Source organism: Hypomesus nipponensis, chromosome 24 (genome assembly GCF_054491055.1).
Source record: "Hypomesus nipponensis isolate SF chromosome 24, ASM5449105v1, whole genome shotgun sequence".
NCBI lineage: Eukaryota > Metazoa > Chordata > Actinopteri > Osmeriformes > Osmeridae > Hypomesus > Hypomesus nipponensis.
Genome location: NC_140384.1, coordinates 4192721 through 4314588, shown reverse-complemented (window position 1 = coordinate 4314588; position 121868 = coordinate 4192721). Strand labels below are relative to the sequence as shown.

At 47.4% G+C, this 121868-nt stretch overlaps 4 protein-coding genes across 11 annotated transcripts; 2 read left to right on the top strand and 2 right to left on the bottom strand.

Annotated features, from left to right (window-relative positions):
- The first annotated feature begins 26588 nt into the window (after window positions 1–26588).
- hapln1a (hyaluronan and proteoglycan link protein 1a) lies at window positions 26589–37414 on the top strand. The gene is made up of 4 exons (XM_084690464.1): window positions 26589–26909; window positions 32339–32713; window positions 34371–34673; window positions 34983–37414. The coding sequence occupies exons 1-4, from the start codon at window positions 26816–26818 to the stop codon at window positions 35270–35272; spliced, it is 1062 nt and encodes a 353-aa protein (XP_084546590.1). The 5' UTR covers window positions 26589–26815; the 3' UTR covers window positions 35273–37414.
- Window positions 37415–41693: 4279 nt separating this feature from the next.
- On the bottom strand, window positions 41694–84790 carry LOC146232793 (uncharacterized). The gene is made up of 24 exons (XM_084690013.1): window positions 84760–84790; window positions 84052–84423; window positions 82570–82744; window positions 82325–82452; window positions 80657–80950; window positions 75465–77468; window positions 68817–70718; window positions 67368–67550; window positions 66510–66749; window positions 65880–66062; window positions 62014–64862; window positions 61729–61929; window positions 60870–61062; window positions 58765–60386; window positions 57515–58071; window positions 56228–57196; window positions 49596–55828; window positions 49297–49410; window positions 49080–49193; window positions 46928–47086; window positions 46459–46541; window positions 44031–44175; window positions 43718–43900; window positions 41694–43545 (listed from the first exon to the last, which is right to left on the bottom strand). Exons 1-24 carry the CDS (start codon window positions 84788–84790, stop codon window positions 43394–43396), a joined length of 19086 nt encoding a protein of 6361 aa, XP_084546139.1. The 3' UTR covers window positions 41694–43393.
- A 3537-nt stretch (window positions 84791–88327) lies between these two features.
- LOC146232792 (DNA repair protein XRCC4-like) lies at window positions 88328–117638 on the bottom strand. 8 transcript variants are annotated; one of them, XM_084690329.1, is made up of 8 exons: window positions 117513–117636; window positions 112706–112884; window positions 111149–111360; window positions 101385–101551; window positions 100549–100734; window positions 99898–100007; window positions 97033–97157; window positions 88328–89816 (listed from the first exon to the last, which is right to left on the bottom strand). In XM_084690329.1, the coding sequence occupies exons 1-8, from the start codon at window positions 117623–117625 to the stop codon at window positions 89790–89792; spliced, it is 1119 nt and encodes a 372-aa protein (XP_084546455.1). In that variant the 5' UTR covers window positions 117626–117636; the 3' UTR covers window positions 88328–89789. The 8 variants fall into 8 exon arrangements, with proteins under 8 accessions (XP_084546455.1, XP_084546456.1, XP_084546457.1 ...); XM_084690330.1 differs by having other exon boundaries at window positions 88328–89164; window positions 117513–117634; XM_084690332.1 differs by lacking the exon at window positions 88328–89816 and adding an exon at window positions 91031–94139 and having other exon boundaries at window positions 112689–112884; window positions 117513–117638.
- On the top strand, window positions 116734–119738 carry LOC146232791 (protein kish-A). Its single transcript, XM_084690333.1, has 4 exons — window positions 116734–116845; window positions 117576–117685; window positions 118773–118807; window positions 118896–119738. Exons 1-4 carry the CDS (start codon window positions 116843–116845, stop codon window positions 118964–118966), a joined length of 219 nt encoding a protein of 72 aa, XP_084546459.1. The 5' UTR covers window positions 116734–116842; the 3' UTR covers window positions 118967–119738.
- Window positions 119739–121868: the final 2130 nt, after the last annotated feature.

The window sequence follows — 121868 nt, the reverse complement described above, 5'->3', positions numbered from 1 at the left end:
TTCATGGTACAGTACAAAGCTCAAATCAGATTGTTACAAGAAATGTCTAGCTTTCCCCACTTTGTGAATCTTCATTAAGAATAAAAGACATGGACATTTATTTATATCTGGACCTAAATGGTCTGAATATTTCTGCTGATGACACATGATTGTACTTCTGAATGGAAAGTGACAACCAGTTGGTGAAATATCTGCTACAATCTTCAGCAAAGTTTGACTATAGAATTGGTTTTGTTCTGGAGGGTTGAGGGAAATACAAGCATGACTTACATTCTGGTTCAGATGACATCCAACCTCATTTTTGAGAAAATATGTTTGTCCATTGGGTCACACTGTTGGCTGGCTGCCTGTCCGTTTTTTTGAAAATCTTGGCAATGATTCTTATGTTTGCAAGTGCACCTTTATCACTATGTTAATCAACTAACTGTGTGAAAACACTCTTATTCTTGGCATTGTTCGCGCATACCAAAATATTTTTTCAATAACGATCAAATGACGGCAGTATGCAATGGAAAAACCCATCGCAGATAACTTAAAGCCATTGAAAAGTTCAACTGAGTTCAATTTCAGTTCATGCTTTCGTGTGAACTCTTGGGCTCAGTGTGTTTGGCCTCTGCACCCACCTCTTAGATAACTTCACTGCTTGCGCAGCATGACATTCTGTCTGTAAGCTTCCCGAGTCCCATACAATCGTCTTCCAGTCCTCCCAGATGGTCACACGTTCCATCCCTGAGTCCCAAAGGTCGTCAGAGGGGAGTCAAACTGTGAGCCCGGTCGGCGCACATATCAACAATGGTGAGGTAACACCTCTTTGGCCCCACAGGCAGCCTTTCATGCCTACCTTCTTATATTGAGCCCCTCAAACAGCGAGGAGACATCGCCTGACTATCGGTAGACTCGGAGCTCTTATCACCCCTCCACCTGTTGCCGTGGAGATGATCTGCCGTTCCTCCTCCGCAGTGTGTGTACATGTGTGTGTGTGGGGGGGGTCTTGCTGCGAGGAGCAGGGCATGACACAGTGGTAACAGTGGTAGCTGTTGTAGGGAGAGGACGAGGTAGATCAGGAAACACGAGTCAGGCGCACGGATGTTTGGAGGGGGGGGTCGGACACTTTCCAGAATACACACGCGAGCCGACGCGCGGAGACGCGGGTTGTGTTCAGCCTGCAGTGCGTCTCCGATTGGAATTCTTTCGAATGGTCTTCACCTCAGTCGGCTTCAAATCGGCTTCTGTTTCGGCCTTCATGGAGTAAACCTTTGATGGTCTCTATTTTCGTTCATTTAATAAAGGTAAGATACATGCTGTATCCAGGCCTTGCTGGATACAGCATGTACTGTACGTGTTCTTAGAGGTGGGCCATCATCATGATGGTCACAGATGCATATTTACTTGTTTATTAATCACCCACCTGTAGCTAGGCATACCATGAAGGCCACAGCATAACACAGTAATCTTCACAGTCCACAGCGCTATATTCACGCACTCTCTGTCTCTCTCTCCATCGTCTCTATTTCTGTATCTCTCTCTGTCTCTCTCTCTTTCTATCTCCATCTAGGTCTCTCTCTCTCTAACTTCTCTTTTTCTGTATCTCTCTCTGTCTCTCTCTCTTTCTATCTCCATCTAGGTCTCTCTCTCTCTAACTTCTCTTTTTCTGTATCTCTCTCTGTCTCTCTCTCTTTCTATCTCCATCTAGGTCTCTCTCTCTCTAACTTCTCTTTTTCTGTATCTCTCTCTGTCTCTCTCTCTTTCTATCTCCATCTAGGTCTCTCTCTCTCTCTAACTTCTCTTTTTCTGTATCTCTCTCTGTCTCTCTCTCTTTCTATCTCCATCTAGGTCTCTCTCTCTCTAACTTCTCTTTTTCTGTATCTCTTTCTGTCTCTCTCTCTTTCTATCTCCATCTAGGTCTCTCTCTCTCTAACTTCTCTTTTTCTGTATCTCTCTCTGTCTCTCTCTCTTTCTATCTCCATCTAGGTCTCTCTCTCTCTAACTTCTCTTTTTCTGTATCTCTCTCTGTCTCTCTCTCTTTCTATCTCCATCTAGGTCTCTCTCTCTCTAACTTCTCTTTTTCTGTATCTCTCTCTGTCTCTCTCTCTTTCTATCTCCATCTAGGTCTCTCTCTCTCTAACTTCTCTTTTTCTGTATCTCTCTCTGTCTCTCTCCCACTGTCCAGCACTGACCAGTTTCGTTTTGCTCTGATGAAATTCAACCCACGTCAAATTTTGCCTGTGGACTCAGACCAGGTCAGGGAGTTATTTTTCCTGGCTCTCCTGGTGCCAAGGAAAACAGCTTCCCATTCCCATGGAGCCGGAGCCTGGAAAGGCTGCAAACGCTGAGAAAAATGTTCAGGTAGACGGAGCAGCACTTTTCACACCCCAGATACTCTGCTTTACCTGTACAGTGGGATTGTGCTGCGCTGCAAAATGATCTTAAAGAAGCCTACAGTATTTCTGGCTCCAATGACTGTGTGAATAATTGTTTAATAAGAAGGATCCTTATTGACTCAGAGAAGGACTCTGCCAATTCATGCCATGACGGTGGACTAGACCTATTTGAGAAAAACAAACATTGTTTTTTATCAACCAGTCCTATTCCTCAGCAGTAGGCTTGGTTGGTTGCCTTAATGACAGGATTCTAGTGTGAAAGGTCAGTGGGGTACATGATTTTATGGAATAGACTGACAGGATGTTTTTTTCAGTATCAGCGTAGCAGCACCATCGAGTCCGCTGTTTTTGTCCTCGATGTTTTACGACCCGTTTTTTCCATCGGCTTGTCCTGATGAGGAGCACTCTACATTGCACCCGTCGTCAATGTTAAAAGACTGTCAAAAGACTGACAGGTTCTGCTTGTGGATAATTATAAAACGGTCAAAGTCAATATCGGAGTGGTTTCCCTCCCGACGTCTCTCCTCAACCGACCTCTGACCTCAATCAAAGGCCCGTTCACTGGGTCCCACGGGCGGGTGAGGCTGACTTCCAAACACAGTGGCGTGCGAGTCGGGCTCAACGTCACACACCGCCCCAACCCTAACCATATGCATCATTGTCGACGGTGAGAAAAGCACATTTAACTCGGTAACAAGAACTTTGTTGGAGAGCCTGTGGTGGCTTCCTCGCCGAGGTCCCCCTGTGGATCAGTTTCGGTACCACGTCTTGATTGTCTTTGACAGCTGCTCCTGAGTCAGTGACTGTGAGCAGGCCTGCCGTCTGCCCGCTGGCCCCCGGCCCACGTCACCATGGCGCAGAGGGCTCAATAATGCAGGGCCACAGTCGGAGCAGGGAGGCAGGGAGAGATGACGGAAATGAAGAGCCTAGGGGGAAGCAGGGGGAAGATGGATTGAAACGCAAAAAGACTGGGAGAACGGAGGGAGCGGAGGGCAAGGGTGGTGATGCCCTCATCTGTGAATCCTCCGAGTTCGGGAGGGCACGGGCTGAAGAAGAACATTGACTTTGCGTCGCCGGAAATCTGTTTCAGCCGGTGGATATTTACCCCACAGTCCGGTCGAGCAAGGCCAAACCAGAATGTTTGATATCACAGTTCCAAAAGTAATTTCCTCTTATATTACCGAACAGTGTGAGGTTGGAGTCGTTGGCCTGTGAACAGTGGGGTGTCTATGAGAAACTGCTCTGGTTTGGCAACGAGCCATCTGAAAAGCCATCCTGCAGGGGTCGTATGCTCACTAATAACTGCAATTAAATTATATTCACACAGTAGGATCTAAGATGTTCATCCAGATATACAGGAATGTATTGGAAAGTATTCTTATAGCTTTTCGACCTCACATTGCAGAATATCACTTTGGTCTTTTATTTGAATCCGAATGTATCCTGTTTCAATGGACAACCGCAATGCAAAGCAACTACGAGCTCTTACACTGGCTACATCCGTCATCTTGAACTACACAAAGTGCTTTCCTCTCAGATTAAGTTCCACACAATGGTGGCCATGGTGATTTATTGTTATGTAGAGGTAGAGATACGATACCTCTAACCCTCTCACTGAAGCCCAATTTATATTAGCAACCTCTCCTAGCCTGCCATTAGCTTATCGCAACCTGGCCTGAACTGGAATGTCATAACATTTTGTCTCTGCCTGCGCCTCTGGAATCTCTTCCACACCAATTCTCCTCCCTTTCAGTTGACGTTTTACTGTAGTAAGGGCGGCGGGCCTCAAAGACACTCTGTTATTCTCCTTCCTGTTTCGACATTAAAGGAGCAGCGGTACGGGAGATTCACCCACCTATCGTCCCCGCACTCAGAGGAGGGTTGGCGTTGGACGGTCTCTGGTTACACATGAAGGGGAATGGATGAAAGGCCTTGATGGCCATGAAGGGCATGAAAGGAGCCTTATCCTCCACTTCACCCCGCTCTGTTCATCGCCAGCTGCCTCCTCCCCTGCAACGCTCCCCCTGACCGCCAGGGGGAGCGAGAGCACAACGAAAAGGGGGATTGGGGCGCCATCTGGTGTCCAACTTCTCGAACTGCACACTCCCGTCTCCCATTTCTTGATACAGTCCTGGAAGACGTGTTTTTTTTTCTGTTTGGGCTTGTGGCTGTGTGTGTGTGTGTGTGTGTGTGGGGGGTCCTTCAAACCCTTAATTTGTGTGAGGGTAGCAGTTGGTCTGTGTAACTGAAGCTGGTTAGGTTCATTCATTCAGCTATGATGTTATCTAATCAAGCTGGACAGAAAGTGTATGACCCAGATTTATTCTGGATGTTTACACGCCATACTGTATACCCGCTGGTTCAGCAGGGTGTAGTCAATGCAGCTGTTCACAGTACAGTAAGTGGCATTAAATGGAACATTAAAATGAAGAGATGGAAAATCCTATCGTGTGTGTGTGTGGTCCATCTGTCTCCCTCTGTCCCAAAGATCCTTGCAGGTCTACGGTGGGACGTTGCGTGTCACGGGGCCCATCCACATCTTGTTCAACGGCAAACCACCGTGCCGTGATCTGTCATCGCAAACTTGTTCGTCGTTTACCCTCCCCTCCTCCTCCGCCTTCCATTCCCCTCCGTCCCCCCCCCCCCCACCCCGCTCCTTCGCCTGCGCACGCTCTCTATCATGGTAACTGGCTGTGGGGGTGGTCCCGCCCCATTACCGGGCCCCTGGTGATAAACGCCGTCCCCCCTTGGTAACATCCGTCAGGGCCCCTTCCACAGCTGACGGGGCTGCAGGAAGCTGGAGCTCCGGTACAAGGCGATGATCGATGAGCCCCGAGGGTCAAGGTGCACAGCGTATTATAGCTCAATGATGCCAACGGATGCGTGTGTGTATCTGAAAGTATGAGCGTGCATGTCTTTGTGAGAACGCGTGTGCGTGATGCGTTTGCTGCACGTGTGCATATAGGGATGTATTTCGGTGCGTGTCCGAGTGCGTCAGTGTGCGAGTGTGCGTGTGAGTATGTATCTGAGCTGTGTGTGTGTGCGTGTGTGTGACGTAAGTGCATGCGCATCTCTGGGATGGCACAGCGGAGGAGGAGCGGAGAGGAGGAGGATGATGACCCGACCTCCTCCAGTTTTCCCACACGGTTTACCTGGTTCTCCCGTTCAGAACACAGAACACAGCTGGGCGATGTCAACATGTCCGATCCCTAGTCCGCCTATGGGGAACAGGTGCACTCCCACAGCTCCTCCGCAGCTTCCCGTCCGCACTCTGGCACACACACGCCACTGAAAGTAATCCTCGACACATGTGGCAAACATTTTTTTGGGGAGGTGAGAATCTCAGCTTTGCTCAAGTTTGCTCAGCTGGGCCCAGGGGAGAGGAGTACCCTCCACAACAGCCTCTAAAAGCCTGGATGTGTTCGGCTTTTCCTCGTAAGCCTCTGAGCTTTCTTCCTCTCTTTTTTTACGTATTTTTTAGGGGGGGAATAAAAGGCACTGAGCAATCCCTTCGTTGTCGTCCCGACCGAGGGATTCTTTTCAGTAAGTCACACCTCCCGACGGGAAGAATGCAGGGAGAAGGACGGTCAATATTGACCCTGCGGCCCCCTTTCTTTGTCACTTTGAACGAACAATACTCGTTTGACCTTTGTGGGGCAGCGGAGGCCACAGGGAAAGTGGAATCAAGCATCCAAGCCCAAACGTGTTCTGGAGGTGGACGGAATGTGCTTGCTAGATGGACCATGAACCAGATGATCGTAAGGTCAAACCGCAGACGTTAACACTCCTAAGGTACCCTTGGTCCTGAAATCCCCTCTCGACTCTTAGAGTCTGGACCACGGAACCTACGATAGCAGGGTAATGCTATCATGTGTCCGCTACTTTCGTGATCATTGGATTCATTTGGACTCTTTGGTGGACACTGAAATTTCCTTCCATTGCCGTCGTCACGATCGCATGCCTGTGACTCACACAGGGGAAGAAGGCAGTTTGGTCACAGGGCCCAGGTCAAGCGGGCACCCCTGGTCTTCCTCTCGGGCTGGGTTACCCAACACAGTGGCGGGCAAACAGGCCTGGGGGTGTCAAACCGTCAGCAGGCGAACAGGCCTGGGGGTGTCAAACAGTCGACCGAACCTCGAGAGGAAAGAACTTCGAAAGAATCCTCTCTCCGCGCCGCTGGTTTTAGCAGCTTTCCTGCCCATGGCGCGTTCTTTGTCTGAGAGCTGGTGGGAAGGAAGAGAGAAGGTCACATGCACTCGTCTGGCTCCTTTGTGCTTCGGTCAGCAGAAGAAACTGTCTTGCATAATAATCTACCAGGCTTTGAACAACTGTAGCTGCCGCGTGGCAGCTCATCACTTTATATTAGAGATGGGAGGCCCAACGCAATCTCAGGCTCAACTGTTTACCTTATTGCTTATCGATCACGTCATGTCATGTTAAACCACGCGTAAGATACCGCAGGAACCTATGTGGAACTGGAATTGACCTTCTCGCCTTGCCCGTTCTCGTTCTACACCAACTATTTATCTGCTTTCTAACTGGTGAAACTCCTCTCCTTTCTCACACTGTATTTTCCACCTCGGGGGGATTATTGTGGGCTTTGATGATAGCAGACAAAGCATTTTCCATCTCTCATGGTCCTATCTGAAAGGAGAAAACAAGCTAGCGCTGCTCAATCCCTCTGTCAAAATAGCAGTCGGGCTTCAGATAATCCCTACAGAGGAATCCACCCAGAGATAGAGGCCTGGCGTCGAGCCTCCCCCCTCCTCTCCCTCCCCACCTCAGAGAAGACCGGTGTCTTCACTGTGGCCTCCCCCTCCTTTCCCACACCAGAGCCTTCGAAAGACGACAACACACAAACCTCCACGACGCCCCAGTGAATCACCACTATCTCCGCCCGGCCCGACCTCTTTCCTTAGCTCGTTTGCAACTTTGAGCGGTGTAAAACGACTCCTCCGGGTGTTTTTTTTCCTGTGCCAGACAATGTCACCTGGATCCGAGAACCGGCGCCCTCGTTTGTCACCCGACTTCCTTGTTACGCGGTAACAACGACAATGTCATTATTTCTTCGCAAGCGGACGACAACGGCTGTCGCCCGATGCCGTTGTTCCTCGTCGAGGTGAGAAACGGTCCTGTCGGCCCCTCTCAGTGCTCCCGTCAGGTCCTTTGTCCAAGCCGTCGGCGTGACAGACCATTTAGCAGCGTCTCGTGGTCACGGTGAGTTTCAAAACCTCGAAATGGCCCAAGGTGTGCTATTACAGCAGTAAAGGAGGGCTCCAATCCGTTTGTCTCTTTTGAAAGTTAGAGCAATAAATATATGCGGTGAGAAAAGAGACATCCGTCTTCGACCACACAATGTACCCATCCACATTTACCTGTCCCTAGAAAACGACCAAAAAGTCTGTAGACAGACTTTTGCAGGGACGCGTAACTTCGAATTGATTTTTCTATAACACTGCCCGTTGGAATACGCCACTACTCTTCTGAAAATGAGTGGAATAGCAGAGAGACAGAAAGAGAGACAGAGAGAGAAGTAAAGAGAGAAGAGAGATGGAAGGTCATGGAAGGTCAACCCGGTACAGTTTGAAGGTCATGCAACACTGGGGGAGGATGATCGCTACTCCTTATTGTACGTTCACAGGGGAAGCACAGGAGGCCTGCTCATGTTGAACTTGGCGTAATTGTCGAGGGGCTTCGCTTCCTATTACAGTGACTAAGTCGCTTCCCCAGGGGACGATTTGGGTTTTAACGCAAACATGTCAAACGCACGTGCCAAGCTGGGCCTCATTTGTTTTGGCCTGTACTTTGACCAGGGTTATTTGTAAATGTGAACTTCAAATGTAACTGTTCTTTCTTTAAGTGCCTAATTAAATGTTGTGCTCTAGTAGTATATTAGCCAGATGCTTCAAATGCATTTCATGAGTTCAGTATCAAAGCTTTTTTAATTGCCAAACCCCTTACATCTAATCCACAAGACGAGTCGCAATTGTCTTCAGAAATAAATGTTTTTACATACATCATATTGTTAAATGATTTAGAGTTGGAGATTACCACAGAAAAGCCATACTTTATACTTTATAAGTTCTGAAAAGGCCATGTTTGCCTTTCCTGTGTAATGCTAATCACAAGGCCCAGTAGATCATTTGAATAATTTACTGTAAACGGCCCTGTATCTTGCTGAATAGCTGTGTTACATACACGCACATGTTCATTCAACTGCAAAAGATATGCTCGGTCGGCATGCATGCATCTCTCCACGGACTGGGCGAGTTGTCAAACCTCGTAGCCCGCCTCAGTGTCGTATATCTCTGCCTGGGGTCTTGTGTGTCTGTTCTACAGCTGAGTCCACACAGAATCTTTATGGCTTGTGCCTGCCTCCTTGACTTCATATTTCAGATACTGAATGCGACTGACGTGTAGACGTTTTAGACAGTGTTTGTGTGAGTGTGTGAGAGAGAGAGAGAGAGAGAGGGGGGGGGGGGGGAGGTTGTTCCATCCTGTTTGGGAGTATCTATGTTTGTCGGATGACAAACATGCGTACAGCTGCTGTGATGTGTGTGCACTGTGCCATCCAGCACATATTTGCATTAGGGCTTGTTTCCAATCAGGTTTTTGGGGTGTTCTGTTCACGGCGGTGTTGTGTTTGCTGTCACCCTGACGATCAATCTCTCCTCGTCCCCTCAGCTGCTGATGCGCGGCTGGCTGAGTGAGCGGAAACGCTGGGTGAAATTCCAGCGCAGGGCCGAGATGGAACATTCCCATTCTGCTGTTCGATGACCCCCTAATACCCTCGATAAACCTGCAGGCTCAACAATCTGATAAGTTGGAGCAATCGCCACTGCTTTAACCATGCGTTCTAACCTCTGGCTCGTTCTGCCAAGGAGGGCTCTTTTTCAACATCGCATCCTTCGCTCTCACCGACACAGATCGAGGCACGGGTAATGAGGTGGAAATGTATTCCCTTGGTGTCAATAGAACACCACCCTAACAAGCACAGGGGATTAGGGAGAGTGCATCATGTGAACAGGTTCCCTCACTGTTAGATGAGGTCAGGATTATTTTTTATTTTTTTATTTTTTCCAATCTCGGGTTCTTGGGTTTTGGATTAACGAGTCGACAGGGTTTTGCACGTGAAACAGGCATGAATACTGTCATGTCACTGCTTGTATGTATATTCTTGTCAGCAGCATGAAATAAGAACATTGTGAGCAATGGAGAAATAAGCATGAAGAACAGGCATGCATTTGGTACGGTTTGCATGTCCATTTTCATGTCGTTGGTGACGGAACATTCTAGTGGATGCACTATAGGCAAAAGCTGATCTCATCTGTTGCGTAAACCCATGGAAAAGGAGTTTGAGAAGAGCGGTTAAACAACAAGAATGAGAACGTTAAACAAGACGAAACTCATTCAGTCAAGTTGTTTAGAATGGAGGTGACATGGGATGGAGGGAGAAGATATACAAAAGCGGGCACAAAAACTGTGTGCAAAGAGAAAAGGAGAAATAAACAGTGACTTCCCCTTATTTTGACTCAAGACCCACGGGAGGTGCCGCGTCGGGTATAGAAGGTCAAAGGTCATCGGAGATGTTTAACATACCTGGCTCACAAATACCAGCATGGAAATTGTCCTCATGGCTTGCATTTTATCGAAATAAACCAGTTTGACAATGGACTGGTTGTCTGATTTTTCCGGCATCTTAGATCCTCGCAGACGTATCTTTTTTTTCTCATTCATATGTAATGAATAAGTTCCATGGGAACTTGATTTATGATTCAGTTCTCTTTTGCAGAGGAAGGAAGATCAGTTGGCCCCAGTGCGTTTCCTGGGAGCTACATTTGCATATTCATATCTGGAGGGGAGAAAAAAAAACGATGAATGAATAGCACAAGTGTATGCCTGTACATACACATGCACATCTGGTCGTCCCCCCCCCCCGCCGCCATCGAGTGGCCTTTATGACTCTTGGTACTAGGACAAAATGTATTTAACTTCCTTTGGTATCCCCCTTGGTATTTCTCAACTAACAACTGTGAGTGTCAGATGTACATTTCCCAAGTCCGATGCCTGCGAGAAGTGTTTCAGTTAATGCAAAGGTTAGGTAATGTCATAACATCTGTGTTAATACTGCACGTCCCCCCCTCCTTCGGTCCACCCACAGCGCCGTCATAACGACCATCCTTGTTCCCCAGCGCGTTGAACGTACAGCAAAGTTCCATCCACGAGCAGGCATCGAGTCCATGACCTCAGCATAGGAAGTGATGTCACTGGATCCCTGTCATTCTGACGACAGCCAAGATCGTCATCCCGACCCTCACCAGACTGACCCTCTCTGGAGAAGGAACAGCGGTTGGGAGCATGCGACACGCTAAGATGACAACTTGTGCACATGCTACGTGCGTGTGCTTTCAAACAAAATACCTCACCGTGTGTATGTGCGCATGCGTGAATGTGTGTGTGCGTGACGGCCTGGACCTTGATATTGATCTGGCCACTAATGAAAAGGTCTAGACCGGTGGAGTCAGCACGTCATGGATGAGTGTGACCAGTGCTTTAATGGTGTCTTGGGACTCCATGACGGAGATCATATACCATACGGACTCCCTGTGTGTTCTCTGACTTCAGGGGTGAAAGGTCAACTGCTTGTGTTCAAGCCCCTGTGGACAGGGTCAGTGTCCCATGGTCTGGACAACCACCAGAACAGCCAGGTGCAAGACCAGCTCAAGGACACAAACATCAAAGTATCTGTCGGAGTCTTTAACCAAGTTCGAAACCTTTGGCTCAAAGGGGTTTTTCAAGGGCATTTTTATGTTAAGAGCATGACATCATGGGAAGGGAGGCTTAGCGAATCCTATGGTTAGCATGACATCCCTCAGGAGGTGAACGCCTCACGTGTTGGCGCTCCTACGTGTCATGACGAGAACCCTAGTTGAATTGATTTAATCTGATTTTAAAGAATAAAATGTGTCAAATGTTGACACATTTGTACAATGTAATCTGGGTGAATAGTATTGCACATCGGGCTATCTGAAAATGATTTTTTTTATTATTCATTGGAAGGAATTTCCGACACGTTATTTTATAATTCTATCCTTCCATTCTGGAGATAATTGATAACTCGCAGTTTCTTCCAAGTGAAACTATACGTTTTTAGCATTTAATCCTATAGTGTGTGAGGCAGTAGACCTATGATATCCAACGACAAAACATGAAGCTTTAGCAGTCTAATAGAAAACTGTCTTCCCGTGTTCACCCTAGAAGTCACCAGACATGTTAGACAAGCAGGGGATTCATGGATTCACTCAGGTCTGACGTTTGAACCCCTAAGAAATTAAATTAGAAGTTGTTGTTTCTAAAAGAAGCACTGAAGCATGCAGATTGGCTTTCAGAGGTAATTCAAAGACTCAACTAACAACACAAGTGATGTAATGATTTGTGAGCAGGCAATCTGTTACTTTACTTAAAAATTACTTGTGTAATTTGTGTCTTGTTAGTGGAAGCAGTCCCCTGACCTTAGAAAGCTAGGCTCAATTTCCCATAAGGGTGATACCTATTCATCGTATATATACATTATTTTTAGTATGCAGTCCTATGGTGTTGTCAATGGATTCTCATTAGTTAATAAAGCAAAGAGCCCCTGTCAAACGTGCAGTAAACCCTGAAGCCCTCTGTGACATGCTTGCGTGTAAAAAGGGCTATACAAATACATTTGATTTGAGTAAACAGGGACAAAGGTACGGAATTTATTGTTTTTTTAACTGGTTAGTAAGTGTCCACCACCAAATAAGGCTGGTGCTTCTGCACATTCTGGGGTTGCAGTCACGTTGGTATGGTGGTGTCAGTGACGTCAGAGCGTTTGTGGAAGTGGGTGAGGAAACCTGAGGGGGGGGGTAAGTCAGGCTGCATTTCATTATCAAGCACTTATCAACCTCAGTCCTGCAAAACTTCAGAATTAACTTTGTTGTGGGCGTTAGGCTAATGCTTACCCTCTGTAAACTATTTATTTTTTGCCAACATTTTGAAAATAGTCTCATTATATTTCAGTCTTCATATAAAAGTCATAGCATTGATAATGTCAGAGGATTCCTGTATGCTCTACTGTCAGAGCATGCAGCAGAAGTGAAAGCTATTCAAGTGTTATCGCAAGTCTAATAAATATATTGCCCTCCCGTGGCAATCATGGTAAATTACACTTTGCACAGGATTACATGGAAATGTCCATACTATTCTGTAACATTGTGTTCTGACATAAATCATATATTCCATGTCTGATAAAAGGCAATAAATATGTCTTTCAGAGTCTGTGGGCCTCATGCAAGAGTGTTACTAAAGGAGATTAACATAAAACGTTGAAGTGGAATTCTGCAGTGTCTGCCTACTGTGCATTCTCAACCGCTTGTGCATTTTGCCAGACTGTAAGGCTGATCCAAACCAGTGTTCAGAATGCAGTGTTCTCAAAAATGGCACATGTTGCACAACACTACTCCCTCTCCCTCTCCCTCTCGCCTGTCTTTGTGCACCCCTTGTTCAGATCCTTCTTCCACCCTCTCTCCCTCCCTGTCATCACCCTGCTAATGCTATTTTTGCAGTTCCACTTCCCCATGTGAAAATGCAGACGTTCAGACAATTGAATAAATGAGTCGTAGTTGCTTTCAGTGGGCTTGGGGGCGTATTTTCTGTCTGCTTGTGACAGTTCAGCCATAACCACCAACTTTTCAGAGAACAAGAACATTCACAAGTCAAACTTGACACGTTTCCTGTTTTGGGCGTTTTTCCCTTTGAGATTGAATTGCTCACAATCCAAACTGTGAGTCTGTGTCAAACATTGGGAATAACTGTTGGTTTGATCGCAATCTCTTGAAATCAAATCCACCAAAGAAGGGGAGGTTATCCTATGGACAAATCTCTGGGGTCTTCACAGGCTCTGATGTATACATGAACGAGCTCATGTGGGACCCCTCACATGTAAGTGGTACCAAATGTGTTGTCCCCGGCAACAATGGGGCAGTGTTGAGCCGGCTCGTTTTGTGGAGCGGGGTTCTTTTATGGAGAAAAGAAAGAGATCGGAGAGATTTAGGTTTGGGGAAGCTGGGGTGAATGCTATAAAGGGGTCACAAACAGAAACCCCCCCCCCCCACCACCCGCCCCCGCCCGAGCCCCCCTCCCCCCATCTCTCGACCAATGACGTGATTCCTTCACGCTCCGCTCGCTTTCATAGGTTTCATTTCCTTTTGTGCTGTGCAACGGGAATCTAACCGCCGGGACATGATGGAGGTGGAACCAAACTCTTCTGACACCGGCTGTGTATCAACTTCCAAAAGCCTTTTCGTGTGATAGATTGATCCGTCCTCGTGCCTTTCTCTGGCTCCCGTTGCACGGGCCCTGTACATTTCAAGTCGGCAGCCTCCTTTACAGTGAGTTTACAGCGAGATCGCTTCCAGATGTGGCTCGTTCCGTTTCTTTACCCCCTTTGGCCGTGTTAACTAGAAGCAGGGGCTATACGTTAGAGGTCTAAGCAGGGGATATACATTAGAGGTCTAACCGTGTGGTAGACAACAGGACCACTGGGTTGCATAAGCACCCCGGTTCCCTCTCCAGGGGCTGTCTCTCTCCTCCTCGGCCAGGTACAGAGCTCCAGAGCTGGGCCTCCCAGAGAGCCCCTCCTGCTGAGTGCGACCCACAGAGTACTGCCACATGGCCCACCTCAGCCACAGGCAGGACTCAGCAGGCTAGGGTAAAAAGTCCCAGGACAGGGCTGGGTCACCTTCTCTGTAACCAGGCTCCCCTTCCCCCTCTCCCCTCCCCTTTTGCACTCATTGGTCATGGAATCGGGAAGTCATTACCGCAATGGTTTTCATTTGGAAGAGTGGCCCCTTTGCTGGAAGCTTGGTCTGGTTTCAGGTCTGACTGACATGTAGATGACGGCCTTCCGAAACATGAGGTACCGACCCGTTTCGGAGGGGGGTGGTGTCAGCCTAGGGTGAGTGAGGCGAGGGTGGAATATCACTAGCCTGTGAGCAGTTTTGGGGGCAAATGGGATCGAGGTGGGAGGCGAGGGGTGTTAAATCAGGGGCGGACCACCGCATGTCAGCTGGACTGTGAAGGGGTGGTGAGAGGGGGAGAGGAGGGGAGAAAGAGAGGGGGAGAAAGAGAGCGGAGCCTCCCGTTTGGCAGGGGGTCACAGAAACTCCGATGGATGGCGTTTCAGAGGCGAAGCGGGTTGAATTGGAGGTTTGTGTTTCTTTGAGGAGGTACGAAGGAGCAGAGAGGCACAGAGCCCTCAGTACAGCACGCCCCCCCACACCCCCCCGCCGTGTTACAAGTTCACGGTGTGGGATTCTGGGCCGCTTTGCTAAGGTCTTACACCCTGGTGGAGGAGGGGGAGTTGGGGAGGAGGGGGAAGTGGGGAGGAGGGGGAGGTGGGGAGGAGGGGGAGTTGGGGAGGAGGGGAAGTTGGGGGTGGGGTGCAAGGGGTACCGGATAATAAGAGCCAGTGAGGTAAATCCAAAGGGTAACTACCTGTACACAGTTAAACTGAGATACCTCACTACCATCACCACCTGTCATATTGGTCAACAAAATGACGCTCAACAGACACCGGGGATTATAAAGACGTTACACACAGTCAATCAAGCGCCATGCCATGTACAGTAAAGACACTGTTAGGGTCAACCAACAAGGAAATGTATTGCAGCCAGGACAGCATGGTCAGCGACAACTATTACTGACAAGACGTTCAGAGGAGCTCTGCACAGTTCTGTACCACTTCCCACCAGCTGTATTCTAGGTCGCACTGACACAACAGTCAGCAGGGTGCAATTTGGCTCCTTTCTAACCCCAAAACTTCTGGGGAACTTCAGGCCAACTTTCCGCATGCACTTCAAGGCGAGTGTTGGAAGTTACTAGGTGTTTTACAGAAGGTTTCTGACACCATTCCAGGCACTTTGGACAATGTCTGTTAGCTCAGATTTGTATTAACGGCCATTTCTAGAAGGTAACAATTTTATACCTCTGACTTCCTAGTGCGAAGCATAGGCTCTTAAGTTTTCATGCCTAAACCTTGTCAAGTATGTACATTATGACATATATTTTTATGTTATATTGATGACATTGTGCCACGCACAGAGCATGCATAACACCTCATACAAAAACCGTGTCTATCATTTCATGACCTGATATCTCACACTAACATCCTTCTTTCATCAGTGTCTGTCCCCCTGTCTCTCTGCCCTCTGTCTGTCCCTCTATCTACCTCATCAATACCGAGTCTAACAATGCCGCCATGCAGTTCTCCCTAGCGCTTTAATCCCATTACTGCCTGCTGGTGGGAAAGACAAGAGGGTTGGATGAGAACCAGCTTGACGCTCAGTAGCCAATAGCTTCCCGGCCCAGCAGGGAGGGCCCCAGCGCGCTGTCCGGGAGAGCTGGGCCCTGTAGTCTTCAGGCGCCAACAGGGGAAATAATGATATCAATATGCAGGCCTACGGTCATTTGTTTTGCCTTTTCATGGCATGCTTCAAGCACACCGTGCATGTGGGATGTCGAAAGGTAATGGATTCCATGTCGTCGCCTCCTAAGCGTCCTATAGCCTCGCCCCCGCCGTCCGTAGCGCGCACGCTCACGCGGCATCTGGTTCGTTATACGAGACGGATGAAAGCTCTTTCACTCCGTGCTCGCCAACGAGCAGGGTAGGGTGGAAAGCCCCCACCTCCCCTCAACCCCCCCTCCCCTGGCACCCTTCCCCCACCCCCCTCCTCTGGGGAAGAGAACATGTGGAACCGATTCACGTGTTGCAGCGGGAGACCCCTGGGCTGGATGGGAACGGGACCCAAGTGAGAGGCAGCTGCAGGCGGCTTGTAATGGCAGCAGCACAATCAACAACAGTCAGCCGGGCCCTCTGATTTAAAACAGGCCGCCAGGGACACACGGAACACACTGTTCAGCCTGCTGCCCGCCGATCGGAGGAGGAGCGGAGGAGCAACTGCTGAGCTGTGCGCTCTCCTCACTGATCCTTTCCCCTCCTCTTTTTGGATTCACGGTCGGGCATTGACCATTGTAATCGTTGTAAGCGAATCTCTCTTTTTCCCTCTCCCTCTGTCCTCTTTGCCCGTTACTTTACGGCCCGAGCTTTTACAGAGCGTGGAAAAAACGCTGCCGTGTCATCGAATGGGTTAAAAGAAGAGGGAGAAGGGAAGAGAGAAAGAGGGAAGGATGGAGGGAGAGAGGCTCTGGGAGAGGAGGGGAGATGAGGGGGGCAAAACGTGTGCTGTGCTCTCATTGGTAGAAGGGGAACATTAGGGACTCTCTATACTCATGTGGTGACCACAGCCCAGCGTGTTCAGAACAGTGTATGCAGTACATGTTTAGAATTCTGCATGGAGCCTCTATTTGAAAATGCGGATTATTGTCTCTAACTGAATCTTAGATATCGTTACGTAAGCCGATTATCTTTCATTTTGATTTTATACAGACTTGCAGTGGGAGAAAAGGCCCTTTGGTGTGGCCAAAAGTCTTCCTTTTTCTACTGTGTGTGGGTTACAGTATTGTCTTGCATAGCAATACATGAAAAACCATTCCATGTTTGTCCAAGTCTGTGTTTCAAGCTGGCAGGACAAGTATTCACGGGGGAGGGATTTCATCAGCCAAGGGATATTGTATGTGCTTGTGGGATAGGGAGGGACATTATGAGTTATGGCATCAGAGGAAGTTACAGGGGAAAAGACCAAAGCCTAGATTCAACAAAAGGCCCTATTAAACCCATATGTTTCCTCAGTTGTTGATATGTCTCCTAAGGACTTCAGTGGAGATGGCCAGGGAGGAACTGCAACAGCTGGGGACTGTACCACAACGCCGTCACTCGACCTAGTTGAGAATGTTGGGGTGGTCTCCAACCTCTGTGGTGTTTGGGAGTTGTCGGGTGGTCCGCGTCTCCCCCATCCCCAAAGTACTTAGCGAACGGTACTTCCTCTTGGGCCAGTGAGGGAGCAGTGAGGATAAAAGAGGCACTGCTTAATTGATTGCTTTGTAAACAAAGGGGACATAGGGTTTACTGTTACAGACAATAACTTACAGACTTGGGTAAAAGTCCGACTGAGAAAAACCCCTGTAAAAATAATCAAGCACATTTCCTGCGTGGATTTGGGGGAATGAAAAGTGGTTGTCTGGAACTCAGGGGCCGACCACAGTAAAATATCCTGTAATGATTTAGTTTGAGTTGAATCTCTCTAATCTCGAATCTGACGTTTATCTCTTCACAATCTTGTTTGTAGTCAGTCTGGGCCAAGCTGTGGAGCTATCACTTTGGGTCATGTACGTCAATGGGCCAATGACTCATTGACCCTAGCCTGCAGGGTTTGACCTCAGAGTGTGATGATAGTCGCCTGGCTTTGGCCCTTTCATATCAGGGCTGGGCTCAGACCATGTGGGCCCCTTTGGCCCCTCAAACTGTGCGCCATCAGATGCCGGGAAGGGCTCCAGTCACGTCATAAAAACCTATAATGAGAGAGACGTACGTTTGGAACAGCGATCGGCGGTGTGTTTTTAATCAATTTTTGTTTTCTCTCTCTCTCTTTTTTCCTCCCCCTGCTCTCCTCCCTTCCCTTTGAGTTTTAATGGACTTCTCTTGGTGAACACATGACCGTTGCCATGTTGGTGTTTGTTCCTGTACGGCCTTTGAAGGAGGAAGGGGGGAGATGTTGCTCTGGGAGGGTGGTGGGTAGGGATGGGGGGACGGTGGCTCAATGCTGCAGGTCTGCAGGTCTAAGGACGTGAAGCCACATCCGATTGGAAAGCTCAGCTGAACTGGGCTTAGATGAACTGGGTCCTGGGGTCTGGCTGTAATTACAGTACCACTGATGTTGAGGGATTGATTGAGCTGGTCCCAGACCCAAGGCTATTCTACTTCAAACAGCGTTTGGCAGGAGGAATGAGCGGATCCTCTTTTCCTTCTGTGTTCTTCTGTCTCTGGTCTTTCCTAAGGTACACAAATAATTCTCTATTACAACAGAGGATTGGTACAGAGGTACAATGATTGTTATTATTTTGTTGGTGGTTCTGTGCCGTAATTCCGTCGATTACCAAAGAAAGACAAAAGAAAATGTGCCATTATTGGTCATTTAAAAGAGCTCAGTTGAATATGGATGGCAAGAAAGTGGAGGAATCCCCTGATTACTGCTTCCAGTGCTTGTTTTTCCAGAGCACTTAACAGTCTACTAGAGAAACACCAAACTCATCCACACCCTCTCACTAATCTCACTAATCACCATTTCCCCAGAGAAGTGATTGCCATGTGAGTCATTTGCCAGATTTTGCATTTTCACACAACGCCTTGCAGAAAATGTTCCTCCGGAAACTTGCGTTTATGAGCACACCTTTCCGAGTCAGATGCAAAACCAGAACACGTCATTGAAGGTTGTTTTCGCAAGGGAACAGCAGCGCTCCAAGCACCTTCACCCAGAAACACTCATTTTATCCCATGTCCATTTTTAGATCTCTTTCTGACAGGTGTCAGGTGATTGTAGAAGATACCTCCTTGTCTCAGAATAGGACTGAAGGACCTGTGACATGATCTAGTCACCCAGGCACCAGCATACCGCTAAGATGGAGTGTTTTTTCCCACGAGGGGGATGTTTCCCACTTGGAAGCCCATTTGGATGTGGCCAGTGTTGAGGCTTACCACGGTGAGGTGGTGAGTGGATGTGTGTGGTGTGTGCGTGTGTGGTCCCAAACTCTTCCACCACTGAAAGAGGATACTTTAAGTACAGTAGTTCCCAAAAAATGCTACAATCAATATCCGTCTTTGTAATAAAACTGTAGACTGTACTTGCAGTATTAAGTACAGTGTTAAGGTAAGTATTCTGTTATACAGTGGTAAGTGCTTCGAAACATTCCCAAGAGGTACATTTGTTCCTTTTGCATGTGTGACTTAACCACACATCTGTTCTGTTACGTGGGGCTGTTGTGGCCTGTTATGTGCAGCAAAGAGACTTAATTAAATAGGGGGTGAAAGAAATTGACAGCTGTGAACCAATGACTAATCCTGACCCGAGACGCGGGCATATTTTCCTTTCCATCTCAGACCTACGTGTTAAGAGCCTCATTTCCCCAATTATGCTTTTTTGTTATCCTTTCATTGCACAGTTTCTTTGCCTTCTGCGATGTATTCCCACTGGGAGAAAACTTGAGCCAAGATATCGTATTGTCTGTAGATTTAGGGAAGTGATCCATCTGAACCTCTCGTACTCTCAGTGGGTAGCTGTGTTCCAGCTACATGTGTTTTCTGGTCCTCTTCAACCACGTCGGGACATTCGCTCTCCAAAGCACAAAGTGTGCAGCTGATGCCACGGAATTGTGTGCAATCCCAAGTCTCAGTCTGCTATATCAAAGCATTACGTTTTGATCAAGCTCTGCCGCGGTGTTTCGAGCAGCTGTTTTCAATCGGCTGTAGGGCACTGAACGCCCCGTTTTACGATTCTAAACAGACGCACGCGTCCCTTCTGTGTGCGCCATTCACTCGCGAGGACAGAATATGTTGATTATTCCAAACGGAATGCAAATAGCTAAACAACTGACATGACGCTCGAAAATTTCCTCTTTTGTATTCAGCGCCAAGTGAATTAGTGAAACCATACCCCTGTCCTTGGCCAGTTCTCGATCCCGGCCCCAAATGTCCACCCGATGATATTACTTTTTATGGCTCCTTGAGTCAGTTATGATTAACACACACGTGTGGTTGTAAAAACTCCTGCCTTATTCATGAAATCACCAGGGATGCAATGATGGCTGCGAATCCACCTTCTGATTCACTACTGTACACTCCAGCTCTTTGTGTCTTCCATTGTGTGAGTCAGTTCCTCCCGTCTTCTGGAACAGGCCTCCAACCACACATGTTCTGAAGCCCTCTGAGACTCTTCACTGCGGTGTCCAAACTCATCAATTCGTTTCAGCAGGGATTGGATTCACTTTCAAAACAAAGGAATTATTGTTTCAAAAACACCAAAAAGCACATGGGCTCGAGTTGCGTTCCAGGTAGCATGTGTCCATCTGTGAATAGTTTCCAAAAAGGGATACGTTTATGAGAACGATGAAGTTCAGCGCCGGGCCCTGTTCAGTCATCACTAAGCTAATCTGTTGTCTGTCAGACATCTGACAGAGTCAGAGGTCGTCCTTGCCTGGTTTCAGCCTCTGCTGCTGACTGCAAGAGCCTGTGGTCCAATCACTGTACCGAGAGCTAGAGATGAACACATAATCCTGACTTTCTCCTGTGTTCTTTCCCCTGAGTGCTTCTCTTTGAGTGACTTAAAAATCAAGATAATGTTGCAGACGAAAGCCTTTAACCAATTTCATGCCATGATGAGAAATTCCGTTTGAAGGAGTCCATAGGGACAACATAGAAGAACCCCAGCCGCCCCTTGCTTATTGGTGACACACCAGTGGATGCAGTCAAATGGGAATTGAATGCAGTTCAAGTTTTATTCAACGTTTGTTTCCAATGACTGTGCAACGTTGCACCACTCACTCACTATGAGTAATATACAAATATATAAACTAACCATACCAGTATGTTCTGCTAACACAGCCAACTTAATGTTCCCCACTGACGCTGGGAATGGACTGTGCAGCCATCACATCTGAGTTCTAAGTCAATCCGTTTTGCTTTATCTTTAGATATTGTATGGAAGACAAATAGTTTATAGTTTGTGAATGTTTTTCTTTCAAATGCTTTAAATGATACAGTATAATACATAATAACACATAATTGTCCTGTGCTCTTGAGCACTATGCCAAAAGAAACCCTATTCAGAGGACAAGAAAATACAGTGTCTGATTGTTGATTGTTCCATGTCAGTGAATTCCCTTGTTTTTTAAGGAACATAGACATGTCTGTCTCGGTCCGGACACAAGTTAGGAAGCCAGCCAACGTGCCTATATGTGCTCTGCAGACCACCACTTCCTCATCCCTCCCCCTGACTCACTCACAACAGATCCATGCCTGGAAACGATGGGGCTGTTCCCACACCATAGCCTCTCCCTTTCTGTCTCCAACATGGCCGGCTCCGTATTCCAAGCCCCGTGGACTCGCCCCAAACACGGGTCAAATGAATCCTATGACGAGGCCAATCGTCCTCAGATTCTCACTGAGACCATGGGCCATTTGTTTTATGACGCATCGCTGAGTCGGCTATAGGGTGTTCCATAGAGTCCTGCCCTGCCCATCAACACCAGGACACTGTCAGAGTTTCAGGCCACACGTGAGCAACAGCCAGCAGCTGGCAGGAGAGAGAGGTGGCAGCCAAGCTGCAGCTCACACACGCAATAGCCTTTGCTACAAATGACGTTTCGAGAAAATACTCCAAACCACTCCTTTCCATTACAAGCACCGCTAATGTATCCATTAAACAGTCAGCTGGCAGATACAAAGTGCTGGGCACAGATATGAGATGACATTTCCAGTGGTTGCCTGATTTACAGTAAGTGGTGAGAGATTTGAAAACCGAACAATAAACTTTTTTCGAAAAAACGTTCTACTGCTCTTAAAAGAAAAAAAAAAAAAAAAAAAATCGACCTACTTTTGTCCAATTCTCCCCGCAAATAAGAAATTTGCCACAAATATTAAACACGTTTTGCCAGCAACAACCAGTGGGGAGGGGCCGTACTGTGACTACATGATTTACTGTTATAAGCCGTTGTAAGAGGTGTAATAACTCAGGCAACCTTTTAACAATTATGGCGATGCTCCCACGGTCCTTGGCCAGAATGGACGACAGCTGTGGCCAAAGTGAAGCCACGCAGCCTTGCCCCCCAAAGAAGACAGTACAGCCAAGAGGAAAGGCTTGGGACTCAGATAGGGAAAAGAGGATGGAGTGGGAGGCTTGCGGGACTGTGTGTGTGTGTGTGTGTGTGTGTGTGTGTGTGAGAGAGAGTGTGAGTGTGAGTGTGTGTGTGAGAGAGAGAGAGAGAGAGAGAGAGAGAGAGAGAGAGAGAGAGAGAGAGAGAGAGAGAGAGAGAGAGAGAGAGAGAGAGAGAGAGAGAGGAAAGCAGGAAGAGGGGGAAAGTGAACGAGACTGGCCACACTGCTGTATATTATGTGCTCCCAAACTCCCCCGTGGTTATAAACTGGCCCGAGGCGTGTTTTATGCCCGTCGGTTCTTGCGTGATCCATCAGAAGTTGTGTAGAGTTTCAAAGGCTGGTGTGTGAAACTTTAAGAGGGGTTAACATGAATGTTAAGTGAGACAGGTTGAGTTAGGACTTAAACCCTGTTCAGCCGTCAGCCAACACTCTTTCAACCCTCACAACAGACCCCAGACCGGGTCGTGGAATGAAGTTTCACGACTGTAACATTGCCTTGTGGAGTGTGCGCTTCCATCTGGAATCCGGCGGGGCAAACCTCAATTCGCAGCATTTCTTCCAACTGCATAATGCGGGGTGACATGGAGCTGGCATCGCTGAAGGCCCACGTCTGTCCATACCACCACCGCCGTGTGCGCCAGGCACACAGATGGCATATGCTGGGAATGGCCTTGCCAACACGACCGCGCCGCGAGTCAATCCATCGCTAATCAGGATCAGATGAGAGATGCGATAAGTCGGGGGGAACAAAACACTGTGTCTTTGTTCCCAGCTCATCTGAGGAGGACCAGGCGCGGATACACCAGCTGTGCGGCGTGGACGCTGGCTGCGTTCATGCTCGGATCCAGGGGTTTATCCCGACTCTTCCCTGCTGTGCTCATCCTCCCCTGGCCCATCAACTCCTCTCAGCAACCTTGTTTTTGTCCTGAGCAGGCCTTGTGTTACTGTCAGCAAGTAAGTCATTGTCCAGGCGTCGGCCTACGCCGTCTGTCCCCACCCCGATCACATGTTGTGTCTGTGGAGATGATGAGGAACATGTGTTTGGCGGAGGCTACCTTCGCTAACATGGGATGACCTCTTTCGCTTCAACCTTGACCCCCCCCTGTCCTCGGGGTCTTTGTGGAGGCTTGTTTGAGGGGCCCCCGGGACGGCCCCTCTGGTGGCCTGCCGTCGTCTGGCCCCCATCCAGTGGCCCCCGATGGCAGGGGCTCTGGAAGCCCTGCTATACGCTTACGGGAAACATACCAGCCTGCCAAGAGCAGGAAGAGCACGCCTTGAGAGAGGCAGCTGTGAATGTGCTCACGGCCCCGAGACTTGGCTCTGACGCCACAGACTCAGGGAAAGGGTCTCTAGGGGGGACGCCAAGTTCAGAGTCTCCAGACATTCCGTATACATCTATATGTCCAGTACGCCCAGTCCACGAGCCAACAGATGGACGGGCTTACGGATACAGTCATGAACGCCCACAAAATGAATCACAGCAGAGATTTGTAAATGTTCAAGGCCAACAGATACAAGCAAGTGTAAATACACGCTCGCTCACACACACACACACACACAAACACACATGCACTTACACAAAAACAAATGACATGTTTACAATGCTGACGGCTACTTTCCACTGTGGCTTCCATAGCAGTTTGAATTAAGCCAGGGTGAGCTGTGTTTCTCTTGGGCTCTCTCCCATTGCTATATATAAAATGATATACCTTGTTATATGTTGGTATTTTGGTAGTTTGTCTGTAAAAACCTGGCTTCTTTGTTCTGACAGGTAATTTAGTTGACTCTTTGCTTATTAATTACCTGTTAGAACTCAGTTTTCTGCCATATTCTGAACCATAGCAGGCAATTTAATGATTGCTGTAGGAACTACTTTGCATAATTATAAAGTTTGTACACCATCATCTGGCCAGGCATGTTCTTCTAGAGGTAATGTGCAGTAGGCAACAGAATCCTTCACATTTGTCATGTTCCTGTGACTTTATGTTTTGGTGGGAGGTTTTTCATCTATTTTATATCTCTCTGCACGTTCTTTATGAGGCCAATTTGTTCAACATCTGATAGTGTTCAGTAACAAGGTGTGGGCGGGCTGTATGAGTTGTTCACTGGCTTCGATTCAGGCAACAGGTTTTGAAATGATAAAAAGGATTGCTACTGACAAAAGATGCAGACAGGGAGAGGTGGAATTGGTGGGTGATGATGAGAGATCCAAGCAATAAAGCAGATGAGAGGGGGATTAAAGGTTTTTTGCTCCGAATAAAAATCAAGAGTAAGCTTGTTGCCCGGGGCCTGAATGCTGAACAAGCCGAGTTGACTAGAGAGTAGTTGAAAGCCATACATTTGCTCTTGTGGTTTAAATGTCAGTGTTTCCCTCAATGTGGGCGAAAATGATAGCAATCACAACCTTGCTTGCTGTCATTAGGCTGGAAACACTGCAGAACTGTGTGTCGAGATGAGATCCCACAGTGATTGCAGAGCTGCACGTCTGTAGTTGCTTTCCAGCCTGGAGCAGTAGAGAAGTTTTCAAATGAACTACCAAACACTTCTGCCATAAGTATTCTGTTAACCCGAAACAGCATGTGGCCTGAATATCGCTTGTATGATTCAACTTGTGGGCTGGCCTTCATCGTGATTCACATTAGCATAAAACACAGAGTGTTGTCAAACAGAATCCCATCTTTGTTGCCAGGTTAGTCCCCTGCGTTCTGACACTCTTACGGCAAGGAGTGCAAGGATTGTACCACGAGATGGGGAGCTTGCGTCGTCTTTGTTCATCTTCTGGACTGTGTGCCAGGCAGGCGGGATGACCGGCCTATTTAAGCACTCCAGCACCTCCAGTGGCTTCAGACGTCCAGCACCTCCAGTGGCTTCAGACGTCCAGCACCTCCAGTGGCTTCAGACGTCAGAGCGTGGAGGATGTGAGTCGACAACTGGGGCTTCAGTCGGGACGGCAGGGGCTCACTGTGTTCTCAGGGGGCACGGGTGTTGTCACAACCCTGGAGGGGTGTAAAAAAGAGAGGGAGGGGAGGGAGAGAGACAGCGAGGGTTGAGGGAGAGAGACACAGCGGCAGACACGTTTGAGTTTCCCCCAGCTGTAACAACTCCAGTGATGGAGGAGGCCCGCGCCACCTGCGCCGTGTCCCTCCTCCCTCGGCGCTGCTGTCACTCAAATACCCGTCCGGGCTGGACGCCTGAGAAAACGATTAGGAGAGACCACACATGCCCCCCGCCCCCCCCCCCTGCCCCCTTCCCCACGCCCAAGTCAGCCACACCCACACACAGCCCTGCCCAGACAAACCTCCCACCCCCCACACCCACCCATCCCTGGAACCACACAGCCATCCCCATCCATGGAAAGGAAACAGCCCAGACCAGGAGACCTCCAGAGATTACAGTTTAAATGTGGAAACCTCTTCAGTGGAGTGGACACTATCTAGTCGGGTCCCCTATCTAGTCAGCCGTTGTGCGCCACCTCTGCAAAAGAGCAACTCGCGTGTTGTGTGTGTGCCAATAAAAATAGACCATAAGCACTTTTTTTTACTGTAAAGGCTGTCACATTTTGGGATGGAAAACGAGGCACAGACAAGAAGAGTTGGTGGGGATGAGTGATGTCCCGCCAAAGAAAGTCATGCATTAGAAAACACCATATGGTCTGTAAACGTGTTTGGCGTCATTCTGCAACCCGCTTCGTTTTACAGGGGCTCGAGTCATTATTGGACATGGAAATGAGAGAAATATCAATCGTCGGGGCACACGTCAGCCCAACCCTGATCCCATGGGGGTCCCTCAGCCACCCAGGGCAGGAGGGCGCAGCCTCTATTTAAGGTACTTTGCTCCCCAGTCTCAGCAGTAAAGGTGCCCTCTGCCTGCTCACACGTTGGGAACGTAAAGCTCTCCAAATCGAACACTGCACCGTAAGAAAGGCTCATTACCGGGGACCAACGCCGTGTTCCAGGCTACGGAACATGGTCTGGCATTGTTGTGGAACGGTCACACCGCAAACACAAAGAAAAGAACAAGTCAAACTTTGAGTTTGGTGATTTTGTCACTCTTTTTTGACGACATTGTGATTTTTCCCTTTGAGGTGAAAGCGTTTCCTTGCGGAACGATCCCTCCGGGCTCGGGGGAAGAAGGTGCAGAGATGCGTTTGAAGGCAGTCTGACTCTGATGCACGTCTCCCCCGCTCCTCTGGGACAGCGGGAACAGAGGGGGGAGAGAGGGGGTACGGCGTTGCTGAGGGGAGTCTCTATGGAGCTGTGGAGGGTGATGGGCTCTCTCTCTCTCTCTCTGTCTGAGGGCAGGGGGAGTGGTCTCAGTCATGCCGGGATACAATAAAAGGCACTTGTCTGGACCTCTGAGGAGCCCAAACTTTCCTGTAGCACCATCGGCAGCTGCTGCACCAGGGACACTGGCACAGAACAAAGAACTCTCTTCCTCAGACTACCTTTGCTACTGAGCAAATTATTCTGTGCATTTCTCTCTCTTTTTTTTTTATCTTCTTTTTTGGTGCACCTCTTTGGGCATTTCCAGTCTTAAGGCCCTCTGGTGTGAGAAAAAAAATACAAAAAAAAACAAAGACAAGAAAATGATGAGTCTGCTATGCACCGCATTGCTTTCCCTCAGCCTGGCCGGCTGTGTGTACAGTGATGTAGCCAACAGCACTGCTCGTCCAATCACAGGTAAGATGAAACGTGTGTGTGTGTGTGTAGGGTGTGCAGAGAGTCTCGTCTCTCTATGTGTGTGTGTGTGTGTTCATTTCTGTATGCCTGCTCGTGCCCCCCCCATCCGTGTAAATGCAGCGTGCGTTTGCGCGTCTCCTTTGTGTGCGTGTGTGAATGCACTCACATGTACTGTATGAGGGCTGTGTTGGAGCTCAGTGAAATGGTATGACAGACTCATGCAACAGCAGGGTCATTGTGGTGTCTGGTAATGGAAACCTCTCTGGGGTGCCATCCACAGAATGAGTCACTACTGACTCTCTGGCTCTCTTCTCCCAGCTCTCGCTGGCTGAGGATAAATCACCCTGTCACTCCGAGAGGCCCTCTGCCCACCCCAGTGGATTGGGGCCAGACTACTGGTTTTACACACAAAATGACTCACTCTGTACAACTATGAGGGAAATGGGGTTAATGCCGAAAATTACGTGTCATTTTTTTTGCATCGGAAATGAAGTGTTCTGGGTGATTTTCTCTGTGGCCATTTTTGTCCGCAATTTCCCCCCCCCCATCCATAGATTGAATGGGAGCCATTACATCTCGGTCTCATTTCAAATCCCATCTGTACATTGAAAAGCAAGGTTTCCCTCAACAACAACAAAAAATTCACCAACAGAGAAATAGGATGGATCGAACAAAAATGATATTGCAAGCACACCGTAATATTGGTTATTGTTGTTGCCCAGCAAATCAAAAGAGTTGTTAGTTCTGGGAAAGTGTGTGTCTAGGTGTATGTCTGGTCTCAGGGTATGGAGATGAGGAGCTGCCCCTTCTGTGTAAAGTACCCCCTCCACTCCTGTGGCCTCATGATGTCATACTGAAGGTGTGTGTGTGTGTGTGTGTGTGTGTGTGTAAGTGTGAGTGAGTGTGTTTGTGTTTCTAGCCGAATGATGTCAGAGCCTTGACTCTGGCCGGCACAGCCCTCGTCCATACAGTAGATCTTTATACTGGCCATATGGAGAGGTCTTGATGTATGCTTATTCCAGGGGTGTGCCTGCTCCTCTGACTCACCCAGACCCTCCGAGCGTTTGGAAATGCTCTGCGTCACATGCAGCCTGACAGGACTGGAGTTAAGATTAACAACCGCACTGAAATGTATAGAGCCCTTTGCTGAACTCGGTCCAAATGACTCTCCCTTTCCCTCTGAGCTCATGGTCTCATCACTCTGAGCGTTTTTTTTTTTTTTTTTTGGCATCTGGGGCTGAGTCTGAAGTTTAGGCTGGGGCTGGGGCTAGGATTGGGCTAGTGTCAGGGCTAAGGTTTGGGTCTCTAACTAGTTCTAGGGCTAGGGCCAGGGCTAAGGATTAGGGCTTGGGATTGGGGCTGGAAACATAGCTTGGGGCTCAGAAGACCAGCTGGTATGGGTTGTGTCGTCTGGACTGTGGAGCATTGCTTTTGTGTGTTTTATGGATGATGAGTGAAAACAGATACAGTAAATCAAACTGATGTACTTCTGATTTGTAAGACATGAATAACCGCCAGGGTATCAAGATGATATTAGTTTAACATGCCCAGCATGTGTGTGCGCCTGCAAGTGTACCCATGTGCTTTGTGTACTTTCTGAGTCCACATTTGTTGCCGTGTGTGTGTGTGTGTGTGTGTGTGTGTGTGTGTAGATGAGTGTCTGGTCACAGCTGTGGTTGTTAATTCCCTCAACATATTGACTCAGTCTGCCTGCAGAAATGTAGGATGTTGTAAAGCGTACCATGTCTAGAAGCTCTGTGTTAGGGTGTGTTCAATGACATACACAGTACAGCTGTGTAACATACTATCTCGCCCTGTATATCCTTGCAGATTAAGACTGGGTAATTAGTTGCTAATGTACTCAACCTCTTTGACTTCTCTGGCACCGCTAATGGGCAAACTTTACAAAGGATTGTTAACTACACTGTTAAATGCCTGCAGACTCTGAACATATACGTGTCACTTGGACCATTATGATGTTACAGTAAATTTATAGTTTCATGTTGCTACCCCTCAAAGAAGCAGCTGTTTTCAATCGCTGAGTAGTGTGTCGTCTTTACGGAGTGAGAGAGAATTGTGCATGGTCGTAAAATGGCAGTAGGTCTTGGCCAGTGCTTTTCCTTTTTTTTATTTTTATTGTCGCACACATGTGTTCATTTACTTAATCTCCTCTTTTATTTCCTCTCCCCCCGTCTCCTTAAAGAAAATATTCTGTGAGAAAGGGTGTGGCTATGGCCATTGGTGGTGACCCTCGACCTCACAGGAACAGCCTTATATAAATAAGCCATGGTGTGACAAAGGACAGACGGGGAAAAGGACTCCCCTTGCCAATAAGCCTAAATACATGCCAGGTTGTCACTTAATGTGTTCAGGGATTGGGGGCACATTCTCCCAGAGGGCCATATATCCACTGGTAACTGAGGTAGCAGGAAACAGCGTGGAAGAACTCTTAAAAAAAAAAAAACGATTTTCCCTCCGTTTCTCTCCCGACCGCAGGCATGTCTGCGTGTCTATATATCTGTCCGTCACAATGTGCTTTTGTGTGTCGGCTCTCCTCCGTGGATAGTCGTGTATCTCTTCCTTCGACTTGCTGTGTGTGGCTATTCTTTGTGCAGGGTATCTTTTGTACGGTGTATGGTCCTGGAGTCTGGATCCAACCATCCCATGTGATGTCTTAGTTTCCCCCATGTACTTCCCATTCCTCAACCACACGTCTGAGCACTGGAAATCACAACCAGACGATGATGGGCCCATTAATCTGGAACAATGTTTCCAAGAAAAAACAAGACAAGGAACTCCATTATTCTTGGTGCGAATCTTTGCCCCATCAGAATCGGAAATGGTTCGGCGTAAATCACCCGGTGAGTCGGGCTGGCGAGGAGGAGCTGACGTTGTCATGGTACCCGCGGGTTTGAAGACTGATGTTGTCATTCAGGGCGTTCAGTTTCCAATCACAACTCCCATCAGTGGCTCCCCAAGCATAGAGTTTATGGGGCAGAGAGAAGCCGTGAGTAATCCGTGCGAGATCGAGGGACGTTCAAAGAGCTTTGCATTGTTTCAGCTGAGATTGGCAGCAGAAAGGGATTGGTCAGTTCTGCCTCATAAAGTGTGAGGTGTGTGTGTCTGGTCTCATTGCCTGGCTGGAAGTGAGGTGTCTGGAAGTGTGTGTGTGAGGTTGGGGGGTGGGGGGTGATAGTGGTGGAACAAACCCAAAGGAAATCTTTTTTTTTTCTTAGGAGGAAGGGTTAGAGGTGGGGGAAAAAAGAAGAATTTAACAGCACAGCTTCTGTTCATTAAATCACTCCACACGATGGCAGGCCACTGACATGGCGTTGGCCGTATCATAAAGTCCAGCCATGTGTCCACCATGTGAGAGAGGTCAGGGGCGGGGGGGGGGGGATGGGGCAGGGTAGGTAGCGGGACGTACATGGGTGAGACCGGGCGGAGGGGGAGGTGGGTCATGGCGGATCAGAGCGGAAGGCAGCAAACCCAGACTGCCTGGTAGTGATTCCTTGCATCCGTAATGGCACATGTGGGAAAGGTTTTGCTTGTTGAGGAGCCAGAGGAACTGTTTTTCCGGTCATGGCTGTTGGTGAGGATGGAGAGGCCTGCAGGGATGTAGACATGGGACTTTCAGTGAGAGGGCTGGCCAGACAGACAGATGCAGCAAAGAGTCTTTGGGGGGGAGAGACGGATAAAGAAAGAGAGATGTGGAAAGAGACTGATTGCTGCACGCACAAGAAAATGAGAAATGTTCTGCTCTAAATACATTACAAATTAATGTAAGACCCTTCGAACTGTATGATTCTGAAATGGAACTCGTTTTGATTTGTTACGAAAAGTTGCATAACATCTGCAGGCAAGCTCTGCAACAAGGGATACGGGGTCCAAACCTGCCAAACAATGTTTTGGCTTTGGTTACACAAAAACAATCAATCCCCTGTTTTTCATTCTGAGAACCCATTTCCATGCCAATTCCATTTGTACGGGGTCATTAAATTGTGATATATCAACCTAGTTTGTAGATTGAAATAGGGTTTAAATGTATCCAACCGAAAGGAGAAACTATTTGTAACTTGTGCGTGGAGTTGCCCAGGGAACTGTACATCTTCTGGCAATACTCCAGCTTTTACTAGTCAGGACAGATACTGTGGTGTAGGGGTCATGGGTCAAGTGCATCCATTAGGTAGTCCCTGGGCTGAGTAGCCTGGCAGTCACGCTGTGGGGGTCCCTGAGGGCAGCCCAGCCTGGAAGGACTTCCCAGCCCTGGAGGCCAGGGAGATTGTGGGAATGCATTAGGAATATCTAATGGTACCGGCTTCCTTGAACTGAATGGTGGCCTGGTGGGCATGGAAGGATAAAGAGGGAGAGAGGGAGAGGAAAAGAATGACTCAGACCTCTAAGTGTGCGAGAACAAACAGCCTGTTTTTGCTAACCCGTAGTTGTCACCTTTTTTTTTTTTAAGGGGGGGGGCGGGGGTTGGGGGGGGGGGGGTCTGAATAGAGGACTTTGTTTCCATGCCTTGGCGGGATGCCCGGGTCATGTTTTACACAAGTCAGCTGGGGCGGATGAAAGATAAACATTTGATCCTGGGGGTTAATGCGAAACAACCTGGAGCCTGATAAGTGGCGGTGCTGGCTGTGGTGCGGCTGGGTCCGTATTCAGCCTGCTGCTGCTGATTGGGTCCAGGGGCCGAAGGGAGACTGGCTAATGCCCAAAGAGAGATGACTCTAATCAGGGCCCCGGGGCCACTTTGATGACAGAGCTTAGTCTGGCCTCTGCAGTGTGTGTGTGTTTGTTTGTGTGTCTGAGAGTGTGTGTATGTACGTTTGTAGTGTGTGCGACTGTAACTCTGCTGTAAATACAACCAACATGTTTCCCTACATGAAAGCTCTTTTTCAAAATGTAGACCTCATCCAATACTATATAATGTAGATGAAACAGGTTTTGGGGATAATGATAGCCATGCAGTTTATAGTGAGTTTACTTCACAATCCAAGGTTTGGTTGTTAGAAAAAAGCATGATGTTTTAATGGCAAGCCGAAATAAGAGGGATTGGAGTTTACTTTACAAGGCATTCTATTTCAACTGGCAGCAATTGTTATTGTTGTTCTCTACCAAAACATAGTCATCAATGGTTTCAAAAAGTTCAAAAAAGCAGAGAGGTCATTTTATGGGACGTTTTAGTTGGGCCATTCCGTTCCAATGATACTTAGTAGCTAACCACATACGCCAAGCCACAGTTCTGCGATCAATCTTCAGTCCGTTTCATGTGTTTGCAATCCAGTCAGCCAGCGGTAGAACCAACATGTTGATTTCACGTTTGAAGAAAAAACTGCCACTCAACTCTAGATACGACATCAAAAAAAGACAACCGTGTAATGCAGTTTCCTCTCCAAAATCTCCCCCCCCTCCCCCTCCCCTCCCAGGGAGTGGACCTCCGCCGGACATCGGCACTGGGGTGAGGCTGCTCGCCGCCCCCGGCGGAAACGTCACTCTGCCTTGCCAGCTCCACCGAATGTTTGGCATGGCCTTCGGCAGCACCGGCATGAGGGTGAAGTGGACCAAGTTGTCGGACGACGAGAGCACGGAGGAGGACGTGCTGGTGTCCATGGGCTTCCACAAGAAGAGCTACGGGAACTACAACGGACGAATCCGCCTACAGGAGGCCGACCAGGACGACGCCTCGCTGGTCATCGAAAACGTCTCCCGGGACGACATGGGGAAATACCGCTGCGAGGTCATCGACGGCATGGACGACACCATTCAGGATGTGACCTTGGAGGTGTCGGGCCAAAGCAATGGTAAATCCTCCCTTTTGTTTTATACTCGGCTCCTCAGCTCGCATGGGCTTCATCTCATCACTTCATGGGTAGGACAGGATGTCCCTGTCTTACAGTATGTATGAGAACGCTGTCTGTTTGTGTCACCCTGTTGATATTTTCAATAATTGCATCGGGTGAAAAGGAATCCGTTTGGAGACGTTAGTCCACACATCAACATCTCCCGAGGTTCCTTTGGGGTTTCTTGAGTTCATTCATTTCAACATCGTAATCTGTCGAGAAAGATGAAAGAGCCAACTGCTCTTTGTTCATTTTCTCTGCGAAGTAATTCTATATTTTCCTGATTGACCGTGAGCAGCTTGTAACAGCAGTAATGTAAAACTAATTTTCCAGTTGATCTAATCCATCGCCCCAACTTTCGGAAACATCCAACTCATTCATTTCACTTGAATGATCATGAATAGACTCTTGTCCTTTCTGAGTACACAATGCACAAATACTGTATATTATATAACAAAGAAAAGCAGTTCTTTACTTGTTTTACATTGTATTGGTAAAACTGAGTCAGCAGTCTTCATGCATCCAGTCCTATTACATGATCGTAGTAGTTTCTAGTCTGGGCCAAGACCTCCAGAGCAGATTTGGCTCAGTGGGAACAAAAGCAGGATCTCTAGCCATAATCAAAACAGTCTGACACAACTAGCCATTGTTAACATTGGCACAGTCACAGTCACGTCCAATGTAAAGCTTTGATTCTGGATAATCAAATCAAATGTGAACTTACTTGGGGCAGTTCCACATCTGACAACACTGTAGCCAGCTCTCCAACTCACTGCGGACCACTATGGGATTCATTGTTAGTAATGTGCAAAACCAGTTGAACATCTGTGATGTTGGCTTATACCAACCACAGAGTTATATTCAAACTAGATCCATGGACTGGTGTGGATGTAGACCTTATGCTTGGAAGTGGGCAAATGCTCAATTTGTCAGTTGGGGGAAGTTACAAATTCCCTTAGATAATGTCTTCGGAAAACACAATCTCTAAAAAAAGTAGCAAGTATGGCAGTGTGTGTGTGTGTGAGTCTGGCCTGGTAAGTTGTCTTTCTATTTTAGCCAAGTAATTAAACACTTTTGGAATAGGCAGTTGAGGTAACACCTTTCAGCTCGCGTGAGATGAGCTGTTCATTCCCTGCTGAGGGGCAGACAGACGCGAAATGAGGCAGTTAGCTTCAGTCTCGCCCCTGTGGAGATGGTTGCTCCTTCAACACTCCAAACTCGCTGGAAAGAGTAATAGGCCTGAAACTCACTAACACATCAAATCATATGTCAGCAAATGCATTATTCCCTTCGGTATATACGAGAGACCACACACACTCTTCAACCCACACTGCAAGGTCGGATCTATAAATCAGATTGACAATGAGCATCTGAAAAATAAACGAAAAACTCTTACATAATACCTCCATAAAAAGGAATATGTTGCCAATGAATGGACCCGACTGTTCCCTTCAGATTATAAATGACTGTACAGAACATCCACATGCTTGTGTTTATCATGTTATGCCATGTCACTTTATTATGATGTGTGACATCGTTTCCTTTGAGGGTTCCCATTGAGTCGTGAGGACGTGAAGTCTACTGAGGTGACGGTTCGGTCCTCCTCTGTCTCATCCAGGTGTGGTGTTCCCCTACTCTCCTCGCCTGGGCCGCTACAACCTCAACTTCCACGACGCCGAGCAGGCCTGCCAGGGACAGGATGCCGAGGTGGCCAACTTCGACCAGCTCTACGAGGCCTGGAGGAGCGGTCTGGACTGGTGCAACGCCGGCTGGCTGAACGACGGCTCCGTCCAGTACCCCATCACCAACCCCAGAGAACCCTGCGGAGGCACCAACTCCGGGGCCGGACTCAGGAACTATGGCCAGCGAGACAAGTCCAAGAGCCGCTACGATGTCTTCTGTTTCACCTCAGCTCTTAACGGCAAGTCCATGATTTATTGTAGTGGCATCATATTTTAGGGGGTTGATTGGGCCAAAAACAGCAAGAATATTCAGACACTTTGTTATTGAAGCAGTGAAGCAGACTGAGTGGTTATGGCTCATTTGTCAGTCTCACTGTAATTTAAACAATTATTTATGGATGTGAACTCAGTGTAGGTATTGGTAAAAGATGAATTATTAACATATTTTATCTTTGTTATTTGCCAAAGTTAATCATATGGTATAATTACTATGCATAATAATACAAGAAAGAATAATAAAATCTGAAAATTTTTGTCTGCCCCCTCAGGTCATTTTTATTGGTTGGTCCAACCCTTGAGGCTGTCCTTTGATGAGGCCGTGCAGGCATGCCAGGACGACGGCGCCGAGATCGCCAAAGTGGGTCACATGTTCGCCGCGTGGAAGCTGCACGGCTACGACCGCTGCGACTCCGGCTGGCTCGCCGACGGAAGCGTCCGCTACCCCATCTCCAGACCCCGGAAGAACTGCAGTCCCACCGAGGCCGCTGTGCGTTTCGTGGGCTTCCCCGACAAGAAGCAGAAGCTTTACGGCGTGTACTGCTTCAAACGGCAGCAGTGAGGGCGGGAGGCTCAGCATCGGGCCGACGCAACCACCAAAGAGAAACAACGATAAACAACGACAGCAATAAAAGACAGCTACATGTCAGGACTTAACTCGCATGAACTAAGCATGAGCTCATTACCTTACCAAAACTGTGATAACCTTTTTTTGTTTTTATTCTTACAAAAGAATGAATACTGTAAAAGCTAATTTTCATACTGCAATGATCCTCGTATATTTTGTAGCTTTTCACCATTCTATGTAATAGTCTGTCAATGTTACACACAGTCCATACAAAACACTGCACTTTGGTCAAACTTTGTGACAGAGACAGAAACGGGATGATTGTGAAACAGCATCCGAGTTTGGTTTGTCTTCCATATATAGATTTGTGAAAGGGAGAAAATATCTAGAGCAGGTGTCCTCCTGTGCATAAGCTAATAGATAACATTTGAAGTAAAAAAAAAAAAAAAAGGCAGTAACATGCAATTATTCATATAAGACTAACACTTACACAGTTACGTAAACACAAAACTCTCATATTGTGTCTTTCACAAAGCAGTGTCAAATAGGCTGGCAATGCTGCACATAAAAATACAAATAACTGGGTAAAGGTGTGTTCAATATGAGTTTTTGGAAAGTTAAAAAGTTATTTCTCCTCTCCCCTCTGGATGTCACTTTTTGCCAGTTGTTTCTTCATATGGATTTCACTACTTAAAACCCTGTTCCCCCCTTCTCAAAACCCTGAAGGGTCCTGTTCCACAGCAGTCCTGTTAATCTCTCCAAGATTCTGTTCAGAGGTGAAATGAATGTTTGTTTCCAAGACTGTTACCAACCATCCATGGATAACTAGGATGAGGGGATAATCAGGTTTCACACATCATTTAACAAATGTAACCATAAGAGTTGCTTTTTTTAACAAACAGTTTGTATTTTCTAATTTGTCTTGCCTGTGTCATTTTTTCTCTCCTTTGTCTCGTTTGTCATGGCATATTGTATTTTTACTCTTTTTAAATGTCTGTGTTACTGTTTCTCAACGATGCCATATCATCCCTTACATTAGCTTGTATGTACAGTGTGTGATAAATGACAGTCTCAGACATACATTTTTGGTAATGTTTTTCCATGTCGTCCATACTAATTCTCCTCAAACCCGACATCATCCCCAGACTCGTATCCACAGCCAAGAGTAAATTACAATTGCATCAGAATTACATTTCATCCTTGCTCGCCGTGAGGTAATCGGACACTTGCAATTGGCAGCGGTAGCAGCCGTATGTGTGTCACACTGGAACGGCAGCCAACTAAAGATCAACACCAATCCAAACTGCTGCTCACGCAGAGTCCAGTCGATCCCACAAAGTTGCTTAGGTTACGAGGAGTTGCAAACACAAGGCACACAACGCCCTCACAGACTCACAGTAATGGTTTCAAGATGACCATTTTGTGAGTGACCCAACACAATTTGGGGGATCCTTCAAAGCACCTTCAAAGCAAAAAAGGGAAACTCAACTCATATTCTGTTCAGTCTTTGGTATGGTTTAACTTCATGTAACAGTTCATTAAATGTAGGGCTTGCCATAACCATCCATTCAGCTGAACAGAATAAACTTTATGAGAGGATATCACACGACCAAATGTTCTAAATGATTTGGATCCTTAGAGGCCCAATTTCTAAACTAGGGATCAATGGGCAGTAGCTAGTGGGAGCTTGAGGCTCAAAGTAACTGTGAGAAAGATAGTAGAAATTCAACTCAAACAGCTTCTCTGCATCTCAATTGTGCTTGATAACTAGGGAGTAACCAACTAAGAAAGCCAGTACCACCAGCCAACAATGATCTATGCAGTGTATAATATAACTGAAGAACTGAATGTTTGTCTTGCTTTTCCTTTTTTTGTTTTGCATTCAGCCCTCTCTCTCTCTTTGTCACGTCTGGTAACTACAGTATAGTGTAAAGGTTGCTTGCAGCTGAATTGGTCAAATCTGGTTTCACGGAAACAAAAAGTGAACTAATAAACATTGCAGAGTTGCCCCATCTTCGCCGTCTCTTCATGCCACAACACTTGATGGCGGTTTTCTTTTTTTGAGGGGGTATACTAATGTCATGTACCTTTTCAAACAAAAGACCAAACACAAAATAAAAGTTGTTTAAATAAAAACCGTCGCAGCCGTGACTTTATTCATAAAATGCACCACAGTTTAAAGGGTGTTACTGACATGGATTCAGGTTCCTTTTATGGCGCAACACAGCATGACACTATTGATCTTGGTAAACAATGTGCAGATGGGGTTGAGTTCAAGTAAACTTCAGTACGTGCAACAGTGTTCATTACAAGGCTCAATTTATGAAAAAGAGTGTTCACACAACCAAAAGTCCACTGTCTGATTTGAGAAGATCGCACAATAGCCTCTTCCAAAAGTATTAATGAAGACCATTTTTTATTTTTTTTTTGCGTTTTACACACAGATTTCCAGATTGGGTGTAGTGTGTGTGTGCGTGCGTGCGTGTGTGTTGGTGTGTGTGTATGTATGTATGAATGCATGTTGGTGTGCCTTCTACTCTGTTACATGTGTGTGTTCATCTGAGGAGAAGGAGTAACCCGCTCATATGACGCACGTTTCTGTCTCGTCTCAGATACCCAGATGAAGTTCCGAGGTGTCTGACATGCCAGGGTGGTGAATGAGCTGTGGTCACGCCGCATTAGCCTGAGACAGAGACTGAGTTGATCGGGAAACCAGGGCCAGCCAGAGCCCATTTCCGTTCCAAAACTTGTGTCTCTTTTCAGGGGAAGAAAACAATCCCAGAAACCCCTCAGTTATCCTTGAGGAAGCAGCTGAGAGACTTTTTTTTTTCCTTTTTTCGTTGCTTTCACAACGGGACGCCTGCATTTCACGAGAAAGACTGGAGTTTGTTTCTCTCCGTACTCTGTAATCACTCCAAGTCTCTGCCTCTCTAATGATGGAAAGCTTGTCTGTGCGACACAAATAAGACCATTCACCAGAAACCTGAGAGAGTACATTTCTCCAAGTACAGAAACTGTATAATGAATGCCTGGTCCCTGAATACATGTCAGAGGGTGAAGATTCGGCAAGCATCCCTGCAGCGAAGGCCAGGAATATGGTCCATGCACTGGTAAATACTGAAATACATGTCTTGTTTGGTGGGTCTCCAGTTTACTGTCTGGGGAGCTGGGCCACTTTCTTCCTGCTCAACCACATCAACTTGAGTTGCAGCCAAGAGGAGCACTTTAACACATGCTACTGGAAAACAAAAAAAGAGGGAAAACAAAATGGAATATTTATGGAGGTTACTGTTTCTGCACAGTCATCCATTTGGGCAAAAACCCCAATTCTCCCCCCAATTTGTGTTCCATCTGTTCACTATAATTTACACTCCAAATCCCTGTGTTTTCCCATATGAATGTCTGTCTGTCCAGGGGCTTTTGGAGCAAGTATAATCCACTTTCCAGAGATCCTCATGTAATGCTGAAGATTTTATAAGAGAGAACAATTTTTTGCAGTTGTCACAGCTCAAAGACTGGAGGAGGTTGTGTTGAAATTGAAGATTAGTATGAAAGACACCGTGAGAACCACTGCACACTAATCTATGGCTCACGTTGCTCATACAGCTATACAATTTGATTCCTACTAAACAATAACATTTTCCCAAAGTAGCCTATATTTAGGAAATTTGGAGTTACACATGCATACTTTACTTATAACCTGTTCACGTTCCTAGAGCGCCCACGAGCCAGAAACGCTGCCCCTCCCTCCCTCAGTTACAACGCAATCAATCTGAACTAATATATTTTTTAGACGGCTACACGAATGATACATCATTGGAAAGCTACGATTATTGTACTTCCATTGAAATAAACCAATTCAAGCTCAACTCGCAACAGTAAGAACCGTCAACGTCTTTGTCCGGTGACATTTCCTGCAACATTGCCAGAGAAAAACGTTTTACTTACCTACCATTACTTCAGAATGTTCCAGGTATGCACGTAACCCATCAAAACCTCATCTGCGTAATTCCCAAAGGTCCAAAGTATCTAACCACGTCGAGTAGTTGTCCAAACAGTGAATAATATCCACACAAAGCCACGATCTTGTTGCTTCATTCATTCTTCGGCAATTGTTTTTATTTCAGTCTCTCACGCACTATCGAGTCGATATTTGTCGACTACAAACGGATATTCTTAAAATGGCCGCTACACACTGCCCTTTCGATTGACACCAAAAGAGCTTCCATGCCCCGGTGACAGCCCTCCTAAGCCAACTAGGTCTGGGCACAGACGCAGTTTTCTAACTGGCTTCGACTGGCCCTGAAACGAGCTAGTTATCGTTGTAGCTTAGCGCTAGCTGTAAATGGCGATACCCAATTTGCTAGGTGTTGTGGAGCCTTCAAAATAAAAGTTGATTGTGCAATATGGTTGACAGAATCAGGGCCTCATGTACTAACGTTTTTGCGCCCACTTCAGGCTATTTGTTTCGCAATTTGCGCATAAAAGTATGGCGAGGTGTGTACAAACATGGCACACTGAGGTAAAAGCGCAGACTGCCTGTCGCGGAAACTGAAAATGGCAAATTGCGCTTTTTGTGTCATGCATATGCAATCACAGGAGGGTCAAGGGGAGTTTCCCATAAAAAGATGGGAGGGGATGCATTAAGTGCACCTAATTATGTATTCCGCGTATGTACAAAAAAACGCCTGTGAAAGCACACCTCTATTTTGCATTGAAAATTCTACGCTTTTTAAAAGCAGGCGTAAACCAGGATGCACATATGCCTCCTGGTGAAATGGCAGCCTGACCGAGCAAGAAAACAAAGGCCAAAGGATTTTTGTCACAAGGATCACACTTTTTGAAATGAGTGAACACGAAATCATTACGCATTACAGATTAAGCAGTTATGCAATATTACAGTTACTGGAAGAAATCAAAGATTACATCAAATATCCGACTCAGCATTCACATTCCATTCCAGCAGTTGTTAAATTTCTCGCTACATTACAAATATTGGCATCAGGATCACAGACATCTCTTTGTTGCAAAAACTCATTTCCGGGAGGCCCCCGGAGCCCCCCCCCCCCCCCCCCCACGTGACGCAATCCGGACGCATGAAGTACCCCCTCAACCAGCACGTACACCCCCCCCCCCCCCCCCCCCTCCCCTCCCGGACCTTCCGGGAGACTTGGGATGTCTGGGATCATTTGAAACAGTCATCGCTGTTTCAACTTTGGCGGCTGATCCATGATAGAAAGAGAGAAGGAGGCCCATTCAATTGCGCGTTTAAATACTCGCAATGTGCGCTATAGTGGGCGGAGAAAGGCGCTGATTACCTGATGACCTGCATGCTTTGTAAATACGGTGTAAACTGAAGTATCACAGCGTGCGCAATCTGCGGGTTGGCCATGGCGCTAATAACGCTACGTTTGCGAATGTACGTACATAAGGCCCTCAGTGTTCTTTGTGCGCCAATCCTGGGAATTAGATAAAGCACTCCAATGTGTTCATGCTTCAGTTTTAGTGTTTCAGTAATACTAATGAGGGATTTAGCTGTTATATATGATAGTTCTAAGTACCACCTTTCATTAGAGATAACGATTATACCTTTTTATCCTAATTTTACCTTGGTTACAAGGGTCATTCTGGAGTCTCCAAAAGGCCCTTTTAGAAAACGCCTGGATGTACTCTTATAAAAAGATGTGTCAAATATGAATATATTGTGGTATTATGTTTGACTTTTGATTTGAATTGGGTAAGGCTTCAACCTGTGGTCCAATTCTGTCTTCCAGCTAATACCTACCACCTCTAGGCCTCTTCAGGCCTCTGTTTTCAAAACAAAATCTAGGCGGAAATAGAAACATGCACTTTCCTTGTGTTCAAGCTTCTATTACTCAACACCAGTAGGACTGACAGGGGTCCTGACAACAAGGAACATGACTTCAGAGTGTCAGCTTTCAGAAGAGTCCATTTGCATGCATTTACTCCAAATAGTTCAAAAACAGCTGTCAATTTACTTTGGGTATGCTGTTTAGGATTCTTTAGGCACATTTAACAGGAGTCCTAAGAGACTTAGTCAGTCTACATACTATGCTATAATACTGTTATTTCTACAGAAGAAAGCCATTCTAACATGGGTTAAATAATACCATTGAGTCTACAACATTATAACTAACTCAGCTAAACAAAATTAGACTATTGGTTGTCATGGGTAGTCATTAGTGTCATAGCTCTATCTGCTGGTGACACAACTGTACTACTGACAAACAAAGGCAATCACCACTCGACACAGTTAAAGAGCAAGGCTTAATTCATGTTTTTTGACCAAACAAGAGACAAAATAAACATATACATGAAATAAATAGGTGAAATACAATAAGAAAATGCTGTTTTTATTAAAGCAGTCTGTTTTCATGAAACAGTTCTTTCACAAAACATCCCAGACATTCACATTATAAAATAAATGTTATACCATAAATATTAGATGTTATTATGTGCATTTTAATGCTGAAACAAAACAGCCAGACAAAACAAAACATACACACACAAATGTGTCTTAGGGAAACAACTACAGGGGACTCCACAAATGGATGATTTTTCACACGTGTACAATTGTATTGAGCAGAAATAGCACTATTATCATATAACCAGGCTTACGTATGTGTCAGGAGCCATTAATACTCTTTGGTCCACAGCTGACCCCTAAAGTCATATAAAAAAGGCCTCTAATGTAGCTCGAAATAAAAGACTACCTTCATAACAGTGAATACAAACTGGGAAGTCATCTGTCTCCAGGAAAGCACAAGCACACCAACAATGTATGGAGACCAAAACTGGGCCACATCATTGCATTGCAAGAATACTTTGAAAGCATTCATCGATAGAGGATGAGGAGCAGCTTTGAAAAATAAATTATTTGCATCTCTGGTATACAGGCATCGTGTTCAAGTCTTCTTTGAGTTGTTTCACAAAAATACATTCTCTCAATCGTAGTTTTACATTGACTTAAGGCAACACCATACCACACATAGAGGCGTAAAGCAAGGAGACACTGTATCTCTGAGGAGACAGCACTCTGACTGTAAGCTGGAAAAGACCAAACTGAACATTGGTTTGTAATGTCAAACACAACCTTACGAGTTGTCAATAAAAAATAAACAAAATAAAACAACCTTTCTTTCTTTTACAAAACCAAATAAAGTATTTGTCTATGGCTTTACTTCAATGAACGGCTTAAGGCCCCAAAGGTCGACACTCAGAAAGGCAATGGCCTTCAGTCAAGTGGTGTACCATGTCGGAGAAAAGTCTAAAATGCATGTGCACAAACAGTAACACATAATTGTCACATGAAACATCCTCTCCATAAAATATAGACCGAACAACGTTTTATTCATCTCAGCAAAACATGTCATGGCATGAAGAGAGAAGAGCAGATACAAACACTGTGGCAACACTTTAATTTGAAGCAGATGTCTAAAGGCCATGTTCCATAAGAACAAAAAGAGTGAGAACTTGGCAATTATTGTCCTTATCATATAAAATGTCGGTAGGAAGGCCACCAATGGTTACAGTATAATAGTTGTCCTATTAACCATTATGCTTCTGTTGAAGTGCTAAAAGAAAGCACGATGTCTGAGATATGTATTACAAACAGGACATGCATTCGATTGACATGACGTGCACATGTTCTGCTGTACGGATTTGTTTTTGGATTGACCTTAAGCGCTATCATTTCACGAAAACGTGTGAATGCATGTTTCTTTCTCGCCCTTGACATCATCAACACGCTTCAAAGATTGCACAGTCCTGCACAAAGGCACAAACGTACAATGGTCAAAGAGTTCTCTACTTGCTTCAAAGTTCAAGTACTTCTGCAGACACAGGTTCGTTCTTCCCTTGTGTCCAGAAGCCAGCGGAAGGTGTCCAGATTGGTGTAAAAACAGTGTCCCTTTATAAGAAAAAATCTTAAAAACAGCATGTTTTTCAAGAAGGCACTTGAAACGTTTTCCTGTTTCCGTGTCTCAAAAAAAAAAAAAGCGAAATCCTTTGAAATGTCTTTGTTTTCTTCCTGGTTTCCTCCCCCCCCCCCAATGGGACAGTCATGCTTTCCTACGGCGTAGGGATCTGTCTCAATCACTGCCTCCGCCTCTCCTCCGTCCTCTCTCGCCGTCCTCGGTGACGATGGCGATGCAGGGCCGTTCCCTCCGAGCGCCTTATCAGATTGTTGAGGGTGTACAGGGTGTTGACCTGCTGCTTCCTGGTGAACACCTTCTGGTAGCTGGAGGCTGGGGGGAAAGACAAGACAAAGCGGTGATTAAAACTAATCGTTTAGGAGTTCAGCTTCATGTGATGGCTGAACTTAACTAAATCAAGCAAAGGTACTGTTGGTGGACCGCCACCAACATAATCCAAATATTGCCCAGCGAAGGCCCAAATTGGTGCTTTTGGCAAACTTACGACTAATGCAGGCGATCTTGGGGACGTCCCATCGGCCATCTCCCCGGCAACGAATGGTCGGCACGTGCCTCTGGATGAAGCCGAGACGACACTGGTACCTCACCAGCGCGTTGATCTCGTAGCGCTCCCGCTTCCTGCCGAAGGTGCGGGCGTTCTCCACCAGGGGGGGCTGGCTGCAGGCCACTGGGGGACGAGAGACGAGGAGGTGAGTCGCAATCACAGTCGTTTTCCAAACACCATTTTCCTTTCTTTCCGTTCCTCCCTGCCTCTTATGCGGATAGCCCGAGCGGCGAGGCGGGGCGGGGGGGGTTACCTGTGCCTTTCTTGCAGGTGAAGGTGAGGTGGTAGTTGCAGGGGACGTCGTTCCACTGGCCGTCCTCGTGCCAGATCATCACCACGCAGTCCTCGCCCGAGGAGAAGAAACTGTCGGGTTGGTTGGGTCTCCAGTTCTCGTATTGCTGAGAGGGAAAGACACAGAAGACTCCATGTAAAAAAAATACAAATAAAAAGACAATTATCACCATTGCTATTTCCATCTGTATCGCCGTTTCTGTCATCAGATGCACAATGGCCCCTGAAAGGAACCATTCTTCGCGGTGTATAGTTAGCACAGCTGATAAGATCGACCCTCCCAGACTCTGGCCACCTTGAGGGCAAAGGTCATCTTCACACTACGTGTATTATTACCGCTCCTGTGTGACTGGCTTGCCTGAGCAGCTGTGAGAGGAGAAAGGTAAAAACAGCCAGAGGTCCTCGGAGATGGAAGACGTGCCAACGGTCTCAGGTGAAGACGATTCTCAGACTGCCCACAGGAGGGAGCCATTTCCCTGTGTCCGACCACAACTCAATTCCCGTAGCAGAGCAAACACAAACGGGGAAAAATACTTCACGACCACTGAAGTTGGCCCTTCTTTCTCTTTCACTTCTTTTAGCTACCGCTTAGTAACACCTTAGCATCATCAGTCAGGGTTCACAGCCAGCCACAGCCAAGGGCCTGTGTGGTGCTATGTGATGACATCATGTAGACAACATGACATCACGCGTGTCACTCTAATTGAACATGGCTAATCTCTGAACACACACACACACTGTGTAGACACAGCTGCCGCACCAGGGTGGAATGCGGCGCAGCATTGATCGCGCCTACAGTCTTTCGGCGAGGCTCCGGGTTCAAACGTTATCTTCAAAGCCGTGACCCCCCCGCTCCCCCCCCCCCCCCCCTTCCTGCCCTCGGGCTCTGGTAGCCTGTTATTATGGTCAGCAAACATCACTGTGGCTTCCTGCTTGGTTGAGTGAGAGGTTACTAACGAGTTACACCGCAACCCCCCCCCCCCCCGCCCCCTCCGGCCCCCACTGCCGCCCAGTGAGACCATGCGCACACACACAGTCCTACAAACTTGCACACACACACACACACATCCAGACACATGCACCCACAGTCCTATAAACATACACACACTCCTTCAAGCATGCACACACACCCAGACACACACACACTCCCACAAACACACAGACTCCTACCAACGCACACACACACACACACATACACACAGTCAAAAGCGAAAGGTTTGAAAACTTTTTTTGCTCACGTAATATAAAGCCATGAGTTCAAAATGAGAGAATATATTGGTATTCGAGTCAACCCAGTTATATCTTCAGCAGTTGACCACCCAGACAGACCCCCCCCTCCCCGCCCCCCCCCCTCTTCTTGCCTGTCTGTGGCCCAGCACAGGTGCTGTCCATCTGTGTGACAGGCTGGTGGTGGGCCGACCCCACAGTGCCGGGCTGCCTGCTGGGCTACTTGAGGAAAGAGGGAGATGGTGGTGGTGGTGGGGGGGGGGGAGGGTTTACCTGTCTCCACCTGTCAGAGCCCTGCCACAAAGCGTCACCCACGCCTTCACTCCCATCTGATAAGGTACAGGTGGGGGGGAGGGGGTCTCTCTCCTAACCCCCCAGGCCCTCTTTGTCTTCCATCCCCCCACCCCCCCCCCCACCCCTTCCTCCCTCTTAACGTTTGAAGTGAAGACTGAGCGGCGTGGCTGGACGTAGCAATTAGCCACTTTCCTGTCTAGATATGGTGTGGTTGTGGGGGGTGGGGGTGGGGGGGGTCATCAGTCAGCTTCCACTCCGCACAAACAAACAGAGCAAGACGCCGCCACTTCTGTGATGAGATGGACACATACTCTCGGGACACCTGTGTTTACTCAGACGTACGCACGCACGCACAGCACACACACACTCACTCACACAGAAACAGTAGCTCAGGGCAGCTCGACTCACCCTAACTCAGGCGACCGGGTTTGATTCTGGCTCGGGCCATTTATGCATGTCTTCCCTGCTGTCTCTGCCTCGACATTTGCTGTCTATCTTTCCACTAACTATCTTCTCTATCTTTCCACTAACTATCTTCTCTATCTTTCCACTAAAGGCCCCCCAAAAAATATCTTTAAAAAGAAACAGCAGCTCGCACGACATGACTGTGCTAATGCCAGTGATAGGGTTGCTCTAGATGATGCTGTCTGTGGCTAATTTCAAAGAGATCTGTGTTATCGGAACCACCACTGACTGCACATACAGGCTAGGCGCTTCATAGCAGATTCCAGCAGGGTGAAGAGGGCAGAGTACGTCATGAGAAAGTGACAGCAAAATGTCCAGCATCCCAGATGACTGTGTTTGGGTTGTCAGCGCCATTCCAAATATTTAGATTGATCCATTCCATGTTTGTGTGGGAATGAGCTTACCATAGAGCTTCCATCAGTCCAGCGAAAGTCATTCTCGTACATCTTGTCATTCAGGCCAATCCACTGGTAGTCCTGTCCAAGACCTGCCCCACATCACAGAATGAAACACAAATGGTCGATGAGTGAATGGTTCAACTTGCTTATTAGGATCTCCACCAATCCCCTACTTTCGGAGAGAGGGACATTTTTCAATGCCAGCCTCACTCTTCCTGTTTCTGCCTGCCTGCTTTCAACTTTCTCTCTCTCTTTCCCTCTCCGCCCCAAAAGCCGGCCGTCTATTCCATTAACAGGGCAAACCAGCCGGAAAATACACTTCAGCTCGACTCCTGAGATCGGATGAAACCCACCCTTAGCTATAGCGCCGTGGCACATTGGATGTATTATCTTTCTTAAAGAACGAGGCGCGTTATAAGTTGAGTATGTGTCGAGTCAACCTAGATGGGATCGGTGCGTGGAGGAACACACTCACGGTTGACAAACTGCTGCTCCTCGTGGGTGGTGATGCTGGTGAGGTGAGCCCCCTGAAGCCGACACTCTCTCTCTGCCATGTCCCAGTTCCTCCTCTGAGGTACATACTTGTAGCAGTGGCCCTGGAACTTGTGCCAGCCATAGTCACACATTTCCGTGTCTGCGGAGAGAGAGACCAGGGTTTGAGACCGTATGCTTGGACTGGAATCAGGACACTACCCCAAACATATTCAAACAGAAAGACAGTTTGTACAGTAAACTGTAGTCACCATACAGTAAATATAGGTAACAATGTAGTTTGTTGGATTCTAATTTAGCAATCTGGATTATTTACAATTCCTTTTCTCAATTTTTCTATTGGCCCACACAGTAAACATCTCATCCCTCCCACCAATCAGTCTTGTTAGAGGTGATTATATGTTGCCCTAATCTCTCCAACACCAGTAAGAACTTAACTATCTGTGTTGTTATCTACAATTCCTTCTTATCCTCCACCTTCCACCAGTTAGGTACAGGAGAGAATTAGGGGGCACAGAGGGGGGTATGTGTGTGTCTTAATAAGGTTATCTTGAGCCCCGGGGGGGATGTTGCTGTCACTGAATGGCCTCTGTAATCAGGAGGTCCAGAACAAAGAGATGGGTGCCCACAGGTCACCACCTAAGCCCCCTATCCCCGACACCCCTAAGGGGCAGGGGGTGGAAGGAGGAGGGTGGCAAGGGGTTGAGGTGGAGGGGGAGTCACACGTAACAGGAGGGAGGTGTAACACACTATGCACTTTGTCTACTGTACAATTACTCCTTTTCTGTGCTCTTTATGCTCGTATTGAGAGTGGAAAACCTCTGTAAATGTTCACCCATGTGTTTTGGTTCAGGTAAATATAGGTCAAATCATGAGGCCTTGCACATTTTCTGGAGCAAGGCTTTCCTACCGTAAGTGATCTATCATTGTGGTTTCGCATACTTTGGTCACAATGTAAAGCATTACACAAGCAAAATCAAAAGCAAAATCAAAAAAATTGCAGTTGTCACTTACTGAGCCTACTTTTTTTTTAACTTGTAGCATTCATTTATTCAGTAAAATCAGTGTGTGTATGTGGCCAAGGCTTTTGCCTTGTGACAGATCTATGTCATGACACGACATGCCCCACCCTCCAGCTGTGAAGCCCACTAAGACCAAACAGAAGGCGGACATCTTGGCCTGCTCTCTGCTTGTCCTCCCTTAAGCTGCTAATTTCTCTTATGGCAGGACAGCCTGAGAAAACAGCTGTGACTCAGCATCAAGGGTTACTGGCTCTGACTCACTCGTGACTGACGACAGCAACATTCAGGTTGCGCTTATCGTTGGGGAGGAAGCACTGAAGGCAGAGGACGGTGACCCGGCTGGACCAAGCGGTGACGGAGAATGGGCGGTGCAGTGTCACAGGGGGAACGAGAGACTGCCTACGAAAACGTCAAAGTGCTTCCATCCGTCACTGTTGATAAATATCCCATGGTAACGTTTCTCTTGACGAAAACAATAAGTGACTATTGGGAGAGTTCTCCAGAAGAACAAGGGTTTTGTCGGAAGTTGTGACTCATCGCACCTCCGTCATGAGCGTGCACCCCATGTCTGCTCCATGGAAGCGGTTTGTGTTTGTCAGACACCTGAAGCTGGGACTGGACTGTCTGAGTCTAGTGGAGTCTGGTGCCCGAGGCTCTCGAGGTTATCTGCAAATATCTTTATCAAGACTCCCCCTGCTGACAGCGTGACTACCTCGCGGCAACACTGAAGTCTGTCAGTGGCAGGCATCCTGATGCAATAAAGACGATGTTTGTGACTCACGCGCCATCTGCGTGTGAGGTTAGGAGACTGCGAGATGGGATGCAACGAGGTATTTGTCTACTGTGTATCGGATGTCTGAGTGACTCAGACCAGCTTTATTTTCCAAAGAACAACATTATCTTAACATCCTGTCAAACATCAAACACTTAACCAGATCGACTCCGCCTTCCACGAATCAAACTCTCCTTTCCACCCCTGCCTCTCTTTTTCTTTTCTTTCTTTCACTCTCTCTCTTCTATGTTGCTAAGGACATGGCCGGTGTTTACTTCACATCAGAGTGGACGGATATCTAAGGATGCACGATGAGCAAGCAGTTCAGTTGGGAAGCTTACCCTCTTCACAGTACAGCCCAGAGTAGCTCGGCAGACACACACAAGTGAAGGAACTCAGACCGTCCAGGCAGGTTCCTCCATTGCGACAGGGGTTGGAGTGGCACTCGTCGATGTCTGAGCAGAGGCGAAAAACAGAGGAGAGGGTGAAAAGTCTGGAAAGGCGTCCGCGAGCAACGCCTGGGCGACGAGGCTACGGAGAGGGTGGGATGTCAGTTACCTGTTTCACATAGGTCTCCGCTGTAGCCTGGGGCACAGCTGCAGGAGGAGACGCTTCCACTGCGACGGCACGAGCCGCCGTTCAGACAGACGTTCTGGGAGCATGTGTGGATACCTGAGGTTTCAACCAGAAAGAGACGGAGGAAACCACACACATATTTCATTGGCTGGTTATGTTAAGTTACACCAAAGTGTGCATTTCGGTCCTGTAATATTTGAATATATATAAATATACTGTATACTACACGAAACATGACACACTTAGCATCTTTTTTTGATTGTGTTTAAGAAAATACACACCTGCAATCTCAACTGTCTCGCCGATGATAGTGTGTCCCAAATCCAGTCCTATTTCAGCTGAGGTTGTTGCTTCCGCTCCTACGATAGGAGGCTCGCCCTCGAGAAGTGTGTTGCCATAGTCCACGGTCTCCACCTCATCAGAGAAAGGTGAGGGAGTGGTGTGGACCAAAGTTTCAGACTCAGCCAGGCTCTGTGTCTCAGCTGGTGATGAAGTAGTAGGCTCTGGCTCCTCCCACATCGGTGCTCCCTTGGCTGGAGTGACAACTTCCTCAATTTGGCCAGCCGCTTCCTGTCTCTCTGAGGAGCTTTCAGGGCTGGCAGGTTCCACCCGTGTGTCTGGGGACTGAAGGTCCGTTGGGGTGGTGGCGATCTGAATCCCGGCTGATGATGGGGTCGTTTCTTGCCTGCTGTCACTCTTTGGTGTCTCATGTGAGAGGCTCTCAGAGCTGGAGGTCACCGTGTCAATACCCAGGGTCGTGGTCGCAGGTGACAGCACCGTGGTAGCCTGCTCTGATTTGTCACTGTCTGGCCCCACCCCTGTCACCCTTTCTTCTGCGTGGCTGCTTTCGGTGACGCTCTCTGAAGTCCAAGAGGATGTTTCAACGGCTGATGTCGAGATGGTAGGCAGGATAGAGACGGCTCCGTCGCGTGCGGTTTGAGCAGCAACAGAGGGTGAGGTCACGTCCTCTGTGCTACTCGGGGAGCTGCTCTCTGACGTGGCAGATTGAGTCACAGCAGAAACCTCCTCCGTGGGCGTTTCAGGCGAGGATGCCGGCTTCGATTCTACAAGTGCCGGGGTTGAGATGGAGTCATAATCCACATTTTCATCCGTTTCAGGCGCGGAGGATGGCGGGCTTTGAGAAGCCGCTTCCACCGGAGACGCGACTGCATCAGTTTCTCCCTCTTCTTCGTCTTTGTTTGAGAGACTTTCAACACCGCTGACAGCTGCTTCAACAGTGGGTTCTCGCCCTGAACCCTCAACCTGTCCCTCTTCCTGTGAAGTGGATGACGCAGCACCAGTCTTTGGAGTAACATAGGAAACGGTAGGCGATCCTGAGCTTTGATCTGTCGTGTGGCCTGCCTCGCTGTTCTCCCCGTCAGGAACCATTGGCCTGGTTGTGACCATGGCAGATTCTTCAGAGAGGCCAGAGTGGGGGCGGTGGGTGAGGGCCACCTCAGACATGGCCTGCTGGAAAGAGTCTTTTGGTGTTATCGGGTCTGGTTTGGGGGCGAGGGTTGTGGCAAATTGGATCAGGACATCAGGGTCTGATTGTACCACTGTGGTCGAGAGGGAAGATGAGATGGAAGGCTGGGAGGGGCTGACTCCTTCGTCCTTTGTGGTCACGTTTAGAGAAAGAGTCACAGTTGGCCTTGAAGTGACCATTGATGGGGTTGAGTCTCCAGAACTCTCCTCTTCCAAACTGGTTGAGGTTTCCTCTACATGGTCGACACTTGGTTCAGTACTTTCTGAATCTGTTTCTGGTGTCGAAGTGGTGAAATCACTTACTGAGTCTGAATGTGAGGATTGGTGTGACTGAGTGCTTTGTGAACTGCTGGACAAGAGACTAGATTTTGTTGCAGATGTATCGGTTGGGGAAATCTCGCTTGTCGGTTTGACTGAGAGGTCTTCCTCAGTTGAGGAAGGGGCTGAGCCAGCCTCAGTGTCATCTATTGATGTCCCAGACCCGCTCTCTCCTGGACTCTCCACCGTTTTTTGTTCAGGTGATATGGTTGTGGTGGTACTGCTGAATGATGACAAACCTGCAGAGCGGACAGGCTCTGGGGTGACCGTGTCTGAGGTCTGTTCTCCTGAACCCTCTTCCTCTGTAGGTGTGAGGACTGAGCTGGATTCAGTCACAGATGGTCTCTCTGAGCTGGATGACTCCTCTGCGCTCTCTGTCTTTGATGTTTCCTGCAGAATGATGGTGGTTTTCTCAGTGCTGAAAAGAGAAGAAACCGCGCTGGCGGAAATCTTGTCACTCCCAGGAATCATTGACGTAGTAGCGGTAGTCTCCATGGTAATGTCTGCACTGGGACTGACTGTAGGTTTCTCAGTGCTATAGAGAGAGGAGGCTGCTGACGTCACTGTCTTACTGAACACATCAGAGGTGTGGTCACCAGAGCTCTCCTCGGTCACGTCAAATGTTGTTTTTTTAGTGCTGTACACGTCTGTTTTTGACAACATGGATGTGGTTGTCCTATCTGAAGGAGAAACAGTGTATGTTGGTTTTATAGTAGCTGGAGCTATGCTTGGTGTTTCTGTGCTGGACAGTGAAGATGCTGGTGTCATCGAGGAAGTCTGGGTCAACATGTCGGGGGTCGGGTCTCCTGAACCCTCCTCATCTGTTGGTGTTAACACTGAACTTGTGTCTGTGGAAGGAGCAGATGTGATGACTGTAGATTGCTCCTTAGTTGCTGAGGTTGTCTCCATAAGCTCAGGTGTTGCTTCAACCTTGGATAGATCTGGACTCTCATAGTCCACCTCTTCATCAGTAAACCTTTCTTCTGGCATAGCTGTGGTGGCCATCTCAATTACCTCTGTAGACATGAAGGGTGAACTAGTTACTCCAGATAAAGACAAGGAGCCTTCAGAAGGTTCAGGAGTGACGGCTGACGTGGAGTCCTCTGCAGTTACATTTATCTCTGAAGATGAAGATGCTGTAGTAATTAACAGTAAGCTTGTGTCTGTTGAAGGAGCAGATGTGATGATTGTAGATTGCTCCTTAGGTGTAGAGGTTGTCTCGATAAGGTTAGGGGTATCTTCAAGCTTCAGGGCATCCACCTCCTCAGTTGGTTTGACAGTAGCTGTAGCTACGCTTGGTGTTTCTGTGCTGAACAGAGAAGATGCTGGTGTAACAGAGGAAGTCTGGATTATTATATCAGGGGTCAGGTCTCCTGAACCCTCCTCATCTGTAGATGTCAGAGTAGAGGTGGTTCCTGTCACGTCAGTTTCAGGAGTAACTGAGGGTTTGTCAGTGGCTTCACTCTGTACTGTTTCATGGGTCATAGTTGTAGGTTTCTTAGTGCTGTACAGAGAGGAGGCTGCAGTAATGGCTGTTGCTGTCAAATCTGCTGTTTCTGTTACATGTGATGCTGTTGTCACTACTGGTTTCTCTGTGCTGTAGAGAGAAGACACTGTGGTTTCAGAGGTCTCTTTAGTGAACATGTCTGAGGTCTGTTCTCCTGAATCCTCTTCCTTTGTAGATGTGAGGACTGAGCTAGAGTCAATCACAGATGGTCTCTCTGAGCTGGATGACTCCTCTGTGCTGTCTGACTTTGATGTTTCATGCACTATCATGGTGGTTTTCTCAGTGCTGAAAAGAGAAGAAACCGTTGCTGGTGTCACAGAGAAAGTCTGGGTAATCATATCAGAGGTCTGGTCTCCTGAACTCTCCTCAGCTATGTCATGGGTTCTTGTTGAAGGTTTCTCAGTGCTGTACATAGAAGTTGCAGCAGTAACAGCTGTTTTTGACAAATCTGCTGTTTCTCTGACATGTGATGCTGTAGTCACTTCTGGTTTCTCAGTGCTGTACAGAGAGGAGGCTGCAGTAAAGGCTGTTGTTGTCATGTCTACTGTTCTACTTTCATGTGATACTGTGGTCACTACTGGTTTCTCTGTGCTGTAGAGAGAAGACACTGTGGATTCAGAGGTCTCTTTAGTAAACATATCAGGGGTCAGGTCTCCTGAACCCTCGTCATCTGTAGATTTTAGAGTAGAGCTGGTTCCTGTCACATCAGTTCCAGGAGTAACTGAGGGTTCGTCTGTGGCTTCACTCTCTGCTGTTTCCTGGTTCATAGTTGTAGGTTTCTCAGTGCTGAACAGAGAAAAGACTGCAGTGACAGCTGTTTTTGATGAGTCTGCTGTTTCTGTTACATGTGATTCTTTTGTCGTTATTGGTTTCTCTGTGCTGTAGAGAGAAGATACAGTGGATGTGGAGGTATCTTTAGTAAACATTTCAGAAACCTGGTCTTCTGAACCCTCATATGTTGGTATTAACACGGAACTTGTGTCTGTGGAAGGTGCAGATGTGATAATTATAGATTCATCCTTAGCTGTTGAGGTTGTCTCTATAAGGTCAGGGGTAGCTTCAACCTTCAGGGGATCCACCTCCTCAATTGGTTTGACAGTAACTGTAGCAACACTTGGTGTTTCTGTGCTGAACAGAGAAGATGCTGGTGTAACAGAGGAAGTCTGGATAATCATATCAGGGGTCAGGTCTCCTGAACCCTCCTCATCTGTAGATGTCAGAGTAGAGCTGGTTCCGGACACATCAGTTTCAGGAGTCACTGAGGGTTTGTCTGTGGCTTCACTCTCTGCTGTTTTCAGGGTCATCGTTGTAGGTTTCTCAGTGATGTACAGAGAGGAGGCTGCAGTGACAGCTGTCTTAGATGAGCCTGCTGTTTCTGTTTCATGTGAGGCTGTTGTCATCACTGGTTTCTCTGTGCTGTACAGAGAGGAGGCCACAACCTGCTCCCCTGAAGAGGATAGTACACTATCAGCCTCTGGGGTGACTGAGGAGGGATGTAGTGACTCTGAGCTTTGGCTTGACTCCTCCACAGAAAGCATGGGGCTAATCGTGATCGTGGCTGTTTCCTCTGAGGAGAGTTTGGTCGGAGGGTGTTCGGTGACGGCGACCTCCGATCGAGCCTGTTCGAAGGATTCCCCAACGGTTGTCATGTCATGTATGGGATCAAACGTAGTAACAAATTGGACTGTGAAATCGGATTGCGACGGCGCCATGGTGGTTGAGGGGAGAGAGGAAAGAGGCTGGGAGGAGTCGTTCTCACTTGCTCCTGTACCATACAAAGAGGAAAAGGGAGTTGTCATCTTTTCACTCTCCGATGAAGACATATCAGGCGACAAGGTTGAGGTGGCACTGCTGAGCGATGGCAACCCTGCAGAGCTGATGGGCTCTGGGGTGACCGTGTCTGAGGTCTGTTCTCCTGAACCCTCCTCTTCTGCAGGTGTCAGGACCGAGCTGGAGTCGGTCACAGGCGTTCCCTCTGAGCTGGACAATTCCTCCGCGCTGTCCGTCTTCGACGGGACTGTTTCCGGTGTCATTGGCGTCCCTTCCTCGCTGCTGAACGGAGGAGTCCCTGTTGTGGTTGGAGCGAAAGACTCAGGTGTTCCCGCCCCAGAGCTCTCCTCGTCTGTGACGCCTGAAATATGAGCGATCGTCGGTTCCTCAGTGCTGTACAACGAGGAAGCTGGAGAAGTCGCGGTCTTTGTTCTACCAGTAGCAGATGACTGAGTGGATGACACGGCATCACCACTGATTGTGCCGTGCTGAGAGGACACGGCTGCTGTAACAGGCTGTTTGGTGAAGACTTCAGGGGTGTGGTTGCCTGAAGTCACTTCGTCTGTGCTGCGTGATATGGCAGCAATGGTAGGTGTCTCAGTGCTGTGCAGAGAGGAAGCTGTAGTGACAGCTGTCTTTGACGAGTCTGATGTTTCTGTTCCATGTGATGCTGTTGTCACTACTGGTTTCTCTGTGCTGTAAAGAGAAGAGACAGTGGATTCCAAAGTCTCTTTAGTGAACATATCAGGGGTCAATTCACCTGAACCCTCCTCATCCGTCGATATTAACACTGAACTTGTGTCAGTGGAAGGAGCAGATGTGATAGATTCATCCTTAGTTGTTGAGGTTGTCTCTATAAATTCAGGGGTGGCTTCAACCCTCAGGGGATCTGGACTGTCATAATCCTCAGTTGGTTTGACAGTAGCTGTAGCAACGCTTGGTGTTTCTGTGCTAAACAGAGAAGATGCTGGTGTAACAGAGGAAGTCTGGATTATCATATCAGGGGTCAGGTCTCCTGAACCCTCCTCATCTGTAGATGTTAGAGTAGAGCTGGTTCCTGTCACATCTGTTCCAGGAGTAACTGAGGGTTTGTCTGTGGCTTCACTTTCTGCTGTTTCCTGGATCATAGTTGTAGGTTTCTCAGTGCTGAACAGAGAGGAGGCTGCAGTAATGGCTGTTGTTGTCATATCTGCTGTTCCAGTTTCATGTGAGACTGTTGTCACTACTGGTTTCTCTGTGCTATACAAGGAAGAAGAGGTGGTAGTGGCAGTATCTTTAGTGAACATTTCTGAGGTCTGTTCTCCTGAAACATCTTCCTCTGTAGGTGTGAGGACTGAGCTGGAGTCGGTCACAGGCGTTCCCTCTGAGCCGGACAATTCCTCTGCGCTCTCTGTCTTTAATGTTTCCTGCAGCATGATGGTGGTTTTCTCAGTGCTGAAAAGAGAAGAAACCGTGCTGGCGGAAATCTTGTCACTCCCCAAAATCATTGACGTAGTAGCAGTAGTCTCCATGGTAATGTCTGCACTGGGACTGACTGTAGGTTTCTCAGTGCTATAGAGAGAGGAGGCTGCTGACGTCACTGTCTTACTGAACATATCAGAGGTGCGGTCACCAGAGCTCTCCTTTGAAATATATACGATGGAAGCAACTGACGGTTGTTCAGTGCTGAAGAGTGACGATGCTTCTACTGTTACTGAAGTGTGTATGGTTGTGCTATGGGAAGGAGAAACTGTGGAAGTCAAATCTTCTTCAGTGACAACGTCAGGGTTCAGGCTTCCGGAACTCTCCTCATCTGTTTCATGGGTTCCTGTTGTAGGTTTCTCAGTGCTGTACAGAGAAGAGGCTGCGGTAATGGCTGTTGTTGTCATATCTGCTGTTCCAGTTTCATGTGATGCTGTTGTCACTACTGGTTTCTCTGTGCTGTAGAGAGAAGACACTGTGGATTCAGAGGTCTCTTTAGTGAACATATCAGGGGTCAGGTCTCCTGAACCCTCCTCATCAGTAGATGTCAGAGTAGAGCTGGTTCCTGTCATATCAGTTCCAGGAGTAACTGAGGGTTTGTCTGTGGCTTCACTCTTTCCTGTTTCATGGTTCAGAGTTGTAGGTTTCTCAGTGCTGAATAGAGAGGAGGCTGCAGTAACAGTAGTCCTTGAGGAGTCTGTTGTTTGTGTTTCATGTGATGCTGTTGTCACCACTGGTTTTTCTGTGCTATATAGGGATGCAAGGGTGGTAGTAGCAGTCTTTTCATTGAACTCAGTGATCTGGTCAGTTGAACTTGTTTCATCTGTAGGTATTAACACTGAGCCTATCTCTGTTGAAGCAAAAGAGGGGTTGGTTGCAGGAATAGATTCCACAACAGCTGGAGATCCTGAACTCTCATAGTCCACCTCCTCATCACTAAACGTTTCTTGTGGCATAGCTGTGGTGGCCATCTTAATCACCACTGAAGAAATGATGTCCACAGAGGTGGTTGAAATAGTGACACCAGATAAAGATGAGGTGCCTTCAGAAGGTTCAGGGGTGGTGGTTAATGTTGAGTCTTCAGCAGTTGCATCTTCCTCTAAGGACATTGATGCTGGCGTGGTTTTGACCATGATATCGGTCACCTCAGACTCATCAGGAACGGTTGTTCTTGTGGGAGGAGAGCTAGTCTGGGGTATTTCACCTCCAGTGTTGGACATCTCTACTGCAGAGCCTTGATTAGGGTCATCAACTAATGTTTGAATGGTTGGTTTGGTTGTCTGCGCCGACTTTTCCTCTGTGGAGAAAACTCTCTGTGTTGTGGTAAACTCTATCTTTGAGCTGGAGATTGTGGATATAGTTGTGTATTGAGAGGGTTGGGACACATATGGCAGTGTCTCTGAACTTGACGATTCACTGAAAACTTCCTCCATTGGTTGGGTGGTTGATTCTGTTGTCGCTGAATGACCTATCACTTCTGTAGATCTGCTCGTGGATCCAGAGCTAGATTCTGAGGACATTGATTCGGAAGTTGATTCTGAGGATACTGATTCAGAGGATGTTGATTCAGAAGAACTTGATTCTGAAGATGTCTGGACAGAGCTGGTGACTGATGGATTTTGTGTTGTAGACACGGTAAATGTTTCAGGGATGAAAGACACACTGTCATCAATCCCTGAACCTTCCAGTTCGTCTGTCACAGGAAATAAGGTCTTCGGCGTCGTGGTAACAGCCTGGATGCCAGTTGCTTCCTCCGTCATGACTGTGGGGTAGAGCTGCGAGGAGGGCACCACAGACACAGTGTCGGCATCGATGATGATGTCGTCTTTCGTGATCATCTCCGGCGCGAGGCTACCTTCCCTCACAGTGCTGGTGACAGTGGAAAACAGCTCTTCCTCGTTCTTGGCCTCCTCTGTGAAGATGATCGCCGTGCCGGTGGAAGGCTTGGTGCTGTGCAAAACCATGGTCGGGGTATGGTCGGTGAGATCAGATGCGGCTTGGCTGCTGGTCGAGTTGATGATCACAACCTGCTGGTCGGTGATTCCCTGGTAGATGATCGAAGGGATCGGGGTGGTCATAGGGGTCCCGGAAGCGTGAGACGACGTGACACGTCCGCTGGCTGAACTCACAGTCGTGTGGTCCCTGTGAGTTGTGAGGTCCTGCATGGTTCTGCGCTCGACTCCTGAGCTCTCAGTTAAATGTGTACCCATTGTTGTCTGATGAGGAGCAGTGACATCAGCAGGATCACGTGTAGAGATGTGCTGTGGGCTGGTGGTTGGTTCCGCATGAGGGCTGCCATGAATCTCCTGTGAGGTTTCCTGATCTCGACCTGGGGTGACTGACACAAAAGATTCCGTTTCACCTGTTGCCTCGCCATAAGTCACTTCCTCGGAGGACGCCTTGCTGGAGTTCATTTCAGAAACATCTCGGTGTGCTGTGGGATCTGTCGAAGTTGTAGGTATGAAGCTTGTGTCTGTGGAAGGAGCAGATGTGATGACTGTAGATTGCTCCTTAGTTGCTGAGGTTGTCTCCATTAGCTCAGGTGTTGCTTCAACCTTGGAGGGATCTGGATTGTCATAATCCACCTCCTCAGTTGGTTTGACAGTAGCTGTAGCAACACTTGGTGTTTCTGTGCTGAACAGAGAAGATGCTGGTGTAACAGAGGAAGTCTGGATAATCATATTAGGGGTCAGGTCTCCTGAACCCTCCTCATCTGTAGATGTTAGAGTAGAGCTGGTTCCTGTCAAATCAGTTCCAGGATTAACTGAGGGTTTGTCTGTGGCTTCACTCTCTGCTGTTTCATGGGTCATGGTTGTAGGTTTCTCAGTGCTGAACAGAGAAGAGACTGCAGTGACAGCTGTCTTTGATGAGTCTGCTGTTTCTGTTACATGTGATGCTGTTGTCATTACTGGTTTCTCTGTGCTGTAGAGAGAAGACACTGTGGTTTCAGAGGTCTCTTTAGTGAACATATCAGGGGTCAGGTCTCCTGAACCCTCCTCATCTGTAGATGTCAGAGTAGAGGTGGTTTCTGAAGTAACTGAGGGTTTGTCTGTGGCTTCACTCTGTACTGTTTCATGGGTCATAGTTGTAGGTTTCTCAGTGCTGTACAGAGAAGAGGCTGCAGTAATGGCTGTTGCTGTCAAATCTGCTGTTCCAGTTTCATGTGATGCTGTTGTCACTACTGGTTTCTCTGTGCTGTAGAGAGAAGACACTGTGGTTTCAGAGGTCTCTTTAGTAAACATATCAGGGGTCAGGTCTCCTGAACCCTCCTCATCTGTAGATGTTAGAGTAGAGCTGGTTCCTGTCACATCAGTTTCAGGAGTCACTGAGGGTTTGTCTGTGGCTTCACTCTGTACTGTTTCATGGGTCATAGTTGTAGGTTTCTCAGTGCTGTACAGAGAAGAGGCTGCAGTAATGGCTGTTGCTGTCAAATCTGCTGTTCCAGTTTCATGTGATGCTGTTGTCACTACTGGTTTCTCTGTGCTGTAGAGAGAAGACACTGTGGTTTCAGAGGTCTCTTTAGTAAACATATCAGGGGTCAGGTCTCCTGAACCCTCCTCATCTGTAGATGTTAGAGTAGAGCTGGTTCCTGTCACATCAGTTCCAGGAGTAACTGAGGGGTTGTCTGTGGCTTCACTTTCTGCTGTTTCATGGGTCATGGTTGTAGGTTTCTCAGTGCTGAACAGAGAAGAGACTGCAGTGACAGCTGTCTTTGATGAGTCTGCTGTTTCTGTTACATGTGATGCTGTTGTCACTACTGGTTTCTCTATGCTGTAGAGAGAAGATACAGTGGTTTCAGAGGTCTCTTTAGTGAACATGTCTGATGTCTGTTCGCCTGAACCCGCTTCCTCTGTAGATGTGAGGACTGAGCTAGAGTCAGTCACAGATGGTCTCTCTGAACTGGATGACTCCTCTGTGCTGTCTGACTTTGTTGTTTCATGCACTATCATGGTGGTTTTCTCAGTGCTGAAAAGAGAAGAAACCGTTGCTGGTGTCACAGAGGAAGTCTGGGTAATCACATCAGAGGTCTGCTCTCCTGAACTCTCTTCTGCTAAGTCATGGGTTCTTGTTGTAGGGTTCTCAGTACTGTACAGAGAGGAGGCTGCAGTAGCAGTAGTCTTTGATGAGTCTGCTGTTCCTGTTTTATGTGAGGCAGTTGTCACTACTGGATTCTCTGTGCTGTAGAGAGAAGACACTGTGGATTCAGAGGTCTCTTTAGTGAACATATCAGGGGTCAGGTCTCCTGAACCCTCCTCATCTGTAGATGTCAGAGTAGAGGTGGTTTCTGAAGTAACTGAGGGTTTGTCTGTGGCTTCACTCTGTACTGTTTCCTGGGTCATAGTTGTAGGTTTCTCAGTGCTGTACAGAGAAGAGGCTGCAGTAATGGCTGTTGCTGTCAAATCTGCTGTTCCAGTTTCATGTGATGCTGTGGTCACTACTGGTTTCTCTGTGCTGTAGAGAGAAGACACTGTGGTTTCAGAGGTCTCTTTAGTGAACATATCAGGGGTCAGGTCTCCTGAACCCTCCTCATCTGTAGATGTCAGAGTAGAGCTGGATCCTGTCACATCAGTTCCAGGAGTATTTGAGGGTTTGTATGTGGCTTTACCCTCTGCTGGTTCCTGGGTCATAGTTGTAGGTTTCTCAGTGCGGTACAGAGAGGAGGCTGTCTTCGCAGAGGTTGTCTGGGTGACAATCTCAGAGGTTTGGCCATCTGAGCTCTTGTCATCTGTGAAGGTTTCATCTGTAATGGAAGGTACCAACGGCCTTTCTGTCCAGCTTGTAAAACTGTCCGTATGGGAAGTTGACGCCATGCTGGCTGGCCAAGGGGTGGCTCTAGCGACTAGATGCTGTGTGGAAACTTCAGAGGTGTCATCACCCGAACTCTCGTCCTCCATTCCGTCCGTCTCCGCTGTAGTCTCTTCCGAAAGATCGGCACTGCCTTCCTCTCTGGATGCATCTATACTCGTTGTTTGGGGCAAATGGGTGGTTGTAGGTTCCTGGGTGAACCGTGTACCAGTATCAGGGCTGGACGTGCTTTCGGCCTCCTCCCCTTCGGTTTCATCAGTGGCCACTGTGAACGAGTCCTTGGGTTTAGTGGTGCTCTCAAATTGTCCCTCATCTCCTGAGCCCTCGGGGTGAGATGTGTCCTGGTCGTCATCTGTGGTAGAAGCTCCAGAACCTTCCATGTCTACGTAGGTAGATGTCGCCTGTGTGGCGTGTGCACTAGCGTGCTCTGGGGACACTGTCGTGGAGAGATCAGTCGGGTCACCCGAGCCTGAATCCTCAGTAAAGATTTCACCCATTAGTGAGGCAGTGAATGGCGTTACTGTGGCTTCTGGCCCGGTTGTCTGTTCCGCGGAAGGTTCTAGAGCCTGAGTAGATGTCGTGGGAGTGTCTTGGGGTGTTTCATCAGTTACGGTTGTCCCAGATGTGTCCTCAGCCTCTTCTGTTTCATTCTCATCCGTAGTTGGAATGGACAGGTCTTGTGGTTTGGTGGTTGTCTCCACAAGTTCCTCCTTTACACAGCTTTCTAGGAGAGTTTGTGTTTGATCAACCTCGACAGTTGTGGTCCCAGATGTTTCCGTCATGTTTACTAATATAGTTGTGTGATCTAAAGCTTCATGTCCAGCTGAGGTATAACGGGTGGTGAAAGTGTTGCTGACGTCCATTGGTGACGATGTGAATTTTTCTGTAACATGCGTGAAAGGAGCAATTGTGGTCAATGTGGTCAAGGTCGACAAATCGGAAGATTCATCTCCCGAACCATTGTCTTCAGTAATGGCACTCACAGTGCTGAACAGAGAGGAGACTGAAGTGATGGCTGTTGTTCTCATATCTATTGTTCCAATTTCATGTGATGCTGTTGTTACTACTGTTTTTTCTGTGCTGTAGAGAGAAGACACTGTGGTTTCAGAGGTCTCTTTAGTGAACATATCAGGGGTCAGGTCTCCTGAACCCTCCTCATCTGTTGATGTCAGACTTGAGCTGGTTCCTGTCACATCAGTTCCAGGAGTCACTGATGGTTCGTCTGTGGCTTCACTCTCCACTGTTTCCTGGGTGATAGTTGTAGGTTTCTCAGTGCTGTACAGAGAAGAGGCTGCAGTAATGGCTGTTGCTGTCATATCTACTGTTCCAGTTTCATGTGATACTGTGGTCACTACTGGTTTCTCTGTGCTGTAGAGTGAAGAAATAGTGGTTTCAGAGGTATTTTTAGTGAACATATCGGGAGTAAGGTCTCCTGAACCCTCCTCATCTGTAGATGTTAGAGTAGAGCTGGTTCCTGTCACATCAGTTCCAGGAGTAACTGAGGGTTTGTCTGTGGCTTCACTCTCTGCTGTTTCATGGGTCATAGTTGTAGGTTTCTCAGTGCTGAACAGAGAGGAGGCTCCAGTAGCAGTAGTCTGTGATGAGTCTGCTGTTCCTGTTTCATGTGAAGCAGTTGTCATTACTGGTTTCTCTGTGCTATGTAGGGAAGTAATGGTGGTAGTAGCAGTATCTTTAGAGAACATATCAGGACTCAGGGTCCCTGAAACATCATCATCTGTAGGTATTAACACTGAGCTTGTTTCTGTGGAGGCAACAGAAGGGATGGATGCAGGAATAGATTCCACAACAGCTGGAGTTCCTGAACTCTCATAGTCCACCTCTTCATCAGTAAACCTTTCTTCTGGCATAGCTGTGGTGGCCATCTTAATTATCTCTGTAGAAATGAAGGGTGAACTAGTAACTCCAGATAAAGACAAGGAGCCTTCAGAAGGTTCAGGAGGGACGGCTGATGTGGAGTCCTCTGCAGTTACATTTATTTCTGAAGATGAAGATGCTGTAGGAATTAACAGTGAGCTTGTGTCTGTTGAAGGAGCAGATGTGATGATTGTAGATTGCTCCTTAGGTGTAGAGGTTGTCTCGATAAGGTCAGGGGTAGCTTCAAGCTTCAGGTCATCCACCTCCTCAGGTGGTTTGAGAGTAACTGTAGCAACGCTTGGTGTTTCTGTGCTGAACAGAGAAGATGCTGGTGTAATAGAGGAAGTCTGAATTATCATATCAGGGGTCAGGTCTCCTGAACCCTCCTCATCTGTAGATGTCAGAGTTAAGCTGGTTCCGGACACATCAGTTTCAGGAGTCACTGAGGGTTTGTCTGTGGCTTCACTCTCTGCTGTTTCATGGGTCATAGTTGTAGGGTTCTCCGTGCTGTACAGAGAGGAGGCTGCAGTAATGGCTGTTGTTGTCATATCTGCTTTTCCAGATTCATGTGATGCTGTGGTCACTACTGGTTTCTCAGTGCTGAACAGAGAGGAGGGTGTAGTAACAGTAGTCTTTGATGAGTCTGCTGTTCCTGTTTCATGTGAGGCAGTTGTCACTACTGGTTTCTCTGTGATGTAGAGAGAAGACACTGTGGTTTCAGAGGTCTCTTTAGTGAACATATCAGGGGTCAGGTCTCCTGAACCCTCCTCATCTGTAGATGTTAGAGTAGAGCTGATTCCTGTCACATCAGTTCCAGGAGTAACTGAGGGTTTGTCTGTGGCTTCACTCTTTGCTGTTTCCTGGGTCATAGTTGTAGGTTTCTCAGTGCTGAACAGAGAGGAGGCTCCAGTAGCAGTAGACTTTGATGAGTCTGCTGTTCCTGTTTCATGTGAGGCTGTTGTCGTTACTGGTTTCTCTGTGCTATGTAGGGAAGTAATGGTGGTAGTAGCAGTATCTTTAGAGAACATATCAGGACTCAGGGTCCCTGAAACATCATCATCTGTAGGTATTAATACTGAGCTTGTTTCTGTGGAGGCAACAGAAGGGATGGATGCAGGGATAGATTCCACAACAGCTGGAGTTCCTGAACTCTCATAGTCCACCTCTTCATCAGTAAATCTTTCTTCTGGCAAAGCTGTGGTGGCCATCTTAATGACCTCTGTAGAAATGAAGGGTGAACTAGTAACTCCAGATAAAGACAAGGAGCCTTCAGAAGGTTCAGGAGTGACGGCTGATGTGGAGTCCTCTGCAGTTACATCTATCTCTGAAGATGAAGATGCTGTAGGAATTAATATTGAGCTTGTGTCTGTTGAAGGTGCAGATGTGATAATTATAGATTCATCCTTAGTTGTTGAGGTTGTCTCTATAAGGTTAGGGGTAGCTTCAACCTTCAGGGGATCCACGTCCTCAGTTGGTTTGACAGTAACTGTAGCAACACTTGGTGTTTCTGTGCTGAACAGAGAAGATGCTGGTGTAACAGAGGAAGTCTGGATTATCATATCAGGGGTCAGGTCTCCTGAACCCTCCTCATCTGTAGATGTTAGAGTAGAGCTGGTTCCTGTCACATCAGTTTCAGGAGTCACTGACGGTTTGTCTGTGGCTTCACTCTCTGCTGTTTCCTGGGGGATAGTTGTAGGTTTCTCAGTGCTGTACAGAGAAGAGGCTGCAGTAATGGCTGTTGCTGTCAAATCTGCTGTTTCTGTTACATGTGATGCTGTTGTCACTACTGGTTTCTCTGTGCTGTAGAGAGAAGACACTGTGGTTTCAGAGGTCTCTTTAGTGAACATATCGGGAGTAAGGTCTCCTGAACCCTCCTCATCTGTAGATGTTAGAGTAGAGCTGGTTCCTGTCACATCAGTTCCAGGAGTAACTGACGGTTTATCTGTGGCTTCAATCTCTGCTGTTTCATGGGTCATAGTTGTAGGTTTCTCAGTGCTGAACAGAGAGGAGGCTCCAGTAGCAGTAGTCTGTGATGAGTCTGCTGTTCCTGTTTCATGTGAAGCAGTTGTCATTACTGGTTTCTCTGTGCTATGTAGGGAAGTAATGGTGGTAGTAGCAGTATCTTTAGAGAACATATCAGGACTCAGGGTCCCTGAAACATCATCATCTGTAGGTATTAACACTGAGCTTGTTTCTGTGGAGGCAACAGAAGGGATGGTTGCAGGAATAGATTCCACAACAGCTGGAGATTTTGAACTGTCATAGTCCACCTCTTCATCAGTAAACCTTTCTTCTGGCATAGCTGTGGTGGCCATTTTAATTATCTCTGTAGAAATGAAGGGTGAACTAGTAACTCCAGATAAAGACAAAGAGCCTTCAGAAGGTTCAGGAGGGACGGCTGTTGTGGAATTCTCTGCAGTTACATTTATTTCTGAAGATGAAGATGCTGTAGGAATTAACAGTAAGCTTGTGTCTGTTGAAGGAGCAGATGTGATGATTGTAGATTGCTCCTTTGGTGTTGAGGTTGTCTCGATGAGGTCAGGGGTAGCTTCAAGCTTCAGGTCATCCACCTCCTCAGTTGGTGTGAGAGTAACTGTAGCAACGCTTGGTGTTTCTGTGCTGAACAGAGAATATGCTGGTGTAATAGAGGAAGTCTGGATTATCATATCAGGGGTCAGGTCTCCTGAACCCTCCTCATCTGTAGATGTCAGAGTCAAGCTGGTTCCAGACACATCAGTTTCAGGAGTCACTGAGGGTTTGTCTGTGGCTTCACTCTCTGCTGTTTCATGGGTCATAGTTGTAGGGTTCTCCGTGCTGTACAGAGAGGAGGCTGCAGTAATGGCTGTTGTTGTCATATCTGCTCTTCCAGATTCATGTGATGCTGTGGTCACTACTGGTTTCTCAGTGCTGAACAGAGAGGAGGGTGTAGTAACAGTAGTCTTTGATGAGTCTGCTGTTCCTGTTTCATGTGAGGCAGTTGTCACTACTGGTTTCTCTGTGATGTAGAGAGAAGATATTGTGGTTTCAGAGGTCTCTTTAGTGAACATATCAGGGGTCAGGTGTCCTGAACCCTCCTCATCAGTAGATGTCAGAGTAGAGCTGGTTCCTGTCACATCAGTTCCAGGAGTAACTGAGGGTTTGTCTGTGGCTTCACTCTCTGCTGTTTCCTGGGTCATAGTTGTAGGTTTCTCAGTGATGTACAGAGAGGAGGCTCCAGTAGCAGTAGTCTGTGATGAGTCTGCTGTTCCTGTTTCATGTGAAGCAGTTGTCGTTACTGGTTTCTCTGTGCTATGTAGGGAAGTCATGGTGGTAGTAGCAGTATCTTTAGAGAACATATCAGGACTCAGGGTCCCTGAACCATCATCATCTGTAGGTATTAACACTGAGCTTGTTTCTGTGGAGGCAACAGAAGGGATGGTTGCAGGAATAGATTCCACAACAGCTGGAGATTTTGAACTCTCATAGTCCACCTCTTCATCAGTAAACCTTTCTTCTGGCATAGCTGTGGTGGCCATCTCAATTACCTCTGTAGAAATGAAGGATGAACTAGTAACTCCAGATAAAGACAAGGAGCCTTCAGAAGGTTCAGGAGTGACGGCTGATGTGGAGTCCTCTGCAGTTACATCTATCTCTGAAGATGAAGATGCTGTAGGAATTAATATTGAGCTTGTGTCTGTTGAAGGTGCAGATGTGATAATTATAGATTCATCCTTAGTTGTTGAGGTTGTCTCTATAAGGTTAGGGGTAGCTTCAACCTTCAGGGGATCCACCTCCTCAGTTGGTTTGACAGTAACTGTAGCAACACTTGGTGTTTCTGTGCTGAACAGAGAAGATGCTGGTGTAACAGAGGAAGTCTGGATTATCATATCAGGGGTCAGGTCTCCTGAACCCTCCTCATCTGTAGATGTTAGAGTAGAGCTGGTTCCTGTCACATCAGTTTCAGGAGTCACTGAGGGTTTGTCTGTGGCTTCACTCTCTGCTGTTTCCTGGGGGATAGTTGTAGGTTTCTCAGTGCTGTACAGAGAAGAGGCTGCAGTAATGGCTGTTGCTGTCAAATCTGTTGTTCCAGATTCATGTGATGCTGTGGTCACTACTGGTTTCTCTGTGCTGTAGAGAAAAGACACTGTGGTTTCAGAGGTCTCTTTAGTGAACATATCGGGAGTAAGGTCTCCTGAACCCTCCTCATCTGTAGATGTTAGAGTAGAGGCGGTTGCTGTCACATCAGTTCCAGGAGTAACTGATGGTTTGTCTGTGGCTTCACTCTCTGCTGTTTCATGGGTCATAGTTGTAGGGTTCTTCGTGCTGTACGAAGAAGAGGCTGCAATAATGGCTGTTGCTGTCATATCTGCTGTTCCAGTTTCATGCGATGCTGTCGTCACTACTGGTTTCTCAGTGCTGAACAGAGAGGAGGCTCCAGTAGCAGTAGTATTTGACGAGTCTGCTGTTCCTGTTTCATGTGATGCTGTTGTCACTACTGGTTTCTCTGTGCTGAAGAGAGAACACACTGTGGTTTCAGAGGTCTCTTTAGTGAACATATCAGGGGTCAGGTCTCCTGAACCCTCCTCATCTGTAGATGTTAGAGTAGAGCTGGTTCCTGTCACATCAGTTCCAGGAGTAACTGAGGGGTTGTCTGTGGCTTCACTCTCTGCTGTTTCCTGGGTGATAGTTGTAGGTTTCTCAGTGCTGAACAGAGAGGAGGCTGCAGTAATGGCTGTTGCTGTCAAATCTGCTGTTCCTGTTTCATGTGAGGCAGTTGTCATTACTGGTTTCTCTGTGCTATGTAGGGAAGTAATGGTGGTAGTAGCAGTATCTTTAGAGAACATATCAGGACTCAGGGTCCCTGAAACATCATCATCTGTAGGTATTAACACTGAGCTTGTTTCTGTGGAGGCAACAGAAGGGATGGTTGCAGGAATAGATTCCACAACAGCTGGAGTTCCTGAACTCTCATAGTCCACCTCTTCATCAGTAAATCTTTCTTCTGGCAAAGCTGTGGTGGCCATCTTAATGACCTCTGTAGAAATGAAGGGTGAACTAGTAACTCCAGATAAAGACAAGGAGCCTTCAGAAGGTTCAGGAGTGACGGCTGATGTGGAGTCCTCTGCAGTTACATTTATTTCTGAAGATGAAGATGCTGTAGGAATTAACAGTGAGCTTGTGTCTGTTGAAGGAGCAGATGTGATGATTGTAGATTGCTCCTTAGGTGTTGAGGTTGTCTTGATAAGGTTAGGGGTAGCTTCAACCTTCAGGGGATCCACCTCCTCAGTTGGTTTGACAGTAACTGTAGCAACACTTGGTGTTTCTGTGCTGAACAGAGAAGATGCTGGTGTAACAGAGGAAGTCAGGATTATCTTATCAGGGGTCAGGTCTCCTGAACCCTCCTCATCTGTAGATGTTAGAGTAGAGCTGGTTCCTGTCACATCAGTTCCAGGAGTAACTGACGGTTTATCTGTGGCTTCAATCTCTGCTGTTTCATGGGTCATAGTTGTAGGTTTCTCAGTGCTGAACAGAGAGGAGGCTCCAGTAGCAGTAGTCTTTGATGAGTCTGCTGTTCCTGTTTCATGTGAGGCAGTTGTCATTACTGGTTTCTCTCTGCTATGTAGGGAAGTAATGGTGGTAGTAGCAGTATCTTTAGAGAACATATCAGGACTCAGGGTCCCTGAAACATCATCATCTGTAGGTATTAATACTGAGCTTGTTTCTGTGGAGGCAACAGAAGGGATGGTTGCAGGGATAGATTCCACAACAGCTGGAGTTCCTGAACTCTCATAGTCCACCTCTTCATCAGTAAACCTTTCTTCTGGCATAGCTGTGGTGGCCATTTTAATTACCTCTGTAGAAATGAAGGATGAACTAGTAACTCCAGATAAAGACAAGGAGCCTTCAGAAGGTTCAGGAGTGATGGCTGATGTGGAGTCCTCTGCAGTTACATTTATATCTGACGATGAAGATGCTGAAGGATTTAACAGTGAGCTTGTGTCTGTTGAAGGAGCAGATGTGATGATTGTAGATTGCTCCTTAGGTGTTGAGGTTGTCTTGATAAGGTTAGGGGTAGCTTCAACCTTCAGGGGATCCACCTCCTCAGTTGGTTTGACAGTAACTGTAGCAACGCTTGGTGTTTCTGTGCTGAACAGAGAAGATGCTGGTGTAACAGAGGAAGTCTGGATTATCATATCAGGGGTCAGGTCTCCTGAACCCTCCTCTTCTGTAGATGTCAGAGTAGAGCTGGTTCCTGTCACATCAGTTCCAGGAGTAACTGAGGGTTTGTCTGTGGCTTCACTCTCTGCTGTTTCCTGGGTCATAGATGCAGGTTCCTCAGTGCTGAACAGAGAGGAGGCTGCAGCAATGGCTGATGTTGACATATCTGCTGTTCCTGTTTCATGTGAGGATGCTGTCACTATTGGTTTCTCTGTGCCGTAGAGAGAAGATGTTGAAGAAGATGTTGAGGTCTCTTCAGTGAACATATCAGGTGTCAGGTCCCTTGAAGCCTCCTCCTCCGAAACAACAGGAGTGACGGACGACATTTCTCCACCTGTCGTCCCCTCTTCTTGCTCCGGTGCCTGACTCGTGAGCCGTATGACAAAGTCTGTTAGGGATGCCATGGTGGAAGATATTGTTTCAATAGTGCTGTACAATGGCCAACCATGTGTGATATCAGATTCTGTCACTGGAGAAGCAGTTGTCTTATCTACAGTACTCTCCCTGTCCGTAGAAACCTCAGCAGTAGGTTTCCCTGGGCTTTCTGTTAGTCCGGTTTGAGCTGGGGCGTCTGTGTAGTGTGTATTGGACCGTGTGGAGTCCACTGAGCTTACACTCGCACCAACAAATGTGTCTGTCCCGGATTGTGGGAAGCTGGTTGTGAACATATCTGGTGCTTTATGTCCTGAGCCCTCATCATCGGTTAGTGTGGGCACTGCGGTTCCAGTAGCCTGCTCAACAGTAGGAGAAGCGGACAGGGTTTGAGTAACAGTTTGGTCCTGGCTTATCACAGAAGGTAACTCTGTGGTGTCTTCCTTTGTGGAGGATGTCACCTCCATCTTGATGGGTTCTCCTAAGGTTGTCTGGCCATCAGTCATCGGCGGAGGCGGCGTAGTGCTGAGTTGTTCCTCAGGGGGATGTGTGTCCTGTATCGAGCCGTCCTCACCAGATGAAGAGCCTGTGACGTCACTCGTGGCAGCTTCCGGTGTTTGTGTGTCACCGTCCCCAGAGGCTGGGTTGGAGACAGTAAGCGAGGGGCTCCGAGTGGAAACAGAAACATCCGGAGAAACAGATGGGTCTGTTGTTCCCTCTGCAGTCTCTGGGTCCTTTGTGGCCACGCGTGGTTCAGCAGTGGAGGAGTCTTCTCCAGACCCCTGGGGCCCCTCGGAGTCGCCATCGCCCTCCGTGGTGGACGCCTTTATCCCCTCCTCCTCCGGGTGACCGGCTGTGGTGACGACAGCCGAGGTTTCCTCAGAAGTGGTGGATGCACGGGATGTCGCTGTTGTCACCGCACTGCCAGACGGTGTGACAGGGGACGTAGTGCCCCTGGAGGTAGCTGTGACGTCACTGGGTCCCTGTGTGAGGCCCGGAGCGGCTGGCGTTGCGGCAGCAGCTGTCTGCCCTGAATCCGACCGAGCGGTCCCCTCCGCTGACGCGTGGGGCGTCGAGGTCACCGTCACATCTGCTCTCGTGTCTGTCGGCACTGGGCCCTGTGGGATTCCTTCACTCAGGTCGGGGAGGGGACCAGGGGGGGTGGATTCCACCATTGGACTGATGTCTTGTTTGTTATCATCATAATCCAGGTTAACTGTCACGTCTGGCATTGTGGTGGTCGAGAATGGGTCTTCTGTGCGATCCGAGAAGATCTCCTCCGTGGCATTGAGACGGTCAGTCAAGCCCAGGTCTATTACCGAGTAGTCAAACCCGGCGGCTGTCTGGTCACTGTCTCCAGGGCTGGTCAGGTTCATGTCAGCCGGGGAAACTCTCTCAAACTGGTCTCCTCGGGCCTCCTTCTCCACCTCCCTGCTCTGAGGCTCCAGGGTGACATCATGCTTGCCGTTGACGAAGCTGAGGGTGGGAGTGATGGTGACGGCGACGGAGGAGAACAGGTCAAAGTCTCCACTGCTCAGGATTGGCTCCCCATCCACCAGGGAGGGCGTGGCCTGATCAGGCACTACTGGGATTACCGGGAACTGAGAGCCATCTGAAAAGAGAGGAAAAGGAACAAATATATTATTATATGGTACTATATCTCTACCTCGATTATGGAGGAGTTGGTCAGTGATATATTGTCTTAGGTCCTGGTCTAGTAATATTTGTTAACATCTTGTTATCATGTTATGTTTAAAGATGTTCCCAAGAAAGAATACTGAAAGTAGGCTACATAGAATGAAAACACAGTCCTGTTTGTACTTCATGAACTGAGACAGTTGGTTAGCCTCCTCAGTTTCTTTGTAAAGGTGACTGCCTGAGGCTGTGTGTAGACAGTCAGTAAATGGAAATCCCCCCAAAAAAGCAATCCCACATTCTTGTTTTGTCAACTTGTTCAGGGCCACTCAGGCGTCACAAAACCGTCGGACCTGTTCAGTTCCTGTTCACATGGTTGTGTCTAGACAAAAGTGTTTTTTCATCAAGAAACAAACACATCACCACATAATACCCTCACAATATTTAAATGGGAACTGTGAAATACTATCTTGCTTCTTCCTGTTGACTGAATTTCAACCAAACCACAATTCTGATTTGCAGCCCGAAATGAATCTGGAATACAAATATTATCGAGAACTCAAATATGTAATTGGACATTTTCTGGGAATTTATTTGTCTCTAAATGTTTATAAGTTTGATAATGACAAAAATATGTTACTGTGTTTGGCAGTTCTTCAATAACCATTTCATACACACACGACTGTGCCTCAGTAAAACATCTGTGTGGCAGCCAGTTATCTCAACGCAGAGTGAACCGATTTCTTCACATATTTCAGGCCTCCCGCATCATAACATTCACGACGCCATAGACCACACACATAACGGCTCAATGACCTATAGTGATCTCATACATCAGCAGCTGCCTCATGTCCTTTGCCCTCTACGACAAAGTGAACAAAGGAGCAATACCAATCACAAACCTCTAGCACAAACCACTATCTTCCTAAACGTTCACTAAGATCAAAATGCACTCAAACTTACAGTGCGAGTACTTTGTTAGGTAACAAGGTGACCATGTTTGGCAAAGATGTGACCTCAATATCTATCTCCCATGGGGGGGATATTACTTCAAATGAACCAGGGTGGCCACAGGAGGAAATTAAGCTCCTGGTCTGTGTGTTGGAAGGTCTCTCTAGAAGCTCCAGGAAGTGGGAAGCACTAAGCAAAGACAGACATCCTATTCCTGCCCTACCCGGCAAGGCAAACAGGGCCTGCAAATGAGGGGGACCAGCCCTGGACAGGACTCGCCTCCTTCTGGATGTCTGAGAAGTCTCCCTGGAGAGGAGCTTGCGTGTCCCATAAACACACATAACTTGCCCCGGTAAAAAAAAGACACACACATGGACAACTCCCATTCTTTGCCCTCAAATGAATAACAAATGTCGTGAGTCAGCGGACACTTCACGCCCTTGTCTGGCCTCACCACGGCAACCCAAGCTATGTCGAAAGCAGGTGGCAAATGGTTTGGACAAATAGAGGTCTCAGCGGTGGTCTCTCGGAGACAGTTTGGTATTGTTGGGCCGGTTGCTTGTTTACCATGGTTTACGTGTTACAATCCAAGCGACAACGAGGAGGGAAGGATTCTTCGCGCTGCGCACACTCCTCCTTTCCACTGCGCTCCGCTCCGCTCTCTCTTTCATTCCTCTCTCCCTCTCACCCCCTGTCTTCACTCTCCCTCCCCCTCCCCCCCCCCTCCCTCTCCTGGCCCCACCCCCTTATCAATCCCCCCCTCTATCTCGGTCTGTCTAGCTCCCTGTCTTCCGTTTGAGGAGAGGCGTTTCTCACCAGCTGTGGATCAGAGAGATTAGTGCCTCTGAGAGAGAACCCCTGTGAGAGTCATGCACGGCAGAGGCAGACATCTGTTTTAAGGCTAGTCAACCTGGGAACACAGGGGTCTAACAACCCACTCCTTGCTTTTACACTCACACACGCACGAACACATAGACACACACACACCTCCCTCTCTACTGAAGTGTCCTTACCTCAGTTGAAACCCCTACCAACCCGTGTTCGCTTCCTCCTCTCCACTCCTACCACCTTTTCTTGTCTACTCTCTGGAATAAACCTTGCAGTCCCTCTGAGCGTCACGAATGACCAGTGTCCAAGGTCCTGGTGCTATATTACACATCTGTTTGAATGAAAACCAACACTGGAACAGCCAGCGACGGTTCCATCGCCGCTCCTTTCCTGTGACTGCAGACACAGATGCCTCGCTGTGCGCAAATCGTGACCTCACCTCACAACTCGTAAATCATTACTCTTATTTGGTGGTTAGGTACAGTAGGCACTTGTGCGATTGGATTTCTGGAGCAACTCAGCCATAACACAGAACAAGGACGATATGATCAGAGCACACACCGAAACAAAGGTTTTTTTAATATGAAAGCCAAAGTAAACAATAGAGAACAGGCACTTTTTGAATGTGACATTGAGTACAATTATTCCCTGCTCTGGTGGGACCAAATCAATCATCTTTGTTTTGTGTTGTGCAGTTTCAACATGACTGCATCCACATGTATCCATATTTCAACACGTCTTTAACGTGTCAGATGCTTTTTCTCCATGAAAAACAGACAACACCCCCCACTGCTGCAACATGTCAATGAAAACAAACAAACAATTCTCCGTGGAGGATCATTATAACATCTGTTCTCATCTACATCCATTGTAAATCCATCAGCCTTTTGTTTACTGTGAACTTATAATGCAATGTGACATCTATCCATATTCAAATAGTGCACAATATTTTCCAGAACATTTCCCCACAGACTTGGAACGTTAAAACGAGTGTCCCTAACAAACGAGGTGACGCGGGACCTACTCATAATCCCCCTCTCTGCGCTCTTCTTCTCTGTCCTCACGGAGAGGGGAGACGTTACTGTTAGTGGTGACATCACCTCTGAGGTGGTGTCCAGACTACTAAAAGGCATCTGTGCTTATTCAGGTAGACAGCCAAGCTGCTCTCTGGCTGCCAGGCTGGGGCTCACCCACACACACACCACCACCCAAACACACACACTCACCCACACACACTCACACACACCACCACCCAAACACACACACACCCACACAAACACACTCACCCCCACACACCCACACACAATGACACGCACACACACCCACACACACATCCACACACACACCCACACACACACGCTCTCCCAGATCGAATCGTGTAAACACGTACTTCATACTGCGAAAACACAACACATGACACCGACCACACCAAAACACACCACTTAGTACCTAATACAGAGAAAAACACATGCAGACTGAAAACTCTCACACACACACACACTCACACACACACACACACACACACTGCTGCCGCACTCAAGACTCCACTGGCAGACACTCTGAGAGGCCCCACATCACCTGTGCTGAGGGCCCATGGACCTGCCAGCTGACAGCTGGACCTACTGAGTGTCACTGTGCCAGCTGTCCACCTGACTGCCTGGGCCCTGCAGTCAGAGAGCACTGAGGCTCAGGAACACATGAGTCATCTCTGGTGTCAAAAAAAAACTATAACCTGATGTCACCAGTGTGTGTGACTGCCACTAGCCGCCTTCTCACGAATAAAAAAAGTCTGAACTGTAAAGCATTTCAAACTCAATTCCAAGTGGAGAACCTACAACGTCATGCCGCTGATTCATATAACAACACCACTTGCCTAGCCAATGCACTTGAGTACAACGCCTCACAGATTTTGTTACGCAGATTGAGCTGAAAGGAACGGAAAGTGCCCAAACCACTAACTGTAAAATGCCCATGAACTGATCCATGAGCATATGATGACTTGAGCTAAATTCTAGAATTACACATGAGTCACACACAGGCAGGGCAAGAAAAGTCTTTGTCACATGGTTATTTTGAGTGATTCTGAGTGATTCCATGCCCCAAAATGAAATCGGACAGATTATTTCCAGGGTCTATAATTGCTTTGAGTAGAGGTTTGGAACTAAAACCCAAGGTATCATGGCATAGGTTGTAATTAACCTCAGGAGAATCCCAAAACAAAAACCTGTTTGGTTCGTCGTGTCCCATGCCATGGTGTCACCATGAACAGCACATGCTAAGCCGACTGTAGACAGCCCAGGGCTACATCCGCTGTGTCTGTGTGAATGCAGCACCAAACTCCTTCCCTCTATACATTCTCACTGGCAAAGAGTCAGTTCCTCCACTTCAGGACCCTGGACAGCACAGGCTCCACTGTCAGCCCCTGTACTGTACACGCATGCACGCCGGTGCACGGCCGCACAGACGGCTTGAAGCTTCTCTGCAGGAGGTTAAGGCACTCTTCATCAAAGAAGCCAAACACATTTGACCTGACACTGGAGAAGACGGAACTGCTTCGGGGGAAGGGTTTCGAGAACAATCCCATGTCCGCCGCATGACTGCTAACTCGAATTAGACAACGTTTTGATCTTTTCCAGGCAATGGGATTGAAACTTGAGCTACAAACATGAACTGAACCTGGACGAGTTGACCAACATCCAAACTGAACAAGACATGGACTTTGTCTTAGCTAGCATGCTTCAACAGCGATCAGAAGTACCACAAAAAGGATGACGCTTAAAATATTGATCCACTCACATGCTATCAATAAGATATGAATGAGTGCAATACTGAGACAGTAGAATCATTTAAAGTTCACACAAGTTGTGGAGCAATAAAAATGCAAGAAGGCTAATAGGGAAATTGAAACAGTAAGTTATCGAAAGACACGAGAATTGATCCTTACCTGACTCATTCTTTGCCTGCTCGTCATCGTGGCCAATAGTGACTTGGATGGATTGTCCCTCAGGGGCCACTGTAGATGGGGCACTCGTGGGCACGTACACAGAGGAAGTCATGGAAGTGGATGAGAAATACTCGGTGTCGATGTCTGGTCCCGTTTCCTGCCCCTCAGTCAAGGCCTCCCTGGGGAATTCTGGGATGCGAGTGGTAGACTCGTCGATGACGCTGACGCCAGACGTCACGTCCTCAGTGGAGATGTCGCCGTCGATGAGGACGGCCGCGGCTGTCGTCGTCGAGGGTGAGGTCACCGACGAAGGGCGCCGGGAGGTCGCAGGTGCAGGAGAAGCTGTGGGTTCGTTCGACGCCGTTTGTTGCGTTTGCCTCGTCTCCACGTTTGCTGGTCTCGGGTCTATGGTGGAATGATCCGATGTGGATTCAAGAGATGGAGTTGTCGGCTCCTCCCAGGGCTCTAAGTCAGATGGTGTTGAGATCTCACCAGGCCTTGTGTTACACATGTAGGTGGTTGTGGTCATGGGAGGGTTTGTGGTTGAGGGATACACACTGGTGGTGGAGGTCTCCTCTGAGTCGTCTGGTTCTTTGATGGTCTCTCCACTGCTGGGGTCGGGATAAGATATCACCTGGCCTACAGCTTCTGTTTGAGGGGATTGGGACTGTGATGAAGGATCGGCAGGGCTCGCACTTGAGTCTACCACAGTGTCTGGTTTGTTGATGGTCTCTCCACTGCTGGGGTCAGGATAAGATATCACCTGGCCTACAACGACGGTTTGAGGGGATGGGGACTGCGGTGAATGAACAGCAGGGCTCGCACTAGAGTCTGGGGTGCTGGTTAGGATCTCCACGGGGAAGGGGGATGTTGGGTGGATACCGTCCTCGGCTGTGGCCCCGGTTCTTGGGGACAGAATTGAAACAGTGAGACTCTCAATGGAAGTGGGTTGTCCGGCCAGGTCATCCGTCGTTTCCTCAGAGGTGATTGTTGGCTTCGTATGTGGCAAGGCTTCCACATACACTCCGGTTTGTATCTCATCCTCAGAGGAGAAGAGATCCAGACCATAGTCAATTGCAGGGAAGGGGGTTGTGTGGAAGTCTTCCTCCAGTATAGTATCTGTACTCGAGGACAGAGTTGAGCTCGTGAGACTCTCGATTGAAGAAGTGTGTCCAGTGAGGTCAACTGTTATTTCCTCTGAAGTGACTAGAACAGATGGCTTTGTTGTGGAGTCTGACAGATCTGAGGTCATCTCTGTTGTGAGTCCGTCCAGAGTGGCTTCCTCGGTTTTGCCAACAACAAACATGGGCGCCGTGCTCGGAGAGGCCACTTCGAAAAGAACATCCGGTGGAATCGTCCCAACGAGAATCACTGAATCATCCTCTGGTTCTTCCGTCGCCTCGGACGATTTCCCCCCAGCCTCGCTGCTCGACGGCCCGGCCGTAGGACGTCCAGAAACGGACCCCTCACTGCTGCCCGCTGGAGCCTGGGTGGAGGCGCTGGAGGACGGGAGGGTGGTTTCCTGGGGGACTTTCCCGACCTGCACAGCAGCAGTGGCAGGGGACCGAGCTGTGACAACTGGGGGGCTTCCTGCTGTGGTGGACGGTGCTGGGAACACATCTCCCCGAGGGAGCGACTCCACCAAGCTCAGGCTCTTAGCGGTGAAGTCGTCGACGTTGAGGACAGCGGTAGGGGTCGCGGTCCGTTCTTGTGAGGGGGCCTTTGGGGTGGTGACCTCCTCGAGGGCGTCGTCGTCCAGGCTCGGTGTGGGACGAGGAGGAGCCATGCTTGTGGAGAACATGGATGGTGGTTCTGAGGGGACGGCTTCAGGGGACTCGTCCGTTTCGGACGCAGCCTCAGGGGAGTGAGGGGTGGGGCTACTGTCCTGGGGAGCGAGGGCTGTGGCTGGCTGAAGGGTAGAGGTAGCCATGATGGGGGAGTCTGTAGTCACACCTATCACTGACACGTCAACCCATGTGGTCTGGTTAATGACATCCCGCTTTCCTACAAGGACAAAGAGAGAGAGAATATGTCTGTCAAAGCTGTTTGGAAAAAAAGCCTCCAACAAAACACATTTACTATCAGATCTAGTAGTTCTTAAAAAGTATTCATATCGGTCACAGTATACAGCAACTTCGTATCAATTGTTTTTTTTGTTTGTTGTGGAGACCATGTTCATGTTTCATCTTGGATCACTGCTTCTATTTTCAAACTAGACACCTCCTGTCTAAGGCCGCCTGGCTGGCAATGTCTGTATTGGCGGGACGATGACAGCTGCCTCTGTCTGCCAGGATTCACACAGTGGAACATTCTCTCTGAATCCAGCAGACACGCTCCTGTTCGTCAACTCTCCAAGGAGCAAGGAACCAACTCTGAAAGCTAGGCTTTCTGGTCCACATATGTCCCACTGTCCTCAGAAGACTTATGCCATTCACACAGTGAGCGGCCGTGTGCCAATCTATGATGGTGTCTCCACAGGCATTTGTGATCCCCTAGCAATGTCTCAATAGAACCCCCCCCCCCCCAAAAAAAAACGTTGAAATCATAACATTTTCAATTTGTCATTAACTGAAGTGAAATTGTGAATAACTACGTTCACAGCAAGCACAGATCAATGGCCAACCATTTCCATGAGAGTATGGGGCATGGAGAGAGTCCATGTGTAAACAAGGATGCTTCGTCACGTTGCTGTTTGTAACAGCTGTTAACAGTAGTACAGACATAATAATAATAATGATAATAATAATCATTTATATTTATATAGCGCTTTTCTAGATACTCAAAGACGCTTTACAAGTGTTGAAACAAACCAAACAATCGATAAAAGACAGAGTATCAAACAAAACAGAACATTTTAGTAAAAAAAACTGTGCAAAATGAGTAATGTAGTGGAGGGTAGGAAGCAGGGGTTAGCAGATGAAGGCGAGTTTGAAGAGGTGAGACAACTTCACCCTACTCTACAGAATTGTGGTATTACTATGAAATGGTTCTAAAAATCTTCCCCAGTATAAAGAGATCCCTTGTGTTCGAGGCTGTTTCACAGAATCTACCCCTGGGGCTTGTAATCTTAACAATGGTTGAGTAACATACACAACTTTGTCTATTCACTGGCTCAGAGTGAGTATTACGACATGGTGATTTATCTAAGCAGTTCTCTCTTTTCTCATGGATATTTTCAAAGCACTTGGTTTGAAATTTAGAGATTCGTAAATTTTTTCACGTCAGAGTTGGAGTTTTCATGTGGCCATTTACAGTATTAAATAACACATAAAGTTTAGGAATGTCAATTGTTGTGGTTTTTGCAAGAGGCCCCTGGTCATATAATTAAAACTGTTAAGTCCTGTTTACAGGCTTTAGCTATGGCTGTTGCACAGATAGGCTGAGGAAACACTCTTACTGGTGAATCATCAGAGGGTAATTATCTTCCTGTGTCTTGTGTCTGTCTCTCGCGAAACGTAATGTAGGATGCCTGCTTATCTTACACCATCTCTTTCTCCATCCCTTTGTTTTCACCCTGTCTCTCTCTCTTCTCTCTTCTCTCTCTCTGTTCTCTCCTTCTCTCCGTGGCGACGGGCCATGTTAAAGCAGACCCCAGCTGTTGTCCATGACGCGTTTCACCTCTCCCTCTCCTCGGCTATCTCTGATGTAAGGTGTGACAGACTTTTTTCCCCTTGGAGGAAAAATAGACCCCGCTCTTTTCGGAGCAGAGAGCATGATCTCACTGGTGTTTGTGAGGTGTCACGGTTACAGAGGCCTTTGTTTCCTCTCTCATAAACCCCCCCCCCCCCTCCAATTGTCCTCATATTCCACTTTCTCCTTCTCTATAACTCTCTCATCTAAGTGTAAGATCTAGGAGTAAATGTAAAAAAAAAAAAAGATAATAATAAAAAAATTACTGGGAGGGGTGTTCCATCCCCTGAATGGAAAAGGAGGTACTTGAAAAGCACTTAACCAGGAGTAAAACCAACATGACCGAGAGGGTCCAAAACACAATACAAAAGCCAGGAGGTGGGGGCGGGCTGTTTGCGTGCCCTCTGAACCCCGTGGGGAGTAATCACCCCGGAGACAGCAGTGACTCAGGCGGAGCAAAAGGGCAGGGCCAAGGGTGCGGCTTATCTGAGCGACCCTGGTTAAGGGAGATGGAAAGGGCAGGTCAGAGGTCAGCAGGGCTGACTGGTTTTAGAAGTCCGCCGGTAGCTCCGTCCATTATCCAAACGTCTGCTGTGATAAGTACAAGTGAGAGTGACTGGAAAAGGACAAACTGTGACAGCGGAAATGAGAGGAGAAAGGCAAAAAAAAGAAAAGAAGGGAGAGATAGTGGGACTAAAATGGCTGACAGGTCTTGTGATGGCAGCTTCCATGTCATTGACCAGAAGCTGATACCAACTGTCAGTTGGGGGGGGGGGAGTGGGAGGGGGGGAGTGGTTAGGGAATGTGTATTTATAAACCTATAAGCTCGGTTGGCTTTCTATCCGAACTAGCTCAGCTTTAAAAGAGAGAACACAAATATATTTCGATGAAAATTCGTTTTAATATAGGATTTAATAGGATTTTTAGTAGTTACTGAGTATTTTCTTCTCCACCAGAAGTACAGCAATACAGGCTGCACAGTGTCTGGAAGTCGTCAAGCTAACAACTCAGAAAATAACTCTCTCAACAAACCATTGGTCAATAATCACCCATTCTGTTCAGATTGAGGCGTTAATTAAGTTCAAAGACAGCAGACGTTTAGAACTATGATTTCACCCTCCTCCTAGCCAACTCCACTTTCGTTACCATGGTAACGGGCGGGAACTCCACATGAAATACAGTGAGGTCAGTGATTCACTGACTGCAGTCTGCTGCTGCAGTCTAGCAAGCCACAAAGCTCTTTTGTTAAAGGGACTCTCGTTTTGTTCGATTACATCGATATTTTTCCTCCAAAAGGGATGACAAATGGAATGACTTTATTCTGGCTTCTGGTTTTAGTGCGAGACCTTTGTAACGGGGGTGCAGAGGACGGAGGGGAATGCTTCCACAGCTACACCCGAAGGGGGTTGCATCCTGTTGGTTCACAGCCCTCACAGCTGTCACGGTTACTAACCCTAAATGAACCTCAGTCTCATCAGAAAAATAGATGTGAAATTGTCCAAAATGGTAAAAAAGAATACAAGATGACTCTGTAAGTGTGGAAGAAATTAAGGAACGCCTACCTTTGAAGCAGTACGCTCCCAGCTTGGTGGAGGGTTCCGGGAAGCCGGTCTGATTCCGGAAGCGGTACATGGTCCTGACTCCCAGCAGGCCTCCGCCGCACTGCATCTTGGGAACCGCCACGGGGTGACGCACGCTGCCGTCGGACAGCCAGCCGTAGTCACACTTGTCCAGACCCTGACGCCAGGCCGAGTGCATCTGACCTGGAGACGCCAGGACAGATCCCCTCCTCTCGCACTCCTTCCTCGCCTCGTCAAACGTCATCTTACGGGTCACGGGGGCGAAGTACACCTCACCTGGAACAGAGAGTTGACTTAGCATCCGGGAAACATCTGCTAGGGATTTTAGACTCACTGATATGTGTAAAAACGCCCATAGGACTCTTGCATTCAATCATAACATGTCTGATCAAGAGATATGAATAAGACCAGAATCACAGTTGTCTCTGGCCAACACCAATCCTCACTAACAGTAGACATTGTTTTTTCTGGGTGATCCTGATGTGTGTAAGCTATGCTGAATATGTGGCCACCAGTGTCAATCCACGAACGTTGCTCAATCCAGCAGGCCACCGTCGGTGACGGAAACAGTGACGGAAAATGTATTTTGTCATCTACTGAACATTGTAATCATTTCACGTTTCAACACAAAACTGCTCACAGAAAAGCAACTGACGTTTAATCAAAACAAGAGCCCAAGAAGCCAAGAGGAACCCTGCATGTTTTTATAAAAATTTGGGTGTGACTTTCAAAACGTCTTCCAAAGTGGTTTCCATATTAACACCCTTGATTAACAACTGCGGACATTCCCTTCTTACCCGCCTCTTAAAGGAAATTTATCACATGTCCAATACAACAACAAACAAAAGAAGTCTGTGAACTGGCATATGTTGTCCAGTGTCATGTCCTTTCGAGTAAAAGGTGTGGCAGACATCTGACCAAACCTGGCAACCCTGCTTCAATTATTGATTAGGTTTGTTCACAAAGTGGGTGTATAATAATATAGATGCGTATTAATGATGTTTGACTGAATAAGGCACACTGACACATGGGGAAGTATGAGCAGAACAAAAACAAAGTCTGTCTCAGGTGTCTTAGGGGCACTCTATAGCACACCGCCAGCCATCGAAAACACTATTGCAGATGTTACCCAGGCTACTGAGAACATTGCGCTACACCTTTAATCCACCCAATCAAGTTAAACCGATATGACTGAGAGGGGGACGACGACACGTTTAAATGTTTGCAATTTGAATAAACAATCGTGTACAGAATATGCGGGTTGGACTGCGTGTTAGAAATACATCCTCGACCGCACAAACTGGAGCAGAGCTGGTGCGGTCGAGCTGACACAGACACGCTCTGAGGGGAGCTCAGTGTGTGTCAGCCGTTGAATCACAGTGGATCAACACCAAGATAAAATGTGTATTGGCATAGCTGCAGTCACACTTCCCCTCAACAGTGCCAGAGGCGTTTAAGGCTCACATTAGCACATATTTACTGGTGTCTATTTAAGCCTTTGTGCGAGGGTGATTCATGGGATGACAGTTGAGATGGGAGACGAGCAGCCTGTTCTCGTCCAATTCTTGCTGGGTTCCTAAGCTGTATGGTCAAACAAATGGCGATCTTAGAACTCTGCTCAGCGCTTATCGTTCATGAAATCTCTCTTACCATCCAGCTTATCCACATAGCAGTACACATCATATTTCTCAGTGGCCTTCCTGGTTCCATACGTCCTCACACCCGGCTTGGTAAGCAGGTTACCAAAGCAACCAGGTCTGGGCCTCTTGATTGGATACCTACAGATGAGAGGATCAGAAGAGTTAGAGAAGAGAAGGAAAGATCTAGAAAGAGAGCCGCGGATATGATCTGGTAGATACAGTGTAAGTCGTAGCTTATGGTGAATGGCAGGTCACCTGACTGATTGATCAGAGATCCAGCCCGCGTCGCAGTGATCAAAGCCGTCTTCGTAGGCCGATTTCAGCTGGTCTGGGGTAGCGATGGAGGCTCCAATGCTCTGGCAGGTCCGGACAGCACTCTGGTAGTCCAGGGTGTACCTGCTGGTGCTTGCCCGGTAGTGAAACACAACACCTGGGAACAAACACACAAATTAGGGGCTGTGTAGCAACACGCTGTGTTATAAACATGTCTTGGTAACCCCCCCTCCCCCACCTCAAACAGACTCCAGTGCGTTGTAAATCAAGGCACATCTCAATGCATGTAATGCAAACCAATAAATCAGTCTCTTTTTTGCTGTCTTTAGGAGACTTGGCAATGGATCGTGAAGACGAGTCAGACTGTTGCAGTGAACACGGCCCTGACTCCTTACACTTGTGGACAGCAATGAGACACTGAAGACATGACTGATTGCTCCAATTAACATTGCAGAGAGTTTGAGACATTGGGTCGGGCTCAGTCAATAGCCAAGACAATCTCAATTCTATCACGCCTTTTCCCCAACCTCGTCGTCCATGAATGATGTCTTACAGATTTCTCTCTACTCTATCTTTCTCTTTAAATAAGGGAATATAAGGTTGATAGGTTGTGAAAGATAAAATAGATATTTATCACAATGGTATAAACTGCCCTCCTCCAGATGCAAATCTGAAAAGATTTGGTTTTAATTGCTTCTGTTAGTCTAAATAACTATGGCTAATATCCTAGCAAGTATCCTGACAAGCATATAGCTAATATAGTATATTAAGTACTCCAGCAAAGATGAATAACCATGTTCATTCAACCCACGGAGAGCTATCAAGAACTACGGAGCCTCACAGGATATCTGGCCAAGTTACACACACTCCCAGTCTCCACGTGTGGTCTTCTCTCATCATTACTCAGTGACACATCAGGAAAAAGTGCTAATCTACCCCCCCCCCCACCATCCCCCCACCCCACTGCAACTCCTGCTGCACTCAGACAGTCTTTCACCAACCTCATAAACGCAGGATCCTTTTCCAACAGTAACTTTCCAGTGCATCGACGTGCTTAACATATGTCCAACAGCCTGAGGGGAAACAGGGGAACTCACTCCAGTCCTTAACCTTCCTAAGAGCACATTTACCTTGGGAGTCAGGTGGCTGAGCAGTTAGGAAATCGGGCTAGTAATCTGAAGGTCACTAGTTCGATTCCCGGCCGAGCCAAATTAGGTTGTGTCCTTGGGCATGGCACTTCACCCTACTTGCCTCGGGGGAATGTCCCTGTACTTACTGTAAATCGCTATGGATAAGAGCGTCTGCTAAATGACTAAATGTAAATTTACCTAGGAAGGATAAAACAACTCTCGGAGGGCAAACACCCAAAAGTAAGGTGGAAGTCATGGTAAGACAATACAGACAAACTGCTTAGAGCTATGGATCAACAGACAAGCGCCACAGACAGGAGATAGGCCTCCTCACCGTTCACGTCTAGGTCGACCGTGTCCTGGGTGTCTTCGATGCCGTACATGACCTCGCAGCGGTACGTGCCAGCGTCGCTGGCCCGGAGCTTGACCACGGTCAGGGAGGCGTCGCCGACGTCGTCCGGGTGACTGGGCACCGACACGCGGTTCCTGTAGCTGGAGCCGATCTTGATGACGCCGTTCTGGGCCACCAGCACTGTCGACTCCACCTCGTTTTCCATCTTGGTCCATTTGATGCGCAGGTAGTCGGTGCTGGCGGTGGCGCCGATGGCGGGCACGGAGGTGGGGATGGTGGAGAAGTAGCAGGGCAGGACGACCTTCCCCGAGAGAGATCCACTCACTGGTCTCATCATGGTTAACGTGTTCGAGGCTGGAAGGTGGAGAAGAACAGATTTATCTAGATGCACTTCAGTGACTGTGGGTGAGGTGGGATTAGATTTGGGGAACCAAAAAATACATGTTTGGGGTTGGAGTCAGGGTTCTTGGTCTTTCATATAACTAGTGAGGCTTTATCAGTCTTTATCAAAATGGCTTTAAATGATTTTCTGTGGACACCTTTAACTGCATCGCTTACAGTGTCATGTGTATTGCTGTTTTGCTGTGAGCTGCCTGTTCAATAAAGCACAGAGGGTGTAGCAGCAACTCCCAGACTATAAAACAACATGCATCATAGCCCTAAAATGGCTCTCGGAAAGTCAATCCTCACCCTGAAAATGATGGGTGTAGACACTGGCCATGTCATACAGTGAACACGTGTGTGACATTTAAAGGAGTTACGCTGGTGAAGCATAGCTTCATCCAAGTAGTTTCATGACTGAAGGTCCTGATTCACAGTTTTCCCCTCTGTTATCTTTATGGGAGTCAAACATGGCAACTTTGGTCAGCCATTTTTTGTTGTTGCTTGAAGCACTACATTTAGAAGTAAACAGTGGGCGTTTAATCGTGGTGCTTCCTCTGACCACCCCCCCCCCCCCCATCCCTCCCCACCCGCCCCCACCTCCTCAGGTCATACCCCCTGTGCAAAGCTACTGAGTAACAGCTACGGAGTCTGTTTGAGCACACAGCCGCACACATTCAAAAAAAAAAGAAAATGCCAGACGCAACTCCATGACAACAGGCTGAATCATCATTGGCTACTGGCAGGGAATTATCGTATCGGATGGGAAACTGGTGAACACAACTTTGTAACAATGTGGGGAATGCTCCGGATAGCAGTGGGACTGCCCTGGAGGCATGAGAGCAGTAAATACAGGGCCTTATTAGGATAAGAGGTCAAACCAGCTGTTAGCTCCAGACTGGGACCATGCCCTAATTGAAAGGTGTCCCCAACTCCCCCTGATACCTATGGAGACATCCAGGGACTTGGGCCCCCAAATACCCCCCAACCTCCTGCTGTTCAGGGGAGGTGACCCTATGTCATGGGTATGAATTTGACTATACATGCTTAGGAGAGTCATTGTACAGACTGCATCCAGGGTTACAGGAAATTATTCAATCAATCACTCATTCACTGACACATATGTAGTCTCTATCTCTCTGCATAATGCTCATTCAAAGATGAAGACTTACCATCCCCAGATACTGTTTGGCAAAGACAGTATAACCACAGGATATGTTTGACGTTCAGCATCATCTTGAGCCTGAGTGATGTAAGGAGAATATGAATGAATTCATGTAATGGATACCAGAACATCCTTACCTTGCAAAATAAACTAAAAAACGAATGTTAGTTGACAAGCTCTGTTGAAGAAAATCCTTGAAAATCTATTTCGGATAGCATTTCACGTAGGCCTAATGCTCTTTTCTATCTGAGTGTTAGTGGTGTGCTTTTGTCCGCGAGAGCATCCCCCGGGGGCTTTTGGCGGGTATTATCTGTCTGTGGTGGTCTAATTTGTCACTTACTCTGAATGCGTGGGTGGTGAGATTGAGTACCCCATACAGATAACCAACGGGGGCTAAGTCAGACTTTAGGGAGAAAGGGGGACACTAAACAGACCTCCTGAGTGCCCTCATTTGCTCTGCTGCTATGTCAACACGAGTTCCAGGTCACATTCGCGGCTGTTGCATTTTGACCCCACGGCAGGTCTTGGTCTCCCCACCAAATGAAAAAGCAACAAAAGACGTTTAATGATTGCCTAGGTTGTAAAACTGTTACATTGTCGTTTAGATACAATGCTACTACTAGATTTGTTTTCAATTAAAGCGAACCCCAACGGCTTATGCAAGGGAAAAAGTTTCTGAAATTTATACAAAGTGTCCGAGATGAGTCAGACACGAAAACTTAAATGATCAATAAACAAATATAATTTGGCTTTTATTGGGGGGGGGGGGGGGGGGGGGCGCATGATTTCTTTTTATAATTACATTATTTATCACCTCATTGCGCACAGACTCATTTGCCGTGGTCTTGCGCTCTTGGAAAGTTTAGCAGTCACGCGCCTGATGATAAATCGTATCTACATTAGCATCATTGTACGGCCGTCTAATTGGTAGCAGATTTTAGAGCGGGTGAGGTTACCGACTGCTGCCTAGTTGCCAAAGTGTCCCTGCGAATAAAACATGTAATACAAAATATTCCAGAGTCTTAGTTTGTAAGTGGCAGAAAAAAAAACCCTACAGTCTCTGTCCGTGATGCTCAAAAACTAAACAAAAAACTTGGAGTATAAATAAATTGAGAGTTAACTCAGGTGTTAACTGTTGAGGACTTCTATTTGACCATATCGGAACTCTGGGGATTGCGTTTTTTTTTTTAAGTCAGTCTCCTTAAGCACTTGTATTTCCAGGTGTAATATTTGAATGAAAAAAGAAAAATAGTTTGACTATAAATTGAACAACTCCAACTCAAATAGTGAAATGAATAACCTAAACACCATATTAATTGTACTCTGTAATAATAAGTCTAAACCTCACCGTAAACAAAGTTGTAATTCCATGAAAATAAAACTGTAACTGTAATATCCGTATTTCCAGTTAGTCCCAGTGAGTTTTAGGCATGCGTAAAAAGTGCCCAAATTATGTCCTCCTCAGATCGGGCGCAATGGCACTTATTTCCCGGTTGCGCCTGTCCTCCTGTGCGCTTATTGCACAGGGAACCACTCCACAGCGCTGGATGTTCTGATGCGAGCAAGACAAACTTACAAGTGCCAGAAGTCTTCAAGGTAAATTTCGCCTTACATCCACTGTTATTTCGTCAGGTTTTGGAGAGGAGGGGCACCGTTCCCATCCGAAAGTGAGTGGACACCTACGAGAGGGAGGGAAAACGCATAATTACACGTCCAACAGCATCCTTATCCAATAACGTCGTTGCTACATCACACAAATCACTTGCACTGGTCAGACTTTACTTAGTGAGAGTTTGTCCTCACGTGGGGCCACTCAATCTTGTCAGATGTCCTTCTTGTCAAACAACCATCTATTACGTTACAGATCAAACACAGGTGATGTTCTGCTCATGGCATCCATGTCTAGTTATACTCTAGGCCAATACATTTAGAAAATCACCCAATACCTTAAATAACTGCGCGGTGTCCAACCCTATGCTCTATGAGAGTGCATACCAAAGCGCGCACTGGAACGAAGATTGGAGAGGCTGCAACTGGATTACCTCCGCTCTGGATAAACTTCTTAACATTACTCGCACAGTTAAGCCATCACACTCACAACTGTGGCAAAGGGGAGGAGGTCACACATATTGCTCTGACATCATTTGTATCCTCCCATTACGGTTAATTCATTAAAATGTTTTTGCGCATGCTCTTTACAGTAAAGATTTGTGGTGCGTAAAAATAAACTAAAGTAGATATCGAAATTAATGAACAAATCAAAAGTATTTGATAGAATGCACACATTCAAAAACAGTGGCAGCGAAAGGTTCACTTGCATGGGGACAGAACACCTTGGGAATCGAGCACGCGCTAAACCCAGTTATGCGTGGTGATGCGTCTTACCAGAAGCACGAGGCAACAGCGAGAGCCAGTAACGGGCCTCTGATGACATGTGAGAAGCCACTGTGCATGTCTTTTCCACACGGGGGAGAGACCGGACCACGTACAGTTCATTACCTGCTGTCGGAGAATCACCGCCATTGGCTACTTCTATTGGAGGCGTCCAAACCTCGAAGACATGTCTGCAGCAGCCTATTGCCCAGAAACGATTGTAGTTGTTCAAGATGACCTTTAACGTCAATGTGAGAGTTTATTAGAATGTTATAGGTGTATGTACACTGTTGGGATTTGCAAAGCAGCATGTCAAAAACAAGTTAAAAAAACACAAACTTTTTTGTAGGATTTTAATGTTGAAAAATGTAATGGGATTACAGCCAATACCTGTTGACATAAAGGATGAAATGACAGATTTTTTTTCTTTTCTCTCATGCTGCTTGTATAGAGTACTTTTACTTACATTACTTTGAAACTGAATTTTGTTGACAAGACACATAGATGCATTACAAACATAATACATACTAAATTTGTAGAATGGTGATTATTGTTTCTGACTTTTGGTTGTCAACTTTCAGCACACCAATTTTTCAAAACAGTTAGGCAATTAGAACCCACAATTTTCTGGATATCGCTGCCCAATCCAGAGATTTTGTTTAGCACAGTCACCATGTACTTAAGACCTGGACATCCAAATGAGCAGCTAACCTCAGTGGTTACAATTGGACATACAGTATATCTACTTTGATCAACATCTTATAATTATCTCAGTGGAAGGGGATTCAAAACAACCACATCAGTAGACCTATTCATTGACGGTCAGGAAAAAATATGTATTTGGGATTCATTCATTTCTGCATGCATTTTTGAAAATGAGAAGATGAAAAAAATCATACATAAATTACATTCCCTGTGTGTCACTGGTTTTGACTAAGTGATTTCTCTGCTTTACATCCCAAATCGCAGTGCAATAAAACTGCTTAAAAAAATATTGTGTAAAATATTGTTTTAGTTGTAAAACGTACATTGTAAATATTGGTATGTTTAAATGTCATTCAATCTGAACATCAATACATTACAAATAAAACAGAACTTTTCTAGAACCTCAACTGTGAATACAGTGGGCAGAGCAGCATTCTCATGAAGGCAGTCTCAAGTTGGAAGGTCCCTCTCCTGCACATACAAAAGTTGAGTCGGTTAGTTTACTTAAGTGCTAATAATGCCACTAATTACAGCTCTTAATAACGCTCGTTGACAGGGAGCTCTCTGATTCACTGCCAAACTATGACAAGCAGGTCAAGTTAGCAATGCTAGCGGTGCATGCTAATTGTGTTGAAACTGTTGTGTGTAACTGGCTCCGACCAGATGAGACCTCGAGCAAAGGTGAACTGAACGAATGTTGGAATGAAGATAGGCCTCCCCCTGAGGGTCCTTGTAAAATAATTAGGTGTCTTTTCCATGCCTGTCGATGGAATAATCTCAGGCTTGAACACCAGTTAGCCACAAATACTGGGCAACTGTGCCCAAGATCTGGACAGCCCGAGAAGGGAGAAACCTGAAAAAGAAGTTGCATTGATGTCATCGAGGGAGGCCCGTGTCTCGTCCTAGGTCTGTAAACAAAAAATCAGGTCACCACTGACTTGATCCATCCTGTGGATTTTACCACACGAGTATGTTCGAAATATTGGACTTTTCCCATAGGCGTTCGGGTACCACTGAGTCATTTTACCCGCTTTACCGAGTCACAGTTCAGGCAGCGTGAAGAGCCGCTGCTGTGTAAAAGGAGTCTGTTTGAAATTCAGGAAGTCCTGTTGCTTTCCAGAGCCTGTAAATCATTGAGAAACGGGGAATCAAAGAGTGTTTGATCCTGGAGATGGGCCGGGGGGGGGGCCCTGAGATGACCCACATATCACATGACCTATAAAAGGTGGTCCACCTCCGGCACCATGCCACCTCAGACGGAATAAAATGGCCGTTAAGTTTCCCTGACCCGACAGGACACGTTCCATCCCCGAACCCAGTCTGGGAAACAGGTCTTGTTCTCATTACACACAGCCTATCTGATTACGTTCGGCGATTTAAGCCTGAGAGGTTGCAGGTGAATTTGAATCCCGCTGGTTTGCACTTCGTATCCTATACATGCAGGATTGGACATTGTAGCAATCCCCATGCAACCGTGAGGGAATATCTCATTCATTCAGCGACCCAAAACGTTTACTTACATCTAATCAGTGTATCGAGCTCAAAACAACTGGGACCAAAACCAAAACTACTAATCGCCTCATAACAACTCACACGACTCACAACACACATTGCACCCCTGCTTTGGGGAGAAAAAATAAAACACATTAAAGTGCACAACTCGAGTGTCGAACGTGGCGAGATGGCTGATGCTGGCCGACGGAGAGCCGACGGCCCCCCAAGGTGCTGGGGTGCTGGCTCAGGGAGATGTGAACCCCCCGATCGGAGCCGAAATGTGGGAAAGCAGCATTGCCCCCAGACAGGGCTGGACCCTGATCCCCAGAAGCCTGTGATGCAGGGGAAGACCACCACGGCTGAACCCCCCCAGTCTTAGCTCTGGGCTAGGTATGCTAAGCAGCCAGCTCAGGAGCCGATATTAATCATATTCCATAAGGCTCAAGCATAACAAGGTCGAAGCAGGACTGTTGGAGTTGAGAATGTTTCCCAGTTTTGCTCCAGTGCTGTATATATGACTTGACCAAATATGACCCACTGAAGAATGTTTCTGTAAATGAATCCCAAAACACAATCTACATGAAAGATCTTCATATTGCATCTCCTGAAAAAAGTTAACTTTTCAAATGTTTTGAATAGTCACTGCTTATGGAGTTGGTTATACCGACCTCTGTTATACCGAGTCTTAGCTGTTGTGCCCCAGACCCTAGTCAAGAAGCCAGCACTTAGACAACATTTGGGTCTGACTCCACAGGAACAAGCCAGATACAGCTATGCTAGACAGAGAGCCTCTCTCCTCCCTCACCCCCCCCCCCCCGCCCTCTATTTTATCACTTCCGAACACCTTAAAAATAATGAAAAGGAGAAAGGAACGTCAACAGAAATAATCTTGTCAGGCGACGAGGGGAAGACAAGGGTAACTGACTTGAGTGCCCTTAACAGATGTCAATCATGAGAGCAGGCCAGGCGCCAGGTGTCAATCACAGAGCTGTCAATCATGTCGAGACAGCTGACGGGTCAGTCAATGGCAAGGGGTCATCCTGAGATGGGCTAGGTCACCATCCTAACGGGGGCTACTCACACTGGCCCTTTACCTCCACACCCTTCCGTTCATAGCTGGATCCTCCACAATGATGAGTCCACTCGGGTGGACACGGGGGCGTTTAACCCAACGGAGAGAGAAGGAGGTCAACAGTATCGAGACGGAGTCAGGTAGATGCACTGAGACAGAGGGAGAGCGTGGCGGTGACGGGGGTCGGTCGGTTCCCATCGGGGGCTGGAGGAGGATGGGGGGGGGAGGGCAGAAGGGCCAAACCCAGACAGCTGCTTCAGGTTAGTGGGGCTCCTGTACAGACACATGCGGGAGGACATTGTCGTCTGCCTGGGGGTCAGAGGCAGACGGGCCTGAGGAGAACAGGGCCGAGGGATTCCATCAAAGGAGGCTCACTTCTCACCATGCAGGGGGACACTAATCGGAATTTCAGATTCGTTCACGTGACTATATGGGATTTACAGAATGGACGACATCCAATATACAGTCATTTTGATCCAGTATGACTATGCGTGTGGAGAGTAAAGACTAGAACACCTTTACTGTCAATGTCTGGGGAAAAACGACCGAGCTGAGTTTAATACCAGTCAAGATGAAGTTTGTTGTCTGTTTTGCCCGAAACAATCAATTCTTTTGAGAACCGATACCCTTTAGTAAATAAACCCATTCACATATGACAGAAACAAAGACATGGGCTTTGGATAACCAGAGTCTGCTGACTCACAGACGTGTGAATGAAAGGTAAATAGATAGCTGGAGTGTGGGCTCTGTGTATTCCCCTGCCCCCACCCCTGACCATGGCATGATAAATGTGTTTCCTTGCAAAATTCCCCCGGTTTCCAATGGCTACATCAGTGAGCGAGACGTGAGCTCTCGGTTTTTGGTTCAGATGTTTTAGGAAGTACAGTACAGTCGACTGTCCAGCCAGGCAAGGCTTTCTGCCTGGGTCCTTTCTGCCCAAGATGAAGATGACTCATAAGACTGCCAAACCGCTCACAAGAAATTCCTGTATTCAGCCCATCATGTCATTTTGATGAGCAACAGTTTAAGTGAAATACTATTCGGTCAAAGGAGCAGGGCCACCCACCTAAAGTCTGAGGTGTCAAGCACTGAGAGGGGAGTTTACACTTCAAACAATCTGCAAATTCAATAGTATAATCCAGAGTTGATCTCAACCCTGGTCTTATTATGCCAGGGCTCCAGGCCATTAGGCAGCAAGGCTGTCATTAAAACAGTTACAGAACAGGTCAACAATCGGCTTATGAGTCGATAACAACACTCGCGCTACTTTCACATAATTAGACAAATCTGAAAACACTCGATTTTTCTTTTTTTTATCCAGACAAACCAGTCATTACTTGTAATGAATCAAATGTCAGTTTCAAAGAAGCCACGCAGTGTTATTTATGGGTCATGTGATCAGACCAGGAACCAGTGGTTGGCTCATTTGTTTCGTTAACCGAATGATGAATTCAAAGAGGAGGAAAGAGGACTTCAATGTCCTCTGTGAGGCAATTAGGGGTCCAGCAAAGAACATAGGGGCACACATTAAACATTCAGAACCTGTTAAAAAGGAGACGTAGGCTACAGATAGCGGTCCAGAAGGTTCTGATCACGGAAAGAGTAAACACCTCAGGTTTTTCACAAGGTCAGGCCCTACCCACTGAGGACAGTAAAAGCTCTTAGGAAGACCGAGTCCTCCAGTAAAATATACATCCTAACAGGCACACCAGAGGCCCTGAGAGTTTAACCTGCGCTGCCTTCAGCATGTGTTGACCCCAATCCATTCGACTTTAAAATGTTTTCCAAGTTGAATTTGTCGACTTCAGAGTAACAGTCCACTTTATTTCCCTCGTCTATGACATAATCTATGACATAATCTAAGGAAAAGGTAAACAGTTATGTTCGACTGGTCTGTGCAGACGTTCTATATCCATCTCACGTCTTTCTCCTGCATCTGGTAGCAGTTTGCTCGAAGACCTATGTCATGACACTGACATAGGCCAAGTGAGCACAATATAATCCAAAACAAGCATATTCTAACGCCATGCCCTGGGTTTAACATTCAGTAATCGTGTGAGGATTCACAGAGTATGGGAAAAGATCGAAGCCTACGAAGGTATACCACACACTAAAGTTGATGAAATGCCTAATGTGGATCCGACTTGTTTTGGGATTGATAAGGTGAATATAGCAGCTCTCTGTGTCACACACACACACACACATCTGCCAACGCTGGCACAGTCAGTTCAAAGCACGAAAGCAGGAAGGGTTCCTGGAGCGCCTGAATAGCTCTGAAATGTATTCCTCCTGATCCAACTGCCAGCGTGCTGCTTTACTCGCATACCTGCAGCGCCCCTGACGCACAGCCACACAGCCCACGGAGGCCTGAAGGCCAAACGGGTAATGCACTATGACACGACTGTGACTACAAAACCAATTAAGCTGCTGAGAGAGGAGGCCGAGAAGCGAAAACGAGCACTTATGCGTCCTAAATTTTTTATGGGTTTCGACTGTCAATTGACACTTCAAAGTCGGGTTGGTGTAGCCACGAGGGGATCTTGAAATAAAAAACGATCGACTCATCCAACGTCAAACTGTTTAACCATTTTAATCGGGGTCTGCGATGCAGACACGCCGAGACCCTTTTCTGTCTGTCTCGCTCAACGGGAAATCCCCACCAGCAAGGCCGTTCACATTTCTTCATTTCAGACGATGGCTTACTGAATGTGGGAGCCGTCTCGGGTAAGCTCCGCAGGTTGTGAGAAAACAGGGTAGCTCCCTATGCACACAAAGACCTCTTAGTCTCCCTCGTCTCCCCCTCCTTTCGTTTTCCTCTCCCGTTCTCGACGTAGCGGTGGAACAGAGCAGGACAGGACAGGAAGAGGCCGGTCTTGCCCCCTGGATAGGGAGCAGGGCACAGGTGCACGGTTAAGTGGATAACGATGATAAGCAGGTCAGTGGACCCTTAATTGAAAGCTAGCCGAGCCGTCAACGCTCCCTCACAACGGGGTTAACCCTTTTCGGCCGAGGGTGACGAGCGAGCGTTGACCCACCAACCCTCCAGTTGGTCTTTCGTGTCCCCACAAGGTCAAATCCGATGCTTATAAAGGTTCAGATCTGCTCAAAGATGAACAAGCATACAACAACAAAATAAGCCAAACAGATGCGTTTTCTTCCTTTGTTTTTCTTCCAGCTTCTCTTTGCCCTAAAACAAAAATCCCCAAAAGTATTACATATTACATTCTGACTCCCCCTAAAACTTGATTTCAGACCATTCTGTACTTCTGGAAATGTGTGTCTTGTGTGTGAGGAAGAGGAGGCACAGAGGGGCATTCCTGCAGGGATTAGTTCCCGGCGCGTGGTCGGATTAGCCCAGCCACCTCCTGCTGTCCGGAGCAGATGTGTAGGTATCATTGGGTCCTGTAGGAGGGCCAAGGGGTCAAAGGTCGCACACACGGAAGCCTCACTCCAACCCTGCCCTTGCTAAGCTGGACACCTCTGGGGCAGGCAGACAGACAAACATACAGACAGGCAGGCAGGCAGGCAGGCAGGCAGGCAGGCAGGCAGGCAGGCAGGCAGGCAGGCAGGCAGGCAGGCAGGCAGCCAGATCATGTCATGTCATGTATATATCCATTCAGTGCATCTCCACTCTGAGCCTTAGGAATCTTGGCAGCCTGTTCCAGCTCAGGGCGCAGTCAAACTCTTGTTGAGAAATTGCTTCCATATCCCAGGCCCCCCCCTGCCCCGACTGTGGCCTCCGCGTCATTAACCACCGCCACCCCGTCGCTGTCATAACGTCAAGCACCAACGCGTTGCCAGAACACTGAATGAAGATCACGGAAAGAAACTGGAGCGCGGCTTATGTCCTTTGCGACTGACGAGAAATCGACATGCACAATACTGAGTATGATTTAGAGAGTCTGAATACAAGTGTCCGGACAAGACATACAGTCTGTCTCCAGATGGCTTGGTTGTGTTTGTTATTGTGTTCGGGCAAGGGTGGCGTTGATTCCTGGCACAGAGAAAGAAAGAGAGAGCGAGGGAGAAATAGGTGGAGGGAGAAGTAGAGTGAGAGAGAGAGAGATTGAAATACATTACAGTGAAGCTAGCTTATACCAATAGTTCATATTTTCCAATCAGGCCATCGCACAAGCCAGAGCTCATTTACACTGTATATCCCACTCTAGGCAACGGTGCTATTTGTTTAGAGTGAAACAAAGAGTCAAACTCAGGCCTTCTGGAAAAGTCAGGGTGCCAAATGAGAGAACCGCATGTTTTAATGACGCGAACAAGATGCTGTTGTCAACACCTCCTGTCCCTGAACAAGCTGCTTCACGCGGTGTTTGGTGAGGTGGTTAATTAGACAACTCACTGGGATACGTCCGTGAACATGGGACACAGAGAGACGAGAGTTCTGATCAATAGAGAACTGGAGGCAGACAATGTTCTCCTGCCGTAAAGCTGTTGAACTAGGGGATCTTTTTGTCACATCTAGTCAAATAATTACATGATTTGAGGGTGGGGAAAAAAGGGGTAAATATATTTATTTGTTCTCTGTATGAGATAGGAAATAAGAAACAGACATTAGCAATAATTCAAACTAATGAGTCTAAATATTGCTGTGACTGAGAGACAAAGTCTGCCCAGTAAACAGGACACACATTTGGTTATGCTGCGATGAGTGACAGTAAACTAGAAATCCAGGATGCCGTCTGAACACAGTGCGGTTGTAGATTCGTAGTTTGCAGATATTTACCTCAGACTCAATGCCCCAGTATGGAAGATACATGTGTGTAGTGAGTGGTGTAATGGACGTCTAATAACTCCAGGAGATGATTGGGATCAGATGCCAGGATGTCATATGAGAAGCTCCAGAGAGCAGCACTGCACTAACAGGCAAGGTCCAGGATAAAGGCCTATATTTGCCCTGTGAGAATTTCTCGGGGAGCCACTTGGGTGTCTGAACAAACATAATGATTTTTGCATTTGATAGATGTTTATCTTTGGCTTTGGTTCATATAGAATGGATTATATTGGAAAACCAACGAGAAGAATATGGGTTAGAGACCAACACTCTCTGACCTAGAACATACAAGAAACTCGGTCTTCCTATACCATCTGTTTCTCTTTTTTGCTAATATCAGAGGCCGCTGTGTAAACAGACATACATTACATCAGTTCCAATGTCAAAATACACTGACTGAAACAAATCTTATTTTACAAGCAATGTCACAGAGGCGTTCACAAACCCCTACAGCTTAGCAGCTATAATCAACCTAACCCCTAAAGAAAACTCGAGAACCCTAAAGAAAAAACGGGAGAAACTTTGCGAGGAGCAATTCAGTGACGAATCACTGGAGGCTGTAGACGTAGTATGCAAAAAGAATTACAATAAAAGTTTAAAAAATAATTATAATTTCAAATAGCCACTTGATATCATTTTGCCAGGCATCTCCAGACCAATTTGCAAGTGCATATCCAAGGGGCGTTATTCAACGGGCGCAGACCAAAATGCAACTGGACAGAATTGGATAGATACAACCAATCAGAGCAACAAAACATCCTCTTGGTTGATTACTACAATGCCTCAATGGTCCTCCTTGTACTAAACCCGCCCCATATCAAATAAACAAATGTGATTGGCTCGATCAGATACCAGTTGGATGAAAATCTATTTGAAAGGGAGGGTGGCCAGACCAATCTGCCAGTGCAACTAAAACATGAATCGGCAGATTTGTCTGGTTCCCAGGCTGGGAATCTTCTCGAATGTCTGACGAGATGTTTCCCTCACCTCAGGGTCAATTTCCTGTCCAGACTCGAGGCTTTGAAGATGGAGGAGACGTGGCGTGCTGCTGGGCAGAAGTTCACCTGAGTTGTCAAACACACTGTCCTCCATGGAGTTCTCCGGGCTGACGTCTAGGCCACACACACACACACACACACACAGGCACACACGTACATGGACACACACTCACTTAGTAAAAAAAATACACATTTTCACATGGGATTGTTAACAACATTGGCATATGGTACAAGTATTTAAGTACAAGAGACCATTGATAAATCATATATTCACATACTCACTGGAAACTTGAATATACTATATTTAAGTACTGTTTGTACGTATACTTGAAGTGTATATTTGCTTGGGCTTTAACACTGTTTACACATTAACGCACATCCAATGACCAATTACTAGGAGGGGTGATGACCTTAGATAACCCTGATGACCACTGATAACAGACTGAGCATTCCACAACAAGTCCATACACACACACACACACACACACTGACACAGATACATGGAACACCCCACTCTTATACACAGCCCCACTCTTTACCTTGGGACTCAGGCAACAGCTCCACATCTAGAGAGGTGGTGCTGTGAGTCATGAGCAGGAACACCTGGGCTGAACTGACGGTGAATTCCCACAGAGAGAAGACGCGGCGTGTTCCTGCCCTCTCACACCCGCCTCCAAATCATCCTAACATCATCTGAGGATTCTCATTCTCTCTCTCTCTCTCTCTCTCTCTCTCTCTCTCTCTCTCTCTCTCTCTCTCTCTCTCTCTCTCTCTCTCTCTCTCTCTCTCTCTCTCTCTCTCTCTCTCTCTCTCTCTCTCTCTCTCTCTCTCTCTCTCTCTCTCTCTCTCTCTCTCTCTCTCTCTCTCTCTCTCTCTCTCTCTCTCTCTCTCTCTCTCTCTCTCTCTCTCTCTCTCTCTCTCTCTCTCTCTCTCTCTCTCTCTCCCTGTTCGTTCACCCACCCACCCACCAATCCCTCCATCCTTTCACAGGTCTTTAGCTCTTCCTGTGCTGCAGGTTTGTGCTTCAGATTGCCATCTCTTCATCATCTACCTTCCCAGCTTAAGTCTGTGCATCTTATCTCTCTTATTAGGCCCAATAAAATGTTACCTCTGCTATAAAAGACAAGGGTCAACCGGGGTCAGGGAAGTCAAATGACTCCACACAAACACACCACAGTAAAAAAACAACATTGTGCACCCTTTAAAAACACTTCTCTTTCCAGGTTGTGGGAAGGCAGCAGAACCAAAGCCAGCCTTATATTAACACTATGAAGTGACAAAGCATCAACACTGTTAACAAACTGCACTTACAAAATGTGCATGAATGGAGCTGTGAAATGCATGTCTCTTGGCAACAACCACAGAAATGCAGCTAGATCTGTGCCTCTCTGCTCCTTTGGTGCCTGTCTTACTTACTATGTGCACTATTTTACTTTTATATCTGACACTTTATCAAGTCTCAACTCAATGAGTACATGTACATGGAAGTCAGCAGCAGACAGCCGGGGCTGTATCGGACTGGGCTGTGTCCTTCAGCTCAGCCCTCCTAGCCAAGAGGAAGACGCCCAGTGACTCTGGATTTGTTGGATGGGTGAACGACTGTAAACACTGCCGCACATGTGCAAGCATACACATACACACACACACACACACTCTTATACACGTGCATTTGTATCGTAGGTGGTCTGAGCTCACGGGTACTATTTTAGTCGGGAGATTTGCCAGGTGGGGCACAGTGGTTCAATCTCCCCTCGGTGTGTGTGTTCAAAAAGACACAACAAAACCTACGAAGCAGACCTGTATCGGAACTCTACCCGGAAGAAACAGAGTAGGGCACAGCACATCACCAGTTCAATGATTCCACAGCGAAAGGAGTATCACTGTTTGTCTAGTTACGCAACTAGAAGGAGCTAAAACACGGTTTCACAACTGCACCCCCCCACCCCACCCCTACCCCCACTAGGTTAAGAAGGATAAGAGGGGTGACTCAGCCTGAGTGACATCATCACCGGCTCTCATTGACGCAGGGGGAGACCACCTCACATATGGCCAGGCTCCAGTCCTGGGAGGCGGGCAAGACTTCACGGGGAGGGGGGGTGGGGGGGCAGGACTCTGAACTTGAGTGTTTCCCGGATCTCCGTTCCCTCTGGGAGACAGTTTGAGTTGCCCCCCCCCCCCATCCTTACCTCCCACGCCCCCTCACCCCCCCCCCCCCCCCCACCCCCTTTCCGCTATGCACTTGACTGGGATCCGGAGGCAGATTTATAAATCAGTGAAGTGTTGTGCAGTGAAGGGAGGGACGTGTGCGTGGGAGAGGCCGCGTTCGCCGGCGTCGTCACGCTGAGTCACACCGTGACCCTCATCGGGCCGCACGACCGGGAATGGGCGCTCTGTTAGTGGTCCACCCAATCAGCTACTAGCTAAGAGTTGAAGATATCCTGACACTCATGTCTTACGGTCGAAGACAGCTACGTACCCACTGTTGGAGACACAGTATGGGAACATGGAAGGGGACGTGGCCCCTAAGGGCCCCCAGTCTGTTTTCAGCCTTCGTTTGTGACTTGGGTTCTGATAATAATATACACATTACAAAAAAAGACTTTGACCCAGAGTCGATTTCAAAAGCTTGGGATACTTCAATCGATTAAACCCTGCAAATGGCGTAGCAATGGAATTGCAACAGCCTGTAGGTATTATGATGCAAGCATGCACACAGACTCAAACACACACGACACACAACAGTGAGTGTGTCATATTTAAACATTTGATCCAAAAACATTGCACTTAAACTCATTCACACACACACACACACACACAAGGGATGATTGATGAACACACAGACACACACACGCACCTCTGTGGATGAGGACGGTTGGGGCTTGGGACCAACGGATGCTCTGGGATGATTGTCCTGTCTTTGGAACGTTGTCGCCACACTCTGATTGGCCAGTCACTGTCTCTCCCCTTGGAGAGAGACAGAAGGAGAGAGAGAGCGAGAGGGAAGGAGCAAGAGAGAGGAAAAAGGAGAGAAAAGAAGGAGAGCAAGAAGGAAAGTGAGGGACAGAGAGAAGGAGGAAGAAAGAGAAGGAAAGGGAGAGAGAGAAAAAGAGAGAGTGGTGTTATGTGAGCCATGAGGGCCTTTGTGACAGCCAAACACAAGCCACTGTTCATCAATGAGGCTGACTGAACTTATAGCACTTAGGGGAAGCATAAAAACACACGTTGAAATATATTAACCACCATTTACAAGTGCCATGGGTGTGGCTGGGTTACACTCACTCACGCACGGGCACACACACACACACTGACCAGGAGGCCTGCACACTGCTCTCACACTGGGCACTTTGGTGTTTAAATAATGTAATAGTTTTGAAAGGCTCGATATATCAATAACGTTTTTCATAAAAACTACCATAAAGCCTCTGTGAGTCAGTGTGTGTGTGTGTGCGTGTGCAAGTGGGTGTGTATATGTGCGGGTGAGTGTGTGTGTGTGTTTGCGTGTTACATAAAGCTCTCTGACCGCTCCATCTCCTCCCCCTGGTCCTCCCGACCCAGGCGGCTCTGCTGCTGTAGCCGTCTGAGGGAGTCCTGCAGGCCGCGGATCCGAGCCTTCTTCTCGTGCAGCACCAGGGCAAAACGAGAGTACAGGTCGGTCTCCATAGCGACCTTCTCCTCGACACACTGCTCCAGTCTGGGGGAGAAACAGTACAGAGGGGTCACCTGAGAGGGAGAGAGAGACAGAGACAGAGAGAGAGACAGAGAGAGAGACAGAGAGAGAGAGAGAGAGAGAGAGAGAGAGACAGAGAGAGAGAGAGACAGAGAGAGAGAGACAGAGAGAGAGAGAGACAGAGACAGAGAGACAGAGACAGAGAGAGAGACAGAAACAGAGAGAGAGAGAGCGAGAGACAGAGAGAGAGAGAGAGAGAGAGAGAGAGAGAGAGAGAGAGAGAGAGAGAGAGAGAGAGAGAGAGAGAGAGAGAGAGAGAAAGACAGAGAGAGACAGAGACAGAGAGAGACAGAGAGACAGAGAGACTGAGACAGAGACAGGTCCCTGCCCATGATGAGACAGTGCTGTCTGGCCTCTGTGCTGACCCTTTTCCATCCACCCATGAGCGAATAGACTTCTCCCCACAGAAGTAAATACAAATGAAATGATACAAATTCCTTGTTGTGGCTGAGTCAGAGGACCCTCCCTGCTTTCATACGGGCCCCTGACGATGATGTCATAGCTGGAAGAGTCCAGAAAGGAGTTGTCTGCCCAACGTTGAACAAAGCAGACCTGTTAACAACCTCTAGACCACAACAAACGGGGCTGGCCAAACAACGCACACACTTCCTTACTGTGCGAGGAGATGCTGGTGGCTGTGTCTGAGGGTGTGGTTCCGCTCCAGCAGCTGTCTGTTCTCCAACTGCAGCTGAGAGCAGCGTTTGACACTGTGACCAATCAGATCCCTGGTCATCTCCATGTGATCTAGAGCAGGAAGTAGCTCCACCGAACCCATACTCATCTAGAGAAGGAGAGAGCAAATGGGGAGGGGGGGAGATAGAGGAAGGGAAGAACAGAAGAGGCGATCGTGTAAGTGTATGGGAACAGGCTGGGCTGGGGGAGGGGGAAGGGTCCATGGCTCTGAACTGAAGGGTTTTGGAGAGAGAGTTGGAGGACGAGGGGATAGGCGAGGGCTTATCAGTGGGCTACTATCACCTCGGGAGCTCCTCCAGCATCGAGCGGCCCACTCTCCGCACACTCGGACGGACACCCAGCTCCAGGGGGGCGGCCTCTTCAGCCCGAGAGGGGTTAGGGGTTATCTGTTATCCCGGGAGACCAAACCCCCCTCCCCCGAAAAACACCCACACACACCAGAACTTAAAGAGCCCCCGGGTTAAGAAAGAGAGAAGCTACCCACTCCACTTTGACCATTGACCCGTCCCTCTCATCCCTTCCCACCATTGAAGCGAGAGCACCACAACAGGCAGCGTGTTGTTCGTCTCCGGCCGTGTGCGTCTCTGACTTCGGGACGCACAGCACCGCAAAGGCCGTAGCGCCAAAACATGCAGAAAGTCGCGGACAGAAAGTTAATTAAGCACAGAACTGATTATAGGCCATTCTACAGTCCTGTGGGGGAGGGGGGAGCATTTTACCATGGCAGACAAGTTGAAAAGAAGGAACCATGACACATTTGATGATGTCATCAAATGTTGCCAGGGATGAGCTCATTGGAGAGAGACAGGATGGGAGTTGTTTTATAGCATCTCTGCGCGCGACATGCCTTTAAAGCGAAACGTTGCTTTGAGATGGCGTGGTCATGTCATTGTGAGCTGGTGTCTCTGTGCAGGGAGGACTGAAGGGTTCAGACTGCAGCAGAGAATGTTCCAGAACCTGGAAGTCTGACAGGGTCTGTCTCGCTGCAGGTTCAGTAGCTAAACTACGCAGGCTAGCTGTACCAGCACAAAGATATTTAAATAGACTGTAGGCCTACAGCTGTATGTGGTCTTGCTTTCCAGCTATGTTTAAAACTGTAAAACCATGGAGAACATGGTGAAACAGGATGGTGAAATCGCAGAGCCATTTATACTGGACCTGGACCATGCCTCAACTGAATCCCTGTCAACAACTGTCATCTACAGTATAGAGCTGATGCAGGCTTATTTAATCGCACCCTGGAAAGAGAGAGAGAGAGAGAGAGATAGAGAGAGAGACAAGAGAGCGAGGGAGAAAAATAGAGAGAGCCAGAGATAGAGAGAACATGAGAGGCCCTATCCACAGTGGCCCATCCATGTAGGGAAAACCAGAAGGCTAGGGTGCTAAATCTTCGCCGGGCTGCGTCGGGGTCGTCGACCCACTGTAATAAAAGCCGCCGTCTTCAAACGGCACCGTTACATGCCTGCCATTTTTTGTCCAGGTACGAAGCTGTCCGGGCAGGTCACACAGCTGTTCCATAGCTCCTCTGATCGAGAACAGAATGGACAGCACACGGCTCACCCCTCCACTTCTCTGACATTGCCTGTTTGCATGTCCTCCCCTCTGCTCCGCTCCCCTCTCCGCCCATCCCTCCCTCCCCTCCCCACCCATCCATCCCCTCTGCTCCATCGTCGCTCCATCTCACAGCTCAGGTACTCTATACGGCAAATGCAACAGCATCCTTGCAGTCATCGTCATTCCAGTTCACCGTTTTTCGATGCGCCTTGATCAACAACCCTTGTGGAGACCAACCCAGCCCACACAACCATTCATTCCCTGTGTCTGTCTCTCATCAACAGCCTGCAGCCTGATTCAAGGCAAACGCACTCATTTATGTTTACAGACCATCGATTTGGTGTACACAAAATGCCGCTCAACACATTTTGCTTGATGAACTGCAGGCCAGCGATATTTGTACTGTTCTGCCTCGGGAAACTCTCAAGAAATAGTTCTGTGTTTCAGTCTAATCACAATGTATCCTTGCTAGCTTCTGCGTTTTCAATCTTTAACTGCAGATCAAGATCACCAGGGATATGTTTGTGAGGCCAGAGCCTCAACTCTGGAAACGCAAACAAAGATTGTCAGCAGTTTTGTTTTCTACATTCCACTGAAATGTGTGGTTGAGAGGCAAGATTTCCAAAGTTGTACTGACATTTTGCAACAGTTGATCCCGATAAATACATGTCACCCAGGTCTAAAAAACGTGCAACTTGTAACATTTGAAAAGACGTATGATACAGTATCTGCCAACATACTTTAAATAGAACGATTATGCTCCTTAACGACACCATTGGCACTGTTGCTATGGCGCGTTTTGTAAACCGCTAGAGCATTTCGATGCATTTTTTTTTAAGCGGGGAGAGGTGACGCACAGAGAAACACGCTTGTTCATCAGTGCGCGCCTCTATACCTGCCTGCCAATCCTATGGAGAAGTGTGCATGTGTGCATCTACTTAATACCCTCCGCTTACACGCTGGGTCACATGCCTAGTTCCCCTTTGAACCCTGACCTCCCCCCTCTGCTTCTACCACCAGCGACCCCTCCCTCCCTCCCTCCCCCCCTCCCTCCCTCCCACACTGCACCTGGCCCCACGTGCCAGAGAAGACCTGTCAGCCCCTTGACGCTTCCAGTAGAAAGTGCTGAGGTGATAAATCAGGCGGGTGAGAGGTCCTAATGTAAGGGCAGAGACAGGGACACTGTCACATTGACACCCCTGCTCCCCCTCTGGTATATGCGCTGTGCAATAGGGGCTAGTCCCCATTCCTAGTCATTACCGCGCTCTAATGACAGGTCTCAGGGGGCTCTCTACTGTAAACTACTGTAAATGCCTTTGACCCTGTTGGTTAGGTCTACGGGATGCACCCGACTGGGCCGGAGCAAAGTGCTCTCTCAACAATGGCTGAACGGTAATAACAGATCCGAGTTTTAACGCGGGGGTAATCATAGCATTTGGCAACTCTACAAAGCTTTGCCGTGAAGGAAAGATTTGTGTTTGAATAGACATATACTCCTCTGGGTGACTGAGGCGGTAGAGCTGTTTGAGTGTCGACGTGAGCACGCCTCTCCGAGAGATATCTCCATCTCCTACTGAAGGAGGCACAGATGCGAGCGAGTGCTCAACAGCTAGCAGGCGAACAGAGGAAACAAAAGGCTCGAAATCCATTGTCGGGCCGTAATCAGTGATAAGGGCACCAAACGCGCTTGTTTCCAGAGGTGGAGGGTCCCTGTGGAAAAGGCAGGCGGCGCAGTCGCCGTCACCTTCTCTATTGTCTCCCTCCCACAATCCCTTTGCTTTCTTTTAGCCCTTCTGAGAAGTGGAGATAAAGCGAAAAGGTCAAATTCGCCAGACCGTGCCAGCTGGTCTTGGCATCTAACTGTCCTATGGGCAAGCCACCAGGCGATATGGGAAGTCACACCCTGTGCCACACGGGAGGACACATAATACAACACTGTTGGGACGGATGTCATTCATCTCTCCAACATTCAACAATCCCTCTCCTCTCATGAGCGATAACACCACCAGGAAGCAAACATTTCATTTGGCGCTAACCCTGCGGGTGGATTTGCACAGTAGATGGTCTGGTAGATAATTCAAGCACACGTAATCTGTGAGAAAACTACCGTTGACATGAGATGGCATGTGAAGAGATAAGTTCAAGCACTTGTGTAAGCAACCGCGCGGAGAAATAGGGAGCTGTGGATTTCATAAGTAAATAGCTGTATCTGATACTAATAGTCATGGCCTCAATGGAAGCAAAAGTGATGGGAGTTTTTCCCTGCGTGTGTGTGTGTGTGTGTGTGTGTGTCCAGACAGCCAGTGCCCAATAGTGAAGGTCAGACACTGAGAAAGAGAAGGGCGTAGGGGTGTGTGGGTGTAGGTGTGGAAGAGAAAGAAAAGGAACATTGACCTCAGTGAAAATGTTACCATAACACAATGTCAATAAAGCATTCCTTAATACCTCAACCCTGGTCCTCAGGAACCACTTGTCAGGGGAGTGGTAGGAATCACATGCGGCGGATGTCAAAAAGAAGAACGCTTTAATCAGGCCTCAAAGAGTACAAAAACAAGCATTCCAAACTCTGAAAAATACCACAAAATATCGAACGCTCGAGGTTATCCTCAACTCAAGTGCACATAAACGACATGCTCCGGGATATTCCAAATAATATTCCCGACACGAGGAGTCTGACACCAACACAGCAGTCACTGGAGTTCTGCAAAACAATCCGGCAAAGAGGAGAGGAACAGACAAGGCTTAAATGGAGAAACCAACAGCAACAGGTGTAAATGATCAAAGTAACGAGGTCATGAGCAGCCACAGTGACACACAGGAGGGGGAAGGAGGCTGATGACACCCTGCCCTGCCTGTTCTGGAACAGTGGTTCTCCACCCTGGTGCTCTGGACCCACTGTCCTGCATGTTCCACATGTTCCCCTGCTCCAACACGTCTGATGCTAATGAACGGGTGTTTATAAAGCTCAGCAGAAGTCTGATAACGAACATTCATTTGAACGAGGAGTGCTGGAGCAGGGAAACATCTAGAACGTGCAGGACGGGGGCTCCCCGGGACACGCTGTCCTGTCTTATCTGGAGTCTTGAACATCAACAAAAACGTTGGCCGACCCAGGCACTCTGTGTGTGTTCGTGTGCCTGAGTTTGTGTGTGTGTCGTGTGGTTGCGTCTGCCCGTGGGTAGACGAGAGTGCCTTCGGTATGGGAAGCGTGGGTGCCCGCCGGAGAGAGCTGTGCCCCCCAACTCTCGTGCCCACCACTGCGAGGCGGCGCCTCAGATAAGAAGGAGGAAGGGAGAGGCGTCAGAGGACAGAGAGAGAGAGGGAGATAAGCCGGTCCCTTTCCATAACGGGGGTTGTTCATCAGGAACAAGAATGAGTCACAAGTCCTGTGCCCACAGTGCTAGATACTGTACGTGTCGGATAATCCAGTCCTCGGACGAGACAACACAGCGTACTGCGGAGGTGTGTCGCCTGAAACCTTGTTAGGAAGTTCAACACAGGCACGCGGAGAAGGCAGGATGTTCTGGGCTTCTGTGTTCTCTGGGCTGCGTTTGAATGGGGCTTCTCAGTTTGACCACACAGTTCTTTTCCCATTGACGTGCATTCCGCTGTGGTGTATTCCTCTCTGATTTCATAAATCGGTGGCCAAACACACAGGTTTGTTATGCTAATGTATCGTTGGACAATTTTCTGGCCTGGATGTCTGGTTTGGTTGGTTTACAACTCCTCAAATTGAAGTCACAAAAATGGGAAAACCAAACTGGACACCATCTGTTGTTACGGTTTCAGCTTGTCCAAATCAAATGAGGTCTGGCATGGAATCCAACTATTCAGCATGAAGCCACAACACATCTTGATGAGGGATTCTCGTTTCTCAGAACCCAGAACAATGCCGTGAACGAGACAACCAAGAGCATCACGTCTAGACAGATCCAGCCAGGCCTCTCGGGACTTACGGAGTCACTGTTCTGCCCAGCGTGTTCCTCTCCAGTTTCCTCCAGCACGGTTACCCTCTATCAGTTGGCAGCTCCAACAATACCCTTCCGTATCAGCCTACAGTGCCATCCATACACTTCAAACCCTATAGCCATGACCTGGGCTAACACGTCACGACACCGCATTATCAAGCAGCCGGTTCTTAATCTGGGGTTGGTTTTCATTGGGGGCGTGGACGTCGTCCATCAAACCCTTCCATCTTCCATCCCGATTTCTCACACTTCCCCTCGTCTCCTCTCCCACGGTGGCTCTGACGGCGTTGGCACGACACTGTGCCCAGCGGAGATAGACAGATGAGAGGGCGGCAGCGGGGGTGTCCTGGGGTATCAACAACGATAATGAGGATGGGGTCGAGTCGCCCTGGATGTTGCAGGGCCCAGCGTTCGGCTGGCAAGGCCCCCGAGGGGCGGGAGAGGGTCCCGTGTTATCGGCGCGTGGACAAGCAGGGCTAGCCAATCGGGAGCTAGCACAGAGGCGCAAGAGGAGGAGCTTTTCCTAGAGAGACCTCACTCCTATAGACGGCCAAGTAGCATGCAGAGTAACATGTATTGGCAGCACAAACAATTTTACCTACCAAACGCGATTAGCCTGACACAAATCTCGGGCACTGTTGATTTGAAGCAACATTATCAGACACGTCCGGATAAAGTTCATCTTTGCAGGCAGAGTACCGTTTGTCCGTTCCCTTCGTCAAAGACCTTGGCAGAAAGACACCCTGGCCCTGAACAAAGCAAGCATCTCATTGGACGCGCAGTAAGAATGACTTCATCCGTGAAGCTTCCTCCATCTGAACATCATCCACCTTTCCCCCAGGGATGGGGGGGGGGGGGGCGCCCCGCTCCGGCACCCCTCCATAGCCAAAAGAATGAGCCACACTCATTAAGCTGTGGTCTATGGAAGGGAGACAACCATCCAGGAATGGCTGTAACAGGGAGACTACTTCAACATTGAAGCAATTTAGCTTTTGAGGTTCCAGCCTCCAGTTGGACTGTAAATGGGGAGATTATTGAGATCTGCCATTCTGAGGTTTTTGAACAAGGAATTAAGGCTGGAGATTGATACCGGGAAATATTCTGTCACAAATCGTTTTCTTTCTCCTTCTTTCTCTCAGAGATGACATTAAACTCTCTTTCTCACGGTGTCATTACGCACACACTCACACACACACACACAGACAGTCGGAGGCCTGAGGTTAATTTGGTTGGAGTCCGAGTCCTGCTGGGAAGTCAGGGGTCCCTGGTGAGTCGTAACATTAGAGCTGTTTGACAAACATGAGACAATGCTCAATTCAGCCAGGGTCACCCAGGAGCTGGGGGTCTCAATTAACACCTCTCCCCAGGATCAGGGTGGTCTGCCTGGGATGAAGCTGATGGGAGAGCAGGGTTGTAAAGACTACGGTAACCATAATGGGATCAAATTGAGTTTGCATCCAGTGTATGGCATTAGAGTAGAAAACCAGCACATTGATGCTTAATGACAGGCAGACACACATACACACGTTCTCACACACACACACACATGTTCACACATACACAAATATGCAGGTGACTCAGTGTGTGGGCTTATCATCACTTTACAACACACTTACACACTTACACACACACACTCACAAATAGCTATCTTTTACACCCCCTTTATGGCTATCTGTCATGGCTATCTGGTCTTTGTCAACAAGACCACACTAGCGGTACATGATGTTCAGTAAAACATCTGTTTTACACCAGTAAAATGGGTCCAGCTCAACAGATAGATAGATATATCTCTTTTCATCTAACTCTGTTAAACCTTGAAGTAGAGGCATTTAGGAGCTGTGTGCTTGTGTGAGCCGTAAACAAACTCTTTCCACAGATAATATCCAGGTGTTGCTGCTAGCTCTGGAACCTCAGAGTAAAATGGCTTCTCTGACCCCGGTGCGGGTTTAAGAGGGGTTCCATCCAAAGCTGTGGTACCCAGGTGGGGTCAGGGGCGAACAGGGAAGGCTGTTGTGTCGATGAAGTGACCTCCTACAAAATGCTCTTCTGCCTGACACAAAGCTGCCTCTGACTGGGGGGAGGCACGGGGGCAAACCTGGCAACCCTACAACCAGATGGCAAAGTCTCGCGTTCGCATCATCATCGTGACGATCCTCTAAGTCTAACAGCCATCATCGTTATTCCCATCATCCTCAACGTAATCGTTGTTATCATCCTCATGGCAATCATCACGTCTGTTGTGCTCTCATGGGGCCAAACAAAGAGCCGATTTCAGACACTCGGTGTCATCATGTTCAAGGCTTCTTCGTGTCCTGCTGCAGGGCAGGTGTAGGTGGCAGGTGAGGACTGAGAAGGACCTCTGTGTTCACCCTGTGCTGGAGGCTCAGGTACAGACAGAGCTTGTCTCTGTATACATGTTCTGCCCTGCAGGACATCTGCTGGGGTTGATGGTGAGCTAGTTTGGCCCAACACAGACCTCCTTTCTAAGCGCTCTGTCTGTTGCTGAATGAACAACATACTACAGATCTCATGTGGACTCGTATAGACCTTGTATTATGCCCAAAGCACAGCGAACATATCACTGGAGAAAACACATAACCTACTGGAAAATATTTCCATGAGGAGATCAAATAAAAAGCAAAAAGTGAATCAATGATGTTGAAAAGCCATATATTTTCAAAAACGTGACGAAGAGACAGTTAAAGTCACATTAGGGCAGAGTTTATGTTTGAGTAGGACTTCTTAAACACCTGCTTGGGAGCAGTTTAACGGCAACATTGCGTATTACACGTATGATTACAACTACAGGGGTCATATTCATAAAAGATTAATGTCAGGTTAAGTTCACCACCTGGTTCGATGTCTTTCTTCTGCAGCAGAAGGAAGCCTGTCTCATTTCTCTACCCTGAAATTATCCTGCTGAGAAGCTATGTTACACTTTTCAACTTTGGGGACATGTTCAGAAAAAGACCGACATGTACGGAGGGGAGGGGGGGGGAAGGAGCAAAGAAAAGAAGCAGGTGTTAACCAGAGAGGTTGTTAACGTTTAATGCAAACAGCCAGCTGAGATTACCTACCTACCTACCGCACACACACACACATGCATGAGACCCTGACTGTTATAGTCATGTGATGACAGACAATGTGATTAGTGATATTCAAGAGATATCAAATGTAGGATACAGGAGATGTGAAAAGTTGGATATGGGACATGCAAAGTCAATGTAACAGATGTAACGTTAATAGACTGTAGAATCGTAGAATTATGCTATGTCTTCTAAAGTAATTGTGTTTGTTTGTTGGTGTTTAGTTTATGAGGGTTTGGTTTGAGTGTTTGTACAAGGAAATCCTTCGACATTTTTAAGAAGACAGAGCTGGCAAACAGACAGTGCTCATTTGCTCCTCTGTTGTCGCTACAGAAAAAACACAAACTTAAGCGCGCCTTTTCATCTCTTCTTATGTTTTCTCTGTTTCACATTTACACACGCAGCAGTACGCGACACAAAAGTGTGCTCGTGGCTATTCCTTTGAAAAGACTCTTTTGTCCTGTGTCCTCTTGTCACAGAGGGCAGATCATAAATCAAGTTGTTGTGTCCACGGCTAACGAGAGGCTTGTTTGACCTCAGCCTCCAGCCTCCCCTGTTGTCTACCTGGGAAAGGGCCTCAGGACCCCCAGTAACCTGGACTCTAAGAAGGCTCACCTAACACATACATAGGCATGGTATAGAAAGCACCGGTCTGTCGCACGCGTCGCATGGTTAATCCTTAAACCAAAACCCATTATCGTGACCTAGCTGTTCTGGCACCGTGACTGGTGAACAAATAGCCTGATTTAAGGCCCTTGTTTGGGCTACCACCTTAGCAGCCTAAGGGGAACTGATTGGTTTACGGGTGTAGCTATTGTCCAGACACAATAAAGCTTATCTAGAAACAGCCCCCAATAAAACCTCTCATGGACTTCCTTACTGTGTGCCTGCACGCCGTTATGGACGAATGTCCTTGGGTCGACCTGATGGAAGGTGATGGAAAGACTAGATAGCAGAGTGAGTAGGGATGCCTCGTTTCAAAGGGGACGCAAAGTAGTGCTGTCTGGCGTCGATGCCTCACTGCACATGTAACTGTGACTAACTGTATCAATTTATACTCGCATGCAAGTTGTTCACCTGGACACCCCTGAGGTTCTTCTCGTACGATAGATGACAGCGATCTGCCGAGAGGTGGAACGAATACACCTCTTTTCCGGAAGCTTCCCTGCCTCCTTCGCCCCCGCCTCGTCTTCCTCCTTTTCCTGTCAAGGCCCGATGGAGATCCTCGACGTGCGCGTCTCTCTCCACACCCATGCGCCGCGCCTCCCTCGTCAACTCCTCCTCCGACACTGTAAACAACAATTTGGAGTTTTAAACATCCCTTTACGAACAAACGGCCGAATAAAGCTGCCCCTGACGGAAAGGCCCGAAAGAAAATACACAAACAAACAAAAAAGGCTGGCTGCACGTGTGTGGCAGTTTGAAGCGCGGCCCTCAGGAAGCCGGGCCGAACGGTGTCAGCTGGTCTCCAGCTGCTCACAGTCGGTCCCGGGGCCCAATTAGCCCAGGTTCAAACGCAGAAACGCACACGTACACACACGCGCGCTGCACGCACATACAGTACACGGACAGAGGACACACAAACACATTCACGCGTCTCTGTCGCAGTCCTTTCTCCGCCTGTCATCTCGGCAGATGGATAGGAGCAGAGTGGGGAGCTGGTATGTTCCAGGTGCACTTGGAGAGGAGGACAGTCATAAACCTATGTACACACACACACACGCACACGCAAACATGTACCGGACACACAGAAAAAGATGCACATTGTTATCCATGCACAAATTGTTTACGTTTATTACAATACATTTACATCTGAGCCTTCATTTTTTCCCTGAAGCTGTGGCAAAACACTCAGCAGATGCTCTATGGGCAGACATAAGTCACTCGACACTGAATATGATTCATTTGATTTGAATTGATTTGAATTGCTAAACTTGGATAATTGTATTAAAAACTGAATTTGAATCACCTCATTTGAATTAGGTTCAATATTCAGTAAGGTTGAATATTCAAGTCGAGTGATTCAAATTCAAATATAAATGATTCAAAATCAGTTCCTACTGACACTGATATTTCAGCCCATAGCCTACATTTCTGCTCATGACACTCCTCAAAGCCCTACCAAACATACACCACACAAACACACACACACACACACACAAAGACAACTCTATGTTGTACACCTGTAAGCTGTTACTCTTGAGTGAGGACGAATGATGAAACAAGGTCACGACTGCTCTCCTGGAACAGTCGACCAGTGTTGGGATGCATAGTTAGGCCAGCTGCCTCCTTCAGCACGGTGATGAGAGGGATATCTACTGACAGAACGTTCTGGAAGTTCTCTGTGGAGAGAGCTTCAACTTCACGTAATTACAACTGTCATATAGCCTAGCCAGTATCACACTGTACGTCAATGGCTTGGCATGTTTTTGTGCTTGTTTGAAGCCTTATCAAGTTGTGTTTTTTGGGGGGTTTACATCTTGTGTTTAAATATTTTAAAAATATGATAAAAGTGGTTATTATAATAGTTTCGATCCCTTTCCTTCGTCTGTGCTGTCATACGTTGCATCTGTGAGGGACCACACAGGTGTACAAACGGACATCCAATGATCCCCACCGTTTGTGTGGTCGTACCTTCTCCCATCCAGGCTGAGCTGCAGTCACTGAGGACGACAGTGAACCCGGCGCCCAGGTCAGCGGCCCAGTCCACCCGCAGGAAGTAGGGCTTGTCCGGGTCCGACGACACGCCGATCTGGCGGACCGTAGTGCTCATGGCTGCCCCCCCGCTCGGACCAGGGCCTGACGCTGCAGACCTGCAGGGGTGGACGAGGAAAACACAACACCTTGAACACCCAAGGAGCTTCGGATGAGGGTTATAAACGCCACCGTGATAAATCTCCAGGAAAAGCTCTACCCTTGTTTTGCGTTTTTACCCGCAAAGAAACAGGCCTTTAATTATTAGCAGCCGCTCTATCTATGCGAGGTGGTTTTGTATCTTGTGTTTTATAGTACATGCCAGACCCCAAGAAAATGATCTTAGGGATTGGACAGTGCCTACTGGCCTAAAAGTGTGTGTCTGTGTATTGTGTGTGTGTGTGTGTGTGTGTGTGTGTGTGTGTGTGTGTGTGTGTGTGTGTGTGTGTGTGTGTGTGTGTGTGTGCATGCAAACACATTCTAATCAAACAAATCACAAAAATCATCAGTTTTACAGTCACGGGAAAACACAGCCACACTTTTACTTGATTACGTATGTGTTATGCCAGAAGCTGTAATTACAGCTTTCACGTGAGGTGAGAAGTGAGTCGGACATATTTTCTGCTAAGTACAAGGCAACTTGTGTACAGACTTAGAGAAAAGGGACACTTAATTGGCAGTTGGCCATTTGGAAATGTTTGTAAAAAAAAAAAAAGAAGAAAAGATAATTGGCCCTTTTGGAGTGGAAGCCGTAAGTTGTGACGCCCAAGGAGCAAGTCAAGGTGACTTCAAACCAGGACTAGAACGTTGAGTTCTTTCGCCACACACATGCACATACTGTCTGTCCGCACATAGCACCAGGTAGATTAAAGTTGACCTCAGAAGCCCCACACAGGGTGTGGGGGTGTGGCAGGATGGAGGGGCAGTGAGATTAAGGGAGACAGAGGGAGGGGCTTCAACTTTAACCTCATAAAGGGACCCTGGCTATTCATTAGTTATAGTAACATCTGCTGTTCAGGGGACGATGACCCTACTGTAATGACAGAAGGACACTCCAATTAAATAAACAGAGCTCTCTCTCTCTCTCTCTCTCAGGAATGGAGACCAGTGCACAGAGACAGGCTTCAAAGCCAACTCTGGAATCCTGACCGTGCCCTATCCCCTGACTCGGACCCAATCTCTGGATCCCTAAATCATCACGTCAACTTTCTGCCTTTCACCTCCAACACTTGTCTGCCCCTCTCTCTCTCTCTCTCTCTCTCTCCCTCTCTTTGTTCTTCGATCCTCTGTTAGTACCTCCATTCCCCCTGCTCCTGTAATCACATTTTCTACATTTATAGTCTTTGACTCTAATTGCATTTGACGGTTCTGCTTCCCTTATCAACGGTAGGGTACAGCTGGAGAGGCAGGTTTGCAGCAGGTCCAATCCTCTGTTATAGGGTCATAAGAAAATGTGATTACAGTAATCCTAAGATTAACAGTGAATATTTGCATTCACATCAGTCGAATGCATTTAACCCCCGTGCAATATGTCAGTCAGCGTGGGCTCGAGCAAATCAGCTCGCGGACTCATGATTGACAACCTGTGATTTGGTTGATGGATGTTGCTGAGCAAGCACGTCCAAACCCCTTCATCTTAAGCTTCAAAAAGGCTCTGTGATGCTTTCAATTCAATGTTTTTTTCTTCTTTTATGATGCTATATTACGTTATCACTCACATACATCAAAAAAATATATATGGATCACTCAATAAAATCCATGAATCACTACCAAAGCATAACACAATGCTGACCTGACTGGTCTGCACCATAGTTCATTGTTTGAAGTGAAGTGACCGTTTAAGGGTTGTACGTTAGGTCAGGGTGGGGGCCTGAGGGTGGACACTGCCGTCATACTAATTGGACATCTCACCTGACAACCTTCGTTACATTTGAATAACACTGATGCCCTGCTTTGTTCTGAGGTTAAATGCCAAACTTCTTCCAATATTTGGCCAGGTTTGCGACTAAAGCAGCTGTACCAGAGGGGCCAAGCACTGAAGACATGGGTCACTTGACTTGCTAAGGACAAACCGTCCAGTACAAGCCTTGCAGCGAAGAACATCTGACTGACATGAATAATGGACCACAGGGAAGCGAGGATAAGAGTTCGACACAGTGTGGTTCAGGGCTCAGTCACAACCCCTCAACTGAGCACGGTCAAGTGAGTGGTCAAACTGGTTGACATAAGGGTCCATGACTGAGACATAAAAAGTGCCATGGAAGAGAGGCCTGACCTTCTTTGCCTGTCTCAACACACAATGTCCAGAAAGCACCATTTCCCCCAAACAAGCTGCAAGCCAGAGAAGACAGCTTGAGCGAAGGGCAGCGTTGTACTGGACATGCATCGGTGGAATTTGAGGCTGTCGCACTGTTAATAATCCTGTTCGAAGTCAAACAAATGTTCCCATGTAGCCAAGCAACGAACACAGGACAAGCCTGAAGACTTGTGAAGCTCCTTGTAATCTATATTGAGCCGGCTCACAATACAGCTTTGCATAGAACTCAGCAGTAAGAAATAGTTACGGTTGTGAGAACTGGGGTGAAGCCATACATAACCTCAGCCCCTAATTCAAGGTGCTTGTTAGAGATGAGTGGTTCCCTAATAACACAGATCACTGCCAACACAGCCACGGCTGGCCAACCAGCAGTGTAATTAACTCACATTCCCAACATGCTCTGCACTAACTTGTGATTTGCTCATAGGGGGAAACATCAGAGAAAGCTCTTTTTAGGCCTACTGTATGTGTCACTATGACAACAAAAGGAATTTACCGGGACCTTCTACTGAGGCCTCAGCAACTGTACGGACTAGCAAGAGTGCACGCCAAGCACACTTACCTAAAAATAAGGGTTTGTTTAGGAAAGGTTAAGAACATGGGGCTAACAGAATAATCATGTATTGGTGGGAACTGCCTGATTCCTAATCCAGCCACATCTTGCCTATGGGATTCCACAATCCATTTGGGAGCTAATGTACCAGTGTCTCCATTCCAAGAAATCGTTTTTTTTTTTTTCACTGCTAAATCCCTTCAGCACGTTTGCTGTAAAATACATTGATTTATGTGTGGTTTAAATACCCCATTGCTTGCTTGCTTACTTACATGGCACAAGAGGAGTGTCTGGGACGCAAGGGTTGGGGGGGAAGTGGGGTGGGGTGGATCAGAAAACATGGTTTAAATGTGATCAAGATGCTGTCACTTGTGCGTGGCTGTAGGGAGGAGACCCATTGTGAAAACCTTGTGAGGGAAGTGGACCACAAGCATTTCAGTCTAACGTCAGCAGGGCACAATGCTCCAGAGGCATCATTTACAGTAAACCTCCAATGGCTCCATAACAGATTTTCCTTACCCCAAACTCTTTTTGCCTCTCCAGTTACACTACTATTGAACAATTAAGACAACGCCATAATTTAATGTAAGGCCATAATTTACAGCAATTATTCTCTCAAAGTGCTCGATTCTAGCCTACGCCCACCCTAGTTGTCAAGTTATAACTCTATTACCTAATTTCTGAATTTCATTAGCAAAACATGACGTATAGTGTAGCCTGTTGTATGGAAATACAAACCGAAACATGCAGTTGTATAGCACAGTTGTTATAGCCAACTTCAGTTGTTGAATCCACTTCAAATATAATTATTTCCGCGTTCCTGAGAAGCATGGGTTTAGTTTTGATTTCAATTCATATCATCTAGTCTGACGTCACGAATGCTCTGCTGTTCAGCATCAGAACTGAACTGTACACATTGCACACAAAGAGATGTTCACGTTAAGACGACACAATCTAATAACCCCCCAAATATTTAGTTTAATTTGTGAAGAATTACACACCAAAAAATCATTTTCATCTGGTGAGCAATATTGTTTGTTTTACTTCTTCAAACAAACGCATGTACTGCGCATTATTTGCATGTTGCCTGACAAGCCCAACATATTCAAGTCTTAGCCAATCACAGACTGCCTCCCTTCAGTCGCGCATTACGTAAGTTCCAGGGACGAAAGGGAAGTGTGATGTGGCTTTGAGAAAACCAACAACAATGGTAAGCTGTTGGCATTCAAACGAAATTAACCTGTTAGCTACATAATATCTCTAACCGTGGCAAAGCCCATGTTTCACTACTTCACCGCTATTCACTTCATAATGCGATGCGTCTTATTTGTTTTATGATGACGCTTCGTAGTGATGGTGCCAGCGAAATAGTAGCAATCTAGCGGAAACTAGCAAGTTTTATATTAGCAGCTAGTATAACATTTGAGGATTCCATAGAACGAACACTCTTGTTGTTGTTTGTCACAGTCTTTTACCTCTCACTTAATTGTACAGGGGTGCTTAGCTTACATTTAGACGGCAACATCCATGAAGTTGTACCTTTTAGCTATATCTTACTGTCAACCCATTCTATGATAACAACCTTTGCCTTGTGCTGTGCGCAGCGGTGCCACGTCTACGATGTACAGTGCAAGTACGCCATACTAGGCATAGGGCGAGCCAAGTGAGATTGGTCTGCATTGCATTGGATAGCACAGATGTGTAGGCGTCAGTGAGACACCTACAGCTTCTCAGTGAGAAGCTACAGGGAGACTAGAGCTGGTAGCTAACTATTATAGCTAACTCCAGGTGTGATAGGAGCGTGGCTTGTAGGGGAAGCAGTATATGGATGCAGCTGACTTGTTGGTTGTTTTGAAGCGTATTACACTGGGACATACCTGTAATTATATATTGGTTGCGAATACGTGTGTAATTCTCCTTTTCCACCCCTCTCCGTGCAGTCTGCCATTTTCAACTTCCAGAGTCTGCTGACGGTGATTCTGTTGCTCATCTGTACATGTGCTTACCTGAGAGCCCTAGCCCCAAGTTTGCTGGACAAAAACAAGACGGGGTAGGTACCTCACACAACGCCCCGCCCCCCCCCCCCCCCCCCCCCCCCCCCCAGCAACACCAAGTAGTCCGAAAGAAAGTTTGTGTGTTTCTGAACTAACGAACATGCCAGGAGACCAGCCATTTAAATATTCATCTTCATTACCATCGAGTCATTATATTTTTGGGAGGACAGGACACCATCCACGATTTCCTCTCTAATAAGTCTGGGGCATCAGTGGATATAGGGAGGATTTTCCCCTCAGGGAAATGCATCCTTTTGCTCAAGATTAATTTGTTGTCTCGAGTCAGTGTTTTTGTTCCTGGTCTGTCACAACCCAATTTCTTGCACAAATTTGACAACAAAGGATGTCTCTTGTAATTGTCCCTTAGAGGATAGCTCTGTTAATGTAGACAGCTTTAAGCGAGATCACAGCCTGCAGAAGCTGTACTGCAACATAGTTACAGAACAGTGATATTTCGAATGGAATACGCAAAGCCTCTGGCGAGTTAGGGACTGTGTCTATTTGCATCCCGCGAATGAAAAATAGCGTCCCTACGGACATAAACACAATGGAGTTGCCGGTGTGGACTGACAACTGGGAAAGGAGATATCTTTTATCATCCTCCACGCCTCCAGTCCCTACAAGGGTGCGGATGTGGCCTGCCTGTCTGTTAGCTCGGCACCGCACGGTGGACGATGCCCCTGCTCCGGTCTCTGGCCTGCGTTATCGTCCAGTGGTGACCGAGGGAAGCCTGGCTCCCTCCCACGCCAGCAGCTCATCCTCAGCGCCTGGCCCCTATATTTAACCCTCTAATCCTCCCCCAACACCAGTCAGGCCCACACGAGGAGCCGGATGATAATGACTGCGGTGCTATATCGGGAGCCGAGTATTTTCCGACTGCGTTTTGATCTTTGTCTTCTAAAGAAAAGAGGGTTAGCCTGGCTCGCCATAATGGTTTTGTAGACTTGCTCGCACAAATGTGGCCTCGGAATGGGTTAACGGAGGCTGCAATAATGAGAGGCTGCATCGATGCTTCACATGGTTGAAGCTGTAAGGTATAAATATTTAATCATACCAGTTTTTTGTATTTCCTATTTTCTTTAGGCTCCTGGGGATTTTCTGGAAGTGTGCCAGAATAGGTAAGTTCGTTGGACTGTGAATAACATTGACGTGTATACTAAGCTGTCGAACCCAAATGAAATCCCTCCCTCTCTTTCCTCTGTGCAGGGGAGCGGAAGAGCCCTTGGGTGGCCTGTTGCTGTGTCGTCATGGCGTTCAGCATCTTATTTGTACAGTAGCATAACACATAGCGCAAGGATGTGAAAAGGGAAAAACAAAGAGTGACCACGGACTTTTTAAAAAAATCCAAGAAGCACAACCGAAAATCCAGTTTCAGTCACCTGGATAGTGGGGGGGAAACCCATCACCGCCACAAGTCATGGATGTGGGGAGAGGAGGTGGGAGGGGGTGGTTCTTTGTGTGAGGGTGGGGCCAGGAGGGTCGTCGTTGCCCCACACTGTGAGCGACTTTCACCATGGATTCTGTTGTGTCAGGCCAGTGTTTACACCCGTCATGTTATGTAGGACCAATGTTTCCTCTTCTGAATCAAGAAAACAAACTGTCTCCCTCTCTTTTGGGGGGTGGGGGTGGTCCAAGCAATTCACGCATCTGTTTGTTGTTCTTAAGCCTGTTTTGTAACACTTTTTTTTTTTTTACATCGTCATCAACTAAGTAAGCCCATCCAGTATGGAAGATCTGTAATGTCTTATAATCAGCTATTATCAATTTCACAAGCAGTTTCGTGTCTGGGAATGGAATTTCGTGATCGACGTGATCTCGCCGTCAGCTTGCTGTATCTGTAGTGTGGACAGGACGGTATCTGTTGTGTATTTTAGGATGCTCGTTTGCAGTGATGATATACTTGGATGTCGGTGAGGATTCCGGATCAAACGAGCTGGTTGAAACCAGCCGAGGGGCTTCGTTCATGTCTTAATGTTCACCTCAGAGAGCAGTGGTGGTTTTTACAATGTGTCATTTTGGCGCTATTTATTAAATAACCGTTTTTTGAAATTCTCCGTATGGTGTCCGGTTTATTTGTTTGTGTGTTGTGGAGAGCCCATTATAAACTGGATTGACACGCGTTACTCCTCTATCACTAAAGAAGTTCTACTGAGAGTCGTCCAGCTGAGAATGTTTATTCAAAACATTTACTGTATGTTGTGTTTGAGATGTTCGACCTGACTTTAGTTTTGGATGATTCATGGTCCAAGACGTCTTTGGTTTCCCCCATAAAACCTCAACGGTAAACAGTTTATGCCTTTGTGTGTAAATGGGATATGACTTTACGGACTCTAACTTTGAACATTACTCTAAGTATAGGTGAGTAGGAAGACACGTTTACAACCTAAGACACCGTTTTACCGGCAGTGACTGCTCATGGCATGACCTGTTTTAGTGTGTATCTGTTTTGGCCCACATCGGTTCAGATGACTCTTCAAGCGAAGCCTGCCAGTAATGCAGTGATGATCAGGCCCGTGAGAAAGACACTGACCACGGAGGAGAAATGAACTCAGTCATGTGCCACTATCTCTAAGAGGCCTGATATGGACCTGGGGAGGCAGTGGTGTGCTTGTGAGTCAAACTGATGAATTGGTTCAGGATGAAAGGAAAACAGCATGTGAACTGATGTCATGTTGTTTACAGTTTGTCGTTGATTGGAGTGTGGAAATAATTATCCTTGTGTCTTCATGGTGGCCTTTCAAAGTCAGATATTGAGGTTCCAGTCTCTAAATGCCTAATTCTTTGTTCATTTATTGGGATGTCACTTGAAACGAGAGACGAGAGAGTCACAGATTTTGAGATGCACGACATGTAAATGATCTCTGATGTTTGGTTCATACTTCGATAGCTTGACGTCTGACGGTGACAAGAAGGAATACTTGGCAATTACTTTATGATTGGTTGCCCAAAACAACACTAATTCATATTACTTAGTATAAATCTTAGAGAAAGAAACAAATGATAAGATCTCTATTGACTCTTGGTAATGTGTTTTAGTTGGCCAGTCTATATTTACCTACAGGGATGCCACATGGGTAAGGACCATAGGGAATACTAGAGACTAGTGTAATGACATGTTCAGTGTGTCAATGTTGTATTTACAAGTCATTACTTGTAAAGACACACAGCCTTGGGAATATGAAAACCAAACTATCGCAACAGACAGTGCATGTTCCCAATTTCCCAGAAACCATCCAAGTTTTACAATGTTAAACTCTGGATAAGTTTAAGATATGAATTTGGTTATACTATTAATCCCACTGGACTTGACTGTACAGAGACCAAAACAGACGTTTGGATCTGTGGAGAGCAAGGTAACCACAGCTGTTGAAGATCCTCTACGGGGCTCACAGACTGATGATGACAGAACCAGCCTGCTGAGAGCACAAAGCTGTGGCTGTCGCTGTTGGACTCAGGTTAGCGTTCTGGATGCTTCTAAAGAAAAAAAACTAGAAGAAAATTGAGGAAAAGTAACTGTATCATGTCAACCATGGATAGAAAAGCACACACCGCATGCAATAAATATTTTTGGTGAGCTCTCTGGTCGCGGTTAATCAGTTTTAACTATCATCCACCTCACTTAATACACTGGATTTCCTGTTTCATCGAGGCTTCCAAAAACACGTACAATTGATTGTAATTTGCTACTTAATGGGGCCTCTTGCGGTATAAACCCAGATGACCTCCTGGGTTATGAGAGCTCAAACAGACAACCAGGATGAATGACAGCAAGCAGTGTCATGGAATCCAGTAACAACTCCCCGAAGGCACAGTAGGGTCACGTTCTCTCCATGTGTCTCCTAACTGTATTTGGTGGATGAGCGTGCCGACGCCATGCATCTTTGACCGCTTAGGGCCAGTTGGGATAGTCCAATCTCTTCCCAGGGGGTGGGGAGACTTGCTACAGCGTGCCCATGTGGGATCCGGGTTGTGCCACACCAATAGTCAACATCCTGTAGACTAAAGCTGGACTTTTTCAAAGGAAATTGAGCCAATACATTTGTGTTCCACCGCCTGAGAGGAAAACAGGAGCTTGTGCAGTCCTTCACCTTTCCGAGTGGCTGGAGAGGCCTTGGAGAAAAGAGAGAGAGAGGGAAGGGATGGTTCAATCCTGCAGTTCTTACATGTTCCATAGAAGTG

Excerpts from the sequence above, each read along its gene's own strand:
- hapln1a (XM_084690464.1), top strand. The coding sequence starts at position 26,816 with ATGATGAGTCTGCTATGCACCGCATTGCTTTCCCTCAGCCTGGCCGGC. Across the intron at positions 32,714-34,370 it reads GGTGTCGGGCCAAAGCAATG|GTGTGGTGTTCCCCTACTCT; the intron begins GTAAATCCTCCC and ends TGTCTCATCCAG. Across the intron at positions 34,674-34,982 it reads TTTCACCTCAGCTCTTAACG|GTCATTTTTATTGGTTGGTC; the intron begins GCAAGTCCATGA and ends CTGCCCCCTCAG.
- LOC146232793 (XM_084690013.1), bottom strand. The coding sequence starts at position 84,790 with ATGGCCAGTGTCTACACCCATCATTTTCAGG. Across the intron at positions 70,719-75,464 it reads GCAGGCAAAGAATGAGTCAG|ATGGCTCTCAGTTCCCGGTA; the intron begins GTAAGGATCAAT and ends CTCTCTTTTCAG. Across the intron at positions 67,551-68,816 it reads GACCCAGGAAACAGCAGAGA|AGGTCATTAAGATGGCCACC; the intron begins GTGAAGCCACAG and ends TCATTTCTACAG.
- LOC146232791 (XM_084690333.1), top strand. Across the intron at positions 117,686-118,772 it reads CTGGACAAAAACAAGACGGG|GCTCCTGGGGATTTTCTGGA; the intron begins GTAGGTACCTCA and ends TATTTTCTTTAG. Across the intron at positions 118,808-118,895 it reads CTGGAAGTGTGCCAGAATAG|GGGAGCGGAAGAGCCCTTGG; the intron begins GTAAGTTCGTTG and ends TCCTCTGTGCAG.
- LOC146232792 (XM_084690325.1), bottom strand. The coding sequence starts at position 117,625 with ATGAGCAACAGAATCACCGTCAGCAGACTCTGGAAGTTGAAAATGGCA. Across the intron at positions 101,552-111,148 it reads AGAACCTCAGGGGTGTCCAG|ATGAGTATGGGTTCGGTGGA; the intron begins GTGAACAACTTG and ends CTCCTTCTCTAG. Across the intron at positions 94,140-97,032 it reads GACAGGAAATTGACCCTGAG|GGGGCAAGACCGGCCTCTTC; the intron begins GTGAGGGAAACA and ends CTCCCTATCCAG.